Source organism: Pyrus communis, chromosome 16 (assembly GCF_041283825.1).
Source record: "Pyrus communis isolate YQ-2024b chromosome 16, ASM4128382v1, whole genome shotgun sequence".
NCBI classification, from domain to species: Eukaryota; Viridiplantae; Streptophyta; class Magnoliopsida; order Rosales; family Rosaceae; genus Pyrus; species Pyrus communis.
This window is the reverse complement of record NC_142580.1, coordinates 20,385,736-20,529,914: the sequence shown is the minus strand read 5'-3', so window position 1 is coordinate 20,529,914 and position 144,179 is coordinate 20,385,736. Positions and strand designations below refer to the sequence as shown.

The 144,179-nt window shown below is 38.0% G+C and overlaps 2 protein-coding genes across 3 annotated transcripts; one reads left to right on the top strand and one right to left on the bottom strand.

Moving 5' to 3' along the window:
- Nucleotides 1-16,688: 16,688 nt before the first annotated feature.
- VDAC4 (voltage dependent anion channel 4) lies at nucleotides 16,689-21,659 on the top strand. 2 transcript variants are annotated; one of them, XM_068471514.2, is made up of 7 exons: nucleotides 16,689-16,852; nucleotides 17,368-17,449; nucleotides 17,914-17,981; nucleotides 19,461-19,571; nucleotides 19,751-19,837; nucleotides 20,052-20,260; nucleotides 20,972-21,659. In XM_068471514.2, exons 2-7 carry the CDS (start codon nucleotides 17,401-17,403, stop codon nucleotides 21,276-21,278), a joined length of 831 nt encoding a protein of 276 aa, XP_068327615.2. In that variant the 5' UTR covers nucleotides 16,689-16,852; nucleotides 17,368-17,400; the 3' UTR covers nucleotides 21,279-21,659. The 2 variants fall into 2 exon arrangements, with proteins under 2 accessions (XP_068327615.2, XP_088544249.1); XM_088688123.1 differs by having other exon boundaries at nucleotides 16,734-16,852; nucleotides 17,389-17,449.
- Nucleotides 21,660-35,446: 13,787 nt separating this feature from the next.
- Nucleotides 35,447-116,903, bottom strand: LOC148690124 (uncharacterized). Its single transcript, XM_088687189.1, has 2 exons — nucleotides 114,478-116,903; nucleotides 35,447-35,537 (listed from the first exon to the last, which is right to left on the bottom strand). The coding sequence occupies exons 1-2, from the start codon at nucleotides 116,772-116,774 to the stop codon at nucleotides 35,447-35,449; spliced, it is 2,388 nt and encodes a 795-aa protein (XP_088543315.1). The 5' UTR covers nucleotides 116,775-116,903.
- Between the last annotated feature and the right edge of the window lie 27,276 nt (nucleotides 116,904-144,179).

Sequence of the window (144,179 nt, the reverse complement as noted above, 5' to 3'; positions counted from 1 at the left end):
CCTATAAATACCCTTGCATTTATTCATTCATGGACATCTCATTCACAACACAACACCCCTCAAACACTTCCATTATTCCCTAGCCGTGAGTCCCCCTTCCACTTCTCCTCCATTGCTTCCATTTCCACCACTCCTCATCCATTTCCATAATCCCCCAAACCTCACCTTAGACCTTGTGCTACAACAACGAGGAAGATAAGAGGGCCTAAACGTTCATACAATTCAAGTGTGAGTTGTTGGAATGTTTAGGTGTTTCTTTGATTTCAAAGTTTAAATTTTAATTCTCTTTGTTTTGTACGTATGAGGAATGGAAGAGAAGAGTGCCTAAACGTTCATACAATTCAAGTTTGAGTTGTTGGAATGTTTAGGCGTTTCTTTGATTTCAAAGATATGAGGAACTAAACCCCCTTTAGCTAGGGGGTGATTCGAAACTATGTTTATTACTTGCAATATGAATTGATTAACTTTCGTTGGAATTTCATAAGTTGTGGATTCAATTTGTTTAACCGTTTGATTGATAACTTATTTATGAATGTTTATTAAGAATGCGCGCTTAATTTTCATGCATAAATATGACGCTAGAATATAAGTGAATTTCACCTAATCGTTATGAACTTATATTCACAAGTAGTGGAGGTTGCTTATAAACAATCGCGTTAAATGAATTCTTGGCACGAGTTTCATGCTCATCATAGTAATGAATGCCTCGTCAACACTTATAGTTTTCATAATGCTTAATGATCTTTGATTGTATCTTTATTGTGCTGTTCACGTAAAGGACTTTTGGAGAATGTGGTGAATTGCGTTGCGCTAACCCATCCAATTCATTAACTTAAGGAAAACTTGACGGTTAATTTAAGCGGACCTAATTAACCCGGGGCGTTGAGTTTCATAATTTATCGAAAGACCAACTGAGAATCAATCTTGTATGCAAGTGTAACATGTGTGGAGAAGAACCCCTTGGCTATTCCATCATCCATATTTTCATCACATTTATATTTACGTTTTGCCTTTAATTACAATTTGTGCAATTTAGTTAATTTCGTCAAATCAAACCCCCCCCCCCTTTACTTTCTTGTTCTTTAGTGCTTAGAATCTGTTTAGTTTATGTTTTAAAGTATTTTTGAATTCTTTGAGTCTAGTATAGTGTTTTAAACTTTATTTTACGTTTTTGAGTCAGTTTCCAAGAGATTTGCAATCCCTCCTAATCCCCAGTCCAGAACGATCCCTACTTATACTTATACTACAATTTGACAAAAAGAGGGTTTAATTTGTGCGCGTATAAATCTCGCATCAAATTTTGGCGCCGTTGCCGGGGATTAGCAACTTTGCTAATCCCTTGGTTCTTTTCTTTTTTTTGGTTTAGTTGTTTTCGTTTTAGTTTCTAACTTAGTGTTGTTTTCTTTGTTTGTTGTTACTTTTGATATTTGATTTAGTTCTCTTTCTTTGATTTTAGGTACTAGAGAAGTAAGATATGGATTTTGCTAGCATTCAAGCTCAATTGGCAAATCTTACTTCTAAATTGTCGCCGTATGCCGAAAGGACCACAATGCAGAGTGTCCCTACATTTGGTGCTTCATATAGGCAAGGATTTCAAGCCAATCAATGTCCACAAAGAGATTGGAGGGATCATTCAAACTCTATATGGTGGGAAGATCAACAAGTTCAACAAGAAGCATATTGGCAACCATATGAGGAGTTCTATTCAAGACCTATGCAGCCACCACAACTTCATATGCAATATGCTCAATTAAATTCAAGTTCGCCAATAGATTATATTCAAATTCTTAATGAAATAAATTCTTTGGCGCAGGGGTCACAAAATCAAGCCAAGGAGGCTCAACAAGAAGCATATTGGCAACCATATGAGGAGTTCAATACAACACCTATGCAGCCACCACAACCTCCCCCACAACAATTCCAATCAAGTTCAAGTATGTCCATGGATAATGATAAAAATTTTCAATTACTAACCTCTTTGACGCAGGACGAACAAAATCAAGACAAGAAGTTGGGTAAATTGGACGAGCAATTTGGGCAGATTATGGAGTTCATGAAACAAATTCAAGAGCAAAGTGAACTTTCCAACTCAACTATTGAAAACTCGAAGGAAGATTTTGAAATCCATAATGCTATCACTTTGGGAAGTGCTATGGAGGTTGGAGCTGACCTAAAAATGTCCAAACATAGCCTAGAAGTGGATGAAGAGCTGCTAATTGAGGAGGAGGAAGAAGACATGCACACGGCAAGGGTAGAACAACCCTTGCCGCAGCCCCCTAAGCCCTCTAAACCACCCACCACCAGTAAGGACGTCCCAATTCCATGTTATTCTGATGTTATTCCACCCAATGTCCCTTTTCCTAGCAGGTTTTTGATTCCCAACCAAGAAGAGAGTAAAAAGGACATCGTGGAAGCCTTCCCAAAGGTGCAAAATGCTATTCAAATTCTTGGTGCAACACAACAAGTTTTAGATGGTGTTGAATTCTTCAAAGGACTTTGTACACCAAGAAGAATGATTCAAGAGAAGGTAGTGGCTGGAGAAGATGTAGAAGGCATCAAAGAGGACAAATTTGAAACCACAATTCCCAAGGAAGTTGGATTTTATGACACGGGACAAGTCATAACTTTCGAAGGGGTGTTTATTCTGGAGTTCATTTTGGAGCACACAGGTAAGCCGCCTCCCCGAATTTCAATTTTCTTTTATACTAACATGTGGTTAATGATTCAGGCACCCAATCTGGAATTTAAACTATTACCGGATCATTTCAAGTATCATCGCCCATTCAAAGATAAATTCCATGCCGTTTGATTTTATTTATGTAAAAAAAAAAAAAAAAAAAAAAAAAAAAAGATACTAAACATGGAGAAAGGTGGAGCTTCACAAAGGGCGTTTACTTGAAGCCCCACTACGAGGCTTTGAAGAGGAAGGCATCGGAGCGGAAGGCATCGAAGAGGAAGGCATCGGAGCGGAAGGCATCGGAGCGGAAGGCATCGAAGCAGAAGGCATCGGAGCGGAAGGCATCGGAGCTAGAGCATTCCAGGCCTCAATACTTGGCCAAGCGCTGGATGAGCCAGGAAAAAGGTGACTCTGGAGGAAAGACGAAAACCTTTGACGGTCACTGTGAATCCGACCTTCAGACTCTTGCAGCTCATCAAGCTTCCTCTTCATGCCCGACGAATAGTTATTTGCAAGCACATGCAAACTTCTATTCTCATACTTAAGCTGCTGGATCTCCTGCTTGAGACTTTCCACCTCTGCCATCAATGATTCCACCTGACGGGAGCGGGCAAGCAGGCGTTGGCCCATGTTGGACACAGAACTCGCACACTGAACACTAAGTGCGAGGGACTCTTGAACGGCCAACTCATCGGACCGTCCTGACAGCAGCCTACTATCTTTTGGAGTGAGGAGGTTCCTAGCTACTATTGTAGCTGTTGTGGCGTCCTGCATCACGGAGTCTTCACCTGTAAGAAGACCGTTAGAAGATAAGAAAGAAGGGCGCCATACGTTACCTTGACGCGGCGCGCCCGTATCACTGCTAAGGCTCAATTCGAAGCTAAGGTTCGATGAGTTTGCCATTTTTCAAAAGTGTTCAAAGAAAAGGAATGGAGTTAAATTTCAAAGGGCCGGAGTCGATCTTCAAGAATGGGAAATCTTCAGAGTGTGTTTGTTGTGGTGATCGATAGCTCAATAAAAAAGCCAAGGCGACGCGTCCACCGTTTCAAAGAGCCGGATTTTCCGGCGTAATTTTGGCGACGCTTTCTCGGCTTTTCAGAAGACGCGTTCAACTTTGTCAAAAGATTTCTTCTTTTCAGACAACACGTGGAGGCCATCACCGCAACTACATATCTTTAGCCGACAAGCGCAAAGTTCGGCGACGCTTTCTCTGCTTTTCAGAAGACGCGTGCAGCTTTGTCAAAAGGAGCCGCATCTGCACTACCACGTGTCGTTCAGAAAGCGAAGGGGCGTCGTTCAGAAATCGAAGAGGCGTGCTCAGAGATCGAAGAGGCGCCACTATTTCAAAAAGCCGGAATTGCGGGATCAAAACGTTTGTCGACAAGGGTAAAAAGTACCACCACTTGATATTATCTCTATATATGTCGACCTTCGTCTTTTATGGCAGGGCAAACCTGAAGAAAATGCCCAACTCTCCCTCACCTCTGAGGGTGCACTCCCAGCCAAGCCTTTCAAAATACTCAATTCTTTCTTCTTCCCCAAAGATGATACCAGATGCCTGAAGTACAGATGACCCAGGAGGAAACAGCACAACAAATACATGTGCTGATTCATTCACCGCTTCTTCAAAAGCAAAGGTATCTCATATCATCAAGGTCAAAAGCAAAAGTATCTCATATCATGCTCTTTCCCTGTCTTTTTCTTTGTCCTTGTTCTTACTCGCATGGCAAAGTAAAAGAAGCAATCAGCCGGCACTTGGAGTCAGTCTTCCGATCTGGAGCCAACTGCCTGGAATCTATTCCTGATTGCTTACCTAGCGTTGCTCTCGAGTAGTCATCTTCAACGGTTGATACACTTCCGGAGAAGGGACCACTTCTGAAAAGGGGAGCGAGTAAGGCAAGTGAAAATGATACATTGAAGCATGTGGAGACAAACATAGGCTGAGTTATCCTCCAACCCTTTTCAATACGAATTGGAAAGATTGAACAAAGAAACAGACCAAAGGGGTAAGCTCAGACCTTCGGGGGAGACCAAAAGAACCATCCTGCTGCCCAGTTCAAGAAGTAGCACAAAGGAAAATCAACGGTGGGCAGAAACCAGTTCAAGAGTATGTCTGTGGAATCACAAAGATCAAAGCCTCAATGCAATTACCAAGGAGAAGATGGAATTTACACTCTATAACCAGATTTGCGTCTCTAAACTCTTCTCTTGGTTAATTACATTATGCCATGTTTAGTATGTTTAGTTGCTTTTTGTGTGTTTACTTATGTTTTGTGTGAACCATATGCTTAAAACATTGAGGACAATGTTTGATTTAAGTGTGGGGGGGTAACTAAGTATATTTAATGCAAATTCGTGGGATTTTATCACCCATAACTTCAAATGTTGTTCCTTGCTGTTTTAAGGTGTTTTTAAGTTGTTTTAGAGTGTTTTAGTGTGTTTTGTTTTATAATTCGAAAATCCCATAAAAATTTGAAAAATTGTTTTGAAAAACCCAAAAAGAGTTGTTTTAAGAGTCGTTTTTGTGTGTTTGTGTCTTAGGGTACCTTCCAACACAATCATAAGGATTTGGTTTATAATTGCATGACGGTTAGAAAGAGTTATAAACATAGAGAAAAGTTTGATTTACTCTTGGTATATGCTTGGTTATGGTTATAATGTATGACTTCACATGCAATCATAAAAGAAAAAAATTTGTTTTTGTAACATGCTTGAAGGAAGGAACTCAAACAAACGCTACAACCCTGAGAGACTTGAGCCGATAACGTTCTTTGGAGAGTATAATCTGTGATTTCTTGTTTTCTAAAGTCGTTGCATGATCTCATTATTCTTTGCTTGGTTACTACTTAGAAGGCGTTTCATCATATAGTTCCAAATGCTAGAACTCATGCCCATTTCATTCAAAGCATGTTATTGATTTGCATAACACATATTCAAGAAGAAGTTGTGTAGTGACCACCACCATAGCCAAATAGCCTTACTTCCCATACTTCGTATATGTTGTAAGTTTTAACCCCGTTGAGCCTCGTTTTGCCTTTATTCGTTGTTTACCCACATCACCCCTTACCTAGCTTAGAGTAGGACTTTCCTATACCCTTGTTCTTAAAGTTTAGTGAGCATGACTTAAATGAATTCCTTTTGAGTTACATTATGCAAGAAAATGAGTGTGGGGGAGTAAAAGTTTGTTCTTACGTTTATATGTATGTTTTGAGATTCAAAAGAAAAAGAAGAAAAAAAAAAAAAAAAAAAAAAAAAAGGAGTGAAAATAAGTAAGAATGAACTCACGAGCGTTGATGGTTGAAGAAAGGGTCCAAAAAGTTGAATATGGCCCTAAGTTTTGTGTGATTTTCCCTTGGGTGTTCAAAGTTGACTTCTGCGTTCTTAAGGGAATTCTAAGTGCCTAATTCAATACTTTGCTCACTATTGCTTTAAGAATGTTTGTTTATCCTTCACCTTTCATTGTTAGCCAATACCCTAGCCCCGTTACTACCCTTTGACTTCTATATTGAGTGTTATGTATTTCAATTGTGGAGTTTGAACTTGGTATGAGCTTATGGTGTCACTGGTTCTCGCGTCTAAGTAGTAGCATTCCATTCATGAGATCATATCTAAACATGCTTATTAACTCCAGAAAATGCTTTCCTTATTATAACATATGTGAGTGTTCGTCTACATGTTTACATCAATCTTCTCACATATACCTAGTGTAGGGTGTGTAGTCAGAAAATCTGTGTGAAAAACGAGAGTACATCTAGTAAGAAATTGAGGGAATTCTCTAAAGGCATGTTACTACATTTGAAATGTGTTTTAATTGCTTAATTGTGAACTAGTATGTGGTGACTATGATTAAGAATGTACTTAAGTGTAATGATGGCAAAAATCTGTGCGAATGATGATTTTTAACTTGTCATGTGCTTTGGAAATCCCTAAGACGGTTGTTGGAAGGTTTAGGTTGTGTTTTACTTGTTTTGTTTCGTTTGGTTTTGTTTTGTTTTTCTTTCTGTTTTGCTCGAGGACTAGCAAAAGATAAGTGTGGGGGTATTTGATAGGAGCATATTCATGCGACTTAAATGGCTTGTTCTCGTGCATTTACGTTATGTTTCTTTAGTTATTTTAGTACTTTAAGCTATTTTCGTGTGTTTATAGGTCCAAAGGGCTAAAGGAGCAAAAAGATGCATTTTGGAGACTTTTGGAGCACTTTTGGGCTAAGGATGGATAGCTTATGCTTGGAGCCAAAGTGTTGGACGAAATTGAAGACCTAATTGGAGCCAAAGTGTTGGAACCTTGTTCTCTTTAGTTTTAGGACATTTAAACCTTTCCTAATCCCAATCATGCCATGCATAACACACATCCATTCTAACACATTGTCATTGCACATGCATTTCCTTCATTAGTTAACTCACATGCACTTATCACTTATCATCACCACATATCATATCACTTAATCACTTATCACTTATCATCACCACTTATCATATCATAACCACATATCATATCACTTATCACTTATCACTTAACATATCATCCACCTACTTCACCTACAACATCCACCTACTTCACCTACAACATCCACTTCACCTACAACATCCACCTACTTCACCTACAACATCCACCTACTTCACCTACAAATGACATAGCCATATGTTCCCTCCACTACTCCTATAAATACCCTTGCATTTATTCATTCATGGACATCTCATTCACAACACAACACCCCTCAAACACTTCCATTATTCCCTAGCCGTGAGTCCCCCTTCCACTTCTCCTCCATTGCTTCCATTTCCACCACTCCTCATCCATTTCCATAATCCCCCAAACCTCACCTTAGACCTTGTGCTACAACAACGAGGAAGATAAGAGGGCCTAAACGTTCATACAATTCAAGTGTGAGTTGTTGGAATGTTTAGGTGTTTCTTTGATTTCAAAGTTTAAATTTTAATTCTCTTTGTTTTGTACGTATGAGGAATGGAAGAGAAGAGTGCCTAAACGTTCATACAATTCAAGTTTGAGTTGTTGGAATGTTTAGGCGTTTCTTTGATTTCAAAGATATGAGGAACTAAACCCCCTTTAGCTAGGGGGTGATTCGAAACTATGTTTATTACTTGCAATATGAATTGATTAACTTTCGTTGGAATTTCATAAGTTGTGGATTCAATTTGTTTAACCGTTTGATTGATAACTTATTTATGAATGTTTATTAAGAATGCGCGCTTAATTTTCATGCATAAATATGACGCTAGAATATAAGTGAATTTCACCTAATCGTTATGAACTTATATTCACAAGTAGTGGAGGTTGCTTATAAACAATCGCGTTAAATGAATTCTTGGCACGAGTTTCATGCTCATCATAGTAACGAATGCCTCGTCAACACTTATAGTTTTCATAATGCTTAATGATCTTTGATTGTATCTTTATTGTGCTGTTCACGTAAAGGACTTTTGGAGAATGTGGTGAATTGCGTTGCGCTAACCCATCCAATTCATTAACTTAAGGAAAACTTGACGGTTAATTTAAGCGGACCTAATTAACCCGGGGCGTTGAGTTTCATAATTTATCGAAAGACCAACTGAGAATCAATCTTGTATGCAAGTGTAACATGTGTGGAGAAGAACCCCTTGGCTATTCCATCATCCATATTTTCATCACATTTATATTTACGTTTTGCCTTTAATTACAATTTGTGCAATTTAGTTAATTTCGTCAAATCAAACCCCCCCCTTTACTTTCTTGTTCTTTAGTGCTTAGAATCTGTTTAGTTTATGTTTTAAAGTATTTTTGAATTCTTTGAGTCTAGTATAGTGTTTTAAACTTTATTTTACGTTTTTGAGTCAGTTTCCAAGAGATTTGCAATCCCTCCTAATCCCCGGTCCAGAACGATCCCTACTTATACTTATACTACAATTTGACAAAAAGAGGGTTTAATTTGTGCGCGTATAAATCTCGCATCACGGCACAATGAGGATTTTCTGAATTTAGGCTCTTGAGGTGTGGTGGATGGTGTGGTGGATTGTGTGGTGTGAATTTGTGGTAGATGGTGGTACTGAATGAGTGCTACGGCATCGTGTGTTTATAGGGTGAAGGGAAGGCACAAAATTGGGCTAAAAATGAGAGAATTAGGACTCAAAATCACCAAAGAACAAGGACATTTTCATTCAAATTCCAGGGAGGACAAGGAATGGGCCTTGCGGCAGATTCTAGAACTTCTAGAAGGGTTACATGCGGCATAAACTTAGGGCACAAAAATAGGGCTTCTAGAACCTGATATGTAGGTGATTTAATGTGAAAATGAGTCATCTTTGCAGCTGGAATTAAGGTAGGAAAAGATTAGGATAGGATAAGATAAGATAAGGTTGGATAAGGTTTGGATAAGATAAGGTTGTTTGGATAATGTTCCCTCTTTGTAGCTGAATCCTTATCTTCCAAGTCTTCAATTTAATTCTTCTAGATGTTAATCACATTCCTAGCCTCTCTTGATATTCAAATTCGTCCATCCACCTTGCTCCATGCATGTGCAATCCATTCCAAGCCCAAAACTGCTATAAAATGCTCCAAATTTTACTTTCTTGCCAACTTTGTCAATTGAACCTAAAGACACACGAAAATATCTTAAAACACTCTAACAAGTAGCAATTAGGTATGTAAATGCAAGAAAACAAGCTAACTAAGTCGCATAAATATGCTCCTATCAAATTCCCCTATACTTAGCTTCTGCTAGTCCCTGAGCAAAATAAAGAAAACAAAACACAACCTAAACCTTCCAACAATTGCCTCAGGGATTTCCAATGCAACATGGCATGTAAAAAATCACTACCCTCACAAATTTTAGCTATCCTACCCTCGGGCATATACTTAACCGCAGTCACCACTCACTAGCTCGCATTTAATCAATTAAAAACAACATTTTGAATGTAGTAAGATGCCTTAGAGAATCCCTCAATTCCTCATCGGATATACTCTCTATTTTCACACAGATTTTCTAACTTCACTCCCTACACTAGGTATATGTGAGAAGATTGATATAAACATGTAGACTAACACTTACATATGTTATAACAAAAAGGCACTTTCTGGAATTATTAACACAACATGTATATGATATCATGAATGGAATGTCACTACTTAGACGCGAGAACCAGGGATACCATATGCTCATACCAATTTTAAACTCCACATATTGAAACACATAACAATCAAGATAGAAGTCAAAGGGTTGTAACGGGGCTAAGGTATTGGCAAACAAAGAAAGGTTAAGATAAACAAAAGTTCTTAAAGTAATAGTAAGCAAAGTGATGAAATAAGCACTTAGAATTCACTTTTGAATGCAGAAATTCACACAACACTTAGGGCCAGATTCAAACTTTTGGACCATTTCTTCAACAACCAATACTTGTGAGTTCATTCTCACTTATTTTCAACTCTTTTCCTTTCTTTTCTTCAACTTTTTCTTCTTTTTTCTTTCTTTTTCACATTTTCTTTCTTTTTTTTTTTCTTTCGTGCCCTTTCTTTTTCTTTGGCACACAAAATGTACAACCTTCTAGATTTCCACGAAAAACACCTTCCCCCACACTTGTTTTTCTACAAATTGTAGATCAAAAGGGATTGCCTCTAAGTCATGCTTCACTATACTTTAAGAACAAGGGTATGGATAGTCCTATTCTAGGCTAGGTAAGGATAATGTGGCTAACAAAGAAAATAGGCTAAATAAGGCTCAAAAGGGTTAAACCTACAATACATATGCAAAGGGTAAGGCTTTTTGGCTCTGGTTTAACTAAACAACTTCGTCTTGTTATATGTTATACACTCAATTTTATGCTTTGAATGAAATGGGCATGAGTTCTAGTATTTGGAACTATAGTGATGAAACGCATTCTAAGTGGCAACCAAGCAAAGAAATAAGAGATCATGCAACGACTTTAGAAAACAAAAACATCATAGATTAATAACTCTCCAAACAAAGTTTAGGCTCAAGTCTCTCAGGGTTGTAGCGTTAGTTTGAGTTCTTTCCTTCAAGCATGTTACAAAAACTGATTTTTTTTTCCTTTGTGATTCCAGGTGAATTCGTAAATGACAACTACAACTAAGCATAAACCAAAGAGCATATCAAACTTCCATCCATGTGTGTAACTTTCTTTAACAGTCATGCAATTAAAAACCAAATCCTCATCATTGTGTTGGAAGGTATCCTAAGACACAAACAAACACACACAAATGACTCTAAAAACGACTCTTTTTCGAATTTTTTTCAAAATATTCGTATTTTTTGTTTATGACACATTAAAACACTTCAAAACACACTAAAAACACTTAAAAACAGTGAGTAACAACATTAGAAGTGATAAGTGATAAAATCCCACGAAAATCATGCAAAAACAGCTTGTTTACCCCCACACTAAAACCAAACATTGTCCTCAATGTTTCAAACAAGGATTCACAGACAAACAATCAAACAACGACTAACAAATATGACTATCATGGCAAAGTAAAAGCAATAAAGATTAGGGTTTAGGAACGCAAATCTGGTTGAGGAGCCGGAGATTCTTAGGTCTTCTTTATTTGAACACATGGGTTGCCTCCCAATAAGCGCTTGCTTTACGTCTTCCAGCCGGACGATACCTTCTTTTAAGCTCCCCTAGGTCCCATGGCATGGAATTGATCTTTGAATGAGAGGTGATACTTGAAATGGTCAAGTAATGGTTTAAATTCTAGAGTGGGTGCCTGAATCATTAACAACATATTAGTATAAAACAAAATTGAAATTCGGGGTGGTGGCTTACCTGTGTGCTCCGACATGAACTCAAGAATAAACACCCCTTCGAAAGTTGTAGGACAAGAAAATTCAGCCAGATTTGGTGTTTTGAGAGTTATGACTTGTCCTGTGTCATAAAATCCAACTTCTTTGGGAATTGTTATCTCAAGTATATCCTCTTTGATGAATTCTAGACATTCCCCAGCCACTTCTTGCTTTTGATTCTTTGGAAAGGTTTCAAAGATGCCTTTCTCACCCTCTTCTTCTTTGGATTGCATAATCCTGCAAGGAATAGGGACATTTGGTGGAACGGGGTCAAGACGAATTGAATGTGGGCTTGCCTTGGTTGTAGTGGACGGCATAGAGGGCATATGGGGCTCTAGCAAGGGTGTTAGGGTTAAGATAGGCTGCGGCGAGGGTGGTTATTCCCTTGCCGTGGCCTTGTTGTCCTCCTCTTCTTTGAGCAGCAACTGTTCATCCATGTTTTGGCTTGGTTTGGACATCTTGGGTTCATCTTCAACCTCTTTGCCACTTCTCAACGTAATGGCCTTGGTGGTTTCAAAGCCTCCCTTTGGATTCACAACGGTTGAACTAGGAAGTTTGCCTTGTTCTTTAAATTGCGGAAGGAACTCTGAGATCTACACTATTTGCTTCTTCATGTCACTTATCTCCTTGTCTCAGTTCGATATTCTATTATTTTGATTTTATAATCCCTACGATACAGAAGTTAGTAATTGAATAGCTTGATCATTATCAAATAACGAACCTGAGTTTGGTTAGGCATATTGCGGTTAAGGTTGAGATTGTGTGAATAGCCTTTGATATATCCTAGGGGGTGGTTGTCGAAATCCTCCTTGTTGAGTCTCCTTGGCTTGATTTTATGAGCCCTGCACCAAAGAAATTAATTCATCAAGAATTTGAGCACAATCTATTGACGAACCTGAGTTTGGTTGGGCATATTGTTTATGAGGTTGTGCTAGTTGCATAGGTCTTGAATAGACCTCTTCATATGGCTGCCAATATCCTTCGTGTTGAACTTGTTGAGATTCCCACCACATAGAGTTTGAATGATCACTCCAATCTGAATTGTACATGTTGGAGAACAAATTGTTCCCTAATTGATTATGATCTTGATAACCCCAGGTATTGACATTCTCCCAACCTCTTTGTGGACATTGATTTGCCTGATATTCTTGCCTATAAGAAGCACCAAATGTAGGGACATTTTGCACTATGGAGCCTTCGGCATACTATGACAACTGAGAAGTAAGATTCGCTATTTGAGCTTGAAGATTAGCAATTGCCATGTCTTGCTTCTCTAGTATCTGAAATCAAAGAAATAAAACTAAATCAAATATCAAAAGAAAAATAAACAAACAAACAGAAGGATTAGCAATTTTACTAATCCCCGGCAACGGCGCCAAAATTTGATGTGAAATATTCTAACACACAAATTAAACCCTATAATTGTAGTATGTGTAAGTAGGGATCGTCCTAGGCCGGGGATTAGAAAGGATACTAATCTACTCAAATTAAACTCTAAAACACTATACTAGACTCAAAAACAGAAAACTAGACTCTAACAACTCAAAATAAACTAAATTGACTCAAAACACACAACTAAGTTAAATTGAATCAAAACAAGACCTAAGGAATAATTTGGACCAATTTTAACTTATGTTGATTCAAAACACTAAAAGAAACAAATTAAAACATATTCTAACTAATCTAACACACTTAATTAAAGGGGGGGGATTGATTTGGACGAAATTAAAGGAAAAACTAACAAATTTAAAGACTCTAAACAATTTGGACGAAATTGGGTGTTTAAATGGGTGAATGGCTAGCTAGAGGGTCCTTATCCACACATGACACATATGCATATAAATCGATTTCCAGTTATTATTCCTTTAAACCATGAATGACAATGCCCCAAATTAATCGTGAAAAACACAAATTAACTTTCAGATTTTCCTAAATTCATTGAATTGCATGGTATATGCATTGGCAACCAAATTATTCTTATCAAGTTCCCTACATGAACAGAATAATAGAGATACAATCAAAGATCATTAAGCTTTGTGAAAATCATAAGCATTGACATGACATTCGTAACTATGAACTGCATGATACTCCCCCAGGTATTGACATTCTCCCAACCTCTTTGTGGACATTGATTTGCTTGATATTCTTGCCTATAAGAAGCACCAAATGTAGGGACATTTGCACTATGGAGCCTTCGGCATACTATGACAACTGAGAAGTAAGATTTGCTATTTAAGCTTGAAGATTAGCAATTGCCATGTCTTACTTCTCTAGTACCTGAAATCAAAGAAATAAAACTAAATCAAATATCAAAAGAAAAATAAACAAACAAACAAAGGGATTAGCAATTTTACTAATCCCCGGCAACGGCGCCAAAATTTGATGTGAAATATTCTAACACACAAATTAAACCCTATAATTGTAGTATGTGTAAGTAGGGATCGTCCTAGGTCGGGGATTAGAAGGGATGCTAATCTACTCAAATTAAACTCTAAAACACTAAACTAGACTCAAAAACAAAAAACTAGATTCTAACAACTCAAAATAAACTAAATTGACTCAAAACAAACAACTAAGTTAAATTGACTCAAAACAGGACCTAAGGAATAATTTGGACAAATTTTAACTTATGTTGACTCAAAACACTAAAAGAAACAAATTAAAACAGATTCTAACTAATCTAACACACTTAATTAAAGGGGGGGGGGATTGATTTGGATGAAATTAAAGGAAAAACTAACAGATTTAAAGACTCTAAACAATTTGGACGAAATTGGGTGTTTAAATGGGTGAATGGCTAGCTAGAGGGTCTTTATCCACACATGACACATATGCATATAAATCGATTTCCAGTTATTATTCCTTTAAACCATGAATGACAATGCCCCAAATTAATCGTGAAAAGCACAAATTAACTTTCAGATTTTCCTAAATTCATTGAATTGGATGGAATACGCATCGGCAACCAAATTATTCTTATCAAGTTTCCTACATGAACAACATAATAGAGATACAATCAAAGATCATTAAACTTTGTGAAAATCATAAGCATTGACATGACATCATAACTATGAACTGCATGATACTCCTACCATGGATTTACTTAACACGATTGTGACTAGCAACCTCCACTACTTGTAAATATAAGTATATAACGATTAGGTGAAATTCCCTTATATTTTAGCATCAAATTCATGCATGCAAACTAAGTAGGCCTCCTTAATCAACATACAAGAATAAGTTATCAATCAAGCAGTCAAGCAAATTGCATTCACGATTTATGAAACAATAATTGGATGAAATCAATTCATATCACATATATGTTCATGGCTTTGAATTCACCTCTAGCTAAAAACGAATTTAGTTCCTCATGTTCGCAAAACAAAGATAATTAAATTTAAATATTGAAAACAAAGAATAGAATACACCTAGAAACGCTCCAACAATCCAACGTCTTGAATGGCAAGCACGGCTCTAAGTGGCTCCTCCTTCCTTCCTCGCTACGGCACAATGGAGATTTTTTGAATTTAGGCTCTTGAGGTGTGGTGGATGGTGTGGTGTGAATTTGTGGTAGATGGTGGTGCTGAATGAGTGCTACGACATCATGTATTTCTAGGGTGAAGGGAAGGCACGAAATTGGGTTAAAAAGGAGAGGAATTATGACTCCAAATCACCAAAGAACAAGGACACTTTCATTCAGATTCCAAGGAGGACAAGGAATGGTCCTTGCGGCAGATTCTAGAACTTCTAGAAGGGTTACATGCGGCATAAACTTAGGGCACAAAAATAGGGCTTCTAGAACCTAATATTTAGGTGATTTAATGTGAAAATGAGTCCTCTTTGCATCTGGAATTAAGGTAGGAAAAGATTAGGATAGGATAAGATAAGATAAGGTTAGATAAGGTTTGGATAAGATAAGGTTGTTTGGATAATGTTCCTTCTTTGTAGCTGAATCCTTATCTTCCAAGTCTTCAATTTAATTCTTCCAGATGTTAATCACATTCCTAACCTCTCTTGATCTTCAAATTCGTCCATCCACCTTGCTCCATGCATATGCAATCCATTCCAAGCCCAAAACTGCTCTAAAATGCTCTAAATTTCACTTTGTTGCCAACTTTGTCAATTGAACCTGAAAACACACGAAAGTAGCTTAAAACACTCTAACAAGTAGAAATTAGCTATGTAAATGCAAGAAAACAAGCTAACTAAATCGCATAAATATGCTCCTATCATGGGGGTTTCAATCACCCAATACACAAGCAATTGGTTGGGATGGAGTTGCTCATAGACTATCTCCCTTAGGTTAAAATATAAAATTATTAACCCAAAAACAGTTTTTCTGCTCTAATAGTTTCTATAACTTTTTGTAAAAATAAAATTTATGTTGAATATAATAAACTATTTTGTGAACATTTTAACCTAAAATATTTAGATTCTGATGAAAGTTGAAAATTTACTAAACCGACCCATGAAACATGTACTACAGAGTTTTTGGGTGAATTTTGATTTAAATAATTTTTTAATTGTTTTAGCCGTTGAATTTAGTTTTGGGCCATTAGATTTTTTATTTTTTTTTTACTATTAGATTTAATCATACTTGATCTCAACCATTGGCTTTAACGTATTTAAAAAAATTAAATTTGAATCTAGACCGTTCGATCAACCAACGGTCCAATAATTAAAACCGTCAAATCGAAAAAAGAGCTCATTTTGGTTAGCTAGACATTCTCATCAGGGGCGTGCCCCACTTCCTGTCAGCCCTTGCATGTATCACTCGTTAGGCGCGTCGCCTTACTGCGTTCTTCACTATTTTGCAGATGCCCATGCACATAAGGTGAGTCATTTTTTAACCCTGGCTGGAATTCTAGGTTAAATTTGTTTGAATTTTAGGTTTTAACCCAAAACTCATTTTACGCCTAACAATTGAAGAAGAAATGAGTTAGTTAAAACTTAAATTTTAGAATTAACTCAACTCGAGGGTCGGAGATGCCGTTATATAATCTCACGGCCCACCGAATGTGTGGCACCATCCACGCCATTTTACCCGTTTACTCCTGTGTTTCTGGTGAAAAATGCCTTCCACGCCGCAGTCAAATATCCCTCTCTCACAGCCCATTGATTAACCCACGTCCACTCATCACTCACACTCCGTAACGTGACACGTGTTCCTATCCTCCAATCAAATTTCAAACGTGAGCCGTTTGGTCGTACTCAGCAGCAGGTAATTTATATCAGAAAGCCGCGGTTCCTGTTCGCGACTTTGACCCTGGGCCTCTCACTCCCACAAAAACCCATAACACTCGATTTTCACTACTCTCTCTCTCTCTCTCTCCTGAAGCGGTCATTTCAGGGGTTTGACGGCGGCGATCTGCTCTATCCCTGTAAGATTGATTCTCTCTCTAAATCTTGCTGTAGCTCTGCTAATTTTGTTTAGCTTCATGTCAAAACCTTTTAGAATCAAATCTAGCTGTTTGTTGCTTAATGAAATCTGGGTTCTCATTGGTTCAGTGGATAATACCAATGTGGATGTCTTGGATTTTGGAATCTTTGAGTTGGGTAATCTGTGTTTGTGAGCAAAAACTAAAGGGGAAGGGCTTTCTCCGATTTGATTGAGAGAATGTTGGATTCTGATTTACTTTTGTGTTTTTGGGAGATAGTGTGAGTTGGATTGGACCGAAATGACTTGCTCGACCTTTTCTTCAAAATTCCATGCTCATATATAAGTTAGCAGACAAACATTAGTACATATAATTTTCGGGTGCATTGTAGCAATTCATTGGTTTATTATTGATCGAGCCAAAGTTTTGCACTCTTTTCTGTATAGATTTTTCGTCAGTGTCAGGATGTTCTTGTATAATTCACAGTTTATCTGTGTTATTCTTACTTTTTTCTTCAGGGATTGACACCTTTTTTCCAGTTCTTAGTAACTATGGGTAGCAGTCCAGCACCATTTTCAGATATTGGCAAGAGTGCAAAAGGTATCAAGTCTAAGATTTGCTGCATTACTGTTAAAAGATTTTTTTTTTTTTTCAAAGTTTTATTATTATTAAGGCGAGGGGGAGGATTCGAAACTGTTACAATAATTTAGGGAAGGGGAGAGTTTCAAACCCGGGATGCATGGGTGAAAACCCACCGACACTCTATCCTCTAGAATATTGTACCACATGCTCATTACTGTTAAAGATGGTTTTTGTTTGTTTGTTTGTTTTGTTTTGCGGCTTGAGCAACTGTAATTTGTAAGAAGAAAGTTTGAATATAACATTTTAAACGCCAAAAGTTGGAGCCACACAATTGCAGAGATGAAGTCTTTCCAAATGGCTTGTTCTTCTCATAAATTTTATTCTTTCTTGTTTCATGTTTGTCTTTTCTCTTCTGAGCTGCAGTGTTTTTACTTCGAGTGGTAATTTCAGTTGTTTATAATGTTCCTTTTGCCTTTGTGCAGATCTATTGACCAAAGATTACAACTTTGACCAGAAGTTTACCCTGTCGGTGGTTGGCTCTACTGGGCTGGTATTCTCCAATTCAATTTCTAAATTTGAGATTCTTTCTTCCACTTCTTTATTTTAGCTTTTTGATTTAATGGAGAAACATTTAACATATAATATGTGTTTGATTAAACTCTTCTATAGTGTGGCAGAAATCTGTAGTTTTTTTTTTCACCAACTTTCTCTACTTTTATTATAAAGTACAAATACTTGTTAATAGCCTTTGTGGAAAAGAACGATGGTTGTGTAGTACATTCACTTACTTTTCCCCCAATATTTGTTGTAAGAAAATCAATACGAATATTGGACACCATCAAAATAGTTAATAAGTTTAAGACTGTCTCTAAACAAACTGCCAATGATTATACATCCAAGCTTTCATACCCAACATGACACTTGTGTGTGTTTGCGTAACATTGGCAAATCTACTTTATTCAGCTACATCTGATGTTAAGACAGGTTTGAGTGCATGCGTAGATCTGAGAATTGTATTAATGCCTAGAATCTGTTTGCTAAGATTCCTGTAATAATGTCTTAAATTGATGTGAAACATGAAACTTTAGATATGTTGTGCCCACATCTTATTTTCTACCACTGATACTTACCAGCATGCAAAAGGAGCCTAAATCAGCTAGGATATTGGTATCTCTTGTTCACAATATTTTTCTCTTGTGGTTGGGACTCCTTAAGGATATGTTTGGATGAGGGATTGAGGCTAAGTTAGCAAGGAATGGATCACAAAAATTTAGATAGAGGTAATTAGGAAAGCCCTCCATGAGCATGACTAAGATATATGGGAGGGTTTGCAAATGACAACATCCAAGTAGGGATTTGCAAATCCATCTCACATGTCTTTGTCTTGCTCATGGAGGGCATTCCAAATCCCCTCTAGGCTCTATCTAACATTTTCCAGTCCATTTCTTAACAACTTGGTCTCACTCCCTTGGGACTTGGAAGTCCCTTACCCAAACATAGCCTTAAAAATTTTAATGCCAATGTGTGGCAATATAATTCACATTTTGTCGTGAGCATACTGCCATGCCTCTCTCATCATTGTCTCAGTTCGAGGCTTTGTATCCTGCCAAACTTTTCTGCTGATTTTCAGTCCTTTAGTAACTAGTGATCTATTATTACTCAAAATGAACATTACTCGTCTGTGGGTTCAAGTTGGAGAACAAGAATGCTAATTATCCTTCTTCTCTTTTGGAGTTTATGTATATGCAGTTCTTTCTTGTCATTTATCACATACGTTCGTGCTCTTTTCTCTTTTCCTTTCATAGGTAGTGATGCCTAGTATTGCTGCCTGCTTTGTATTCTATAAGTACTTTTTCCTTAAGTGGTTATGGAAGGATGTGTATTTGGGCATTTAAGAGATGTGAGAAACTAATGCCGACTTAGACTAAGAAACTTTTGTGCTATGTGTTTTTTTATTATAGAAATTAGTGATATATTTTTCCGCACTCAGTTATTCGACTAATCTGGCTTGCAATCTTCAATTTGGCAGGGACTTACAGCTAATGGTTTGAAGAGGGATGAAATTTTCATTGGTGATGTAAACACTCTGTACAAGAGCAGAAACACTACTGTGGATGTGAAAGTTGATACTTATTCTAATGTAAGTATTTTATTTTGTAATAAATTTTTGGAGTTTCCATGTGTTTGTTGAGAGTAAAAGGCATATTCTCACTGTTATTGTGAGTATTTTCCTTATGCTCCACTTTTTGCATTCTCTACTGTGTCTTCTTTATCTAACCACAACTGTATCTTCAATTTTACATTTTAATTTCTTTGCAGGTAGCTACAAAAGTGACTCTGAGTGATGTCTTGCCATGCACAAAAGTAGCATTGAGCTTCAGAATACCTGATCACAAATCTGGCAAGGTCAGTGAAATTCTGCTAGCAGTACAAAAACAAGAACCTTAAAACAAGAAACCTTATTTTCACAGATTATTTATACTAGCTCATTCTCGTTGTCTGTTAAAAATATTTTTTCTTCGTAAATTGAGCTTTGAGAGATGTGTTTGTATGTGATGATCAAAGTCAAATTCAGGCTTATGGGTACACTTCTTGACTCTATTTTTTCATGTAACTATAGCTGGATGTGCAGTACCTTCATCCTCATGCGGCCCTTGATTCCAGCATAGGCCTGAACCCAACCCCTCTTTTAGAACTATCAGGGACAATTGGAAGTAAGGATCTTAGTTTGGGTGCTGAAATTGGATTTGACACAACATCCTCTTTGTTGACCAAATACAATGCTGGGATCAGCTTTAACAAGCCAGATTTCTCTGCAGCACTTTTGCTGTAAGTCTTGATGAAAACTCATTTTCCTTGTTTGGAGAAGTAATTATTCTTGTTATCTTTCTTCCAGTTCTAATAGCTTATGTCTGTATGATTCCGTGGCTTTCCTCGAAATCCTGGTGCACCCCTCATATACTTTCATGTGTGTTCTCAATTGTATAATGCTATAAGCAATTGACATGCGTTTGTCATGTGTCTGATATGGGTGTGGCAAATCATATTTCCCAAGTCATTATTATGCAATCTTTGTGCAAAGTTGCTAATTGGGAATTGATTGGATGGACCCCTCATTCTCTAGCAATTTTAGTGTAAGGTCATACAAATACTCTTGTTTCAAGTTATGGCATAGATTGCAGTAAATGATTGAAGAATCTGTAGCCCAGGAAAATTACCACCTGTAGTTTGTTGGAACTCGGATCTCGACTTCAAACATCCTAGTTGATGGTGAAGGTGATGTTGTGGTCTACAAAATATGTTTTAGTGGAAATGATAGCAAATCGGAAGTTCATGGCCAGGAGCTGACAATGAAGCCTTCAAGATTGCAGGGAATTTTTGGTTTTTGGCCCTTACTGTTGAATCTTCATGAAGTCTGATTTGAGTTTGTTGATAGAATTTATAAACCTGATATTCTTCACTGTTACAGTAGTTTTATGTCTGTTTATTGATTCGTGCGTTGGCATTGAAATTGAAAATAAATTTTTTCTTTTGACGCAGGATGGACAAAGGACAGACATTGAAGGCATCTTACATTCATGCTGTTGATTCCTTAAATGGAACTACAGTTGCTGCCGAACTGACCCACAGATTTTCCACCTACGAGAACAGTTTTACCCTTGGAAGCTCTCACGTAATTGATCCATTCAATGTAGTAAAAACACGGTTCTCTGACAATGGGAAAGCTGGCTTGCTATGGCAGCGTGAATGGAGACCAAAGTCACTAATAACAGTTTCAACTGAGTACGACTCAAAGGCTCTTAATGCATCCCCAAAGGTAGGTCTTGCCCTCGCGCTCAAGCCTTGATATGGGCAGTCGCTTTGATCATTTCTATGGAAAACCGGAATACAATCGATCTTGTTACATTTTTCCCCTCTGAAGTTGAGGAGTATCACTTTCAAGCCACATTATATTGGAAAAGTAAGCATTTGGTGTACCGATAAATGTTTTACAGCATTGTTTGGGAGTTGGACCCAGTTTTTGAAAATCGTATAATGATCTTAATGCCGAAGTTACTGCGAAATAGCTTGTATTCTTATGAACTACTATTTCGTATCAGAAGGGTTTTCAAATAAGTGAAGACATTTTTTTGTATAAGAGACTCGGAGAGTGATCTCGTGGATTTTTGCTTGTTCGTTGTGTATGCAAGAAGCATTCAGAATTTTAATGCAATTTCCTTTTTAGAAAGATGTTTCGTTATCAAATAGGGAATTGTTATTGGCATTTCAAAAATCTCATTTTGCACTTCAAAACTTTTTATAATTAGAAAGAAAAATACACTTATGAGAAATGTAGAATGAGATTTGTAGAGTGCTAATAATAGTTCTCATTAAATGTAGCACTCAATCATTCATTTTTTGTACCACTCAATACTATGTACCATTTGTACCATTTGAAGAAAAATTGGGGGTATAGCAATATTTGGATGCTAATGAAAGTTTCATTACATGAGTTCATCAACGGTTATTATAGTCTCACTGTTTACCGAAAAAGAACCAATAATAATGTTTCTGAAAAGTAATGTATTGTTTCCAAGTGTTGATGGAAAACTGTTTTTCCTCCGTATCACTTCTGTTGGATAAGGCTAAAGGTTTGTATAAGTAGGGAATTTGTGCCAAACTATACTATTGAGACAATTGTAATAATTCAGTATTGAACTCACTATTTGATGTGAAAATTAACTTGACACACAAATTAAACCCTAATGTTAACAATTGTAGTATATATGTAAGTAGAGATCGTTGTAGACCGGGGATTAACTAGGGATGCTAACCAACACAAATAAGACTTAAAAACACTAAACTAGACTCTATAGACTCAAAACTAACTCAAAACACTCAATACAGCAACAAACAATAAAAAAAGACTCAATTCTAGGCCTAACAAAGGATTTCTACGAAAATAAGACTTAACTTGACTCAAGAGACTAAAAGAAAACAGATTTTAACTCAAATAACAAGACTCAATGGAAGGGGGATTGTTTTTGACGAATTTAAAACTTAAAATAGAAACTTTGCACAAAACACTTTATAAAAACGAATTTGGTGAATTGAAAAAGGTGAAAGGCTAGTTAGAGGGTCCTTGACCACACATGACATATGCATACAAACCAATTTCCAGTTCTTATTCCTTTAGACTATGAATGACAATACCCCAAGTTAACCGTGATAGCACAAATTAACCATCAGATTTTCCTTAACTCATTGAATTGGATGGGATACGCATCACAACCAAATTATCCTTATCAAGTTCCCTAACTATGAAAAGCATGATAGAAAGACATATTAAAGGTCTTTAAGTTCTTTGAAAACCATAAGACTTGACGAGGCATTCGTAACTATGAAAAGCATGATACTCATACCAAGGATTTACTTAACACAATCATGACTAGTGACTTCCACTACTTGTAAATATAAGTTCATAACGATTAGGTGAAACTCCCTTATACTCTAGCATCAAATTCATGCATGCAAATTAAGTATCAACCATCAATCAACATACATAAACAAGTTTTGATAGCTCAGATAAGCAAATCACATTCAAGACTCAAGAAACAATAACTGGATGTAATCAATTCATATAAAACATATAATCATGGCTTTGAATTCACCTCCAACTATAAAGAAATTAGTTCCTCATGTTCATCATAATGGAAAACCAAATTAAAATAAACATCAAACCAAAATTAAGGATAGAAAGAACCCAGAAACGCTCCACACTCCAATGGCAAGCACAGCTCCCTTTGGATGGCAGATTGCACAGCACAAGTCCTTCCCTCCTTCCTTCCTTGCTGTGGTACTAGAGAGAATTAGGTGTATGTGGTGTGAATTGTGGTGTGAGATGGTTGAATGAATGAATGCTTGAATGAGTGAATGGATGGATGAGGGTGGTAGTTGATTTATGTGGAAGAATGTAGTATTTATAGGCTAGGGTTTTGCACAATTTCTGAAAGGAAAAGGATTGCACAATCCTAAGGGAAAAGGACTAGGGTTTGGCAGAAACCAAGGGGGAAAATGATTCAAAACCTGTAGGGAATAGGCCTTCTAGAAAAGGTATTGTGGCAGATTTCTAGAAGGAATGGGATAAAAGGTGCGGCACCAATGTAGGAGAAGGATAGAGCTTCTAAAACCTAATATTTAGGTGAATTAATACGAAATTAAGTCCTCTTTGCAGCTGGAATTAAGGTGGAACAAGATTAGGTTAGGATAAGATAAGATAAGGTTGGATAAGGTTTGGATAAGATAAGGTAGTTTCGATAATGTTCCATGTTTCTTGCTTTTTCCTTATCTTCTTTGTCTTGAACTTGTTTCTCTAGATTTTCAGCATGTTCTTAGCCTCTTTTGATCTTCAAATTCGTCCATCCACCTTGCTCCATATGCAAGCTATCCATTCCAAGCCCAAAAATGCTCCAAATTGCTCCAAAAGGCACTTTCTTGCCTCTTTTGCCATTTAAACCTACAAACACACAAAAATAGCTTAAATCACTATAATAAATAGAAACTAACTATGTAAATGCAAGAAAACAAGCTAACTAAGTCGCATAAATATGCTCTTATCAAATTCCCCCACACTTAGCTTTTGCTAGTCCTCGAGCAAAACAAAGAAAACAAAACACAACCTAAACCTTCCAACATTTACCTCAGGGATTTCCAATGAAACATGACATGTTAAAAACCACTACTCCCACAGATTTTAGCTATCCCTACTCTCAGGCATATACTTAACCGTAGTTACCGTTCACTAGCTCGCATTTAATCAAACAAAGCAATGTTTTGAATGTTGTAACAAGCTTTAGAGAATCCCTCAATTCCTCACCGGATATACTCTCTATTTTCACACAGATTTTCTGACTACACTCCCTACACTAGGTATATGTGAGAAGATTGATGTAAACATGTAAACTAACACTCACATATGTGTAATCAAAGAAGGCACTTTCTGGAATTATTAACATGTGTATGACCTCATGAACGGAATGCCACTACTTAGACGCGAGAACCAGGGATACCATATGCTCATACCAATTTTAAACTCCACATATTGAAACACATAACAATCAAGATAGAAGTCAAAGGGTTGTAACGGGGCTAAGGTATTGGCTAACAAAGAAAGGTTAGGATAAACAAAAGTTCTTAAAGCAATAGTAAGCAAAGTATTGAAATAAGCACTTAGAATTCACTTTTGAATGCTGAAATCAACTCTAAACACCCATGGGGGATTTATTCAACACTTAGGGCCAGATTCAAACTTTTGGACCCTTTCTTCAACAACCAATACTTGCGAGTTCATTCTCACTTATTTTCAACTCTTTTTTCTTTCTTTTCTTCAATGTTTTCTTCTTTTTTTTCCTTTCCTTTTCACCTTTTTTTTTTTTTTTTTTTTTTTTTTTCTTTTCGTGCCCTTTCTCTTTCTTCTTTGGCACACTAAACGTACAACCTCATAGAATTCCAACGGAAAACCTTCCCCCACACTTGTTTTTCAATTCCCTCTAAGTCATGCTGCACTATTCTTTAAGAGTAAGGGTATGGATAGTCCTATTCTAGGCTAGGTAAGGATGACATGGCTAACAAAAAAAAATAGGCTAACTAAGGTTCAAAGGGGTTAAACCTACAATACATATGCAAGGGATAAGGCCTTTTGGCTCTGGTTTAACTAAACAACTTCATCTTGTTATATGTTATGTACTCAATTTTATGCTTTGAATGAAATGGGCATGAGTTCTAGTATTTGGAATTACAGTGATGCAACGCATTCTAAGTAGCAACCAAGCAAAGAAATAAGAGATCATGGAACGACTTTAGAAAACAAAAACATCACAAATTAATAACTCTCCAAACAAAGTATAGGCTTAAGTCTCTCAGGGTTGTAGCGTTAGTTTGAGTTTCTTCCTTCAAGCATGTTACAAAAACTGATTTTTTTCCTTTTTGTGATTACATGTGAATTCGTAAATGACAACTACAATTAAGCATAAACCAAAGAGCATATCAAACTTCCATCCATATCTGAACTTTCTTTAACAGTCATGCAATTAAAAACCAAATCCTCATCATTGTGTTGGAAGGTATCCTAAGACACAAACAAGCACACAAAAACAACTCTTTTTGGGTTTTTCAAAACTTTTTTTTCGATTTTATTTTTTCAAATTTTCGGCTTTTCTGTTATAAGACACATTAAAACACCTCAAAACACAATAAAACACTTAAAAATAATGAGAAACAACGTTAGAAGTGATAGGTGAATAATTCCCACGAAAATCATGCAAAAACATTTGTTTACCCCCACACTTAAACCAAACATTGTCCTCAATGTTTCAAACATAGACTCACAAACAAACAAACAAATAACACAACTAACAAACACGACAATAATGGAAAAATATAAGCAATAAAGAGTAGGGTAAAAGAAAGCAAATCTGGTTATGGAGCCGGAGATTCCTAAGTCTTCTTTATTTGAACTCATGGGTTGCCTCCCAAGAAGAGCTTGCTTTAACGTCTTCCAGCCGGACGATACCTCCTTTTAAGCTCCATTAGTGCCCACGGCATCAAGGGGTACATCCTCCACGACATGCTCCTCAAAATACTCATGATAAGGTTTAATGAATGGAATGGGATAGTGATCCTTCTTGATTGTGGCATTGAGCTTCCTAAAGTCCATGTAAACTCTCTCACCACCTTGGATTCGATTGGGAACATGCACCAAAGAAGGTAACAACCAATTAGTTGAAATGGGAATTGGGATTAGGATTGGAGACTTACAAACATATTGTGATGGAGGCTCAAAAGTGGTAGCACTGTCAACAAAATCACTAGTGGTGCTTTCGGCCATATTGGGTTTCTTGATGGCAGGGGCGTGTCCCTTGTGCTTTATTCCAATTCCCTCTTCGTTGGTGGTCCGAAATGCATCCTTCTTAATTGGTGCTGAATGCTCCTGCCTTATATTTTTAATTACATCAATGGAAAAACAAGAACGAACATCATTAAGATTCTCAATAGATTCAGAAACTTTAAAGTTAATCATATCACCACCAAACTCCATAGTTAAGGCTTCCTTGGCCATGTCAATCTTGGTGTGGGCTGTTTTCATGAAAGGCTGTCCAAGTAAGATTGGCGATGGTGGAGAGTGGGCTGAATCCTCCATGTCAAGCATATAGAAATCTGCAAGAAAAATCAAGTGGTGTACCTGCACCAAAACATCTTCCAAAATTCCTTTTGGGTATGCATTCAATCGATCGGCTAATTGAATAATAACACCATCATTTTTAAGCTCTCCTAGATTCATAGATGCATAAACAGAATATGGCATGACATTAATTGATGCACGTAAATCTAGCATAGCATGTTCATACCTTGTATTACCAATTACACAAGGGATAGTGAAACTACCTGGATCTTTGCATTTAGGTGGTAGCTTTCTTTGCAACATTGCAGAGGCATTCTCACTTACATGTACCACCTCTTTCTCTTGAATTTGTTTCCTTATTGTAAAAGCTTCTTCAAAAACTTAGCGTACTTCGAGATTTGCTTTAGAGCATCAAGGAGCGGGATATTGACTTGCACCTTCCTAAACGTCTCCATAATGTCTTTCTCATTCTATTCATTCTTAGATTTGCATAAATCTACGAGGGAAAGGCGCATTGGGTGGAATAACATTAGAAACAATTGAATTTGGACTTACCTTGGTGGTTTGGGATGGTTTTGAGGCCTTAGGGGGCTGCGGCAAGGATTGGTTTTCCTTTGCCATGGCCTTTGCTCATCAGCTTTTCATCCTCGTTAAGGCCTTGTTTGGATGGTTTTGGGTGATTTCCAAGCTCCTTGCCACTTCTCAATGTAATGGCCTTGGCGGTTTCAAAGCCTCCCTTTGGATTCACAATGGTTGAACTAGGAAGTTTGCCTTGTTCTCGAAACTACCCATGGAGCTCTGAGATCTACCCTATTTGCTTCTTCATGTGACTCATCTCCTTGTCTTGGTTTGCTATTCTATTATTTTGATTTTGTAATCCCTGCGATACAGTAGTTAGTAATTGAATAACTTGATCATTATCAAATAGCGAACCTGAGTTTGGTTGAACAGTTTGTGATTGAGGTTGAGATTGTACGAATGGCCTTTGATATATCCCAGGGGGTGGCTGTCGAAATCCTCCTTGTTGTTGAAGTTGTTGAGGCTCCCTCCACTTGAAATTTGGATGATTTCTCCATCCCGGATTGTATGTATTTGAGTATGGATCATTCCTTTCCTGATTTTGGCCTTGATAACCTATGGCATTGGCGCTTTCCTATCTTCCTATCAATTGAGGGCATTGATCATTGAGGTGCCCTTGCATAGAGCACACGCCACACACACTTGGTGTAATTCCTTGCACCTTGCATCCTTCGGCAACCTAAGATACAAGCATAGTGAGGTTAGCTAATTGAGATTGAATTTCAGCTATTAAACTTACCTCATGGACTTGCTTCCATAGGATACCTCTTTGTCCAACACCTTCGTATTGTTGTGCGAATAGGCTCGGTTTGCAATTAAGATCTTGGCAGCCACCAGTGTTTTGTCAACCAAAGCACCTCTTGCCGAGGCATTTAGCATTTGTCTCTCAATGGGAAGGAGTCCCTCGTAGAAATATTGAATTAGAAGCTCTTCCTTCATCGAATGTTGTGAGCATGATGCAACTAGAGTCTTGAAACGCTCATAATACGCTGGAAAGGATTCTCCTTGGCTTTGTTGAATGCCACTAATTCTCTTCCTCAAGAGAATGACTCTTGAAGTTGGGAAAAACTTCTCTAAGAATGCTCGCTTCATGCTTTCCCAAGACGTGACAGTTCCGGGTGCCAATTCGTATAACCAATCTTTAACCTTTTTCAAAAGAGAGAATGGAACAGCCTTCATTTTCAGAATGTTCCCATCAACATTGATGGGTATCATGCTCTAACATACCATTTCAAACTCCTTACGATGCTTGTTTGGATCTTCCATGGACAGCCCATGGTATTTGGAAATGTGATGCAACAAGCTAGACTTCAATTCGAACTCATCGGTCTTGCCTTGAGCTGCCCTAGGATATTGAATGCATAAGGGCACAACATTGACTAATCCCGAGGTTGAAAGTTCCTTGATTGTTTGATTATCCGCAGCCTTGGCTTGTTCTTCCTCTTCCATTTCTTCTTCTTCAAATTCAGCTTCAGAACTAGGTCAAACTCCAATATATGCTCACCAATAGGTTGAGAACTACGAGTCATAAACTAGTACCTAAAACAAAGCAAACAAAACAAAATAAAATCAGAAAACAAAGCAAAACAGAAGCAGACACAAAAGAGGAACACACGGCACTAACTAGGGGAAGATTAGCAATTTTGCTAATCCCCGGCAACATCGCCAAATTTGATGTGAAAATTAACTTGACACATAAATTAAACCCTAACATTAACAATTGTAGTATATATGCAAGTAGGGATCGTTTTAGACCCGAGATTAACTAGGGATGCTAATCAACACAAATAAGACTTAAAAATGCTAAACTAGACTCTACAGACTCAAAACAGACTCAAAACAGCAACAAACAATAAAAAAGACTCAATTCTAGACCTAACAAGTGATTTCTACGAAAATAAGACTTAACTTGACTCAAGAGGCTAAAAGAAAACATATTTTGACTCAATTAACAAGACTCAATGGAAGGGGGATTGTTTTTGACGAATTTAAAACTTAAAACAAAAACTTTGCATAAAACACTTTATAAAAACGAATTTGGTGAATTGAAAAGGGTGAAAGGCTAGTTAGAGGGTCCTTCTCCACACATGACAGATTCATACAAACCAATTTCCAGTTATTATTCCTTTAGACTATGAATGACAACACCCCAAGTTAACCGTGATAGCATAAATTAACCATTAGATTTTCCTTAACTCGTTGAATTAGATGGGATACACATCACAACCAAATTATCCTTATCAAGTTCCCTAACTATGAAAAACATGATAAAAAGACATATCAAAGGTCATTAAGTTCTTTGAAAACCATAAGCATTGACGAGGAATTCCTAACTATGAAAAGCATGATACTCATACCAAGGATTTACTTAACACAATCAAGACTAGTGACTTCCACTACTTGTGAATATAAGTTCATAACGATTAGGTGAAACTCCCTTATACTCTAGCATTAAATTCATGCATGTAAATTAAGTGTCAACCCTAAATCAACATACATAAACAAGTTTTGATAACTCAAATAAGCAAATCACATTCAAGACTTAAGAAACAATAACTGGATGTAATCAATTCATATCAAACATATAATCATGTCTTCGAATTCACCTCCAACTATAAAGAAATTAGTTCCTCATGTTCATCATAATTGAAAACCAAATTAAAATAAACATCAAACAAAAATGAAGGATAGAAAGAACCCAGAAATGCTCCACACTCCAATGGCAAGCATGGCTCCCTTTGGATGGCAGATTGCACGGCACAAGTCCTTCCCTCCTTCCTTCCTTACTGTGGTACTAGAGAGAATTAGGTGTATGTGGTGTAAATTGTGGTGTGAGATGGCTAAATGAATGAATGCTTGAATGAGTGCTTGAATGAGTGAATGGATGGATGAGGGTGGTCATTGATTTATGCGGCAGAATGTAGCATTAATAGGCTAGGGTTTTTCACAATTTCTGAAAGGAAAAAGATTGCACAATCCTAAGGGAAAAAGACTAGGGGTTTGGCAGAAGCCAAGGGGGAAAAGGATTCAAAACCTGCAAGGAATAGGCCTTCTAGAAAGGGTATTGTGGCAGATTTCTAGAAGGAAATGGATGAAAGGTGCAGCACCAATGTAGGAGAAGGATAAAGCTTCTAGAACCTGATATTTAGGTGAATTAATCTGAAATTAAGTCCTCTTTGTTGCTGGAATTAAGGTGGAACAAGATTAGGTTAGGATAAGATAAGATAAGGTTGGATAAGGCTTGGATAAAAAGAGGTAGTTTGGATAATGTTCCATGTTTCTTGCTCTTTCCTTATCTTCTTTGTCTTGAACTTGTTTCTCCAGATTTCAACAATGTTCTTAGCCTCTTTTGATCTTCAAATTTGTCCATCCACCTTGCGCGATATGCAAGCTATCCATTCCAAGCCCAAAAATGCTTCAAATTGGTCGAAAATGCACTTTCTTGCCTCTTTTGCCATTTAAACCTACAAACACACGAAAATAGCTTAAATCACTATAATAAATAGAAGCAAACTATGTAAATGCAAGAAAATATGCTAACTAAGTCACATATATATGCTCCTATCACTATTTACATAAGTCGAATATAATCTCTTACAATTCTAACTAAAGATGAATCCTGCTAAATTGTAGTATTAAGCCTAAATCTCACGTCAATATTCATCTTCATTTAATTTTCCTTTGACTTATTGAATCAAATGACCATAAATAAACATGGTATTAAAAAGAAGAAAACAAATTGTTTGAAACGCACTTCCTTTAGTTAGTACCCTTATCTCTGTGTGACAAGTAAATAGATACTCAATCACTTCCACATTCAACAAAACTGTTCAAAGGGCATTACAAATACTTATTAATGAATAATTCAGCTCCAAATTGCAAACTAGATTTTAAAATTACATTAAAGCATGACCATTCGTAAAGCAGTGAGCAAAAGCACTTCGTTAAAAGTTGCACACTCACTAAGAATCACAAGATGACAATGATAAATGGAATCACTAAATATTGTGTTACATGGAGATCATATGACAACAAGACTCTCAAAAAGGGAGTATGATGCCCATTAGTCTAACCACATCACTTAACCATTGCCATGACCCCAAGATTACCAAGTGTAGTGAATCCAGCGAATAAACAATTCTACCCCTTCAAATATAGATCTGAAAGAGATGCAGCATACCAAGATGAAAACTAAAATGAAAGAATTCTATGAAGGGAATCCAAAACCATCAAACTCCTAGTGAATTTTGGGCAAGTATAAAGCAAAGTCCAACTAAAAGGACATAACAATATCACCACTCCGCATCCTCTCAGCTTCCTAAAGAGAGCCATAGGCTATATTGACTAAATCCATATTAATGCCAACTAAACCAATCGTGTCATACTGGCTAAACTCTTACTGTGGTGCTGGCTAAACCCATTGTACTGACTAAACTCGAACTCGACGTAATTCCACCGCATTTACGCCTCCAAACCCATATTCAACGTAACGATTGAGCCAAATTCTTGTGTTCTCTATGGGCGTGAGCCAAATAAGATCATTATCAACTGGGTAATGTTAGGGAGACTAAATGTGTAGACTAAATTTTGTAAACTAAATGACATGGATATTGATGATTGGATTATTAATTAAGTGTTGATTAATGTACTTATTTCTTATTGGTGACATATCATTTAATTTACAAATTCGTAACCTAGCATTAGTATCAGCCCTCACGCACATTTTGTTGGTTTCATCACTTTCCTCTATCAATCCCTAATGACACATTTACTGAAAATTCCCATTTCCCAAACATCCCTTTCTTTCCTCCTGACTCTGATAGGATCAGTGAATTACTTATTCACTAATAAGCATTTTATTATTGTTATGTTAATTTGTCTGTAGTGAAAGTTTGTTAGTAGAATGCCAGCTAGCACCTTGGTGGGGCTAGGCCTTAAAATTGAGCAATGGCACACACACACTCTCTCTCTCTCTCTCTCTCTCTCTTGTAACGATTATGAACTTTTATTAATTAAAAAATATATTCATTAGAGCTTAGCTTCTTCTTCTTCCTTCGCCATTCTTCCATTGATGCAATGTTAAGGCTAAAGCAGGACCTATAGGTGGTTGCTATCATTGGTATCACCCATACACAATCCTTGTTTCTCTTCTTGCATGCCTGATAGTAGTATATTTATGCGACTTAGTTAGCTTGTTTTCTTGCATTTACATAGCTAATTTCTACTTGTTAGAGTGTTTTAAGCTATTTTCGTGTGTTTTCAGGTTCAATTGACAAAGTTGGTAAGAAAGTGAAATTTGGAGCATTTTAGAGCAGTCTTAAGCTTGGAATGGATTGCACATGCATGGAGCAAGGTGGATGGACGAATTTGAAGATCAAGAGAGGCTAGGAATGTGATTAACATCTGGAAGAAATAAATTGAAGACTTGGAAGATAAGGAATCAGCTACAAAGAAGGAATATTATCCAAATTTCCTTATCTTATCCAAACCTTATCCAACCTTATCTTATCTTATCCTATCCTAATCTTTTCCTACCTTAATTCCAGCTTCAAAGAGGACTCCTTTTCACATTAAATCACCTAAATATCATGTTCTAGAAGCCCTATTTTCGTGCCCTAAGTTTATGCTACATGTAACCTTTCTAGAAGTTCTAGAATCTGTCACAAGGACCATTCCTTGTCCTCCTTGGAATCTGATTGAAAGTGTCCTTGTTCTTTGGTGATTTGGAGTCCTAATTCCTTTCCTTTTCAGCCCAAATTTGAGCTTTCCCTTCACCCTATAAATACATGATGCCGCAACACTCATAAACCACCACCCTCTACCACAATTTCACACCACACCATCCACCACACCTCAAGAGCCTAAATTCACACAAATCCCCATTGTGCACAGCAAAGAAGGAAGGAGGAGCCACCTGGAGTGTTTCTAGGTGTATTCTACCTTTGTTTTTAAGGTTCAAGTTTAATTATCTTTGTTTTGCGAACATGAGGAGCTAAACTTGTTTTAGCTAGAGGAGACTTTGAAACCATGATTATATTTGCAATATGAATTGATTACTTTCAGTTGTGATTTCATAAATCGTGAATATAATTTACTTAACTGTTTGATTAAGAACTTATTCTTGTGTGTTGATTAAGAGGGCCCGCTTAGTTTGCTTGCATGAATTTGATGCTAAAATATAAGGGAGTTTCACCTAATCGTTATGAACTTATATTTATAAGTAGTGGAGGTTGCTAGTCACGATCGTGTTAAGTAAATTCCTGGTAGGAGTATCATGTTGTTCATATTTACGAATGCCTTGTCAATGCTTATGATTTTCACAAAGCTTAATGATCTTTGATTGTATCTCTATTATGTTGTTCATGTAGGGAACTATTGAAGAATAATTTGGTTGCCGATGCGTATTCCATCCAATTCAACGACTTAAGGAAAATTTGAGAGTTAATTAGTGCTGCTCACGGTTAATCTGGGGTATTGAGGTTCATGGTTTATTGGAAAAGCAACTGGAAATCAATTTGTATGCAAGTGTGTCATGTGTGGAGAAGGACCTTTTAGCTAGCTTATCACCCATATTTTTCCCTAATTTCGTCCAAAGTTGTTTAAGTCTTTAAATTTGTTTGTTTTTACTTTAATTTCGTCCAAATCAATCTCCCCTTTAATTATGTGTGTGTTAGAATATTTCACATCAATGCCCTACAACAAACCCGCCACTTGAAATTCCACTATAGATGCCTACATAGCAGCGCTGGAAGCTAACGTGGCCGCTCTCTTTGATTCCATGGAATCGAAGATGAACAGGTTCTCTGAGCAATTTCTCCAGAAGATCGCTTGTTCTAGCCTTGGTGGAGCATCTTCCTTTGTGGTCGATCATGTTAACCCTCCGATTGTGCACGATTCCACCGATCTTCACGACGATGACCTTCTTCACCAGAACTTTGATGGTGGTGGGTCTAACCCACGACCTCACTGGCAACATTGCATCAATTTTCCCTATTTCACATCGGGTAAAGATACCTCATCTTGGTTGTACAAGGCGCATCAATTCTTTGCTTATTACTCCACACCGGCGTACCAGCAAGTGCCCACTGTTTCCTTCCACTTAGATGGCAAGGCTCTCCAATGGTTTTGATGGATGAATTGCTTGCAGACCACTTCACGTTGGGAGGATTTTACCCTTGCCTTTCGCCGTGAGTTCGGTCCTTCTAAGTTTGAAGATAGTGTTGAGGCACTCTTCAAATTGCGCCAAACAGGTACTTTAAAAGGGCTATATCGCTGATTTTCGTAGATTGGCTAATTAAACTTCAAATTTAGGTCCTATCTTGCTTAAGAGTTGCTTTACTGGTGGTTTAAAGAAAGAACTTAAGTATGATGTTAAGCTTCTACGCCCTGCTAATGTTCATGAATTTATGGCTATTGCACTACAATTAGATGCTAAATTATGTGATATGAAAGGGGTATACAGTAAGCCTCCCATCCTACCAAAACCTTCAGTCACCCCTCTTGCTATTCCTTCTCCACCTATTGCTAGATCCCATTCCTTGCCAGTCAAGAAATTAAGCCCATATGAGGTCCAACAAAAATGTGACCAAGGAGAGTGCTGGTTCTGTGAGGACAAATGGAATAGGGGACATAAATGCACTAAAAGGCAACTCCTTATGCTTGATCTTGTTTACCCTAAGGAAGAAACTGCCTTAGCACCCTCTGATGAATGACAACCTGAATTACAACACATGTCTGTTAGTGAATGTGCATTCTATGGCACCCTTGCTAAGCAAAATGTGCAAACTATGAAGGTTAATGGACTAGTTAATGGTCAATTTGTCACCATTCTCCTTGACTCTGGGAGCACACACAACTTCATTGATTCTTGATTGTTTAAGAAATTTGGTTGGCAATCATACCCCACCAAGTAATTTGAGGTGATGATTGCTGATGGGGTAGGGTAAGCAACTCTGGATGTAATAAGGATGCTCAGTTGTCTATTGGTGGATATGATTGTAGGATTGACCTTTTGCCCTTACCTTTGGGAGGTTGTGATGTAGTTCTAGGGGTCCAGTGGCTCTCCTCCATGAGCCCCGTGCTCTAGGATTTCCAACTCATGACATTAGAATTTTCAAAAGGCAACATACAGTACAGACTCATTCATAATCAGGGAGTGCAGCCTCTAATACAGGAAATCTCTGTATAACAACTTGACACGGACATTCTGAGTTCCCACTTAGGCTTATTTCTTTAATCTATAGAGAATTCCAAATTGGAAGCTTATGATTTGAATTCTAAACAGCTTGCTGAGCTACAAGAATTGTTAGGGCAATTTGATTGGCCCTACCAAACATTGGCCCTACCATTATGGACCCCTCCAAAAGACTGAAATCGAAAAATATGTGCAGAAATTATTGGATTTAGGATTCATTAGACCTAGTCACAGTCCATTTTCTTGTCCTATGCTTTTGGTGAAAAAGAAAGAGGGTTTGTGGAGACATTGTATGGATTACAGGGAGTTAAACTCTATAACCATCAAAGACAAATATTGGTGTGATATAAAATAGCACGCAAATTAAACCCTTTTCTTGATAGTTGTAGTATGTGAAAGTACAAATCATTCTAGGCCGGGGATTAGGAAGGATTGCTAATCTACACAAATTAAACTCTAAATCACTAAACAAGACTCAAAAACAGAAAACTAAAGTTAAACTACTCAAATAACTCAAAACAAGCTAAACTAACTCAAAACTGGAACTAAGGAGTGATTTGGACGAAAATCTAACTAAATTGACTCAAAATATGAACTAGAAACAAGTTTGGACGAAAATTAAACTAAGTAGACTCATAATACTAAATGGGGGGGGGGGGGGGTTTGTTTGACGACTTTAAACTAAAACTAATAAGTTGCAGAAACAAACTAAATTTGGTACGAAATTGGGTGAATTGATGGGTGATAGGCTAGCTAGAGGGTCCTTCTCCACACATGACACTTATGCACACAAATTGATTTCCGATTATTATTCCAATAAACCATGAATGACAATGACCCAAATTAATTGTGAACTGCACAAATTAACTCTCAAATTTTCCTAATTTCATTGAATTGGACTCATCGACGCAATCAAATTATTCTTATCAAGTTCCCTATATGAACTGCATGATAGAGATATCAAAGATCATTAAGTTCTATGAAAATCATAAGCATTGACATGGCATTTGTAACTATGAAAAGCATGATACTCTTGCCAGGAATTTGCTTAACACGATCGTGACTAGCGACATCCACTACTTGCAAATATAAGTTCATAATGATTAGGTGAAAATCCCTCATATTTTAGCATCAAATTCATGCATGCAAACTAAGTGTGCATCCTCAATCAACATACAAGAATAAGTCATCAATCAAGCAGTTAAGCAAATCACATTCATGTTTTACAAAACAATAATTGGATGAAATCAATTCATATCACATTGTTGTGATATATTCTAACACTCAAATTAAAACCCTATGATTCTAGTATATGAATGATAGGAGCATATTTACGCGACTTAGTTAGCTTGTTTTCTTACATTTATGTTGTTAGTTCATAGTTATTTTCGTGTGTTTGTAGGTCCATATGGCTAAAGTGGCAAGAAAGTGCATTTTGGAGCCTTTTGGAGCAAAATTGGACTTGGAATGGATAACATATACTTGGAACAAAAGGCATGGACGAAATTGAAGACCTAAAGATGTTAGGATTCTGATAGGAGCATATTTAGGTGACTTAGTTAGCTTGTTTTCGTACATTTATGTTGTTAGTTCATAGTTATTTTAGTAGTTTAAGCTATTTTCGTGTGTTTTTAGGTTCATATGGCTAAGGAAGCAAAAAGGTGCATTTTGGAGCAAAATTGGACTTGGAATGGATAACATATGTTTGGAGCAAAAGGAATGGATGAATTTGAAGATCTAAAGGTGTTAGGATTCCTAATCACAAGAGGATTCCTAATCAAAGGACGAATCCTAGTCAAAGAAGGTTTCCTACTTGAAGTAGGAAAGTTAAGCCAAGGTTTCCTATTTTGGTTTAACCTTTCCTAATCCTAAAAGACCTTATGTTTCAGCAACATTGAGGACTCCTATGCATTTTAGGACACAAACCAAGCCTTCCTTGCAACCGAAGTACCCTTGCCATGCATTCCATAGTGTTTCCCTTCCTTGATGTGCAAGGGAAGTCCTTATTTCCTATTCTATGTCATAAAACCACATTCCTTTTTCACCCCATTCTCAGCCGCACCCTACATACCTTTTTTATCCCAAATCCTTGCTTAAATTTAGCATTAAATCACATTCCTTTTCATACAAGTTATGCCGCAAGTTACCTTCCCTTTTCCCTTTGATTTCTGATTTCATATCTCATTTTCCTTATGGATTTGGGGTTGAATCCTTTCCTAAACTATGTAATAAACCTTAGGATTCTTTCTCTCAAATAAATACCAAAGCCGCACCCCTTATTCAACCCTAATCATTCACCCACACAATCTCCCATCCTTCATCCTTTCTCCCAACCTTTGCCGCAGCTTTCAACCTTTCTTTCACCATTCATACACATTCATACCTTCACCCAAACATCCATACTCCATCCCCAAACTTTGCCGCACCATCTTACCAACCTAAGCCTATTGATAACCCAGAAATCCATCCAAAATCACCCCTAGACTCTTGTGCCGCAACTTTGCAAGGAAAAAGAGAAGAAGAAGAAGCCTTGGACGTTTGTGCATTCAAGTTGGAGTGTTGGAACGTTTTTAGTTGTAATCTATCTTTTGTTTTCAATGTTTTGATAGGAGCATATTTATGCTACCTAGCTATGTTGTTTCCTTACATCTAGTGAGCTAATTACTACTTATTATAGTGTTTTAAGCTATTTTCGTGTGTTTGTAGGTCCTAATGACAAAGCTGGCAGGAAAAGGCAATTTTGAGCCTTTTAGAGCATTTTTGGGCTTATTATGGATAGCTTGTACATGGAGCAAGGTGGATGGACGAATTTGGAGTAAAAAGAGGCTAGGAACATGCTACAAATCAGAAAAGGAAAGTTCAAGACAAAGAAGATAAGGAAAGAGCAAGAAATATGGAAACTTATCCTAATAACCTTATCTTATCCAAACCTTATCCTATCTTATCCTAACCTAATCTTGTTCCACCTTAATCCTAGCTGCAAGTGGACCTAAAAACATGATTTCTAGAAGCCTTATCTGACCCTAAAAGGGTGCCGCACCTTTCCCCCTTTTATTTCTTCTAGAAAACCCAAAATCAGCCACAAAACACCTAGTTTCTAGAAGGCCCAATTTTGGACGAATTTCCCTAACCTTTTTCCTCTTGGATTCTGATTTAAATTGGCCCTTTTCCTCTTGGATTTGGATTGTATAAGTCCATATCTGAAATTAATTGGGCTATGACTTAATTTCCAAGCCTTGTGCCGCACCCTAGGGCACCTAATCACTTGTTTCTACTAGGTTTAACCCTAATTCTGATTCCCAGGGTTTTTGCCGTGCTATATATATATATATATATGTAACTTAATGTGCCGCACCCCCTACACACCCTAGGCAACCATTCATCCTGATAGGAGCATATTCATGCGACTTAAATGGCTTGTTCTCGTGCATTTACGTTATGTTTCTTTAGTTATTTTAGTACTTTAAGCTATTTTCGTGTGTTTGTAGGTCCAAAGGGCTAAAGGAGCAAAAAGATGCATTTTGGAGACTTTTGGAGCACTTTTGGGCTAAGGATGGATAGCTTATGCTTGGAGCCAAAGTGTTGGACGAAATTGAAGACCTAATTAAAGACCAAAGTGTTGGAACCTTGTTCCCTTTAGTTTTAGGACATTTAAACCTTTCCTTAGCCGTGTAAATCCATTCCACTTCATTGCACATGCATCTTCATAAATCAACACATGCATTCACTTCATCATTGCAGCCACATTTCCACCCACATCCATTTAATTCACATGCTTTCACATGCATTTTCACATGCATTCCCATTCACCACAGAAAACTCCTTTTGTGCCGTGCCTAATTCCATGCATTCCATTCATATTTCAGCCATGCACATTTAATCATTCATTTCCATCAATGCCGTGAGTTCCCATCAGATTTCCAACCTAATTCACATGCATTCCATCCTTTAATTCACCCACATGCACTCATAATCATTCACACCTTGCATTCACATGCATTTCCAACCTAATCACTCACCCACACAATCTGCAATCATTCAAACAAACACCATCATTGCCGTGAGTTCCCATCAGATTTCCATCATATTCACATGCATTCCATCCTTTAAAACATTACACATGCACTCCCTTTAATTAATTAAGCCACATGCACTCCCATCCATTTCATCATTGCAGCCAACACATGCTTTCACATGCATTTTTAGATTGTCCCCTTGCACATGCAGCCACATATTCATTGCACATGCAATTCCAACCCACATGCATCCTTTAATCATTCAAACATGCAGCCACATTCCCTCCTAGCTGTCATGTTCCCCCCATTTCACCTATAAATAAGCATCCATTGCATTCATTCTCATTCATACACATTTCAGTCACAAACTCTTCCATTTTCAGAATGTAGACATCAAACCACAACACCTTGTCGTGCTCTCCCTTACAATCCAAACACCATCCTTCCATCTTCACCACTCCCCAAACCATTCACACCATCAAACTATCCTTAGACCTTGTGCTACAACGAAGAGGAAGAGAAGAGGGCCTAAACGTTCATACAATTCAAGTTTGAGTTGTTGGAATGTTTAGGTGTTTCTTTGATTCTCTTTGTTTTGTACGTATGAGGAACTAAACTCCCCTTTAGCTAGGGGGTGATTTGAATATATGTTTATGCTTGCATTTTGATTTGATTACTTCTAATTGCGTTTCATAATTTGTGGATTCAATTCGTTTAACTATTTGATTGATAACTTATTTATGTATGTTTATTGAGAGTGCACACTTAATTTTCATGCATGAATATGACGCTAGAATATAAGTGAGTTTCACCTAATAGTTACGAACTTATATTCACAAGTAGTGGAGGTTGCTTATAAACAATCGCGTTAAACGAATTCTTGGCATAAGTTTCATGCGTATTCCATAGTAACGAATGCCTCGTCAATACTTATAGTTTTCATAATGCTTAATGATCTTTGATTGTATCTTTATTGTGCTTTTCACGTAAAGGACTTTTGGAGAATGTGGTGAATTGCGTTGCGCTAACCCATCCAATTCATTAACTTAAGGAGAACTTGACGGTTAATTTAAGCGGACCTAATTAACTTGGAGCGTTGAGAATTAATTGTTTATTGAAACGCAATTGGAAATCCTTTTATTATGCAAGTATAACATATGTGGAGATGAACCCCGTAGCTAACTTTCCATCCATTCAATTCCATCAATTTCATCTTTAACTTTTGGAGTTCTTTCTTCTTTTGTTTCTGTTTTCATGTTTAATTTAACTTGTTGTTCAATTATATTAAACATGTGAAACTAATTTCTTTTTAGTTAGAGGCGAATTTGAAGCCATGGACATATGTTGGTTATGATTTGATTTACTCCAGTTATGAATTCATGAACTTTAGATGTGGTTTACTTTTCTGTTTTGATTAAGAACTTGTTTATGTATGTGGGTTGAGGGTCGACACTTAATTTGCATGCCTAAACTTGATGCTAGGATATAAGGGAATTTCACCTAATCATTATGAACTTATATTCATCAGTAGTAAAGATCGCTAGTCACGATTGTGTTTAGTAAACCCGAGGCTGGATTAACATGCGTATTCCATAGTTATGAATGCCTAGTCGATGTTTATGATTTCCGTTGAACTTAATGATCTTTGTTGAATGTCTCTATCATGCGTATTCCATGGTTAGGGACTTTGATTAGGAATAATTTGGTTGTAATGCGTATCCCATTCAATCCAATGAATCTAGGGAAATCTGAAGGTTAATTTAAGCGGACCTAATTAACTTTGAGCATTGTCATTCATCGTTTGTTGAAGTCATAACTGGGAGTCAAATTATATGCTTATGTTCATGTGTGGATAAGGAACCCTCTAACTAGTTTTTCATCATTCTATTCCATCAATTTCGTTTGTACAATCTGTTTTGTTTCCAAGTTTCTGTTTTAGTTTTAAATTCATCAAAACCAATCCCCCATTTATTTTAAAGTGTTAGATTAGTTAGAATTACATTTAGTTTGTGTTTACAAGTGTTTTGTTTCATTTTGTTTCCCAAATTCGTCCAAAGTACTCAAGGTGCCCAAAACTGCCCAGAAAGTGTTTTTAAGGCAGTTTCGAGTGCTTTGGGTACTGTTTGAGTCTTTTGGTTTGTTTTAGTGTTTTAAAGTTTAGTTTTACATTCTTTGAGTCTAGATTAGTGTTTTATATTACGTTTTTACGTTTTTGAGTCAAATCCAAGTGATTAACAATCCCTCCTAATCCCCGGTCCAGAACGATCCCTACTTATACATATACTACAATTTGACGAAAAGAGGGTTTAATTTGTGTGCGTATATATCTCGCATCACATCCTTCAATTCATTCATTCATTCACATCATTCACCATTGATATGAGCATATTTAGGCGACTTAGTTAGCTTGTTTTCGTACATTTATGTTGTTAGTTCATAGTTATTTTAGTAGTTTAAGCCATTTTCGTGTGCTTTTAGGTTCATATGGCTAAGGAAGCAAAATGGTGCATTTTGGAGCATTTTGGAGCAAAATTGGGCTTGTAATGGATAGCTTATGCTTGGAGCAAAAGGAATGGATGAAATTGAAGACCTAAAGGTGTTAGGATTCCTAATCTAAGAAGGATTCCTAATCAAAAGAGGATTCCTAATCACAAGAGGATTCCTAGTCAAAGAAGGTTTCCTACTTGAAGTAGGAAAGTTAAGCCAAGGTTTCCTATTTTTGTTTGACCTTTCCTAATCCTAAATATCCCTAAGTTCCAGCAACTTTGAAGGTATCTTATGCATTTTAGGACACAAACCAAAGATTTCTTGCACTATCCTAGTCCTTGCCGTATATATCCTTACCCTTTTCTTCCAAAATCTGCCATATATCTTCTTTCCCCTTTTATTCTAGTCAATGCCGCAACTTTCCTTCCCTTTTCCATTGAGATTCTGATTTGTTACCCTTTTTCCTTGAGGATTTGGAGCTAAAAACCTTCCCAAATTAATTACTTATTGCCTTAACCTTTCCTCCTCTATAAAAACACAATCTGCCGCACATATTGGAGATTCTAGACATCCATACACATCCATACGAATTATCTCTCATTCTCTCATTCATTCAGCCATCATCCACCCCCTACCACCATCCAACCTATCCATCCATCACCATAATTCATACCCAAACACCCTTGTGCCGCAACAAAGAAGGAGAAAGAAGAGAGGAGAAGCCTTGGACGTTTTGGCCATTCAAACTTGGATTGTTGGAGCGTTTCTAGGTGTATTCAATCTTTGTTTTCAATGTTTAATTTATATTCTCTTTGTTTTGTTGTAAACATGAGGAACTAATTTTGTTTTGGCTAGAGGAGACTTTGAAACCATGATTATATTTGCAATATGAATTGATTAATTCCAGTTGTGACTTCATAAATTGTGAATGCAATTTACTTAACCGTTTGATGGATAACTTATTCTTGTTTGTTGATTAAGGGTGCACACTTAATTTGCATGCTTGAATTTGGTGCTAGAATATAAGGGAGTTTCACATAATCGTTACAAACTTATATTCGCAAGTAGTTAAGGTTGTTTTCACAATCATGTTAAGTAAATTCCTAGCATGAGTATCACGATGTCATAGTTACAAGTGCTTTGTCAATGCTTATGATTTTCATTGAACGTAATGATCTTTGATTGTATCTCTATTATGATGTCATGTAGGGAACTTTTGAAGAATTCTTTGGGTTGTCGTATGATGTCATCCAATCCAATAACTTAAGGAAAATATGAGGGTTAATTAGTGATGTCACGGTTAATCTGGGGTGTTGAGGTTTATGGTTTATCGAAAAGCAACTGGAAATCAATTTGTATGCAAGTGTGTCATGTGTGGAGAAGGACCCTCTAGCTAGCCAATCACCCATCCATATTCCCCAAATTCGTTCAAAACTTTGTCTAGTTTAGTTTCTATTTTGTTTTAATTCAAATTCGTCAAAACCAAAACCCCCCTTTGTTTTAAGTGTTAATTAGGTTAGAATCTGAGCTATTGTGTGTTTTTAAGTGTTTTGAGTCAAAACTAATTGATTTATTGAGAACTTGTTCTTGTGTGTGTGTTGATTTATTGTGAATGTGATTTACTTAATTGATTTATTGAGAACTTGTTCTTGTGTGTTGATTAAGGATGCATACTTAGTTTTCATACATGAATTTGATTCTAGGATATAAGGGAATTTCACCTAATCGTTATGAACTTATATTCACAAGTAGTAAAAATCACTAGTCATGATTGTATTAAGTAAATTCTAGGCAAGAGTATCATGCAATTCATAGTTATGAATGCCTAGTCAATGTGTGACAGCCCGTTCCGAATTTTCGAACCGTAGGGGTGAAATGACGATTTTGCCCCTATTACTGTTGTTTCGTTGTGTGGTTGTTTTTGGGTGTTGCTTGGCTGGTTTTGGACCACACACACTCTCCCACACCCGTCTCACCCTTTTCCCTGTCCTGCATCCCTGTCCCAAGCCCTTTCTCTCTCCCATTTCTATCCTTCTTGTACGGACGACAATCAAAACCATCCAAACCTTCACAGATTGAGGAAACAAATTACATATTCATGCTCGTAAAGTCCGCAGGAGTTCAACCATACCCATTTCAGGTAAGGATACCTTCGTTTTCACGTCGAACTCGGGATACCCCCATTTGGTCACTGTTCATGCACACGTTAATTCTTGTGTTTTTGGGAATTTCAAGCTTGTAGGAAGCTTGGTGAGGTCCTTAGGAGGCTCGGGGTTGTTCGTTTGAAGGTTTTAGACTTCAGGATAATGAGTTACAAGGTTGGCCGGAGTTGGTGGTGTTTTCCCGGCGAGATCCAGTGTGTTTTAGTGCTTGAAAGTGGTATGGATTTGTTCCTCTTGTTGTAAGCTTCATTTTGGTACCAATTTTGTGAAATTTGGTTGAAAAACGAGTGAGATACACGGTTTTAAAGTTTTCCCGATTTTCCGGCACCGCCGACGGCGCCGGAGCTTCGCCGAAGAAGATGAGGGAATATTCTGTCAGTTTGGATGGAATATTCCTAACGGCGTTAACGGAATCCGTCAGAGTGAACGGAATATTCCTGACGACGTTAACTGACGCCGTCAGTGTGCCTGGCACGTGCCTGTGCCTGGGGGCGCGTGCGGCGGTGGAAATTTTTTCTAAAAATATGGGGATGTTCTTGAGGTTGAGTAGATCACGTTGGTGTATTCATACACCCCATTTGAGCATTGTATGAGAAGTTATTTCATAAGGTTGGTTATGTGTTTTTAAATTAATGTTTTTATAGTTGTTTCGCATATAGGTGAGACCTATCCCGAGGATGAGCGCGGTCACTCGAGGCAAGGGGGTTACGACCCTTCTACATACCAGTGAGCGGGCTTTTGGTTTTCCGTATATACCTACATACTTATGCTTCTCCCAGAAAATGAATTGAAACGTTTATACGTTTTTATGCCATGCATTATGTTTGCCGTTTGTTTACGCATTGTTAGTAGCCTTTATATATATATGTATGTTGGTGCTGCGGGCGCACAGGTAAATGCCAGGTGAGTATGGTTTATGCTTATATTCAGTAGTGGTTTGAGATGCATAGAGAGATCATAACCTGCACCCCTGGTGTTAGTGCTCTCGCCCAGAGTTGGGCACAGTGCTTCACGTGATGTTCACCTCCCACACCACACGCTCATCTTGGATCCAAGTTAGGTGCACATTCCTGTCGTACAGACCATTTTAGGTGGTTCTGACTCATAAGTGACCCATGATTATTCGCCTAGCCTTCACGTGATCGTAGCACTTGAGCGTACTTATATTACACCCAGTCCTGTCATATAGACCACTTTAGGTGGTTCCGACTCGTGTGCAGGTATAGTTAGTGAGATGGAGATCTGAGCTCTAGATTCAGCCGTACAGGTCACGTTAGGTGACTCTGGCTGACAAATTCATGGCATTGATTTTGACATTTTCCTGAGCACTTGTATTTATTCGAGGCATTTGGCATAACATATTTCTGTGCATGACTTATATATATATATATATATTCTACTTTTCTGGGAAGTATACAGGTTTTACGGCGAGGGGTTAGAACTTGTCTATGAAATGGTTTTTAAAAAGCTTTGTTTATGCCCACTCACACATTTTTGTTTTGCGCCCCTCCAGGTTCTAGTTGGATAGCACTTCTAGTGGCTCCCCAGAGGATTTCCCCAGCACATCTGACAGATTATCACCAGTATAGGACCACTTTTGGGTGTGTTTTGTAGTGTTGTTTCTTCCGGACTGCATTAAGTCTTCGTGCTCTGAACTTGTTTTTCACGCTTACACATGTAGGTTCTTACGCTGTGTATAGCTTGTTTTTATTTATTCATACTTTTATTATTATTTTATTAGCTTCCGCACTGTGCACATGGTTACGTCACTTCCACGTGACGGCCAGCATGCCCTGACCTCGATCGGGGTGTGTCACAATGCTTAGGGTTTTCAAAAAGCCTAATGATCTTTGATTTTATCTCTATTATGCAGTTCATGTAAGGAATTTGATAAGAATAATTTGATTGTCGATGCGTATTCCATCGAATTCAATGAAACTAGGAAAATCTGAAGGTTAATTTGTGTTTTTCACAATTAATTTGGGGCATTGTCATTCATGGTTTAAGGGGATAAAGTCTGGAAATCAATTTGTGTTACATATGTGCATGTGTGGAGAAGGACCCTCTAACTAGCCTTTTTCCCATTCAATTCACCTAATTTAGTGCCTAATCTGTTTAGTTTACAATCTGTCCAATTTAATTAATTTCGTCCAAATCACCCTTCCGAGTCTAGTTTGAGTCTATTTGATTGTTTTGTGCTGTTTTGAGTCTTTTTAATTTGTTTTGAGTCATATAGGTCTAGTTAAGTGTTTATAAGTTTAGTTTAGTGTTTTAGAGTCTTATTTGAGTTGATTAGCATCCCTAGTTAATCCCCGGTTACAACGATCCCTACTTGCATATATACTACAATTGTCACAAATAGGGTTTAATTTGTGTGTCAAGATAATTTTCACATCATGTATGTAGTGATTTCATAAATTGTGAATCCAATTTCCTTAACCGTTTGATGGATAACTTATTCTTGTATGTTGATTAGGGAGGCCTACTTAATTTGCAAGCTTGAATTTGGTGCTAGAATATAAGGGAGTTTCACATAATCGTCACAAACTTATATTGACAAGTGGTTAAGGTTGTTTTCACAATCATGTTAAGTAAATTCCTAGCATGAGTATCATGATGTCATAGTTACAAGTGCTTTGTCAATACTTATGATTTTCATTGAACGTAATGATCTTTGATTGTATCTCTATTATGATGTCATGTAGGGAACTTTTGAAGAATGCTTTGGGTTGTCGTATGATGCCATCCAATCCAATAACTTAAGGAAAATCTGAGGGTTAATTAGTGATGTCATAGTTAATCTGGGGTGTTGAGGTTCATGGTTTATCAGAAAAGCAACTAGAAATCAATTTGTGTTTGAATATATCATGTGTGGAAAAGTATCCTCTAGCTATCTAATCATCCATTGGTTTTCCCAAATTCGTCCAAATCTCTTTTAAGTGTTTTAGTTACTTGTTTTTCTCTTAAATTCGTCCAAAACCCAATGCCCTTTACTTACTTGTTTCAAATCTGTCCTAAAGTGTGTTTTTTAGTCTTTTGAGTCAAAACCAATTCTATTTTCGTCAAAATTAAGTCCTAGAGTCTAAATTGAGTCTTTTTTTATTGTTTTGAGTCATACAAGTTTAGTTAAGAGTCTTTGAGTTTGGTTAAGTGTTTTTAAGCATATTTTTGTATCTTTGAGTCAAGTTTCATTAGATTAGCAATCCCTCCTAATCCCCAGCCTAGAACGATCCCTACTTATATCTATACTACAATTGTCAAAAAGAGGGTTTAATTTGCGTGCTATTATTTATCACATCAAATTTTTGGCGCCGTTGCCGGGGATTACCAAAGTTGCTAATCCCCCGTTGTTTCTTTTTGTTTCTTTTTCATATATTTTTGTTTTAGCTACTGACCTTGTTTCTTTTCTTGTTTGTAGGTACTAGTTTATGCCTCGTAGTTCTCAACCTATTCGTGCAAACATCTTGGATTTTGACGACGATTTTGCGCGCACTTTGAGAAGGAAGAGGAAGGATCCAGAACTTCACCCATCAAGTTCTAGTTCAGCCTCTAACTTTGAGGAGGAAGAGGAGCCCACAGCAAGGGAGGAAGAAGAGGTCCACGCCATGGCAGCAAACAATCATACAATCAAGGAGCTTTCCGCCTCGGGAATGGACAATGCCGCACCATTATGCATCCAATACCCAAGGGCGGCTCATGATAAAACCGATGAATTTGAATTAAAGTCAAGTTTGTTGCACCACATTCCAAAGTTCTATGGACTGTCCATGGAGGATCCCAACAAGCATTTAAAAGAGTTCGAGGTGGTGTGTTCAAGCATGACTCCAATTAATATCGATAGCAATATTTTGAAGATGAAGGCCTTTCCATTCTCACTATTGGAGAAGGCCAAAAATTGGTTATACAAACTAGCACCCCGAACGGTCACTTCTTGGGAAAGCATGAAGAGGGCGTTTCTTGAGAAGTTCTTTCCTACTTCAAGAGTCATTCTCTTGAGGAAGAAAATTAGCGGAATCCAACAAAGTCAAGGAGAGTCTTTCTTGGCGTATTATGAGCGTTTTAAAGCCCTTGTTGCATGATGTCCTCAACATCAAATGAAGCAGAAGCTTCTACTTCAATAATTCTATGAAGGCCTTCTTCCCATTGAAAGGCAAATGCTCGATGCTTCGGCGGGAGGTGCGTTGGTGGACAAAACTCCCATGGCAGCCAAGACCCTAATTGCAAACCGTGCTCTCAATGCGTAATAATACGAAGGAATTGGGCAAGGGACCCCCTACGGTAACAAGTGCATGAGGTAAGTTCTCAATCCGACATTCAAACTCCATTAGCTAATCTTACATCTATTGTGTCTCAAATGGCCGAAGGGATGAAGATACAAGAACCAATTGTATGTTGAGTATGTTCTATCCAAGGGCACCCTTTGACAAAGTGCCCTCAATTGATTGAGAATGGGAAATGGGAGAGTGCAAATGCCATTGGATCTCCAAGCCAAAATCAGACAAGGAATGATCCATATTCCAACACATTCAATCCGGGTTGGAGAAACCATCCAAACTTCAAGTGGAGGGAGCCTCAACAACTTCAACAACAAGGAGGCTTTAGGCAACAACCCCCGGGGTTCTACACCAATCCATACGGCTCCAATCCAAATCAATCCCAACCTGCCCAAACCAATCAAGGTACGTCTTTGGACAATGATACACTTCTTAAGTTACTTACCAATTTGTCTCAGGGGCAAGAGAATCTAAACAAAGCCATGAAAAACCAAGACAAAAGGGTGGACCACTTGGAGAAGCAAATTGGGCAGATTGCGGAGTTTGTAGGGCAATTCCAAGACCAAGGCAAGCTCCCTAGCTCAACCATTATCAATCCAAAGGGAGGGTTCGAATCTGCCAAAGCAATCACCTTGAGAAGTGGAAAAGAGGTTGGCACTGATGTGAAAATTATCTTGACACACAAATTAAACCCTATTTGTGACAATTGTAGTATATATGCAAGTAGGGATCGTTCTAACCGGGGATTAACTAGGGATGCTAATCAACTCAAATAAGACTCTAAAACACTAAACTAAACTTAAAAACACTTAACTAGACCTATATGACTCAAAACAACACAAAACACTCAAATAGACTCAAACTGGACTCTAAAGGGTGATTTGGACGAAATTTAACTAACTTAGACTCAAAACACTAATTTGGACAGATTCAAACATTTTTCTAACTAATCTAACACACTTAATAAAAGGGGGAATTGATTTGGACAAAATTAATTAAATTGGCAGATTGTAAACTAAACAGATTAGGCACTAAATTAGGTGAATTGAATGGGAAAAAGACTAGTTAGAGGGTCCTTCTCCACACATGCACATATGCAACACAAATTGATTTCCAGATTTTATCCCTTTAAACCATGAATGACAATGCCCCAAATTAATTGTGAAAAACACAAATTAACTTTCAGATTTTCTTAGTTTAATAGAGATAAAATCAAGGATCATTAAGCTTTTTGAAAACCCTAAGCATTGACTAGGCATTCGTAACTATGAATTGTATGATACTCTTGCCTAGAATTTACTTAATACAATCATGACTAGTGATTTTCACTACTTGTGAATATAAGTTCATAACGATTAGGTGAAATTCCCGTATATCCTAGCATCAAATTCATGCATGAAAACTAAGTATGCATCCTTAATCAACACACAAGAACAAGGTCTCAATAAATCAATTAAGTAAATCACATTCACAATTCAAGAAACAAAATCTGGAGGAAATCAATTCATATAAAAGATATGTCCATGGCTTTGAATTCACCTCTAACTAAGAAAAACTTAGTTACAAATGTTCATAACAATTGAAAAGCAAACTAAAATAAACATGGAAACGAAACGAGGGAAGAAAGAACTCCCAAAGTCTCCAATGGATGTAGATTCTTGCGGCACAAGGGTCTCCTTCTCCTATGGAAGCCACGGCACTCCTTCTCCCTAGGATTTGCGGCACAAGGTTGTATTTTCTGAATGGATGGTGTGTGTGTGAATGAATGAACGAATTGAATGATGAATGGTTGCCAAAGGTGTGTAGGGGGGTACGGCACCTTATGTTTTTTTATTATATATATATATATATATATATATATATATATAGAGCAAAGAAAAATCCCTAGGAATCAGAATTAGGGTTAAACCTAGCAGATACAAGTGATTAGGGCCCCTAGGGTGCGGCACATTGCTTGGAATTTAAGTCTTAGCCCAATTGATTTTTGATATGGACTTATAGAATCCAAATCCAAGAGGAAAAGGGCCAATTTAAATCAGAATCCCATTAGAAAAAGGTTTAGGAAATTCGTCCAAAATTGGGCCTTCTAGAAACTAAGTGTTTTGTGGCTGATTTTGGGTGTTCTAGAAGGCATAAAAAGGGCGAAAGGTGTGGCACCCTTTTAGGGTCAAATAAGGCTTCTAGAAATTACGTTTTTAGGTCCACTTGCAGCTAGGATTAAGGTGAGACAAGATTAGGTTAGGATAAGATAGGATAGGGTTTGGATAAGATAAGGTTGTTAGGATAAGTTTCCATATTTCTTGCTCTTTCCTTATCTTCTTTGTCTTGAACTTTCCTTTTCTGATTTGTAGCATGTTTCTAGCCTCTTTACACGCCAAATTCGTCCATCCACCTTGCTCCATATACAAGCTATCCATACTAAGCCCAAAACTGCTCTAAAAGGCTCAAAATTGCCTTTTCTTGCCAACTTTGTCATTAGGACCAACGAACAAACGAAAATAGCTTAAAACACTATAATACATAGTAATTAGCTAACTAAATGCAAGGAAACAACATAACTAGGTAGCATAAATATGCTTAGGCACTACATCCAAACCATCCAAAACAGGTCTTAATGAAGATGAGAAGTTGCAATTCGGAAAGGAGAAATCAAGCAACCCCACGGCAAGGGTAGCAACACCCTTGCTGCAACCATCTATGGATCCCAAGTCCTCCAATTCATCCAATTCGGCCACTAAAGGTAAGTTGGGTTCAAATTCGATTAATTCTAACCTCGTTCCACCCAATGTTCCTTTTCCTCACAGATTTTTGAAAGCAAAGGAGGAACATGAGAAAGACATTCTTGAGACGTTTAGGAAAGTTCAAGTCAATATCCCACTCCTAGATGCCATAAGCAAGTGCCCAAATATTCCAAATTCTTGAAGGAACTTTGCACCACAAGGAAGAGGGCTTCGAATAAAGAGGTGGTTAGGGTAAGTGAAAACGTTTCTGCTGTTTTACAAAGAAAGTTACCACCAAAGTGCAAAGATCCAGGTAGCTTTACAATTCCTTGTATTATTGGCCAAACTAAGTTCGAACATGCTATGTTAGACTTAGGAGCTTCAATTAACGTCATGTCATACTCTATTTATGCATCCATGAACCTTGGTGAATTGAAAAATGATGGAGTGATTATTCAATTGGCCGATAGATCTAATGCCTATCCAAAGGGAGTATTGGAAGATGTTTTAGTGCCGGTGAATAACTTGATTTTCCTGGCGGACTTCTACATTCTTGAGATGGAAGAAACCACCCATGCTACATCATTGCCGCTCCTTCTTGGGAGGCCATTCATGAAGACGGCCCGAACTAAGATCGATGTGTTTAAAGGCACTTTAACATTGGAATTCGATGGGGAAGTGATTGATTTTAATATTTCTCAAAGCATGAGATTTCCTAATGATGATCATTCATGTTTCTCTGGTGATATCATTGATTCATTGGTGCAGGCACACCTTGATCAATTACATGAAGATGCACTTGAAACAGTCCTTACAAATGGCATAGAATTGATGGATCAAGTGGCATCACCCATAACAACCCACGGCACAAACATGACCTTTCATGTCGTGCCCTTTGATGATGAAGTGATTGAGACCGTGGCTGCCCTAGAGTCCTTGCCACGGCTCAATGGTAAGTCCTCTATTCCAATGTCAACTAACAAGTTGCTTCCTTCTATAGAACAACCACCTACACTTGAGCTTAAACCGTTACCAAACCACTTGAAGTATGTGTTCTTGGGCGAATGAGACACATTGCTCGTCATTGTGGCATCCTTGCTCACGGCACAAGAAGAGGAGAAATTGGTGAGGGTTCTCAAAGAGCACAAAACGGCCATTGGGTGGACTTTGGCCGATATCAAGGGCATAAGCCCTACCACATGCATGTGATAGGAGCATATTTAGGCGATTTAGTTAGCTTGTTTTCTTACATTTATGTTGTTAATTCATAGTTATTTTAGTATTTTAAGCTATTTTCGTGTGTTTATAGGTTCTTATGGCTAAGGTAGCAAGAAGGTGCATTTTGGAGCAAAATTGGACTTGGAATGGATAGCATATGCTTGGAGCAAAAGGAATGGACGAAATTGAAGACTTAAAGATGTTAGGATTCCTAATCAAATAACGATTCCTAATCAAAGAAGGATTCCTAATCAAAAGAGGAATCCTAGTCAAAGAAGTTTTCCTACTTGATGTAGGAAAGTTAAGCCAAGGTTTCCTATTTTGGTTTAACCTTTCCTAATCCTAAATGTCCCTAAATTCCAGCAACATTGAAGGTTTCTTATGCATTTTAGGACACAAACCAAAGGTCCCTTTTCTCCTAGTCTATGCCGCACCCTCCTTACCCTTTTTCTTCCAAAATCTGCCACATATCTTCCTTTCCCTAGATGTGCCGCACCCCACATTCCCTTATTCCTCCTTTCCTTGCAATAAAAGACCTTTCCCTTTTCTCCCTAGGTGTTGCCACACCTTTTCCTTTCTTTTTCCTCTTAGAATTCTGATTTGTTACCCTTTTCTTGGAGGATTTGGAGTCTTAATACATTCCCAAATTAATTAATTCAGGCCTTAACCTTTCTCCCTTTATATATACATAATCTGCCGCACATATTAGGCTCTACACATCCATATTCATTCTCTCCATTCATTCAGCCATCATCCACCCTCTACCACCATCCAACCTATCCATCATTCACCATAATTCATACCCAAACACCCTTGTGCCGCAACAAAGAAGGAGAAAGAAGAGAGGAGAAGCCTTGGACGTTTTGGCCATTCAAGCTTGGATTATTGGAGCGTTTCTAGGTATATTCAATCTTTGTTTTCAATGTTTAATTTATATTCTCTTTGTTTTGTTGTAAACATGAGGAGCTAAACTTGTTTTAGCTCGGGGAGACTTTGAAACCATGATTATATTTGCAATATGAATTGATTAATTCCAGTTGTGACTTCATAAATTGTGAAGCAATTTACTTAACCGTTTGATGGATAACTTATTCTTGTTTGTTGATTAAGGGTGCACACTTAGTTTGCATGCATGAATTTGGTGCTGGAATATAAGGGAGTTTCACATAATCGTTACAAACTTATATTCACAAGTAGTTAAGGTTGTTTTCACATTCATGTTAAGTAAATTCCTAGCATGAGTATCATGATGTCATAGTTACAAGTGCTTTGTCAATACTTATGATTTTCATAGAACGTAATGATCTTTGATTGTATCTCTATTATGATGTCGTGTAGAGGACTTTTGAAGAATGCTTTGGGTTGTCGAATGATGTCATCCAATCCAATAACTAAAGGAAAATTTGAGGGTTAATTAGTGATGTCACGGTTAATCTAGGGTGTTGAGGTTCATGGTTTATTGAGAAAGGAACTGGAAATTAATTTGTATGCAAGTGTGTCATGTGTGGAGAACGATCCTCTAGCTATCTAATCATCCATAGTTTTTCCCAAATTCATCCAAATCTCATTTAAGTCTTTTAGTTACTTGTTTTTACATTAATTTCGTCCAAAACCCAATTCCCTTTACTTACTTGTTTCAAATCTGTCCTAAAGTGTGTTTTTGAGTCTTTTGAGTCAAAACAAATTCTATTTGCGTCCAAATTAAGTCCTAGAGTCTAAATTGAGTCTTTTGGATTGTTTTGTGTTGTTTTGAGTCTTTTAAGTTTGTTTTGATTCATATAAGTTTAGTTAAGAGACTTTGAGTTTGTTTAAGTGTTTTTAAGCATATTTTTGTATCTTTGAGTCAGTTTTCATTAGATTAGCAATCCCTCCTAATCCCTTGCCTAGAACGATCCCTACTTATATCTGTACTACAATTGTCAAAAAGAGGGTTTAATTTGAGTGCTATTATTTATAACATCAAATTTTTGGCGCCATTGCCGGGGATTAGCAACTTTGTTAATCCCCCGTTGTTTCCCTTTGTTTCTGTTATGTATTTTAGTTTTAGTTTCTGATTTGTGTTTTGTTTTGTTTTGTTGATGTTAGGAACTAGAGAAGCACGACATGGCACTTGATAATGCTTGTCACAGCTCATGGAAAGGTCCGAAAGAGTTGGTACATTTGATCATAATCAATAAAGGAATGACGTGTTTTCCAATACTTACAATTCAGATTGGAGTGATCATTCAAACTCTATGTGGTGGGAACCTCAACATGTTCAACAAGAAGGATATTGGTAGCCATATGAGGAGTTCTATTTAAGACCTATGCAGCCAATACAACCTCATATTCAATATGCCCAACCAAACTCAGGTTTGTCAATAGATTATAATCAAATTCTTAATGAATTAATTTTTTTGGTGCAGGGCTCACAAAATCAAGCCAAGGAGGCTCAACAAGGAGAATATTGGCAACCATATGAGGAGTTATGTACAACACCTATGCAGCCACCACAATCTGCCCAAACAAATTCAGGTACGCCTTTGTATAATGATATGCTTATTAAGTTACTCACCAATTTGTCTCAGGGGCAAGAGAATCAAAACAAAGTGATGCAAAATCAAGAAAAAGCAATGCAACATCAAGACAAAAGGGTGGACCACTTGGAAAAGCAAATTGGGCATATAGCGGAGTTCGTAGGACAATTTCGAAACCAAGGCAAACTCCCTAGTTCAACCATTGCAAATCCGAAGGGAGGATTTGAAACTGCCAAGGAAATCATCTTGAGAAGTGGCAAGGAGGTTGGAACAGACCCTAAACCATCAAAATCAAATCACAAGGAAGATGAAAGATTGCAATTTGAGGAAGAGGAGTTGGACAAAGCCACGGCAAGGGAAGAACACCCCTTGCCGCAGCCACCTCAAGACCCCAATTCACCCACCATAGGTAAGGTTGTTCCAAATTTAATTCTTTTTAATCCCATTCCACCCAGTGTCCTTATTTCTTGTAGGTTCATGATTTCCAAGGAAGAAGAAAGTGAAAAAGACATCTTGGAAGCCCTTCCAAATGTGCAAAGTAGGGAGTATCAAGAATTCATCAAAGAGGACGTTCTTGAGACAAACAACCCTAAAGAAGATAAATTTTATGACACAGGACAAGGAACAATCCTCACACCAAATTTGTCCAAGTGCAAAGTTCCTGAAACGTTCAAAGAAGATGTGTTTATCCTTGAGTTCTTGTTGGAGGACATAGGTAAGCCACCTCCTCCAATTTCAATTTCGTTTTATACTAACAAGTTGTTGATGATTCAGGCACCCAATCTTGAATTCAAACCATTACCGGATCATTTCAAGTATCACCTTCCATTCAAAGATCAATTCCATGTCGTGGGTTCCAATTGAGCCTAAGAAGAGAGTTCGTCCGGCTGCAAGACGTTAAAGCAAGTGCTTCTTGGGAGGCAACTCATGCATTCAACTAGAAAGGACTTAGGCAATCCAACAATTTATTCGAAACAATCAGATTTGTGTTCCTAACTCTCTTTCTTTATTCTTTTTATTTGGTCATGTTAGTTAGTTTATGTTATTTGTTTGAATGTGAGTCTTTGTTTGAAACATTGAGGACAATGTTTGATTTAAGTGTGGGGGGATAAACAAGCTATTTTTGCATGATTTTCGTGGGATTTTATCACCTATCACTTCTAATGTTGTTTCTCACTGTTTTTAAGTGTTTTTAGTGTGTTTTGAAGTGTTCTTATGTGTTTGGATCAGAAAATCCGAAAATTTACAAAAAGATTGCAAAATAGTTTTGAAAAACCCAAAAAGAGTTGTTTTAAAGTTGTTTTTGTGTGTTTGTTTGTGTCTTAGGGTACCTTCCAACACAATGATGAGGATTTGGTTTTTAATTGCATGACTATTAAAGAATGTTGTAAACATGGATGGAAGTTTGATTTACTCTTTGGTTTATGCTTGGTTATAGTTATAGCTTACGAATTCACATGTAATCACAAAGAAAAAAAATCAGTTTTTGTAACATGCTTGAAGGAAGGAACTCAAACTAACGCTACATCCTTGAGAGACTTGAGCCTAAAATGTTCTTTGGAGAGTATAAATCTTTGATTTCTTGTTTTCTAAAGTTGTTGCATGATCTCACCATTCTTTGCTTGGTTGCTACGTAGAATGCATCTTATCATTATAGTTCCAAATACTAGAACTCACGCCCATTTCGTTCAAAGCATGATATTGATTGCATAACATACAATAAGATGAAGTTGTTTAGTTAGCCAAAGCCAAAAAGCCAAACCCTGTTGCATATGTATTGTAGGATTACCCCTTTTGAGCCTTTTCAAGCCTATTTTCTTTGTGAACCACATTATCCTCACCTACCCTAGATTAGGACTTTCCATACCCGTGTTCTTAAAGGATAGTGAAGCATGACTTAGAATGAATTCCTTTTGATCAACATATTGCAGAAAACAAGTGTGGGGGGATGTAAAAAGGCACGGCAAAGAAAGAAAATAAAGAGAAAATTCGTGGAAAAATAAAAAGAAAAGAGAAAGAGTTGGAAAATAAGTGAGAATGATCTCACGAGTGTTGGTTATTGAAGGAAGGGTCCAAAAGAGTGAATTTGACCCTAAGTGTTGCATGAATCTTGCCTTGTGTTTAAAAGTTAATTTCTATCATCAAAAAGTGAGTTTAAGTGTCAGTTTCATTACTTTGCTTCCTATTGCTTTAAGAACCTTTGTTTATCCTTTACCTTTCTTTTTTAGCCAATACCTTAGCCTCGTTACAACCCTCAACTTCTATCTTGATGTTATGTGTTAAATATGTGGAGTTTGAATTTGGTATGAGCATATGGAATCACTGGTTCTCATTCTAAGTAGTAGCATTCCATTCATGAGATCATATACATGTCATCAATCTTCTCACATATACCTAATGTAGGGAGTGTAGTTAGAAAATCTGTGTGAAAATAGAGAGCATTCTAGTGAGGAATTGAGGGAATTCTCCAAGGCATGTTACTACATTCAAAATGTTGTTTTAATTGATAAAATGTGAACTAGTGAGTGGTAACTATGGTTAAGTGTTTGCTCAAGTCTAAAGAAAGCTAAAAAAAACCATGGAAGTAGTGTTCTTTAATAAGTCATGTGTATTGGAAATCCCTAAGGTAATTGTTGGAAGGTCTAGAGTTTGTTTTGTTCCTTTTGTTTTGTTTGTTTTGTTTTGCTCGAGGACTAGCAAAAGCTAAGTGTGGGGGAATTTGATAGGAGCATATTTAGGCGACTTAGTTAGCTTGTTTTCCTACATTTATGTTGTTAATTCATAGTTATTTTAGTATTTTAAGCTATTTTCGTGTGTTTATAGGTTCAAGAAGGTGCATTTTGGAGCAAAATTGGACTTGGAATGGATAGCATATGCTTGGGGCAAAAGGAATGGACAAAATTGAAGACTTAAAGCTGTTAGGATTCCTAATCAAATAACGATTCCTAATCAAAGAAGGATTCCTCATCAAAGAAGGATTCCTAATCAAAAGAGGAATCCTAGTCAAAGAAGTTTTCCTACTTGAAGTAAGAAAGTTAAGCCAAGGTTTCCTATTTTGGTTTAACCTTTCCTATTCCTAAATGTCCCTAAATTCCAACAACATTGAAGGCTTCTTATGCATTTTAGGACACAAACCAAAGGTCCATTTTCTCCGAGTCTATGCCGCACCCTCCTTACCCTTTTTCTTCCAAAATCTGCCACCTATCTTCCTTTCCCTAGATGTGCCGCACCCCACATTCCCTTATTCCTCCTTTCCTTGCAATAAAAGACCTTTCCCTTTTCTCCCTAGGTGCTGCCGCACCTTTTCCTTTCTTTTTCCTCTTAGAATTCTGATTTGTTACCCTTTTCTTGGAGGATTGGAGTCTTAATACATTCCCAAATTAATTAATTCAGGCCTTAACCTTTCTCCCTCTATATATACATAATCTGCCGCACATATTAGGCTCTAGACATCACTATTCATTCTCTCCATTCATTCAGCCATCATCCACCCTCTACCACCAAGCTTGGATTGTTGGAGCGTTTCTAGGTGTATTCAATCTTTGTTTTCAATGTTTAATTTATACTCTCTTTGTTTTGTTGTAAATATGAGGAGCTAAACTTGTTTTAGCTAGGGGAGACTTTGAAACCATGATTATATTTGCAATATGAATTGATTAATTCCAGTTGTGACTTCATAAATTGTGAAGCAATTTACTTAACCGTTTGATGGATAACTTATTCTTGTTTGTTGATTAAGGGTGCACACTTAGTTTGCATGCATGAATTTGGTGCTAGAATATAAGGGAGTTTCACATAATCGTTACAAACTTATATTCACAAGTAGTTAAGGTTGTTTTCACAATCATGTTAAGTAAATTCCAAGCATGAGTATCATGATGTCATAGTTACAAGTGCTTTGTCAATACTTATGATTTTCATAGAACGTAATGATCTTTGATTGTATCTCTATTATGATGTCATGTAGGGGACTTTTGAAGAATGCTTTGGGTTGTCGAATGATGTCATCCAATCCAATAACTAAAGGAAAATCTGAGGGTTAATTAGTGATGTCACGTTTAATCTAGGGTGTTAAGGTTCATGGTTTATTGAGAAAGCAACTGGAAATCTGATAGGAGCATATTTATAGTACTTAGTTATGTTGTTTCCTTGCATTTAGTGAGTTAATTACTATTTATTTTAGTCTTTTAAGCTATTTTCGTATGTTTTTAGGTCCTAATGGCAAAAGGAGCAAGAAAGAGCATTTTGAAGCTAATTGGAGCATTTTTGGGCATGGATTGGATAGCTTAACCATGGAGCAAAGAGGATGGACGAAATTGAAGTCAAGAAGGGCTAGGAAAGGCTACAAATCTGGTGGATGAAGTCCTAATGCAATGAAGATAAGGAAATAGCAAGAAATAAGGACCTTATCCAAATTTCCTTATCTTATCCAAACCTTATCCAACCTTATCTTATCCTATCCTAATCTTTTCCTACCTTAATTCCAACTTCAAAGAGGACTCCTTTTCACATTAAATCACCTAAATATCAAGTTCTAGAAGCCCTATTTTCGTGCATTAAGTTTATGCCACATGTAACCCTTCTAGAAGTTCTAGAATCTGCCACAAGGACCATTCCTTGTCCTCATTGGAATCTGATTGAAAGTATCCTTGTTCTTTGGTGATTTGGACTCCTAATTCTTCTCCTTTTCAGCCCAAATTCATGCCTCCCCTTCACCCTATAAATACTTGATGCCACAACAGTCAAAAACCACCACCCTCTACCACAAATTCATACCACACCATCCACAACACATCAAGAGCCTAAATTCACACGAATCCCCATTGTTGGCAGCAAGGAAGGAAGGAGGAGCCACCTGGAGTGTTTCTAGGTGTATTCTATCTTTGTTTTTAATGTTTAAGTTTAATTATCTTTGTTTTGCGAACATGTGGAACTAATTTCTTTTTAGTTAGAGGTGAATTCGAAGCCATGATTATATGTTTTATATGAATTGATTACGTCCAGTTATTGTTTCTTAAGGCTTGAATGTGATTTGCTTATCTAAGTTATTAAAACCTGTTTATGTATGTGGGTTGGGGGTCGACACTTAATTTGCATGCATGAATTTGATGCTAGAGTATAAGGGGGTTTCACGTAAGAGTTATTCACTTATATTCACAAGTAGTGGAGGTTGCTAGTCACAATCGTGTTAAGTAAATCCTTGGTATGAGTCTCATGCGTTTCATAGTGATGAATGCCTTGTCAATGCTTATGATTTTCATAGAACTTAATGACTTTTGACATGTATCTCTATGATGCGTTTCATATAGGGAACTTGAGAAAGATAATTTGGTTTAGATGCGTATTCCATCTAATTCAATGAGATAAGGAAAATCTGATGGATAGTTGTGCGATGCAACTAACTTGGGGTGTTGTCATGCATAGTCTAAAGGAAAAATAATTGGAAATTGGTTTGTATGCATATATCATGTGTGGAGAATGACCCTCTAACTAGCCTTTCACCCATTTATTTCACTTAAATTCGTTTTTCCAAAGTATTTTCTACAAAGTTTTTGTTTTAAGTTTTAAAATTCGTCAAAAATAATCCCCCTTTCATTTAGTCTTGTTATTTGAGTCAAAATCTGTTTCTTTGAGTCTTTTGAGTCTAGTTAAAGTAATTTTCGTCCAAATCACCTTTAGAGTCTAGTTTGAGTCTTTTTTATTGTGTTTGTGCTGTTTGGAGTCCTTTTAGTTTGTTTTGAGTCTTATAAGTCTAGTTAAGTGTTTTTTAAGTGTAGTTTTGTGTTTTTAAGTCAGTTTAGAGTAGATTAGCATCCCTTCTAATCCCCGGCCTAGAACGATCCCTACTTTCATATACTACAATCATAGGGTTTTAATTTGAGTGTTATAATATTTCAGATCAAAATCAATTTGTATGCAAGTGTGTCATGTGTGGAGAACGATCCTCTAGCTATCTAATCATCCATAGTTTTCCCAAATTGGTCTAAATCTCATTTAAGTCTTTTAATTACTTGTTTTTACATTAATTTCGTCCAAAACCCAATCCCCTTTACTTGTTTCAAATTCGTCCTAAAGTGTGTTTTTGAGTCTTTTGAGTCAAAACCAATTCTATTTTCGTCCAAATTAAGTCCTAGAGTCTAAATTGAGTCTTTTGGATTGTTTTGTGTTGTTTTGAGTCTTTTAAGTTTGTTTTGATTCATATAAGTTTAGTTAAGAGTCTTTGAGTTTGTTTAAGTGTTTTTAAGCATATTTTTGTATCTTTGAGTCAGTTTTCATTAGATTAGCAATCCCTCCTAATCCCCGGCCTAGAACGATCCCTACTTGTATCTATACTACAATTGTCAAAAAGAGGGTTTAATTTGAGTGCTATTATTTATAACATCAGCATGCACCGAATTCTCATGGAAGAGGGAGCCAAACCATCAAGGGAAGCACAACGCCGACTCAACCCTCTAATGATGGAAGTCGTGAAGAAGGAAATCATCAAACTATTTGATTGTGGCGTCATCTATCCTATCTCGGATAGTTGTTGGGTTTCACTGGTCCAAGTAGTTCCAAAGAAGTCTGGAGTCATGGTGTGATGAGAAAATTAACTTAACGCACAAATTAACCCTCTTTTGATAATTGTAGCATATAAGTAAGTAGGGATCGTTCTTAAATCGGGGATTAGGAGGGATTGCTAAACACTTTAAACTGACTCAAATAAATAAAACAAAGCTTTTAAACACTTAACTCAACTCAAAAGACTCAAAACAAGTTCACAAGACTCACAATGAGCTGAAAACACTCAAAACTGCTGAAAAAACACAAACTGGGCAGATTTGACTCTAAACACAAAATTGGACGAAATTTGGTTCTAACTTGATTCAAAACTCTTGAAAACACAATCTAACACATATTCTAACTAGTTAGACACTCTAGAATGAATGGGGATTTGGTTTTGGACGAAAATAAAATAAACAAAACAAGACTTTAAACTAGGCAGATTTGGACGAATTTGATGGAATTAAGTAGATGGTGGGCTAGCTAGGAGGTTTTTCTCCACACATGGCATACTTGCATACAAAACAATCTCCAGTTCCTTATTCAATGAATCATGAACCTCAACACCCCAAGTTAATTAGGTACGCTTAAATTAACTCTCAGATTTTCCTTAAGTCATTGAATTGAATGGAATTAGCGCATTGCAATCAAATTATTCATCAAAAGTTCTCTACATGAAAGCGCATGATAGAGAAACAATCAAAGATCATTAAATTCTATGAAAATCATAAGTGTTGACGAGGCATTCGTAACTATGAAAGCGCATGATACTTATGCCAAGAAATTACTTAACATGATTGTGACTAACAACCTTAACTACTCATGAATATAAGTTCCCAACGATTAGGTGAAGTTTCCTTATACCCTAGCATTAGATTTATGCATGCAAATTAAGTGTGCACTCTCAATTCGTATACATAAACAAGTTTTAATTCAAATAGATAAGTAAATTGAATTCACCATTCATGAAATCACAACTGGAAGTAATCAAATCATAATGCAAATATAACCATGGTTTCGAAATTCCCCCTAGCCAAAAGGGGATTAGTTCCTCATACTCGCAAAGCAAAGATTCTTGAAATTAAACATTGAAAACACAAGAAAGATTACACCTAAATGTTTCAGCAATTCCAGGTTGAATGGCATGCACGGCTAGGCTTCCCTTCCTCTTCCTTGCTGCGGCACAAGTTGTGGGTGGTGGATTTGGGGGTTTTGAATGGTGTGTTCTTGTTTAGGATGATGAATAAGGGCTTATTATGGTGGTAGGGCGCGGCAGGTTGTGTATGGAGGTGTATGGAGTGGATGAAGGATGGAGAATGGGGGATAGGGGTTGCGGCAACAAGCTTTCTGAATAGCATAAGGGGTGGTTACGAAATTGTGGCTGAAATTAAGTTTATATAGTCCTAGGGTTAATTAGATTAGGGTTACACTTAGCAGATTTAGTGGATTAGGGCCCTAGGGTTCGGCAATAGGTGATTAAATCCACTTAGTAGGGGGTTTGGCCTACTTAGTTTCATAAAAGGATTTGTGTAACCCAAATCCATAAGGAATGAGGCCCTAAAAATCAGATTCAATCAAGGATAAGGCCTAGAGTGTGCGGCACATATTGGAGGGATGGATGGAATGGCTTGCAAGGCAAGGCAAGGCCTTCTAGAAGGGAATATGCGCCACCTTTGTAGGGTTTCTAGAAAGAATGAGCTTTGTGGCTAATTTGGGGCTTCTAGAAAAGAATGCTTCTAGAAATAGGTTCTAGAAATATCTATTTAGGTCCCCTTGCAACTAGGATTAAGGCATGATAAGGTTAGGATAGGATAAGGCAAGATAAGGTTTTGGATAATGTTGGATAATGTTTTGGATAAGGTTTCCTCTTTTGAGCTAATTCCTTATCCACTTTGTCTTGAGTTTAGTTCCTTCATCTTCTCATCAGATTTCTAGCATTTTGAACTCCAAATTCGTCCATCCATGTTGGCCCATATATAAGCTATCATTTAGTGCCCAAAATTGCTCCAAAATGCACTTTTATAGTACTTTAACCCTTTGGACCTACAAACACACGAAAATGAGTTGAAATACGACATTAACTAAGAAATAATAGCACAAATGCACAAGAATAAGCTAGCTAAGCTGCCTAAATATGCTCCTATCACGGTGGTGAAGAATGAAGTGAATGAACTTGTGCCCACACGCATCCAAACCGGTTGGAGAGTTTGCATTGACTATAGGAAGCTAAATGCCGCAACAAGGAAAGATCACTTTCCTTTGCCATTGATTGATCAAATGCTTGAAAGGTTAGCCGGTCATTCTTTCTATTGCTTTCTTGATGGTTATTCGGGTTATAATCAAATTGTCATAGCTCCGGATGATCAAGAAAAGACCATTTTTACTTGTCCATTTGGTACTTTTGGTACTTGTACTTCTCTATATGAAAGCGCATAATAGAAAAACAATCAAAGATCATTAGGTTCTATGGAAATCATAAGTGTTGACGAGGCATTCGTAACTATGAAAGCGCATGATACTTATGCCAAGAATTTACTTAAGATGATTGTGACTAACAACCTTAACTACTCATGAATATAAGTTCCCAACGATTAGGTGAAGTTTCCTTATACCCTAGCATCAGATTTATGCATGCAAATTAAGTGCGCACTCTCAATTCATATACATAAACAAGTCTTAATTCAAATAGATAAGTAAATTGAATTCACCATTCATGAAATCACAACTGAAAGTAATCAAATCATAATGCAAATATAACCATGGTTTCGAAATTCCCCCTAGCCAAAAGGGGATTAGTTCCTCATGCTCGCAAAGCAAAGATTCTTGAAATTAAACATTGAAAACACAAGAAAGATTACACCTAAACGTTTCAGCAATTCCAGGATGAATTTGATGCACGGCTAGTCTTCCCTTCCTCTTCCTTGCTGCGGCACAAGTTGTGGGTGGTGGATTTGGGGATTTTGAATAGTGTGTTCTTGTTTAGGATGTTGAATAAGGGCTGATAATGGTGGTAGGGTGCGGCAGGTTGTGTATGGAGGTGTATGGAGTGGATGAAGGATGGAGAATGGGGGATAGGGGTTGCGGTAACAAGCTTTCTGAATAGCATAAGGGGTGGTTACGAAATTGTGGCTGAAATTATGTTTATATAGTCCTAGGGTTAATTAGATTAGGTTACACTTCTTTTTCCCGTGCCTCCTTTAAGACTTTGGTACACACACAAAAATCCCTTCCCCCACACTTGTTATCTGTAAGAATGTCACTCGAAAGGAATTCCTTCTAAGTTATGCTCCACTATACTTCAAGAACAAGGGTATGGAAAGTCCTATTCTAGGCTAGGTAAGGGTGATGTGGTTAACAAAGAAAATAGGCTAAATAAGTCTCAAAGGGCTAATCCTACAATACAAATGACAAGGGTGGATTCGGCTATTTGGTTATGGTGGTGACTACTAAACAACTTCATCTTGTTATTTGTTATGCTAATCAATTTCATGCTTTGAATGCAACGGGTATGAGTTCTAGTATTTGGAACTATAGTGATGAAACGCATTCTAAGTAGCAACCAAGCAAAGAGTAATGAGATCATGCAACGACTTTAGAAAACAAGAATGCATAGATTAATAACTCTCCAAATAAACGTTTGGGCTCAAGTCTCTCAGGGATATAGCATTTGTTTGAGTTCCTTCCTTCAAGCATGTTACAAAAACTGATTTTATCCTTTGTGATTACATGTGAATTCGTAAACTATAACTACAACCAAGCATAAACCAAAGAGCGAATCAAATTTTCATCCATGTTTGTAACTCTCTTTAATAGTCATGCATGAAAAACCAAATCCTCATCATTGTGTTGGAAGGTATCCTAAGACGCAACAAACACACAAAAACAACTCTTTTTGGCTTTTTCAAAACACTTTTTTCAATTTTTTTTTCAAATTTTCGGATTTTTACTTCAAAACACACCAAAACAGCTCAAAATGCATTAAAAACGCTTAAAAACAATGAGAAACAACATTAGAAGTGATAGGTGATAGAATCCCATGAATTTTGCATAAAAACACTTGTTTACCGCCCCACACTTAAATTAAACATTGTCCTCAATGTTTCACACAAAGACTCACATCACAGCAAACAAATAATAAACAGCTAAGCATGATAAAATAAACAGCAAGGAGAAGGGTTTAGAAATGCAAATCTGGGTTTGGAGTGGACGTTCTATCTTTGCCTTGTTGAATGCATGGGTTACCTCCCAAGAAGCACTTGCTTTAACGTCTTCCAGCCAGACGAATACGCCATGCTAAGCTTCACTAGTAGTACCCACGGCATGGAGGGGTACATCATCCACAACATGCTCCTCGAAATTCTCATAGTAGAGCTTTAACCGATGGCCATTCACCTTGAACTCTTGTCCTGTTTTCAAGCTTTGAACTTGGACTGCACCATAAGGAAAGACATTAGTAATAACAAACGGGCCAACCCACTTAGAACGCAACTTACCATGAAACAAGCGAATGCGGGAATTAAAGAGTAGCACTTTCTGCCCAATGGAGAATGATTTGCCTCAAATCATCTTATCATGGAAAGCCTTTGTCTTCTCCTTGTAAATTCGAGCGTTTTCATACGCTTTGTTCCTAATCTCTTCAAGTTCATTCAATTGGAGCTTCCTATGAATTCCAGCGGCATCAATGTCCATGTTGAATGTTTTGACGGCCCAATGCGCCTTGTGCTCCAATTCTACAGGAAGATGGCATGGTTTGCCATAAATGAGCCGAAATGGGGACATGCCCAAGGGTGTCTTATATGCCGTGCGATATTCCCACAACGCATCCTCTAAACGTACGCTCCTATCCTTCCTTGTTGGGCTAACGGTCTTCTCTAGAATTTGCTTGATCTCCCTATTTAAAACCTTGTTGGGCTAAGGTGTTGAAACCTTATGCGTGATGTTGTACTTCTTGAGCAAAGCCTCAATGGTTCGATTGCAAAAGTGAGACCCTCCATCACTTATGATCACTCGTGGCATTCCAAACCTTGCAAATAGGTTAGTTCTAATGAAATCTGCAACCACTCGAGAATCATTAGTTCGGGTGGCTTTTGCTTCCACCCATTTCGACACATAATCCACAGCAAGTAAGATATAAAGGAACCCATGTGAGGAAGGAAAAGGACCCATAAAATCAATGCCCCAAACATCAAAAATTTTAACAGGAAGTATAACATTTTGCAGCATTTGATCCTTTGCACTAATGTTACCCATTCTTTGGCAACTATCACAAGACATACACAAGGTTCTAGCATCCTTAAATAAAGTTGGCCAATAGAATCCACATTCTAAAACCTTAAGGGTTGTGCGTTGTGTCCCAAAGTGTCCCCCACATGCATAAGTGTGACAGAATGTTAAAATAAAATTGAATTCCATGTCATGCACACACTTACGTATAATCTGATCGGAGTAATATTTCCACAAGTATGGATCATCCCAAACATAAAACCTAGCATCTTTTTTCAATTTATCACGTTGGTTTCTATTTAGAGTGTTTGGAACTTGTTTAGTCACCAAATAATTCACCAAATCCGCATACCAAGGCTCACTTACCTTAATGGATAGCAATTGCTCGTCAGGGAATGTTTCTGAAATAGGTAAGGGCTCATCCTCATGTACCATACGGCTTAGGTGGTCAGCCACCACATTTTCACTCCTCCTTTTGTCCTTAATTTCGATGTCAAACTCTTGAAGAAGTAGCATCCATCGAATTAGCCTTGGTTTGGCTTCTTTCTTGGTGAACAAATACTTTATGTTGCATGATCAGTGAAAATAATAACCGTAGTACCAAGTAAATATGATCGAAATTTATCTAAAGCAAAGACAATGGCAAGAAGTTCTTTTTCAGTGGTCGAATAGTTTAATTGAGCATCATTCAAGGTCCGGGATACGTAGTAGATAACATGGGGCTTCTTGTCCTTTCTTTGGCCTAAAATAGCCCCTAACGCATAGTCGGATGCATCACACATGAGCTCAAATGGAAGGCTCCAATCCGGTGGCACAATGATAGGTGTCGTGGTTAGCAATTCTTTAAGTTGTTGGAAGGCTGCCATGCACTCCTTGTTGAAATCAAAAGTTGCATCTTTTTGTAGGAGACGGCATAGAGGTTGGGAGACCTTCAAGAAGTCCTTGATGAACCTTTGATAAAAACCTGCATGTCCAAGGAACGAACAAACCTCTCTAACCGAAGTAGGAGAGGGTAGATCTATCTTTGATTTATCAACCTCAATACCTTTTTCAGAAATAATATGACCTAAAACTATGCCTTGTTTAACCATGAAATGACATTTTTCCCAATTTAGAACAAGGTTAGTTTCAATGCATCGTTTTAAAATCAAACTAAGATTATTCAAACAACCATCAAATGAATTACCAAAAATGCTGAAATCATCCATAAAAACCTCAATAATTTTCTCAACATAATCCGAAAATATGCTCATCATGCATCTTTGAAATGTGGCAGGTGCATTGCATAAACCAAATGGCATGCGACGATAACCAAATGTACCAAAGGGGCATGTGAAAGTGGTTTTCTCTTGATCCTCCGGAGCTATCACAATTTGATTATAACCTGAATATCCATCAAGAAAACAATAAAAAGCATAACCCGCTAACCTTTCAAGCATTTGATCAATGAATGACAAGGGAAAATGATCCTTCCTTGTAGTAGCATTGAGCTTCCTATAATCAATACAAACCCTCAAACCTGTTTGGATTCGAGTAGGAACAAGCTCATTTTCGGCATTTGTCACCATAGTTACTCCGGATTTCTTTGGAACACATTGAACCGGAGACACCCAATGACTATTCGAAATGGGATAGATCACTCCACAATCCAAGAGCTTGATTATCTCCTTCTTAACAACTTCCATCATTGGAGGGTTGAGTCGGCGTTGAACCTCTCAGGATGCTTTAGACCCCTCATCCAAAAGTATACGATGCATGCACATGGTAGGGCTTATTCCCTTGATGTCGGCCAAGGTCCAACCAATTGTTGTTTTGTACTCCTTTAACACCCTTACTAACTTACCTTCTTCTTGTGCCGTGAGTGAGGAGGAAATAATGACGGGCAAGGTCTCTTGGTCTCCCAAGAAAACATACCTTAAATGGCTTGGCAATGGTTTAAGTTCAAGGGAAGGTGGCTGCACAACTGAAGGAATGGGCTTATTAGTCGAAATTGGAATTGAAATTGGGTCCAAAGACTTACCAGATTGTAGTGGCAATGACTCAAGGGCAGCCACTATCTCAATCATATCTACTTTAGGGGGCACGTCATGGTGTTCTCCATGCATGCTGTGGGTAGCCAATGGGGCTAGTTCCTTGTTTTTGAGTTCCATTCCTCTTGTAATGACCAATTCAAGTGCATCTTCGTTCAATTGTTCAAAATGGTCATGCGCCAACAAATCAATTATATCAATAGTAAAACATGAATGATCATCAATAGGGTACTTGATAGATTCATAAAGATTGAACTTAATAACTTCCCCATCAAATTCCATTGTCAACGTCCCATTAAACACATCAATCTTAGTGCGGGCATTTTTCATGAATGGGCGTCCAAGAAGGATTGGCAATGAAGGGGAATGGCTTGATTCTTCCATTTCAAGCACGTAGAAATCCGTCGGAAAGATTAAATGATTGACCTGCACTAAAACATCTTCCAAAACACCCTTTGGATAGGCATTAGATCTATCGGCCAATTGAATAATCACACCATCATTTTTTAACTCACCTAGGTTCATAGATGCATAAATTGAGTAAGGCATAACATTAATAGATGCACCTAAGTCTAGCATGGCATGTTCAAAACGATTATTGCCAATAACACAAGGAATTGTAAAACTACCTGGATCTTTGCATTAAGGGGGCAATTTACGTTGCAAGATGGCTGAGACATTTTCACTTACGTTGACAACCTCTTTGTTCGAAATTCTCTTCCTAGTAGTGCAAAGTTCTTTTAAAATCTTAGCATACCTTGGAACTTGCTTAATTGCATCCAAAAGTGGTATATTGACTTGTACTTTTCTAAATGTCTCCAAAATGTCCTTTCAGCCTCCTCCTTCTTCGTTTGCATGAATCTATGAGGAAATGGTACATTTGGAGGCATTAGAAATAATTGAATTGGGAACCTCCTTACCCTTGGAAGCCGAATTGGGTTGTTTGGGTGGCTGCGGTATGGGTGGTGTTACCCTTGCCGTGGCTTGCTCTTGCTCCTCCTCCTCGAATTGTAACTTTTCGTCCTCTGTTGGGGCTGATTTAGAGGGTTGTGAGGCCGTTCCAACTTATTTTCCACTTCGCAACATGATTGCTTTGGCAGATTCGAATCCTCCTTTTGGGTTGACAACTGTTGAACTAGGCAACTTGCCTTGCTCTCTGAATTGGCCCATGAACTCCGCAATCTGCTCTACTTGCTTTTCTAATTCATCAACCTTTTTGTCCCTATTTTGCATTCCCTGCGCCATAGAAGTTAGTAATTGAAAATTTTGATCATTATCTATAGACGAACCTGATTTGGGTTGTGTAGGTTGTGCTTTGATAGGAGCATATTTATGCTACTTAGTTATGTTGTTTCCTTGCATTTAGTTACTTAATTACTATCTATTTTAGTCTTTTAAGCTATTTTCGTATGTTTTTAGGTCCTAATGGCAAAAGGAGCAAGAAAGTGCATTTTGAGGCTATTTGGAGTAGTTTTGGGCATGGATTGGATAGCTTAACTATGGAGCAATGTGGATGGACGAAATTGAAGTCAAGAGATGCTAGGAAAGGCTAAAAATCTGGAGAAAGAAGTCCAAATGCAAAGAAGATAAGGAAAGAGCAAGAAATAAGGAACCTTATCCAAATTTCCTTATCTTATCCAAACCTTATCCAACCTTATCTTATCTTATCCTATCCTAATCTTTTCCTACCTTAATTCTAACTTCAAAGAGGACTCATTTTCACATTAAATCACCTAAATATCAAGTTCTAGAAGCCCTATTTTCGTGCATTAAGTTTGTGCCACATGTAACCCTTCTAGAAGTTCTAGAATTTGCCACAAGGACCATTCCTTGTCCTCCTTGGAATCTGATTGAAAGTATCCTTGTTCTTTGATGATTTGGAGTCCTAATTCCTCTCCTTTTTATCCCAATTTAGTTCCTCCCCTTCACCCTATAAATACATGATGCCACAACACTCAAAAACCACCACCCTCTACCACAAATTCACACCACACCATCCACCACACCTCAAGAGCCTAAATTCACACAAATCCCCATTGTTGGCAGCAAGGAAGGAAGGAGGAGCCACCTGGAGTGTTTCTAGGTGTATTCTATCTTTGTTTTTAATGTTTAAGTTTAATTATCTTTGTTTTGCGAACATGTGGAACTAATTTCTTTTTAGTTAGAGGTGAATTCGAAGCCATGATTATATGTTTTATATGAGTTGATTACGTCCAGTTATTGTTTCTTAAGGCATGAATGTGATTTGCTTATCTAAGTTATTAAAACTTGTTTATGTATGTGGGTTTGGGGTCGACACTTAATTTGCATGCATGAATTTGAAGCTTGAGTATAAGGGGGTTTCACGTAAGAGTTATTCACTTATATTCACAAGTAGTGGAGGTTGCTAGTCAAAATCGTGTTAAGTAAATCCTTGGTATGAGTCTCATGCATTTCATAGTGATGAATGCCTTGTCAATTGATAGGAGCTTATTTAGGCGACTTAGTTAGCTTTTTTCCGTACATTTATGTTGTTAGTTCATAGTTATTTTAGTAGTTTAAGCTATTTTCGTGTGTTTTTAGGTTCATATGGCTAAGGAAGCAAAAAGGTGCATTTTGGAGCAAAATTGGGCTTGGAATGGATAGCATATGCTTGGAGCAAAAGGAATGGACGAAATTGAAGAGCTAAAGATGTTAGGATTCCTAATCAAAGTAGGATTCCTAATCAAATAAGGATTCCTTGTTAAAGAAGGATTCCTAATCAAAGTAGGAAAGTTAAGTCAAGGTTTCCTATTTTTGTTTGACCTTTCCTAATCCTAAATATCCCTAAGTTCTAGCAACTTTGAAGGTATCTTATGTATTTTAGGACACAAACCAAAGATCCCTTGCACTATCCTAGTCCTTGCCGCATATATCCTTACCCTTTTCTTCCAAAATCTGCCATATATCTTCTTTTCCCTTTTATTCTAGTCAATGCCGTAAGTTTCCTTCCCTTTTCCATTGGGATTCTGATTTGTTACCCTTTTTCCTTGAGGATTTGGAGCTAAAAACCTTCCCAAATTAATTACTTATTGCCTTAACCTTTCTTCCTCTATAAAAACACAATCTGCCGCACATGTTGGAGACTCTAGACATCCACACACATCCATTTGAATTATTCCTCATTCTCCCCATTCATTCAGCCATCATCCACCCTCTACCACCATCCAACCTATCCATCCATCACCATAATTCATACCCAAACACCCTTGTGCTGCAACAAAGAAGGAGAAAGAAGAGAGGAGAAGCCTTGGACGTTTTGGCCATTCAAACTTGGATTGTTGGAGCGTTTCTAGGTGTATTCAATCTTTGTTTTCAATGTTTAATTTATATTCTCTTTGTTTTGTTGTAAACATGAGGAACTAATTTTGTTTTGGCTAGAGGAGACTTTGAAACCATGATTATATTTGCAATATGAATTGATTAATTCCAGTTGTGACTTCATAAATTGTGAATGCAATTTACTTAACCGTTTGATGGATAACTTATTCTTGTTTGTTGATTAAGGGTGCACACTTAATTTGCATGCTTGAATTTGGTGCTAGAATATAAGGGAGTTTCACATAATTGTTACAAACTTATATTCACAAGTAGTTAAGGTTGTTTTCACAATCATGTTAAGTAAATTCCTAGCATGAGTATCATGATGTCATAATTACAAGTGTTTTGTCAATGCTTATGATTTTCATTGAACGTAATGATCTTTGATTGTATCTCTATTATGATGTCATGTAGGGAACTTTTGAAGAATGCTTTGGGTTGTCGTATGATGTCATCCAATCCAATAACTAAAGGAGAATCTGAGGGTTAATTAGTGATGTCACGGTTAATCTGGGGCGTTGAGATTCATGGTTTATCGGAAAAGCAACTGGAAATCAATTTGTGTTTGAATGTATCATGTGTGGAAAAGAATCCTCTAGCTATCTAATCATCCATCGTTTTTTCCAAATTCGTCCAAATCCTATTTAAGTCTTTTAGTTACTTGTTTTTAACTTAAATTCGTCAAAAACCCAATCCCCTTTATTTAGTTGTGTCAAATCTGTACTAATTAGTGTTTTTGAGTGTTTTGAGTCAAAACCAATTCTATTTTCGTCCAAATTGAGTCCTAGAGTCCAGTTTGAGTCTTTTTTATTGTTTTGTGTTGTTTTGAGTCTTTTAAGTTTGTTTTGAGTCATATAAGTTTAGTTAAGAGTCTTTGAGTTTGTTTAAGTGTTTTTAAGCATATTTTTGTATCTTTGAGTCAGTTTTCATTAGATTAGCAATCCCTCCTAAACCCTAGCCTAGAACGATCCCTACTTATATCTATACTACAATTGTCAAAAAGAGGGTTTAATTTGTGTGCTATTATATCTCACATCATCAATGCTTATGATTTTCATAGAACTTAATGACTTTTTGATGTGATAAATAATAGCACTCAAATTAAACCCTCTTTTTGACAATTGTAGTATAGATATAAGTAGGGATCGTTCTAGGTCGGGGATTAGGAGGGATTGCTAATCTAAGGAAAACTGACTCAAAGATACAAAAATATGCTTAAAAACACTTAAACAAACTCAAAGACTCTTAACTAAACTTATATGACTCAAAACAAACTTAAAAGACTCAAAACAACACAAAACAATCCAAAAGACTCAATTTCGACTCTAGGACTTAATTTGGACGAAAATACAATTGGTTTTGACTCAAAAGACTGAAAAACACACTTTTGGACAGATTTGAAACAAGTAAGAAAAGGGGAATTGGTTTTGGACGAATTTAAGAGAAAAACAAGTAATGAAAAGACTTGAACGAGATTTGGACGAATTTGGAAAAACCAATGGATGATTAGATAGCCAAGGGATACTTCTCCACACATGATACATTCAAACATAAATTGATTTCCAGTTGCTTTTCCAATAAACCATGAACCTCAACACCCCAGATTAACCGTGACATCACTAATTAACCCTCAGATTTTCCTTAAGTTATTGGATTGGATGACATCATACGACAACCCAAAGCATTCTTCAAATGTTCCCTACAGGACATCATAATAGAGATACAACCAAAGATCATTACGTTCAATGAAAATCATAAATATTGACAAAGCACTTGTAACTATGACATCATGATACTCATACTAGGAATTTACGTTGTGAAAACAACCTTAACTACTTGTGAATATAAGTTTGTAACGATTATGTGAAACTCCCTTATATTCTAGCACCAAATTCAAGCATGCAAATTAAGTAGGCCTCCCTAATCAGCATACAAGAATAAGTTATCCATCAAACGGTTAAGTAAATTGCATTCACCATTTATGAAATCACAACTGGACTTAATCAATTCATATCATAAATATAATCATGGTTTCAAAGCACCCCCTAGCTAAAACGATTTTAGCCTCTCATGTTCACAACAAAACAAAGGAGAATAGAATTAAACATTGAAAACAAAAGATAGATTACACCTAAAAACACTTCAACACTCCAACTTGAATGCACAAACGTCCAAGGCTTCTTCTTTCTTCTCTTCTTCCTTGCAAGTCACGGCACAAGAGTCTAGGGTGATTTGTGGATGATTTTCTGGGTTGTGAATGGATTTAGGATGGTAGGGTGGTGCGGCAAAGGTTGGGAATGGTGTGTGGATGGTTGAATGAAGGTATGAATGTGTATGAATGGTGGAAGAATGGTTGGAAAGCTGCGGCAAAGGATGTGTTTCTGTGAATGAGGGCAGATTGTGTACGAGAGTGATTAACGTCAATGAAAGATGCGGCCTTGGTATTTATTTGGAAGCAAAGATCCTTAGAGTTTATTACATAGTTTAGGAAAGGATTTTAGACCCCAAATCCCTAAGGAAAAGGAAACACAAAGTCAGAAATCAAAGGGAAAGGGAAGGTAACTTGCGGCTTTGAATTGCAAGAAAGGGAATGTGATTTAAATGCTAAAATTAGGCAAGGATTTGGGATAGAAAAGGTATGTGAGGTGCGGCATTAACTAGAGTGAAATAGGAATGTGGTTTAATGACTTAGAATAGGCAACAATGGACCTCCCTTGCACGGCAAGGAAGGGAACCACTAAGGAAGGCCACGGCAAGGAAAATTAGGTTGCAAGGAAGGCTTGATTTATGTCCTAGAACGTATAGAAGTCTTCAATGATGCTGAAACAAGGAGTCTTTAAGGATTAAGAAAGGTTAAACCAAAATAGGAAACCTTGGCTTAACTTTCCTACTTCAAGTAGGAAACCTTCTTTGACTAGGATTCCTCTTTTGATTAGGAATCCTCTTGTGATTAGGAATCCTAACACCTTTAGGTCTTCAATTTCGTCCATTCCTTTTGCTCCAAGCATAGGCTATCCATTCCAAGTCCAATTTTGCTCCAAAATGCACCTTTTTGCTTCCTTAGCCATGTGAACCTAAAAACACACGAAAATAGCTTAAACTACTAAAATAACTATGAATTATCAACATAAATGCAAGAAAACAAGCTAAGTAAGTCACCTAAACATGCTCCTATCAAATTCCCCCACACTTAGCTTTTGCTAGTCCTCGAGCAAAACAAAACAAAAGAAACCACAAACAAAACAAAACACATTCTAAACCTTCCAACATGTACCTCAGGGATTTCCAACGAACATGACACATTAAAGAACATCATTCCCATGGTTTTTGGCTTTCTTTACACTTTAGCAAACACTTAACCATAGTTACCACTTACTAGTTCACATTTAATCAACTAAAACAACGTTTTGAATGTAGTAACATGCCTTAGAGAATTCCCTCAATTCCTTACTAGAATGCACTCTATTTTGACACAGATTTTCTAACTACACACCCTACACTAGGTATATGCGAGAAGATTGATTGAAACATGTAGACTAACACTCACATATGTTATATCAAAGAAAGCATTTTCTGGATTTATGACAATGATATGTATATGATCTCATGAATGGAATGCTACTACATAGAACAAGAACCAGTGATTCCATATGCTCATACCAAATTCAAACTCCGCATATTGAACACATAACATCAAGATAGAAGTTGAGGGTTGTAACGGGGCTAAGGGTATTGGCTAACAAAGAAGGATAAAGGATAAACAAAGGTTCTTAAAACCATAGGAAGCAAAGTAATGCAATTGACACTTAAACTCACTTTTGATGGCAGAAATCAACTTTTAAACACAAGGGAAGATTCATGCAACATTTAGGGTCAAATTTAAACTTTTGGACCCTTTCTTCAACAACCAACACTTGTGAGTTCATTCTCACTTATTTGTCAACTCTTTTTCTTTCTTTTTACCACTTTTCTATTTTCTTTTTCTTTTTCCACGAAATTTTTTCTTTATTTTTTCTTTGCCGTGCCCTATTATCTTCTCCCACACTCATTTTCTGCAATAAATTGATCAAAAGGAGTTCATTCTAAGTCATGCTTCACTATCCTTTAAGAACAAGGGTAAGGAAAGTCCTAATCTAGGCTAGGTAAAGATGGTGTGGTTAACAAAGAAAATAGGCTTGGAAAGGCTCAAAATGGGTAATCCTACAATACATATGAAAAAGGATAAGGCTTTTTGGCTTTGGCTCAACTAAACAACTTCATCTTATTGTATGTTATGCAATCAATATCATGCTTTGAATGAAATGGGCATGAGTTCTAGTATTTGGAACTATAATGAAATGCATTCCAAGTAGCAACCAAGCAAAGAATGATGAGATCATGCAACGACTTTAGAAAGCAAGAAATCACAGATTATACTCTCCAAAGAACGTTATAGGCTCAAGTCTCTCAAGGATGTAGCATTAATTTGAGTTCATTCCTTCAAGCATGTTACAAAAACTGGTATTCTTTTTGTGATTACATGTGAATTCATAAGCTATAACCATAACCAAGCATAAAGCAAAGCATAAATCAAACTTCCATCCATGTTTACAACATTCTTTAATAGTCATGTAATTAAAAACCAAATCCTCATCATTGTGTTGGAAGGTACCCTAAGACACAGACAAACACACAAAAACAACTTTAAAACAACTCTTTTTGGGTTTTTCAAAACTGTTTTGCAATTTTTTTGTAAATTTTCGGATTTTCTGATCCAAACACATAAAAACACTTCAAAACGCACTAAAAACTCATAAAAACAGTGAGAAACAACATTAGAAGTGAGAGGTGATAAAATCCCACGAAAATCATGCAAAAACAACTTGTTTACCCCCCCCACACTTAAATCAAACATTGTCCTCAATGTTTCAAACAAAGACTCACATTCAAACAAACAACATAAACTAACTAACAAGCCGAAATAAAAACAATAAAGAGATAGAGAGTTAGGAACACAAATCTAATTGTGTGGAATGAATTGTTGAATTGCCCCATTCCTCTCTAGTTGAATGCATGGGTTGCCTCCTAAGAAGCGCTTGCTTTAACGTCTTGCAGTCGGACGAACTCTCTTCTTAGCCTCAAGTAGAGCCCACGGCATGGAGAGTGATGTCCTCCACAACCTTCCCTTCAACATTTGCATAATAGGGCTTCAAACGATGCCCATTCACCTTGAATTCTTGGCCATTCCTCAAGCTTTGGATTTGAACTGCGCCATATGGAAACACATTAGTGACAACAAAGGGCCCAATCCACTTAGAACGTAACTTACCGGGAAATAAACGAAGGTGAGAATTAAAAAGTAAAACTTTTTTCCCTATGGAGAATGTTTTGCTTCGGATCATCTTGTCATGGAAAGCCTTGGTCTTTTCCTTGTAAATGCAAGCATTCTCATATGCTTCGAGCCTAATCTCTTCAAGTTCATTCAATTGCAACTTCCTATGCATTCCATCCGCATCGATGTCCATGTTGAATGTCTTGATTGCCCAATGAGCCTTGTGTTCTAACTCCACGAGGAGATGGCATGGCTTGCCATAGACTAGCCGAAATGGTGACATCCCTATGGGTGTTTTGTAGGCCGTTCGATAAGCCCACAATGCATCCTCCAAACGCTAGCTCCAATCTTTTCTTGTTGGCCCAACGGTCTTTTCCAAGATTTGCTTGATTTCTCTATTATACATCTTGGCTTGGCCATTGGTTTGAGGATGATAAGGTGCGGAAACCTTATGTGTGACTTGATACTTCTTGAGCAATGCCTCGATGGTACGATTGCAAAAGTGAGACCCTCCATCACTAATAAGCACTCTAGGCATCCCAAATCTAGCAAAGATGTTAGTTTTGATAAAATCTGCAACAACTCTAGAATCATTAGTATGGGTGGCCTTGGCTTCCACCCATTTTGAGACATAATCAATCGCAAGCAAAATGTAAATGAAACCAAATGAAGAAGGGAAATGGCCCATGAAATCAATGCCCCAAACATCAAAAATTTCAACATTAAAGATGGGTGTTTGCGGCATTTGGTCCCTTGCACCTATATTTCCCATTCTTTGACAACGGTCACAAGTTAAACAAAACGTTCTAGCATCTTTAAAGATTGTAGGCCAATAAAAACCACATTCTAACACCTTAAGGGCAGTGCGTTATGTGCCAAAATGTCCACCACATGCATAAGTGTGACAAAAGGTTAGAATTGAATTAAATTCACAATCATGCACACAATGACGAACAATCTGATCTGCACAAAATTTCCACAAATATGGGTCATCCCATACATAAAACCGTGCCTCATTCTTAAGTTTATCACGTTGGTGCTTAGCTATGGTGCTTAGAACACGTTTTGACACCAAAAAGTTCACCAAATCGGCATACCAAGGTTCACTTACCTTAATGGACAGCAATTGCTCATCAGGGACTGTCTCTTGGATGGGTAAGGAGTCTTCATTGCACACCAAACGACTTAGATGATCAGCAACCACGTTCTCACTCCCCTTCTTGTCTCGAATTTCAATGTCAAACTTTTGGAGAAGAAGCATCCATCGAATGAGCCTTGGTTTGGCCTCATTTTTGGTGAATAAGTACCTTAAAGCTGCACGGTCAGAATATACAATCACTTTAGTGCCAACTAAATATGAACGAAACTTATCTAAAGCAAATACAACGGCAAGAAGTTCTTTTTCAGTGGTAGAGTAGTTTAATTGAGCATCATTTAAGGTCCGGGAAGCATAATATATGACATGTGGTTGCTTGTTCTTCCTTTGGCACAAAACAGCCCCTATTGCATAATCGGATGCATCACACATTAGCTCAAAAGGCAACGTCCAATCTGGTGGTAGGATAATTGGTGCCATGGTAAGCATGTCCTTGAGATGCTTGAATGCCTTCTCACACTCCTCGTTGAACTCAAAAGCCACTTCTTTTTGTAGGAGACGGCATAGGGGTTGTGCAAGCTTGGAAAAATCCTTGATAAATCGCCTATAAAATCCTGCATGGCCAAGAAAAGAACGAACCTCTCTAACCAAAGTAGGAGAGGGTAAGTAACGTACAAGATCTATTTTAGACTTATCAACTTCAATTCCTTTTTCAAAGATGATATGACCCAAAACTATGCCTTGTTTCACCATAAAATGACATTTTTCCCAATTCAAAACAAGGTTAGTTTCCATGCATCTTTTCAAGATTAAAGTGAGATTATGCAAACAATCATCAAATGAGTCCCCAAACACACTAAAATCGTCCATAAACACCTCAATTATTTTCTCAACATAATCCGAGAATATACTTACCATGCAACGTTGGAAGGTGATCGGTGCATTGCATAAACCAAATGGAATACGACGATATGCAAAAGTACCAAATGGACAAGTAAAGGTGGTCTTTTCTTGATCATCCAGCGCTATGACAATTTGATTATAACCTGGATAACCATCAAGAAAGCAATAAAAGGAATGACCGGCTAACCTTTCAAGCATTTGATCGATGAATGGCAAAGGAAAGTGATCTTTCCTTATTGCGGCATTTAGCTTCCTATAGTCAATGCACACTCTCTAACCGGTTTGAATGCGTGTGGGCACAAGTTCATTCCCTTCATTCTTCACCATCGTGACTCCGGACTTCTTGGGAACTACTTGGACCGGTGAAAGCCAACAACTATCCGAGATAGGATAGATGATGCCATAATCAAGTAATTTGATGATTTCCTTCTTCACGACTTCCATCATTGGTGGGTTGAGTCGACGCTAGGCTTCCCTTGATGGTTTGGCTCCTTCTTCCATGAGAATTCGGTGCATGCATGTGGTAGGGCTTATGCCCTTGATATCGGCCAAAGTCCACCCAATGGCCGTCTTGTGCTCTTTGAGAACCCTCACCAATTTCTCCTCTTCTTGTGCCGTGAGTGATGATGCCACAATGACGGGCAATGTGTCTTGCTCGCCCAAGAACACATACTTCAAGTGATTTGGCAATGGTTTAAGCTCAAGGGTAGGTGGTTGTTCTATAGAAGGAAGCAACTTGTTAGTTGAAATTGGAATTGAGATTAGACTAGGGGACTTACCATTGAGTCGTGGCAAGGACTCTAGGGTAGCCACGGTCTCAATTACTTCATCATCAAAGGCCATAACATGGTAGTGCAGATTGGTGTCGTGGGGTGCTATGGTGGCAGCCACTTGATCCATCACTTCTATGTCATTCGTAAGGACCGTTTCAAGTGCATCTTCATGTAATTGAACAAGGTGTGCATAAGAATCAAGAATATCAATAGAGAAACATGAGTGATCATCATTAGGAAATCTCATGGTTTCAGAAATATTAAAATCACGTCGATCTTAGTTCGGGCCGTCTTCATGAATGGCCTCCCAAGAAGGAGCGGCAAGGATGGAGCATGGGTGGTTTCTTCCATCTCAAGAACGTAGAAATCCGCCGGAAAGATCAAATTATTCACCTGCACTAAGACATCTTCCAATACTCCCTTTGGATAGGTATTAGATCTATCGGCCAATTGAATAATCATACCATCATGTTTTAATTCACGAAGGTTCATGGATGCATAAATAGAGTATGGCATGACGTTAATTGAAGCTCCTAAGTCTTTGCAAGGAATTGTAAAGCTACCTGGATCTTTGCACTTTGGTGGTAACTTTCTTTGTAAAACAGCAGAAATGTTTTCACTTACCCTAACCACCTCTTTATTTGAAGCCCTCTTCCTTGTGGTGCATAGTTCCTTCAAGAACTTTGCGTATTTAGGCATTTGCTTAATGGCATCTAGGAGCGGGATATTAACTTGAACTTTCCTAAACGTCTCAAGAATGTCTTTCGCATGTTCCTCCTTCTTTGTTTGCAAAAATCTGTGAGGAAAAGGAACATTGGGTGGAACGAGGTTAGAATTAATCGAATTTGAACCCAACTTACCTTTGGTGGCTGAATTGGATGAGTTGGATGAATTAGGGTCCTTAAGTGCTTTGCGGCAAGGGTGTTTCTACCCTTGCCGTGGGCTTGCTTGGTTCATCCTCTTCCAATTGCAACGTTTGATCTTCATTAGGACCTGTTTTGGATGGTGTGGATGTAGTGCCAACTTCTTTTCCATTTCTCAAGGTGATTGCTTTGGCAGATTCGAACCCTCTCTTTGGATTGACAATGGTTGAGCTTGGGAGCTTGCCTTGGTCTCAAAATTGTCCCACAAACTCCGATATCTGCCCAATTTGCTTCTCCAAGTGGTTTACCCTTTTGTCTTGGCTTTGCATGGCTTTAGTTTGATTCTCTTGCCCCTGAGACAAATTGGTAAGTAACTTAAGAAGTGTAGCATTGTCCAAAGACGTACCTTGATTGTTTTAGGCAGATTGGGGTTAAGTGGGATTAGTGCCGCAGGGTTTGGTGTAGAACCCCGGGGGTTGTTACCTAAAGCCTCCTTGTTGTTGAGGTTGTTGAGGCACCCTCCACTTAAAGTTTGGATGGTCTCTCCAACCTGGATTGTATGTGTTGGAATATGGATCATTCCTTGGCTAATTTTTGCTTGGAAATCCAATGGCATTTGCACTCTCCCATCCCCATTCTCAATCAATTGAGGGCACTTTTCCGAAGGGTGTCCTTGGATAAAACATACGCCACATTCAATTGGTCCTTGTATCTTCATTCCTTCAGCCATCTGAGACACAATAGAAGTAAGATTAGCTAATTAAGTTTGAATGTCGGATTGAGAACTTACTTCATGCACTAGTTGCCGTGGGGGGTCCTTTTGCCCAATTCCTTCATATTGTTGTGCATTGAAGGCACTGTTTGCAATTAGGTTATTGGCTGCCATGGAAGTTTTGTCCACCAACGCACCTCCTGCCGAGGCATCGAGCATTTGTCTTTCAATGGGAAGAAGACCTTCATAGAAGTATTGAAGTAGAACCTCCTCCTTCATTTGATGTTGAGGACACGATGCAACAAGGGCTTTAAAACGCTCATAGTACGTTGGAAAAGACTCCCTTTGACTTTGTTGGATTCCGCTAATCCTCTTCCTCAAGAGAATGACTCTTGAAGTAGGAAAGAACTTCTCAAGAAACGCCCTCTTCATGCTCTCCCAAGAAGTGACCGTTCTCGGTGCTAGCTCATATAACCAATCCTTGGCCTTCTCCAATAGTGAGAACGGAAAGGCCTTCATCTTCAAAACCTCGAACTCCTTTAAATGCTTGTTGGGATCCTCCATGGACAGTCCATGGAACTTCGGAATGTGGTGCAACAAACTTGACTTCAATTCAAATTCGTCGGTTTTATCTTGAGCCGCCCTTGGGTATTGGATGCATAATGGTGCGGCATTGTCCATTCCCGAGGCGGAAAGCTACTTGATTGTACGGTTGTCCGCTGCCATGGTTTGGACCTCTTCTTCCTCCCTTGCCGTGGGCTCCTCTTCCTCCTCAAGATTAGAAGTCGAACTAGAACTTGATTGGTGAAGTTCTGGGTCCTTCTTCTTCCTTCTCAAAGTGCGCTCAAAATTGTCGTCAAAATCCAAGATGTTTGCACGAATAGGTTGAAAACTACGAGTCATAAACTAGTACCTACAAACAAGAAAAGAAACAAGGTCAGTAGCTAAAACAAAGATATATGAAAAAGAAACAAAAAGAAACAACGGGGGATTAGAAACTTTGCTAATCCCCGGCAACGGCGCCAAAAATTTGATGTGATAAATAATAGCACTCAAATTAAACCCTCTTTTTGACAATTGTAGTATAGATATAAGTAGGGATCGTTCTAGGCCGGGGATTAGGAGGGATTGCTAATCTAATGAAAACTGACTCAAAGATACAAAAATATGCTTAAAAACACTTAAACAAACTCAAAGACTCTTAACTAAACTTATATGACTCAAAACAAACTTAAAAGACTCAAAACAACACAAAACAATCCAAAAGACTCAATTTAGACTCTAGTACTTAATTTGGACGAAAATACAATTGGTTTTGACTCAAAAGACTCAAAAACACACTTTTGGACAGATTTGAAACAAGTAAGAAAAGGGGAATTGGTTTTGGACGAATTTAAGAGAAAAACAAGTAATTAAAAAACTTAAAAGAGATTTGGACGAATTTGGAAAAACCAATGGATAATTAGATAGCCAAGGGATACTTCTCCACACATGATACATTCAAACATAAATTGATTTCCAGTTGCTTTTCCGATAAACCTGAACCTCAACACCCCAGATTAACCGTGACATCACTAATTAACCCTCAGATTTTCCTTAAGTTATTGGATTGGATGACATCATACGACAACCCAAAGCATTCTTCAAAAGTTCCCTACATGACATCATAATAGAGATACAATCAAAGATCATTACGTTCAATGAAAATCATAAGTATTGACAAAGCACTTGTAACTATGACATCATGATCCTCATGCTAGGAATTTACTTAACATGATTGTGAAAACAACCTTAACTACTTGTGAATATAAGTTTGTAATGATTATGTGAAACTCCCTTATATTCGAGCACCAAATTCAAGCATGCAAAATTAAGTAGGCCTCCCTAATCAACATACAAGAATAAGTTATCCATCAAACGGATAAGTAAATTGCATTCACCATGTATGAAATCACAACTGGACTTAATCAATTCATATCATAAATATAATCATGGTTTCAAAGCATCCCCTAGCTAAAACGGGTTTAGCCTCTCATGTTCACAACAAAACAAAGGAGAATAGAATTAAACATTGAAAACAAAAGATAGATTACACCTAAAAACGCTTCAACACTCCAACTTGAATGCACAAACGTCCAAGGCTTTTTCTTTCTTCTCTTCTTCCTTGTAAGTCATGGCACAAGAATCTAGGGTGATTTGTGGATGATTTTCTGGGTTGTGAATGGATTTAGGATGGTAGGGTGGTGCAGCAAAGGTTGGGAATGGTGTGTGGATGGTTGAATGAAGGTATGAATGTGTATGAATGGTGGAAGAATGGTTGGAAAGCCGCGGCAAAGGATGTGTTTCTGTGAATGAGGGCAAATTGTGTAAGAGAGTGATTAGCGTCAATGAAAGATGCGGCCTTGAGCATGAACCGGTTGAGAACTCCGAGTCATAAACTAGTGCCTAAAAACAAGAAAACAAACAAGTCAGAAACTAAAACCAAAAACACACGAAAAGAAACAAAAAGAAATAACAAGGGTTGCTAATCCCCGGCAACGGCGCCAAAATTTGATGCGAAAATTAACTTAACGCACAAATTAACCCTCTTTTGACAATTGTAGCATATAAGTAAATAAGGATCGTTCTTATACCGGGGATTAGGAGGGATTGCTAAACACTTTAAATCGAATCAAATAAATAAACCAAAGCTTCTAAACACTTAACTCAACTCACAAGACGCAAAACAAGTTCAAGACTCACAATGAGATGAAAACACTCAAAACTGCCTAAAAAAACACAAACTGGGCAGATTTGACTCTAAACACAAAATTGGACGAAATTTGGTTCTAACTTGACTCAAAACACTTGAAAACACAATCTAAAACATATTCTAACTATTTAGACACTCTAGAATAAATGGGGATTTGGTTTTGGACGAAAATAAAATAAGCAAAACAAGACTTTAAACTAGGCAGATGTGGACGAATTTGATGGAATCAAGTTGATGATGGTTTAGCTAAGAGTTCTTTCTCCACACATGGCATACTTGCATACAAAACAATCTCCAGTTGCTTAATTAATGAATTATGAACCTCAACACCCCAAGTTAATTAGGTACGCTTAAATTAACTCTCAGATTTCCCTTAGGTCATTGAATTGAATGGAATTAGCGCATTGCAATCAAATTATTCCTCAAAAGTTCTCTATATGAAAGCTCATAATAGAAAAACAATCAAAGATCATTAGGTTCTATGGAAATCATAAGTGTTGACGAGGCATTCGTAACTATGAAAGTGCATGATACTTATGCCAAGAATTTACTCAACATGATTGTGACTAACAACCTTAACTACTCATGAATATAAGTTCCCAACGATTAGGTGAAGTTTCCTTATACCCTAGCATCAGATTTATGCATGCAAATTAAGTGTGCACTCTCAATTCATATACATAAACAAGTCTTAATTCAAATAGATAAGTAAATTGAATTCACCATTCATGAAATCACAACTGAAAGTAATCAAATCATAATGCAAATATAGCCATGGTTTCGAAATTCCCCCTAGCCAAAAGGGGATTGGTTCCTCATACTCGCAAAGCAAAGATTCTTGAAATTAAACATTGAAAACACAAGAAAGATTACACCTAAACGTTCCAGCAATTTCAGGATGAATTTGATGCACGGCTAGGCTTCCCTTCTTCTTCTTTGCTGCGGCACAAGTTGTGGGTGGTGGATTTGGGGGTTTTGAATGGTGTGTTCCTGTTCAGAAGGATGAATAATGGCTGATTATGGTGGTAGGGTGCGGCAGGAGGTGTATGGAGGTGTATGGAGTGGATGAAGGATGAGAATGGAGGCTAGGGTGTTGCGGCAACAAGGTTTCTAAATAGCATAAAGGGTAGTGCGAATTTGTGGCTGATTTTATGTTTATATAGTCTTAGGGTTACTTAGATTAGAGTTACACTTAGTAGATTTAGTGGATTAGGGCCCTAGGGTTCGGCAATAGGTGATTAAATCCACCTAGGATGGGGTTTGGGCCACTTAGTTTCATACAAGGATTTGTGTAACCCAAATCCATAAGGAATGAGGCCCTAGAAATCAGAATCCAAAAGGGATAGGGCCTAGAGAGGTGCGGCACACATGGAGGGAAGGATGGAATGGCTTGCAAGGCAAGGCAAGGCCTTCTAGAAGGGATTAGGCACCACCTTTATAGGGTTTCTAGAAAGAATGAGCTTTGTGGTTAATTTGGGGCTTCTAGAAGAGAATGCTTCTAGAAATAGGTTCTAGAAATATCTATTTAGGTCCCCTTGCAATTAGGATTAAGACATGATAAGGTTAGGATAGGATAAGATGAGATAAGGTTTTGGATAATGTTGGATAAGGTTTTGGATAAGGTTTCCTCTTTTGAGCTACTTCCTTATCCACTTGGTCTTGAGCTTAGTTCCTTCCTCTTCTCATCATATTTCTAGCCTCTTGAACTCCAAATTCGTCCATCCATGTTAGCCCATATACAAGTTATCCACATAGTGCCCAAAATTGCTCCAAAATGCACCAAAATGCATTTTCTTGGTACTTTAACCCTTTGGACCTACAAACACACGAAAATGAGTTGAAATACGACATTAACTAAGAAATAATAGCACAAATGCACAAGAATCAGCTAGCTAAGTCGCCTAAATATGCTCCTATCAAGAGGTTCGTTCTTTTCTTGGACATGCAGGATTCTATAGGTGATTTATCAGGGATTTTTCCAAGATTGCACAACCCCTATGCCGTATCCTACAAAAAGAAGTGTCTTTTGAGTTCAACGAGGAGTGTCAGAAGGCATTCAAGCACCTCAAGGAGATGCTTACCATGGCACCAATTATCATCCCACCTGATTGAAGCTTGCCTTCTGAGCTAATGTGTGATGCATCCGATTATGCAATAGGGGCTATTTTGGGCCAAAGGAAGAACAAGCAACCACATGTCATCTATTATGCATCCCGGAACTTGAATGATGCTTAATTAAACTACCCTACCACTGAAAAAGAACTTCTTGCCATTGTGTTTGCTTTAGATAAGTTTCGTTCATATTTACTTGGCACTAAAGTGATTGTATATTCTGACCATGCAGCTTTGAAGTACTTATTCACCAAAAAGGAGGCCAAACCAAGCCTAATTCGATGGATGCTTCTTCTCCAAGAGTTTGACATTGAAATTAGAGACAAGAAAGGGAGTGAAAACGTGGTGGCTGACCATTTGAGCCGTTTGGTGTGCAATGAGGACTCCTTACCCATCCAAGAGACATTCCCCGATGAGCAATTGCTGTCCATTAAGGTAAGTGAACCTTGGTATGCCGATTTGGTGAACTTTTTGGTGTCAAAACGTGTTCCAAACACCATAACCAAGCACCAACGTGATAAACTTATGAAAGAGGCACAATTTTATGTATGGAAAGACCCATATTTGTGGAAATATTGTGTGGATCAGATTGTTCGTCGTTGTGTGCATGATTGTGAATTTAATTCAATTCTAACTTTTTGTCACACTTATGCATGTGGAGGGCACTTTGGCACACAACGCACTGCCCTTAAGGTGTTAGAATGTGGTTTTTATTGGCCTACAATCTTTAAAGATGCTAGAACTTTTTGTTTAACTTGTGATTGTTGTCAACGCATGGGAAATATAGGTGCAAAGGATCAAATGCCGCAAACACCCATCTTTAATGTCGAAATTTTTGATGTTTGGGGCATTGATTTCATGGGTCCTTTTCCTTCTTCATTTGGTTTCACTTATATTTTGCTTGCAGTTGATTATGTCTCAAATGGGTGGAAGCCAAGCCCACCCGTACTAATAATTCTAAAATTGTTGCAGATTTTATCAAAACTAACCTCTTTGCTAGATTTGGGATGCCTAGAGTGCTTATTAGTGATGGAGGGTCTCATTTTTGCAATCGCACCATTGAGGCATTGCTCAAGAAATATCAAGTCACACATAAGGTTTCAACACCTTATCATCCTCAAACCAATGGCCAAGCCGAGGTGTCTAATAGAGAAATTAAGCAAATCTTGGAGAAAACCGTTGGGCCAACAAGAAAAGATTGGAGCTTGCGTTTGGAAGATGCCTTGTGGGCTTATCGAACGACCTACAAAACACCCATAGGGATGTCACATTTTCGGCTTGTCTATGGCAAACCATGCCATCTCCCCGTGGAGTTAGAACACAAGGCATATTGGGCAATCAAGACATTCAACATTGACATAGATGCGGCTGGAATTCATAGGAAGCTTCAATTGAATGAACTTGAGGAGATTAGGCTTGAAGCATATGAGAATGCTTGCATTTACAAGGAGAAGACCAAGGCTTTCCATGACAAGATGATCCGTAGCAAAACATTCTCCATAGGGCAAGGGCAAAAAGTTTTACTTTTTAATTCCCGCCTTTGTTTATTTTCCGGTAAGTTACGTTCTAAGTGGAATGGCCCCTTTGTTGTTACTAATGTTTTTCCATATGGTGCAGTTAAATCCAAAGCTTGAGGAATGGCCAAGAATTCAAGGTGAATGGGCATCGTTTGAAGCCATATTATGCAAATGTTGAAGGGCAGGTTGTGGAGGATGTCACCCTCTATGCCGTGGGATCCAATTGATGCTAAGAAAAGAATTCGTCCAGCTGCAAGACGTTAAAGCAAGCGCTTCTTCGGAGGCAGCCCATGCATTCAACTGGAGAGGATTTGGGCAATTCAACAATTCATTCCACAAAATCAGATTTGTGTTCCTAACTCTATCTCTCTTTATTGCTTTTATTTCGGCTTGCTAGTTAGTTTTTGTTGCTTGTTTGAATGTGAGTCTTTGTTTGAAACATTGAGGACAATGTTTGATTTAAGTGTGGGGGGGTAAACAAGTTGTTTTTGCATGATTTTCATGGGATTTTATCACCAATCACTTGTAATGTTGTTTCTCACTATTTTTAAGTGTTTTTAGTGTGTTTTGAAGTGTTCTCATGTGTTTGAATCAGAAAATATGAAAATTTACAAAAAAATTTGCAAAAGATTTTTTGAAAAACCCAAAAAGAGTTGTTTTTAAGTTGTTTTTGTGTGTTTGTTTGTGTGTTGGGGTACCTTCCAACACAATGATGAGGATTTGGTTTTGAATTGCATGACTATTAAAGAATGTTGTAAACATGGATGGAAGTTTGATTTATACTTTGGTTTATGCTTGGTTATGGTTATAGTTTACGAATTCACATGTAATCACAAAGAGAAAATCAGTTTTTGTAACATGCTTGGAGGAAAGAACTCAAACTAACGCTACAACCTTGAGAGACTTGAGCCTAAAACATTATTTGGAGAGTATAAATCTGTGATTTCTTGTTTTCTAAAGTCGTTGCATGATCTCATCATTCTTTGCTTGGTTGCTACTTAGAATGCATTTCATCATTATAGTTCCAAATACTAGAACTCATACCCATTTCATTCAAAGCATGATATTGATTGCATAACATACAATAAGATGAAGTTGTTTAGTTAAACCAAAGCCAAAAAGCCTAACCCTTTTACATATGTATTGTAGGATTACCTCTTTTGAGCCTTTTCAAGCCTATTTTCTTTGTTAGCCACATTATCCTTACCTAGCTTAGATTAGGACTTTCCATACACTTGTTCTTAAAGGATAGTGAAGCATGATTTAGAATGAATTCCTTTTGATCAACATATTGCAGAAAACAAGTGTGGGGGAAGATAATAGGGCATGGCAAAGAAGAAAATAAAGAAAAAAAAAAATTCGTGGAAAAATAAAAAGAAAATAGAAAAGTAGTGAAAAGAAAGAAAAGGAGTTGAAAAATAAGTGAGAATGATCTCAAAAGTGTTGGTTGTTGAAGAAAGGGTCCAAAAGTTTAAAATTTGACCCTAAATGTTGCATGAATCTTCCCTTGTGCTTAAAAGTAAATTTCTGCCATCAAAACTGAGTTTAAGTGTCAATTTCATTACTTTGCTTCCTATTGCTTTATAAACCTTTGTTTATCCTTTACCTTTCTTTGTTAGCCAATACCTTAGCCCTATTACAACCCTCAACTTCTATCTTGATGTTATGTGTTCAGTATGTGGAGTTTGTATTTGGTATGAGCATATGGAATCACTGGTTCTCGTTCTAAGTAATAGCATTCCATTCATGAGATCATATACATGTCATTGTCATAATTCCAGAAAGTGCTTTCTCTGTTATAACATATGTGAGTGTTAGTCTAAATGTTTAAATCAATCTTCTCACATATACCTAGTGTAGGGTGTGTAGTTAGAAAATCTGTGTGAAAATAGAGAGCATTCTAGTGAGGAATTGAGGGAATTCTCTAAGGCATGTTACTACATTCAAAACGTTGTTTTAATTAATTAAATGACAACTAGTAAGTGGTAACTATGGTTAAGTGTTTGCCAAAGTGTAAAGAAAGCCAAAAACCGTGGGAATCATGTTCTTTAATGTGTCATGTTCGTTGGAAATCCCTGAGGTACATGTTGGAAGGTCTAGAGTGTGTTTTGGGTTGTGTTCTTGTTGTTTCTTTTATTTTGTTTTGCTCGAGGACTAGCAAAAGCTAAGTCTGGGGAATTTGATAGGAGTGTTTTTAGGCGACTTAGTTGGCTCGTTTTCGTACATTTATGTTGTTAGTTCATAGTTATTTTAGTACTTTAAGCTATTTTCGTGTGTTTTGAGGTTCATATGGCTAAGGAAGCAAAAAGGTGCATTTTGGAGCATTTTGGAGCAAAATTGGACTTAGAATGGATAGCATATGTTTGGAGCAAAAGGAATGGACAAATTTGAAGATCTAAAGGTGTTAGGATTCCTAATCACAAGAGGATTCCTAATCAAAGGAGGAATCCTAGTCAAAGAAGGTTTCCTACTTGAAGTAGGAAAGTTAAGCCAAGGTTTCCTATTTTGGTTTAACCTTTTCTAATCCTAAAAGACCTGATGTTTCAGAAACATTGAGGACTCCTATGCATTTTAGGACACAAACCAAGCCTTCCTTGCAACCTAAGCACCCTTGTCGTGCATTCCATAGTGTTTCCCTTCCTTGCGGTGCAAGGGAAGTCCTTATTTCCTATTCTATGTCATAAAACCACATTCCTTTTCACCCCATTCTTAGCCGCACCTCACATACCTTTTTGATAGGAGCATATTCATGCGACTTAATTAGCTTGTTCTCGTGCATTTATGTTGTGTTTACTTAGCTATTTTAGTGTTTAAGGCCACTTTTGTGTATTTTCAGATTATAAGGCCAAAGTGTGCAAGAAGATGCAAATTGGAGTATTTTGGAGCGAAAGAGGAATGAATGAGTTGAAGACTTGAAGAAACGACGAATTCCTACTCCAACGATGAATTCTTACCAAAACGAGGAATCCTACTCAAACAAGGTTTCCTATTTTAGGAAAGTTAACCCTAAGTTTCCCGTTTTGGTAACCTTTCCTAATCTTAAACGTCCGTATTTTCTAGCCACTTTGAAGTCCTTGTAGGCGCTTTAGGACACAAAACGAAGGCCCTAGCCCAATTTCCAACCTATGTCGTGCCTTTAGCCTAATTCCCTTCCCTTGCCGTGCAAGGGGGGTAGTTTTGTCTCATTTCATGCATTAAACCCTAACCTTAAACCCTAATATTCAATCCTATTCCCCATGCAGCCGCACTATTATTCATTGACTTCAACATTCACATATTTCCATTCTTGCCAGCCGTGCCTTTCCCCATCATTTTTTCAGCCATTCACCATAATAAATTATTGATTCATTCACCCTAATTGACTATTGCCGCAGCACCATATCCCAATATTTTTTTCAGCCACAAAAAAAACCCAAAGAGCCGCACTTTATCCCTTTATTCCACCCTAATTCCCTAGCAGCCGAAAAATCCCATTTCTTTTGTCTCATATCATTCAGCCATTCTCTCCCAAAATTCCCCATAAGCCGTGCCCCCCATTTGATGATTAACCGAAGATACCATTCACCCTAATTCTAATCCTGCCGCAGCCACCATATATTAATTTTCTTCTCTGCCGTGCAGGTGGAGACCAATTCCAGCCTTCCCCTCATCTTCACGCAGCCACCCTTCCATATTTCTCCAAGTCCCATATTTCCGTGCCTCCCCCATTTTCCTCCCAAAAACAGTGCAGCCACCACCACCTAAAACCACTGCCGCAGCCATCATCTTCCATTCCAGCCACCATTACACCATCCCACACCTTCCACCACCATTGCCGCATCACTTTAACACCCTAAATCCATCCCAAACCCAAAATAACATCCAAATCATCCATTTAACCTCACTGCCGCAGCAAGGAGAAGAGGAAAGAGGACTTAGACGCGCAGAAATTCAAGTGGATTCGTTGGGCGTTCTAGGTGTAATCCATCCTTTGTTCTTTATGTTTAAATTCAATTTTATTTTTCTTGTTGTGAACATGAGAGGCTAAATCCCTATTTAGCTAGGGGGTGATTCGAAACCATGTTTATGCTTGCAATATGATTTGATTACGTTTGGTTGGAATTTCATGAATGGTGGATTCAATTTGTTTAACTGCTTGATTGATAACTTATTTGTGTATGTTTATTGAGAGTGCACACTTAATTTTCATGCATGAATATGACGCTAGAATATAAGTGAATTTCACCTAATAGTTATGAACTTATATTCACAAGTAGTGGAGGTTGCTATTAAACAATCGCGTTAAATAAATTCTTGGCATAAGTTTCATGCAATCATAGTAACGAATGCCTCGTCAACACTTATAGTTTTCATGATGCTTAATGATTCTTGCTTGTATCTCTATTATGCAATTCATGTAGGGAACTTGTGGGGAATGCTTTGGGTTGTCGCATGCAATCATCCAATTCATTAACTTAAGGAAAACTTGACGGTTAATTTAAGCGGACCTAATTAACCCGGGGTGTTGAGTTTCATAATTCATCGAAAGACCAACTGAAAATCAAATTGTATGCAAGTGTGACATGTGTGGAGAAGAACCTTCTAGCTAGCATTCATCCATATTTTCATCACATTCATATTTATATTCTGCCTTTTAATTACAATCTTTGCATTTAGTTAATTTCGTCAAAACCTCAATCCCCCTTTACTTTAGTGTCTAATTTAGTTAGAAAGTGTCTTAGTTTGTGTTTATAAGTGTTTTGCATTCTTTGAGTCTAGTTTAGTGTTTTTAACGTTTGTTTTACGTTTTTGAGTCAGTTTCCAAGTGATTTAGTAATCCCTCCTAATCCCCGGTCTAGAACGATCCCTACTTGCATCTTTACTACAATTGTCAAAAGAGGGTTTTAATTTGTGTGCTTAATTAGTTAGCATCAAATTTTTGGCGCCGTTGCCGGGGATTAGCAACTTTGCTAATCCCTTGGATTGTTATTTTCTGTTTAATTTAGTTTTTGTTAAGAATTCTGACCTTGTTTTGTTTTCCTTGTTTTAGGTACTAGTGCATGACTCGGAGTTCTCAACCGATTCGTGAGCATATCTCTGATTTTGACAGCGATTTTGAGAGGACTTTGAGACGGAAGAGGAAGCCACACGAACCAAGTCCACAAAGCCCAGAACCTGACCTCGAAGAACAAGTTCTAGAGGAGGAGGAAGAACCCACGGCAAGGATCTTTGAGGAACCACAAGTCATGGCCGTGGATACCCGGACACTCAAAGAGCTTTCGGCCTCAGGTTTGGATAATGCCGCACCCTTGTGCATTCAATACCCCACCGCTGCCCAAGGTAAGACGGATGAGTTTGAATTAAAGTCAAGTTTGCTTCATCATATTCCTAAATACCATGGCTTGTCCATGGAAGATCCTAACAAACATTTGAAAGAATTTGAAGTAGTTTGCTCTAGTATGACTCCCGTCACTGTTGACGGAAATATCTTGAAGATGAAGGCTTTTCCATTCTCTTTGATGGATAAAGCCAAAGATTGGTTATATGAGTTAGCTCCCGGCACTGTCACTTCTTGGGAGAGTATGAAGAGAGCGTACTTGGAGAAGTTCTTTCCAACTTCTCGCATCATCCTCCTACGCAAAAAGATAAGCGGAATCCAGCAAGAAGAAGGTGAGTCTTTTCCTACGTATTATGAACGATTTAAATCACTTGTTGCTTCTTGTCCACAGCATCAGATGAAGGAGGAGTTGCTCTTGCAATATTTCTACGAGGGTCTCCTACCTCTAGAACGTCAAATGCTTGACGCATCGGCGGGTGGAGCATTGGTGGACAAAACGCCCAGGGATGCCAAGGTCTTGATTGCTAACCGAGCATTGAACGCTCAACAGTACGAAGGAGTAGGCCAAAGAGGACCCCCACGACAACAAGTACATGAGGTAAGTTCCACACCCGACATTCATTCACAATTAGCTAATCTTACTTCCATTGTGTCTCAGATGGCCGAAGGAATGAGGGTGCAAGGACCAGTTGTATGCGGGGTGTGTTCGATCCAAGGACATGCTTCTGAGAAGTGCCCACAGCTCATAGAAAATGGTGGATGGGAAAGCGCCAACGCCATTGGATTTCAGGGCCAAAACCAACCAAGGAACGATCCGTACTCGAACACCTATAATCCAGGTTGGAGAGACCACCCGAACTTCAAGTGGAGGGAGCCCCAGCAACCACCACAACAAGGAGGCTTTAGACAACAACCCCCGGGGTTCTTTCCCAAAACCTACGGCCCAACCCAAAATCAAGCCCAATCCGGCCCAAGTGCCTCAGGTACGTCTCTTGACAATGATGCACTCCTTAAGATACTAACTAAGTTGTCTAATGGGCAGGAAGATCAAGCGAAGGCTATGCAAAACCAAGATAAGAGGGTGGATCAACTTGAGAAACAAATTGGGCAGATTGCCGAGTTTGTAGGTAAGTTTCGAGATCCCGGACAACTCCCTAGTTCCACCATTCCAAATCCGAAGGGAGGTTTCGAATCAGCCAAAGCAATCACCCTAAGAAGTGGTAAGGAAGTTGGGGCAGTTCCTACATCAAAAACAGGTCATAACGAGGATGAAATTTTGCAAATGGAAGAGGAAGAAACAAGGTTGCCCACGGCAAAGGTGATTCCACCTTTGCCGCAAGTCCCTATGGTCCCAAATCTGTCCAATTCGGCCAATAAAGGTAAAAATGGGTCAAATTCAGTTTCTACTAATGTTGTTCCTTCGAATGTGCCTTTTCCTAGTAGGTTCAGGCAAACGAAGAAAGAAGAAGCCGAAAAGGACATCCTTGAAACATTTCGGAAAGTGCAAGTGAACATACCCCTTTTGGATGCAATAAAGCAAGTCCCGAGGTACGCCAAGTTCTTAAAGGAGCTTTGCACCACAAGGAAGAGGATGTCGACCAAGGAAGTCGTAAAGGTAGGTGAAAATGTCTCTGCCATCTTGCAACGCAAACTACCCCCCAAATGCAAGGATCCGGGTAGTTTTACCATTCCTTGTGTGATAGGTAATACACGTTTTGAATCTGCCATGCTAGACCTAGGAGCTTCTATAAATGTTATGCCATATTCAATTTATGCATCTATGAACTTAGGAGTATTGAAAAAGGATGGTGTAATCATACAATTAGCCGATAGATCTAACGCTTATCCAAAGGGAGTTTTGGAAGATGTGTTAGTGCAGGTAAAAGGTTTAATCTTTCCGGCGGACTTCTATGTGCTCGAGATGGATGAATCTGACCATGCCCCTTCATTGCCAATCCTACTTGGCCGGCCATTCATGAAGACGGCTAGGACAAAGATTGATGTGTTTAATGGAACTTTGTCCATGGAATTTGATGGGGAAGTTGTTAATTTTAGTCTTTCTGATTCTATTAAGTATCCTAGTGAGGATCATTCATGTTTCTCCATTGATGTAATTGACTCTTTGGCGCAGGGATATATGGAAGATTTGAATGCCGATGCACTTGAAAACGTCATTACAAGAAGCATGGAGCTCAAAACCAAGCAAGGGGGATTGATGCTAGGCCACGGCACACACTCTCTACTCCATGCCGTGCACCCTAGTGAGGAATGTATGGAGTTGGTTGCTGCCCTAGAGTCACTTCCTAGGCACGAGGGTAAGTTTTCTAAATTTGAGTCGATTCCCATTTCGACTAACAAGTTGTTACCATCCATAGTTCAGGCGCCCACCCTTGATCTCAAACCACTACCGGGCCATTTGAAGTACATTTTCTTGGGAGAAGAGGAGACTTTACCGGCCATCATTTCTTCATCACTCACGGCACAAGAAGAGGAGAAACTAGTGCGCGTTTTGAAGGAGTTCAAATCTGCCCTAGGTTGGACGTTGGCCGATATCAAAGGTATTAGTCCCGCCACATGCATGCATCATATATTTCTTGAGGAGGGGGCCAAACCAACTAGAGAGGCTCAACGTCGTCTTAACCCTCCGATGATGGAAGTTGTGAAGAAGGAGATAATCAAGCTGTTAGATTGTGGAGTCATCTATCCTATCTCGGATAGTAAGTGGGTTTCACCGATCCAATGTGTGCCGAAGAAATCTGGAGTGACGGTTGTGGAGAACGCGGAGAATGAGCTGGTGCCCACTCGAATCCAAACCGGTTGGCGTGTATGCACTGATTATAGGAAGATAAATGCCACCACGAGGAAGGACCACTTCCCATTGCCGTTCCTAGATCAAATGTTGGAAAGGTTAGCGGGTCATTCATTTTATTGTTTTCTTGATGGATACTCTGGTTATAATCAAATTGTTATTGCCCCGGATGATCAAGAAAAGACCACTTTTACATGCCCCTTTGGTACATTTGCTTATCGTCGCATGCCATTTGGTTTATGTAATGCACCTGCTACATTTCAAAGATGCATGATGAGCATATTTTCAGATTATGTTGAGAAAATTATTGAGGTTTTTATGGATGATTTCAGTGTGTTTGGTAATTCATTTGATGGTTGTTTGAGTAATCTTAGTTTGATTTTGAACCGTTGTGTTGAAACAAATCTTGTGCTTAATTGGGAAAAATGTCACTTCATGGTTAAACAAGGTATTGTTTTAGGACATATTATTTCTGAAAAAGGCATTGAAGTAGATAAATCTAAGGTAGACCTTGTTCGTCACTTACCCGCTCCAACTTCGGTTAGAGAGGTTCGTTCGTTTCTTGGTCACGCAGGTTTTTATAGGCGGTTCATAAAGGATTTCTCGAAGATTGCACAGCCACTATGTCGATTGCTGCAAAAAGAGGTGGCATTTGAGTTTGATGATGCATGCTCCACGGCATTCAAGCACCTCAAGGAGGCTCTCACTTCGGCTCCCATTATCACACCTCCAGATTGGAGCCTTCCATTCGAGTTGATGTGCGATGCTTCGGACTATGCGATTGGTGCTGTTTTGGGGCAGCGGAAGGACAAACAACCTCATGTTATTTATTATGCTTCTAGAACATTAAATGATGCTCAATTAAATTACTCAACAACTGAAAAAGAATTACTTGCTGTGGTATTTGCATTAGATAAGTTTCGGTCATACTTACTTGGGACTAAAGTTATTATTTTTACTGATCATGCAGCTCTCAAGTATTTGCTCACAAAAAAAGAGGCCAAGCCTAGACTAATTCGATGGCTGTTACTTCTACAAGAGTTTGACATTGAGATTCGGGATAAGAAGGGCGTGGAGAATGTGGTGGCTGACCACCTAAGCCGCATGGTGCATAATGAGGAGTCCCTACCCATTGCAGAGACATTCCCCGATGAACAATTGCTGTCCATAAAGGTTAGTACACCGTGGTATGCTGATATAGTTAATTTTTTGGTGTCAAAACGTATTCCAAGTGAGTTCAATAGGCACCAACGTGACAAACTTAGGCATGATGCACGGTTTTATGTGTGGGATGATCCATACTTATGGAAATTTTGTCCCGATCAAATTATACGTCGTTGTGTGCATGATTCTGAATGTCATTCAATTTTGAGTTTTTGTCATACATATGCATGTGGAGGGCACTTTGGCACACAACGCACGGCCCTCAAAGTGTTACAATGTGGATTTTATTGGCCTAGTATTTTTAAGGATGCTAGAACGTTTTGCTTAACATGTGATAAATGCCAAAGAATGGGTGGCATTAGTGCAAAGGACCAAATGCCGCAGGTTTCTATCCTAAATGTTGAAATTTTTGATGTTTGGGGTATTGATTTTATGGGTCCCTTCCCTTCATCGTATGGTTTCATGTATATTTTGCTTGCGGTTGATTATGTGTCAAAATGGGTGGAAGCCAAGGCCACCCGGACTAATGATTCTAAAGTGGTTGCAGATTTTATTAGAACTAACATTTTTGCAAGGTTTGGAATGCCACGAGTGATCATTAGTGATGGAGGGTCACACTTTTGCAATCGGACCATTGAAGCATTATTGAGGAAATACCATGTCACCCATAAGGTTTCTACACCTTATCATCCTCAAACGAATGGCCAAGCCGAGGTTTCCAACCGAGAGATCAAGCAAATACTTGAGAAGACCGTTGGGCCAACAAGGAAGGATTGGAGCTTACGGTTAGATGATGCACTTTGGGCGTATCGTACGGCGTACAAAACCCCCATTGGGATGTCCCCCTTTCGACTTGTCTATGGCAAGGCGTGCCATCTTCCCGTTGAATTGGAGCACAAAGCACTTTGGGCCATCAAGAAGTTTAACATGAACCTCGATGAAGCGGGAAGTCAAAGGAGATGGCAATTAAATGAGCTTGATGAGATAAGGCACGAGGCGTACGATAATGCAAGCATTTACAAGCAAAAGACCAAAGCTTTCCATGATAACATGATCCGTGGGAAATCATTCTCAATTGGGCAGAAAGTGTTATTGTTCAATTCCCGATTACGTTTGTTTCCTGGTAAGTTACGTTCTAAGTGGATTGGACCATTTGTTATTACTAATGTTTTTGTTCATGGTGCAGTCCAAATCCAAAGCTTGAAAACGGGACATGAATTCAAGGTGAACGGGCATCGTTTGAAGCCCTATTATGACACCTTTGTGGAGCATGCCGTGGATGACATACCCTTGGAAGCCGTGGGCCCTAGTAAGGAGTGAATGAGGTCTTCGTCCGGCTGCAAGACGTAAAAGAAAGCGCTACTTGGGAGGCAACCCATGCACTCAACAAAGGAAGAATTTGGGAATCGCTACACACTCAGATTTGCGTCCCTAAACCCTTTCCTTTGTTGCTTACTTTATGTTATGTGTAATGTGTTTAATTGTGTCTAAAACATTGAGGACAATGTTTAGTTTAAGTGTGGGGGGGTAACATTCTGTTTTGAGATATTTTTGCATGAAAAGTCGTAGGGTATTACCACCTAACATGTCTAAACTTGTTTCCCACTGTTTTTGAGTGTTTTTAACATGTTTTGAAGTCTTTTTATGTGTTATTTTGAAAAATCCGAAAATCCCCTAAAAAATTGAAAAATTGTTTTGAAAAACCAAAAAAAAAAGAGTTGTGTTTGTATGTTTGTTTGTGTCGTAGGTCACCTTCCAACACAATGATGAGGATTTGGTTTTTAATTGCATGATGGTTAAAGAAAGTTACAAACATGGATGGACGTTTGATATACTCTTTGGTTTATGCTTGGTTGTAGTTATAGTTTACGAATTCACATGTAATCACAAATGATAAAAATCAGTTTTTGTAACATGCTTGAAGGAATGAACTCAAACTAACGCTACATCCCTGTGAGACTTGAGCCTAAACATTATTTGGAGAGTTAAAATCTGTGCATCATTGTTTTCTAAAGTTGTTGCATGATCTCATTATTCTTTTCTTGGTTACTACTTAGAAGGCGTTTCATCACTTAGTTCCAAATGCTAGAACTCATGCCCATTTCATTCAAAGCATGTTATTGAATTGCATAACACATATTCAAGATGAAGTTGTGTAGTGACCACCATCAAAGCCAAATAGCCGTGTGCCCTTCACTCATTTTGTGTTTAAGTTAACCCCATTGAGCCGTGTTAGCTATGTTCTTTGTTAACCCATATCATCCTCACCTAGCCTAGATTAGGACCATCCGTACCCTTGTTCTTGAAGCATAGTAAGCATGAATGAATTCCTTTTGATTAACATGTTGCAGAAAATAAGTGTGGGGGAAGGATTATTGATGTGAGTTATGTGCCATAGGCACAGCTAAAAAAAAAAAAAAAAAAAAAAAAAAAAAAAAAAAAAAAAAAAAATGAAAAAAGAGTTGAAAAGAGATGAAAAAGAGTTCCAAAGTATGGTTTGTTGACGTAAGGGCCCAAAACAATGAATTAGGCCCTAAGAGTTGTTTGAATCTTCCCTATTTGTCTAAAAGTTGATTTCTGCATTCTAAGGGAATTCTAGGACATAATTTCATTACTTTACTTGCTATTGCTTAAAGAACTTTTGTTTATCCCTATCTTTCCTTGATTAGCCAAATACCCCAAGCCCCGTTACAACCCTTGACTTCTATCTTGAGTGTTGTGCATTTCAATTGTGGAGTTTGAATTTGGTATGAGCATATAGTGTCACTGGTTCTCGCATCTAAGTAGTAGCATTCCATTCATGAGATCATATCTAAACATGTTTAATTACTCCAGAAATTGCGTTCTTTGTTATAACATATGTGAGTACTAGTCTTTCATGTTTACATCAATCTTCTCACATATAACTAGTGTAGGGAGTGTAGTCAGAAAATCTGAGTGAAAATTGAGTGCATAACTAGTGAGGAATTGAGGGAGTTCTCTAAGGCATGTTACTACATTCAAAATGTGTTTTAATTGATTAAATGCGAACTAGTGAATGGTGACTATGATTAAGTATATGCTTGAGGGGAGGGAAGACTAAAAGCTATGTGAGTAATGATCTTTGACATGTCATGTTTTATTGGAAATCCCTGAGGCAAACGTTCGAAGGTTTAGGTTATGTTTTGTTTGTTTTGTCTCGTTTTGTTTAGTTTAGTTTTGTTTTGCTCGAGGACTAGCAAAAGTTAAGTGTGGGGGAATTTGATAGGAGCATATTCATGCGACTTAATTAGCTTGTTCTCGTGCATTTATGTTGTGTTTACTTAGCTATTTTAGTGTTTAAGGCCACTTTTGTGTATTTTCAGATTATAAGGCCAAAGTGTGCAAGAAGATGCAAATTGGAGTATTTTGGAGCGAAAGAGGAATGAATGAGTTGAAGACTTGAAGAAACGACGAATTCCTACTCCAACGATGAATTCTTACCAAAACGAGGAATCCTACTCAAACAAGGTTTCCTATTTTAGGAAAGTTAACCCTAAGTTTCCCGTTTTGGTAACCTTTCCTAATCTTAAACGTCCGTATTTTCTAGCCACTTTGAAGTCCTTGTAGGCGCTTTAGGACACAAAACGAAGGCCCTAGCCCAATTTCCAACCTATGTCGTGCCTTTAGCCTAATTCCCTTCCCTTGCCGTGCAAGGGGGGTAGTTTTGTCTCATTTCATGCATTAAACCCTAACCTTAAACCCTAATATTCAATCCTATTCCCCATGCAGCCGCACTATTATTCATTGACTTCAACATTCACATATTTCCATTCTTGCCAGCCGTGCCTTTCCCCATCATTTTTTCAGCCATTCACCATAATAAATTATTGATTCATTCACCCTAATTGACTATTGCCGCAGCACCATATCCCAATATTTTTTTCAGCCACAAAAAAAACCCAAAGAGCCGCACTTTATCCCTTTATTCCACCCTAATTCCCTAGCAGCCGAAAAATCCCATTTCTTTTGTCTCATATCATTCAGCCATTCTCTCCCAAAATTCCCCATAAGCCGTGCCCCCCATTTGATGATTAACCGAAGATACCATTCACCCTAATTCTAATCCTGCCGCAGCCACCATATATTAATTTTCTTCTCTGCCGTGCAGGTGGAGACCAATTCCAGCCTTCCCCTCATCTTCACGCAGCCACCCTTCCATATTTCTCCAAGTCCCATATTTCCGTGCCTCCCCCATTTTCCTCCCAAAAACAGTGCAGCCACCACCACCTAAAACCACTGCCGCAACCATCATCTTCCATTCCAGCCACCATTACACCATCCCACACCTTCCACCACCATTGCCGCATCACTTTAACACCCTAAATCCATCCCAAACCCAAAATAACATCCAAATCATCCATTTAACCTCACTGCCGCAGCAAGGAGAAGAGGAAAGAGGACTTAGACGCGCAGAAATTCAAGTGGATTCGTTGGGCGTTCTAGGTGTAATCCATCCTTTGTTCTTTATGTTTAAATTCAATTTTATTTTTCTTGTTGTGAACATGAGAGGCTAAATCCCTATTTAGCTAGGGGGTGATTCGAAACCATGTTTATGCTTGCAATATGATTTGATTACGTTTGGTTGGAATTTCATGAATGGTGGATTCAATTTGTTTAACTGCTTGATTGATAACTTATTTGTGTATGTTTATTGAGAGTGCACACTTAATTTTCATGCATGAATATGACGCTAGAATATAAGTGAATTTCACCTAATAGTTATGAACTTATATTCACAAGTAGTGGAGGTTGCTATTAAACAATCGCGTTAAATAAATTCTTGGCATAAGTTTCATGCAATCATAGTAACGAATGCCTCGTCAACACTTATAGTTTTCATGATGCTTAATGATTCTTGCTTGTATCTCTATTATGCAATTCATGTAGGGAACTTGTGGGGAATGCTTTGGGTTGTCGCATGCAATCATCCAATTCATTAACTTAAGGAAAACTTGACGGTTAATTTAAGCGGACCTAATTAACCCGGGGTGTTGAGTTTCATAATTCATCGAAAGACCAACTGAAAATCAAATTGTATGCAAGTGTGACATGTGTGGAGAAGAACCTTCTAGCTAGCATTCATCCATATTTTCATCACATTCATATTTATATTCTGCCTTTTAATTACAATCTTTGCATTTAGTTAATTTCGTCAAAACCTCAATCCCCCTTTACTTTAGTGTCTAATTTAGTTAGAAAGTGTCTTAGTTTGTGTTTATAAGTGTTTTGCATTCTTTGAGTCTAGTTTAGTGTTTTTAACGTTTGTTTTACGTTTTTGAGTCAGTTTCCAAGTGATTTAGTAATCCCTCCTAATCCCCGGTCTAGAACGATCCCTACTTGCATCTTTACTACAATTGTCAAAAGAGGGTTTTAATTTGTGTGCTTAATTAGTTAGCATCACTTTTCTATCCCAAATCCTTGCTTAAATTCGTCATAAAACCTCCAAGTTATACCGCAAGTTACCTTCCTTTTTCCCTTTGATATCTGATTTCATATCTCATTTTCCTTATGGATTTGGGGTTGAATCCTTTCCTAAACTATGTAATAAACATTAGGATTCTTTCTCTCAAATAAATATCAAAGCCGCACCCCTTATTCAACCTTAAACATTCACCCACACAATCTGCCATCCTTCATCCTTTCTCCCAACCTTTTCCGCAGCTTTCAACCTTTCTTCCACCATTCATACACTTTCATACCTTCACCCAAACATCCATACACTATCCCCAACCTTTGCCGCACCACCCTACCAACCTAAACCCATTCATAACCCAGAAATCCATCCAAAATCACCCCTAAACTCTTGTGCCGCAACTTTGCAAGGAAACAGAGAAGAAGAAGAAGCCTTGGATGTTTGTGCATTCAAGTTAGAGTGTTGGAACGTTTTTAGGTGTAATCTATCATTTTTTTTCAATGTTTAATTCAAGATTTCTTTGTTTTGTTATGAACATGAGAGGCTAAACTCGTTTTAGCTAGGGGAGGCTTTGAAACCATGATTATATTTATGATATGAATTGATTAAGTCCAGTTGTGATTTCCTAAATCGTGAATGCAATTTACTTAACCGTTTGATGGATAACTTATTCTTGTATGTTGATTAGGGAGGCCTACTTAATTTGCATGCTTGAATTTGGTGCTAGAATATAAGGGAGTTTCACAAAATCGTCACAAACTTATATTCACAAGTAGTTAAGGTTGTTTTCACAATCATGTTAAGTAAATTCCTACCATGAGTATCATGATGTCATAGTTACAAGTGCTTTGTCAATACTTATTATTTTCATTAAACGTAATGATCTTTGATTGTATCTCCATTATGATGTCATGTAGGGAACTTTTGAAGAATGCTTTGGGTTATCGTATGATGTCATCCAATCCAATAACTTAAGGAAAATCTGAGGGTTAATTAGTGATGTCACGGTTAATCTGGGGTGTTGAGGTTCATGGTTTATCGGAAAAGAAACTGGAAATCAATTTGTGTTTGAATATATCATGCGTGGAAAAGTATCCTCTAGCTATCTAATCATCCATTGGTTTTCCCAAATTCGTCCAAATCTCTGTTAAGTCTTTAAGTTACTTGTTTTTCTCTTAAATTCGTCCAAAACCCAATCCCCTTTACTTGTTTCAAATTTGTCCTATAGTGTGTTTTTGAGTCTTTTGAGTCAAAACCCATTCTATTTTCGTCCAAATTAAGTCCTAGAGACTAAATTGAGTCTTTTTGATTGTTTTGTGTTGTTTTGAGTCTTTTAAGTTTGTTTTGAGTCATATAAGTTTAGTTAAGAGTCTTTGAGTTTGGTTAAGTGTTTTTAAGCATATTTTTGTATCTTTGAGTCAATTTTCATTAGATTAGCAATCCCTCCTAATCCCCGGCCTAGAACAATCCCTACTTATATCTATACTACAATTGTCAAAAAGAGGGTTTAATTTGAGTGCTATTATTTGTCATATCAGATTCCTAATCAAAGAAGGATTCCTACTTGAAGTAGGAAAGTTAAGCCAAGGTTTCCTATTTTGGTTTGACCTTTCCTAATCCTAAAAGGCCTAAGTTCCAGCAACATTGAAGGTCTCTTATGCATTTTAGGACACAAACTAAACCTTCCTTGCACCATTCTAACCCTTGCCGTGGCACACCTTACCCTTTCCTTTCCTTGTCGTGCAAGGGGAGTGCTTATTCCCTATTTTGTGTCCCAAGATCACATTCCTTTTTAACCCTAGCCAATGCCGCACCTTACATTCCTATTCTATCCTAAATCCTTACCTAATTTCAGCCTTAAAACACATTCCCTTTCCTATTCTTCTTTGCCGCATGTTTCTTCCCTTTTCCTTTGGATTCTGACTTTATGTCTCCTTTTCCTTGTGGATTTGGGGTCTAATTCTTTCCTAAACCATTTAATAAAAGTTAAGATCCTTTCCCTCAAATAAATAACCCTTTGCTGCACCTATAGAGAGGCTATTCACTCATATACACAACCTGCCATCCTTCATCCTTACCACCACCCTTTGCTGCAGCCTTCATTCACTTTTACACCATTCCCATATTTAAATACCTTCAACCACACATCCATACACCATTCCTCTACTTTGCCGCACTCCTTTACCAACCCAAATCCACTCCTAACCCAGAAACACATCCAAAATCATCCCTAAACCTTTGTGTTGCAACATAGCAAGGAAGAAGAAGCGAAGAAGAAGCCTTGGACATTTTTGCATTCAAGTTGGATTGTCGGAACGTTTTTAGGTGTAATCTATCTTTTTTTTTCAATGTTTAATTCAAGTTTTCTTTGTTTTGTTGTGAACATGAGAGGCTAAACCCGTTTTAGCTAGGGGAGGCTTTGAAACCATGATTATGTTTGTGATATGAATTGATTAATTCCAGTTGTGATTTCATAAATTGTGAATGCAATTTACTTAACCGTTTGATTGAGAACTTATTCTTGTATGTTGATTAGGGAGGCCTACTGATGCGTTATTTATACGCACACAAATTAAACCCTATTTGTGACAATTGTAGTAATGATGTAAGTAGGGATCGTTCTAACCGGGGATTAACTAGGGGTGCTAATCTAATTTGAAATGACTTGAAAACACAAAAACTAAATGTAAATACTCTTAACAAGACTACTATGACTCAGAATGGCTTTGAAAAACTCAAACTGCCTAAAACAATCAAACTGACTCAAATAGAAACTAGAACTTGATTTAGACGAATTTGAAACTGTTTATGACTCCAAAAGCTTAAAGATACAAAAATAAAACAAACACGAATGATTAAGACTCAACGAAATATGGGGGAAATGTGTTTGGACGATATTAAATTAAATGGACAGAATATAATTAAAGGCAAAATGTAAATATGAATGTGATGAAAATATGGATGATGGAATAGCCAAGGGGTTCTTCTCCACACATGTTACACTTGCATACAATATTGATTCTCAGTTGGTCTTTCGATAAGTTGTGAAACTCAACACCCCGAGTTAATTAGGTCCGCTTAAATTAACCGTCAAGTTCTCCTTAAGTCAATGAATTGGATGGTTAGCGCAACGCAATTCACCGCATTCTCCAAAAGTCCTTTACGTGAAAAGCACAATAAAGATACAATCAAAGATCATTAAGCATTATGAAAACTATAAGTATTGACGAGGCATTCGTTACTATGGAATACGCATGAAACTTATGCCAAGAATTCGTTTAACACGATTGTTTATAAGCAACCTCCACTACTTGTGAATATAAGTTCATAACGATTAGGTGAAATTCACTTATATTCTAGCGTCATATTTATGCATGAAAATTAAGCGCGCATTCTTAATAAACATTCATAAATAAGTTATCAATCAAACGGTTAAACAAATTGAATCCACAACTTATGAAATTCCAACGAAAGTTAATCAATTCATATTGCAAATATAAACATAGTTTCGAATCACCCCCTAGCTAAAGGGGGTTTAGTTCCTCATAACTTTGAAATCAAAGAAACACCTAAACATTCCAACAACTCAAACTTGAATTGTATGAACGTTTAGGCACTCTTATCTTCCATTCCTCATACGTACAAAACAAAGAGAATTAAATTATAACTTTGAAATCAAAGAAACACCCAAACATTCCAACAACTCAAACTTTGAATTGTATGAACGTTTAGGCACTCTTCTCTTCCTCTTCGTTGTGGCACAAGGTCTAAGGAGATGTTAAGGGCTTTAGGTGTATGTGGAATGGAGTAGGGAGTGGTTGGAGATGGAAGAAAGAAAGAGAAAATATGCAGAAAATGAAGGGATATGCACGGCAAGAATGGAGGATTTTGTGTTGTGTGTTGTGTATGAAAAAAAATCAGATGATTAAAGGGGGTGAAAGATGGCTGAATGATAGATTGAATAATTAGGCTCTAGGGTGGAATAAATGGTGATGCATGTGGGTGAATGTGAAGGGAATATCATTTGCACGGCAAAGAGGGATTTGTGGTGAAATGGATGAATGATTAAGAGTGCATGTGGGTGATTTGAATGAATGCAAAGTGAATGAATAATGAAATGGGAAAGCATGACCAAGGTGGAAATGCATGTGAAATGTTGGAAAGGGATTGGGAATGCACGGCTTTGGGGAAAGAATGAGTGGATGTGCAAATGTGTTTTAATTAATGAAAGTGTTTGGAGAATGAATGCAATGATGAAGAGTGAATAAAGAATGCATGTAGGGTTAGCTAGGTTGGCTTTGTTTGGGTGCATGTGTGTTAATGGTGGTTTTGCATGTGAATTGATGGATTGTTTTTGATGGAATGGATGGTTCTTTGCATGGCTATAAGGGAGAGAATAAGAGAGAATGGGCTAGGCCCTTTGTTTTATGTCCAAAGTGAATACAAGGCCTTCAAATTCGTCCATCCTCTTGGCTCCATGGATAAGCTATCCAATCCATGCCCAAAAATGCTCTAAATGGCCTCAAAATGCACTTTCTTGCTCCCTAGGCCCTTAGAACCTGAAAACACACAAAAGAAGCATAAAAGACTAAAATAACGAGAGAAACATAACGTAAATGCACGAGAACAAGCCATTTAAGTCGCATGAATATGCTCCTATCAAACTCCCCCACACTTATCTTTTGCTAGTCCTCGAGCAAAACAGAAAAACAAAACAAAACCTAAACCTTCCAACAATCGTCTTAGGGATTTCCAATGCACATGACATGTTAAAAATCATCATTCCCACAGATTTTAGTCATCTTCACACTTAATTACATTCTTAATCACAGTCACCACATACTATTTCACAATTAAGTATTTAAAACCATGTTTTGAATGTAGTAACATGCCTTAGAGAATTTGCTCAATTCCTTACAAGATATGCACTCAGTTTTCACTCAGATTTTCTGACTACACACCCTAAACTAGTTATATGTGAGAAGATTGATGTAAACATAAAAACGAACACTCACATATATGTATTTCAAAGGAAGCAATTTCTGGAGTTAATAAGCATGCTTAGATATGATCTCATGAATGGAATGCTACTACTTAGACGCGAGAACCAGTGACACCATAAGCTCATACCAAGTTCAAACTCCACAATTGAAATACATAACACTCAAGATAGAAGTCAAGGGTTGTAACGGGGCTAAAGGTGTTTGGCTAACAAAGAAGGGATATGGAAAACAAAGGTTCTTAAAGAAATAGCGAGCAAAGCATTTGAATTAACGTAGAATTCACTTTTGAATGAAAACTCAACTTTTGAACAACAAGGGGGAACAAGCTCTTTTTCCTTTCTTTCTTTTCTTTTCTGTTTTTCCCGGCAACGGAACCATTTATTTTTCTTTTTTTTCTTTTTTTTTTTTTTTTCTCTCAATAAACATACATAAACACTAAAGAACAAAACATTCTCTCCCCCACACTCATTTTCTTTCATAATGTAACTCAAAAGGAATTCATTTAAGTCATGCTCACTATCATTTAAGAACAAGGGTGTGGATTGTCCTAAACTAGGCTAGGTAAGGATAATGTGGGTTAACAAAGAATAAAGGCTAAACGAGGCTCAACGGGGTTAAAACTTACAACAAATACGAAATATGGGAAGTAAGGCTATTTGGTTATGGTGGCAACTACACAACTTCATCTTGATATATGTTATGCAAATCAATGTCATGCTTTGAATGAAACGGAAATAAGTTCTAGCATTTAGTTCTATCATGATACAATTGCATTCTAAGTAGCAACCAAGCAAGGAATAATGAGATCATGCAACAACTTTAGAAAACAAAGAATCACAGAAAATAACTCTCCAAAGAAGGTAATGGCTCGAGTCTCACAGGGTTGTAGCGTTTGTTTGAGTTCCTTCCTTCAAGCATGTTACTAAAATGAATTTTCTTTTATGATTGCATGTGAAGTCATACATTATAACCATAACCAAGCATATACCAAGAGTAAATCAAACTTTTTTCTATGTTAATAACTCTTTTTAACAGTCATGCAATTACAAACCAAATCCTTATCATTGTGTTTGGAAGGTACCCTAAGACACAAACACACAAAAACGACTCAAAACACTCTTTTTTTAGGTTTTTCAAAACATATTTTTCAAATTTTTATGTGATTTTCGGAGTTATAAAATATAACACACTAAAACACTCTAAAACAATTTAAAAACACCTTAAAACAGCAAGGAACAACCTTTGAAGTTATGGGTGATAAAATCCCACGGATTTGCATTAAATATACTTAGTTACCCCCCCCCCCCCCCCACACTTAAATCAAACATTGTCCTCAATGTTTTAAGCATAGATTCACACAAAAAGCAACTAAACATACTAAAAGCAACTAAACATACTAAAAGCAACTAAACATACTAAACATGGCAGAATGTAATTAACAAAGAGAAGAGTTTAGAGACGCAAATCTGGTTATGGAGTGTAAGTTCCATCTTCTCCTTGGTAATTGCATTTAGGCTTTGATCTTTGTGATTCCACAGGCTTACTCTTGAACTGGTTTCCGCTCATCGTTGATTTTCCTTTGTGCTACTCTTGAACTAGGCAGCAGGATTCTTTTGGTCTTCCCCGAAGGTCTGAGCTTACTCCTTTGGTCTGTTTCTTTGTTCAATCTTTCCAATTCGTATTGAAAAGGGTTGGAGGATAACTCAGCCTAAGTTTGTCTCCACATGCTTCAATGTATCATTTTCACTTGCCTTACTCGCTCCCCTTTGCAGAAGTGGTCCCTTTTCCGGAAGTGTATCAACCGTTGAAGATGACTACTCGAGAGCAACGCTAGGTAAGCAATCAGGAATAGATTCCAGGCAGTTGGCTCCAGATCGGAAGACTGACTCCAAGTGCCGGCTAATTGCTTCTTTTACTTTGCCATGCGAGTAAAAACAAGGACAAAGAAAAAGACAGGGAAAGAGCATGATATGAGATACTTTTGCTTTTGACCTTGATGATATGAGATACCTTTTCTTTTGAAGAAGCGATGAATGAATCAGCACACTTCAATCTGCCATTTCCTCCTGGGTCATCTGTACTCCAGGCATCCGGTATCATCTTTGGGGAAGAAGAAAAAATTGAGTATTTCAAAAGGCTTTGCTGGGAGTGCGCCCTCAGAGGTGAGGGAGAGTTGGGCATTTTCTTCAGGTTTACCTTGCCATAAAAGACGAAGGTCGACATATATAGAAATAATATCAAGTGGTGGTACTGTTCTTTTACCCTTGTCGACAAATGTCTCTTCGATATCTGAACGACGCCTCTTCGATTTCTGAGCAGGCGCCCCTTCGATTTCTGAACGACGCCCCTTTGCTTTCTGAATGACACGTAGTAGTGCGGATGCGGCTCCTTTTGACAAAGCTGCACGCGTTTTCTGAAAAGCAGCGAAAGTGTCGCCGAACTTTGCGCTTGTCGGCTAAAGATGTGTAGTTGCAGTGATGGCCTCCACGTGTTGTCTGAAAAGAAGAAATCTTTTGACAAAGTTGAACGCGTCTTCTGAAAAGCCGAGAAAGCGTTGCCTAAATTACGCCGGAAATTCCGGCTTTTTGAATCGGTGGACGCGTCGCCTTGGCTTTTTTATTGAGCTATCGATCACCACAACAAACACACTCTGAAGATTTCCCATTCTTGAAAATCGACTCCGGCCCTTTGAAATTTAACTCCATCCCTTTTCTTTGAACACTTTTGAAAAATGGCAAACTCATCGAACCTTAGCTTGGAATTGAGCCTTAGCAGTGATACGGGCGCGCCGCGTCAAGGTAACGTATGGCGCCCTTCTTTCTTATCTTCTAACGGTCCTCTCACAGGTGAAGACTCCGTGATGCAGGACGCCACAACAGCTACAATAGTAGCTAGGAACCTCCTCACTCCAAAAGATAGTAGGCTGCTGTCAGGACTGTCCGATGAGTTGGCCGTTCAAGAGTCCCTCGCACTTAGTGTTCAGTGTGCGAGTTCTGTGTCCAACATGGGCCAACGCCTGCTTGCCCGCTCCCGTCAGGTGGAATCATTGATGGCAGAGGTGGAAAGTCTTAAGCAAGAGATCCAGCAGCTTAAGTACGAGAATAGAAGTTTGCATGTGCTTGCAAATAACTATTCGTCGGGCATGAAGAGGAAGCTTGATGAACTGCAAGAGTCTGAAGGTCGGATTCAAAGTGACCGTCAAAGGTTTTCGTCTTTCCTCCAGAGGCACCTTTTTCCTGGATCATCCAGCGTTTGGCCAAGTATTGAGGCCTGGAATGCTCTAGCTCCGATGACTTCCGCTCCGATGCCTCCCGCTTCTATTCCTCCCGCTTCTATGCCTTCTGCTTCTATGCCTTCCGCTTCTGCGCCTCGTAGTGGGGCTTCACGTAAACAACCTTTGTGAAGCTCCACCTTTCTCCATGTTTAGTATATATATATATATATTTTTTTTTTTTTTTATTTTTTTTTTATTTTTTTTTGTAATCAAATCGGAGATCAATGGACAACTTTATTTTATTCAATGTATTGGGTTGCCTCCCAAGTAGCGCTTGCTTTAACGTCTTCCAACCGGACGGTACCTCCGTTTAAGCTTGACTAGGTTCCACGGCATGGAGGGGTACCTCCTCCACGACATGCTCCTCAAACATCTCGTAATAGGGCTTCAATCGATGCCCATTCACTTTGAATTGTTGCTGCGTCCTTGAACTTTTGATTTGCATTGCACCATGAGGGAAAACATTAGTGACAATAAAAGGACCAACCCATTTGGAACGCAACTTACCCGGAAACAACCGAAGGTGAGAATTGAACAACAACACTTTCTGCCCAATAGAGAACGTCTTGGCACGAATCATCTTGTCATGAAATGCCTTTGTTTTCTCCTTGTAAATCCGGGCATTCTCATATGCTTCATTTCGGATTTCATCAAGCTCACATAATTGAAGCTTCCTATGTAAACCTCTGGCATCAAGGTCCATATTGAACGTTTTGACGGCCCAATGTGCACGATGCTCTAGTTCGACGGGAAGATGGCATGGCTTCCCATAGATGAGCCGAAAAGGTGACATCCCAATGGGGGTTTTGTAGGCAGTGCGATACGCCCACAATGCATCGTTTAAGCGCAAACTCCAATCCTTCCTTGTAGGCCCCACGGTCTTCTCAAGAATCTGCTTGATTTCCCTATTCGAAACCTCGGCTTGCCCGCTCGTTTGAGGATGATAAGGTGTGGCCACCTTATGTGTGACATTGTATTTCTTGAGCAACACCTCGATGGTTCGATTACAAAAATGGGAACCTCCATCACTGATTAGCACTCGTGGCATTCCAAACCTTGCAAAAATGTTAGTTTTCACAAAATCTGCAACCACTCGAGAATCATTAGTTCGGGTGGCTTTTGCTTCCACCCATTTCGACACATAGTCCACAGCAAGCAATATATAAAGAAACCCATGTGACGAAGGAAAGGGACCCATAAAATCAATACCCCAAACATCAAAGATTTCAACACTAAAAATGGGGGTTTGCGGCATTTGCTGTTTAGGACCAATATTGCCCGTTCTTTGGCATCTATCACAAGACATGCAAAATGTTCTAGCATCCCTAAAGATGGTAGGCCAATAGAAACCACATTCTAACACCTTAAGTGCTGTTCTTTGAGTGCCAAAGTGTCCCCCACAAGCATAAGTGTGACAAAAGGTTAGAATAGCATTAAACTCAGAATCGTGCACACACCTACGTATAACTTGGTCAGGGCAATATTTCCATAAATACGGGTCATCCCACACATAAAACCGTGCCTCTTTCTTCAATTTATCACATTGGTGTTTAAGTAATTCACTAGGAACATGTTTAGACACCAAATAATTCACCAAATCAGCATACCACGGTTCACTTACCTTGACGGACATCAGTTGCTCATCTGGGAACGTCTCTATGATAGGCACGGCATCCTCCTCATGCACCATACGGCTCAAGTGGTCAGCCACCACGTTTTCACTTCCTTTCTTGTCCCGGATTTCGATATCGAACTCTTGGAGAAGAAGCATCCAACGAATGAGTCGTGGTTTGGCCTCCTTCTTGGTGAACAAATACTTCAATGCTGCATGGTCAGTATAAATAATAACTTTAGTACCAAGCAAATAAGAACGAAATTTATCTAAAGCAAATACAATAGCAAGAAGTTCTTTTTTAGTGGTAGAATAATTCAATTGTGCATCATTTAAAGTTCGAGAGGCATAATAGATAACATGCGGCCTCTTTTCCTTCATTTGCCCCAAAACAGCTCCTAATGCATAATCGGAAGCATCGCACATAAGCTCAAAAGGAAGGCTCCAATCCGGTGGAACTATGATAGGGGCCGAAGTTAGTGTTTCTTTGAGGTGATTGAACGCCTTCTCACACTCCTCGTTGAAGTCAAACGCCACATCTTTCCGGAGGAGACGGCAAAGAGGGTTTGAGATCTTGGAGAAGTCCTTGATAAATCGCCTATAAAATCCTGCATGACCAAGAAACGAACGAACCTCTCGAACCGAAGTAGGAGAGGGTAAGTAGCGTATAAGATCTATTTTCGATTTATCCACTTCAATTCCTCTTTCTGAAACAATATGCCCTAGAACTATGCCTTGTCTAACCATAAAGTGACATTTTTCCCAATTAAGCACAAGGTTAGTTTCTACACATCGTTTTAAAATCATTGTGAGATTTTCCAAACAACCATCAAATGAATCACCAAACACACTGAAATCATCCATAAATACCTCAATAATCTTTTCCACAAAATCTGGAAAGATACTTACCATACACCTTTGAAACGTGGCCGGAGCATTGCATAAACCAAAAGGCATGCGACGATAAGCAAAAGTACCAAAGGGGCATGTGAAAGTTGTCTTTTCTTGGTCATCCGGCGCTATGACAATCTGATTATATCCAGAATAACCATCAAGGAAACAATAAAAAGAATGACCGGCTAACCTTTCAAGCATTTGATCAACGAACGGCAAAGGGAAGTGGTCCTTCCTTGTGGTGGCGTTGAGCTTCCTATAATCAATGCACACTCGCCAACCTGTTTGGATACGGGTTGGCACAAGCTCATTCTCAGCATTCTTCACCACTGTCACTCCGGACTTCTTTGGAACACATTGCACCGGTGACACCCAACGATTATCAGAGATCGGATAAATCACTCCACAATCAAGAAGTTTGATAATCTCTTTTTTCACAACTTCCATCATTGGAGGGTTGAGACGGCGCTGAGCCTCTCGAGTTGGTTTAGCCCCCTCCTCTAGAAGTATGCAATGCATGCACGTAGTCGGGCTAATTCCCCTAATATCGGCCAAAGTCCATCCAATGGCCGTCTTGTGCTCTTTCAACACTCGAATCAACTTCTCCTCCTCTATGGCCGTGAGTGATGAGGAGACAATGACGGGCAATGTCTCGTTGTCTCCCAAGAAGACGTACTTTAAATGATCGGGCAACGGTTTAAGCTCAAGTACGGGTGCCTGAATCACTGAGGGTAACAACTTATTAGTGGAAACTGAAATTGAAATTGGGTTAGAAGGCTTACCAAAGTGTTGTGGCAATGACTCAAGTGCAGCGACCATCTCGGCCTCATCTTCACTTCTAGGCACGGCGAAACCAGATTTTTGCCCAATTCCTTGTGCAATTGTTGTTTCAAGTGTATCCCTCTCCAAAGAATCGAGAAATTCCTGCGCCAAATCATCAATTATATCAATAGAAAAGCAAGAATGATCGTCCTTAGGAAATTTAATACTTTCAGAAAGATTGAAATCAATGACTTCCCCATCAAATTCCATCGTTAACGTTCCTTTAAACACATTTATCTTGGTGCGGGCTGTCTTCATGAAGGGCCTCCCTAATAAAATCGGCAATGGGGTGGAATGGGGTGAATCCTCCATGTCAAGCACGTAGAAATCCGCTGGGAAGATCAAATTATTCACCTGCACTAAGACATCTTCCAATACGCCCTTTGGATAGGCATTAGATCTATCGGCCAACTGAATAATCACACCATCATTTTTCAATTCACCAAGGTTCATTGAGGCATAAATAGAGTATGGCATGACGTTAATTGAAGCTCCTAAGTCTAACATAGCATGTTCGAACTTAGTTTGACCAATAATACAAGGGATTGTAAAGCTACCTGGATCTTTGCATTTAGGTGGTAGTTTCCTTTGTAGCACTGCAGACACATTCTCACTTACCTGGACCACCTCCTTGTTTGAAATCCTCTTCCTCGTTGTGCAAAGCTCTTTTAAGAACTTGGCATACTTAGGGACTTGCTTGATTGCATCAAGGAGCGGAATGTTGACTTGAACTTTCCTAAAGGTTTCCAGAATGTCCTTTTCACTCTCCTCCTTCTTTGATTGCCTAAACCTGCTAGGAAAGGGCACGTTTAGTGGAATAGAACTTGACAAAGTCAAATTTGGACTTACCTTAGGCGTGTTGGACGGTTTTGGCACAATAAGGGGTTGCGGCAAAGTTTCTTTCACCCTTGCCGTGGCCTTCCTTGCTTGTTCCTCCTCTTCTTGTAGCAACATGTCCTCTTCTTGACTTGTTTTGGACGGCCTTGGGGTGGTTCCGACCTCCTTACCACTTCTCAAACTTATGGCGTTTGCAGATTCGAATCCTCCTTTCGGAGTCACCTGCGTTGAACTTGGTAACTTGCCTTGTTCTCTATTAAATTGCCCCATGAATTCAGCCATTTGTCCCAGTTGTCTCTTCAACTCCTTCACCTCTTGAGCTTGATTCTGCACCTCATTGGCGTAATTGTGCATGTCCTTTGTTTGTTTTTCTTGCCCCTGCGCCAATGTAGTTAGCAATTGAATAACTTGAGAATTATCAAAAAACGAACCTGAGTTGTTTTGGGACGATGGTGGTTGGTTGGATTGGTATGGTCGCGGGAATCCAGGTGGGTTTTGTTGAAATCCCCTTTGTGGTGCAGATTGTTGGGCAGGTTGTTGTGCATCTCTCCATCTGAAATTTGGGTGGTCTCTCCAACCTGGATTATATGTGTTAGAATATGGATCGTTCCTCGGTTGGTTTTGATTCCCATAGCCTATGGCATTGGCAGATTCCCATCCCCCATTCTCTATTAATTGAGGGCATGTCTCGGATGGATGCCCTTGCATTGTACACACGCCACACACTTGGTTTTCTTGTGATTTTGACCCCTTGACAACCTGAGACACGAGAGAAGTAAGATTAGCCAATTGTGACTGAATATCAGAAATTGCACTTACCTCATTCACACTTTGTTGTCGTGGCCCTTCTCTTTGTCCAACACCTTCATATTGTTGTGCATTTAGAGCACGGTTTGCAATTAGGGTCTTGGCTGCCATAGGTGTTTTGTCCACCAATGCACCTCCCGCCGAAGCATCGAGCATTTGCCTTTCAATGGGAAGAAGGCCCTCATAGAAGTATTGAAGGAGAAGCTCCTCCTTCATTTGATGTTGAGGACATGATGCAACAAGGGTTTTAAAACGCTCGTAGTATGCCGGAAAAGATTCTCCTTGACTTTGTTGGATTCCGCTAATTTTCTTCCTCAAGAGAATGACTTTTGACGTAGGGAAGAACTTCTCTAAGAAGGCTCTCTTCATGCTCTCCCAAGAAGTAACGGTCCCGGGTGCCAATTCATAAAGCCAATCCTTAGCCTTTTCCACAAGAGAGAATGGAAAAGCCTTCATCATCAGAATGTTCCCATCGACATTTATGGGTGTCATGCTCGAACAAACAACCTCGAACTCCTTGAGATGCTTGTTGGGATCTTCCATGGAAAGCCCATGGTACTTCAGAATGTGGTGCAACAAGCTTGACTTCAATTCGAATTCATCGGTCTTGCCTTGGGCAGCCGCGGGGTATTGAATGCAAAGAGGTGCTGCATTGGCCAAACCTGAGGCAGAAAGCTCTTTAATGGTTCGATTGTCCACGGCCATGGTTGGTACTTCCTCTTTAACCCAATCCGTGGCTTCCTCTTCTACTTCAGGTTCGGGACTAGGAGGATTAGACTCTTGCAATTTCTTGTTCCTTCTCAAAGTCCTCTCGAAATCACCGTCAAAGTCGGAGATATGCTCACGAACAGGTTGTGAGCTACGGGTCATAAACTAGTACCTACACACAAAAGTAAACAAGATAAGTAACCAACTTAATAGACTTGGCACAAGTAAGAAAACAAGTTGCCACACACGGCACAAAAACACATACACACGGTGCAAAAAAAAAAAATTAAAACAAAACAGAAACTAAACAATTTAAACAATACTCAAGACAAGGGATTAGCAACTTTGCCAATCCCCGGCAACGGCGCCAAAATTTGATGCGTTATTTATACGCACACAAATTAAACCCTATTTGTGACAATTGTAGTAATGATGTAAGTAGGGATCGTTCTAACCGGGGATTAACTAGGGGTGCTAATCTAATTTGAAATGACTTGAAAACACAAAAACTAAATGTAAATACTCTTAACAAGACTACTATGACTCAGAATGGCTTTGAAAAACTCAAACTGCCTAAAACAATCAAACTGACTCAAATAGAAACTAGAACTTGATTTAGACGAATTTGAAACTGTTTATGACTCCAAAAGCTTAAAGATACAAAAATAAAACAAACACGAATAATTAAGACTCAACGAAATATGGGGGAAATGTGTTTGGACGATATTAAATTAAATGGACAGAATATAATTAAAGGCAAAATGTAAATATGAATGTGATGAAAATATGGATGATGGAATAGCCAAGGGGTTCTTCTCCACACATGTTACACTTGCATACAATATTGATTCTCAGTTGGTCTTTCGATAAGTTGTGAAACTCAACACCCCGAGTTAATTAGGTCCGCTTAAATTAACCGTCAAGTTCTCCTTAAGTCAATGAATTGGATGGTTAGCGCAACGCAATTCACCCCATTCTCCAAAAGTCCTTTACGTGAAAAGCACAATAAAGATACAATCAAAGATCATTAAGCATTATGAAAACTATAAGTATTGACGAGGCATTCGTTACTATGGAATACGCATGAAACTTATGCCAAGAATTCGTTTAACACGATTGTTTATAAGCAACCTCCACTACTTGTGAATATAAGTTCATAACGATTAGGTGAAATTCACTTATATTCTAGCGTCATATTTATGCATGAAAATTAAGCACGCATTCTTAATAAACATTCATAAATAAGTTATCAATCAAACGGTTAAACAAATTGAATCCACAACTTATGAAATTCCAATGAAAGTTAATCAATTCATATTGCAAATATAAACATAGTTTCGAATCACCCCCTAGCTAAAGGGGGTTTAGTTCCTCATAACTTTGAAATCAAAGAAACACCTAAACATTCCAACAACTCAAACTTGAATTGTATGAACGTTTAGGCACTCTTATCTTCCATTCCTCATACGTACAAAACAAAGAGAATTAAATTATAACTTTGAAATCAAAGAAACACCCAAACATTCCAACAACTCAAACTTTGAATTGTATGAACGTTTAGGCACTCTTCTCTTCCTCTTCGTTGTGGCACAAGGTCTAAGGAGATGTTAAGGGCTTTAGGTGTATGTGGAATGGAGTAGGGAGTGGTTGGAGATGGAAGAAAGAAAGAGAAAATATGCAGAAAATGAAGGGATATGCACGGCAAGAATGGAGGATTTTGTGTTGTGTGTTGTGTATGAAAAAAAATCAGATGATTAAAGGGGGTGAAAGATGGCTGAATGATAGATTGAATAATTAGGCTCTAGGGTGGAATAAATGGTGATGCATGTGGGTGAATGTGAAGGGAATATCATTTGCACGGCAAAGAGGGATTTGTGGTGAAATGGATGATAGGAGCATATTTAGGCGACTTACTTAGCTTGTTTTCGTCCATTTATATTGTTAATTCATAGTTGTTTTTGGCGTTTAAGCCATTTTCGTGTGTTTTTAGGTTCATGTGGCTAAGGAAGCAAAAAGATGCATTTTGGAGCATTTTGGAGCAAAATTGGACTTGGAAGGGATAACTTATACTTGGAGCAAAAGGAATGGACGAAATTGAAGAGTTGATGTCACAAGGATTCCTACTTGAAGTAGCCACACACCTTCCACATTTCAGCCACATGCACTTGTTCCTCCATCATTGCACCAACAACAACATTGCACATGCACTCCCTTTAATTAATTAACCCACATGCACCCTTTATTCTTTCATCATTCCAGCCACTCCACATCCCTCACCAAGAAATCATTCAACACATGCATCCATAATCATTTCTCCACACCAAAACCGTGCACATGCATTCCCCTTGTGCAATTCCATCATTCCACACCTCCATGGCAGCCACCAACCAACCTAGCTGTCATGTTTCCCCTTTAATCATTCAAACATTCACCCACATGCATTTCTAACCCACATGCACCCTAGATTCTTTAAATCAGCCAACACATGCATCCACCTTTCTCCCATCAGATTTCCAACATTGCACATGCATTTCCACCCTTTAATCACATGCATAAATCAGCCACATGCATCTCCCATCACCATTCCAGATTTCCACCAAGTTCCTAGCTGTCATGTTCCCCCCATTTCACCTATAAATAAACCTTCATTGCAGCCACAAAGGGGGGGGATCCATTCACCACAGAAATAAGGCCTTTATGCCAGAAATTCATCCATTCCATAAACACTCATCCATTGCAGAAATGTAGACCATCAAACTCCCTTGTGCCGTGCTCTCCCTTACAATCCAAACACCATCCTTCCATTTCCACCACTCCTCTTCCATATCTCCACCACTCCCCAAACCATTCACACCATCAAACTCACCTTAGACCTTGTGCCACAACGAAGAGGAAGAGAAGAGTGCCTAAACGTTCATACAATTCAAGTTTGAGTTGTTGGAATGTTTAGGTGTTTCTTTGATTTCAATGTTTAATTTCAATGCTCTTTGTTTTGTACGAATGAGGAATGGATGATAAGAGGGCTTAAACGTTCATACAATTCAAGTTTGAGTTGTTGGAATGTTTAGGTGTTTCTTTGATTCTCTTTGTTTTGTACCATGAGGAACTAAACCCCCCTTGGTTAGGGGGTGATTCGAATATATGTTTATGCTTGCATTTTGATTTGAATACTTCTAATTGCGTTTCATAAGTTGTGGATTCAATTCGTTTAACTGTTTGATTGATAACTTATTTATGTATGTTCATTGAGAGTGCACACTTAATTTTCATGCATGAATATGACGCTAGAATATAAGTGAGTTTCACCTAATCGTTATGAACTTATATTCACAAGTAGTGGAGGTTGCTTATAAACAATCACGTTAAATGAATTCTTGGCATAAGTTTCATGCAATCCATAGTAACGAATGCCTCGTCAACACTTATAATTTTCATAGAGCGTAATGATTCTTGCTTGTACCTCTTCTATGCATTCATGTTGAGGACTTGTGGGGAATGTTTTGAATTGTCGCATGCATCATCCAATTCAATAACGTTAGGAAGATTTGAAGGTTAATTAGTGCATCACGGTTAACTTGGGGTGTTGAGTATCATAGTTTATTGAAATGCAATTGGAAATCATTTTATTATGCAAGTATAACATGTATGGAGATGAACCCCTTAGCCATTCTATCATCCATTCATTCCATTCCATCAAATTCGTTTTACAATATGTTTAGTTTATTAACTTGTTTTGTTATTTCAATTTTCGTATAAATCTAAATCCCCCTTTACTTTAATGTCCAATTTAGTTAGAAATCAATTTAGTTTGTGCTTTTAAGTGTTTTGATTCATTTTATTTCCCAATTTCGTCCAGATTCACCAAAGTGCTCAAAACTGCCCAGAAAGTGATTTTAAGGCAGTTTTGAGTGTTTTGGGTGATGTTTGAGTCTTTTGGTTTGTTTTAATGTTTTAAGTGTTTAGTTTTACATTCTTTGAGTTAGTTTAGTGTTTTATATTGTGTTTTTACGTTCTTGAGTCAAGTTATTACTTAATTTCGTCCAAATTTGTGTTTGTGCTCAAATCTGCCCAGAAAGTGGTTTTTAGGCAGATTTGAGTGTGTTTGTGTTGTTTTGAGTCTTTTGGTTTGTCTTAGTGTTTTAAAGTTTAGCTTTGCATTCTTTGAGTCTAGTATAGTGTTTCATATTGTTATTTTACGTTTTTGAGTCAAATCCAAGTGGTTAACAATCCCTCCTAATCCCCGGTCTAGAACGATCCCTACTTATACATATACTACAATTTGACGAAAAGAGGGTTTAATTTGTGTGCGTATAATTCACGCATCAATGGATGAATGATTAAGAGTGCATGTGGGTGATTTGAATGAATGCAAAGTGAATGAATAATGAAATGGGAAAGCATGACCAAGGTGGAAATGCATGTGAAATGTTGGAAAGGGATTGGGAATGCACGGCTTTGGGGAAAGAATGAGTGGATGTGCAAATGTGTTTTAATTAATGAAAGTGTTTGGAGAATGAATGCAATGATGAAGAGTGAATAAAGAATGCATGTAGGGTTAGCTAGGTTGGCTTTGTTTGGGTGCATGTGTGTTAATGGTGGTTTTGCATGTGAATTGATGGATTGTTTTTGATGGAATGGATGGTTCTTTGCATGGCTATAAGGGAGAGAATAAGAGAGAATGGGCTAGGCCCTTTGTTTTATGTCCAAAGTGAATACAAGGCCTTCAAATTCGTCCATCCTCTTGGCTCCATGGATAAGCTATCCAATCCATGCCCAAAAATGCTCCAAATGGCCTCAAAATGCACTTTCTTGCTCCCTAGGCCCTTAGAACCTGAAAACACACAAAAGAAGCATAAAAGACTAAAATAACGAGAGAAACATAACGTAAATGCACGAGAACAAGCCATTTAAGTCGCATGAATATGCTCCTATCACCTACTTAATTTGCATGCTTGAATTTGGTGCTAGAATATAAGGGAGTTTTTTATAATCGTTACAAACTTATATTCACAAGTAGTTAAGATTGTTTTCACAATCATGTTAAGTTAAATTCCTAGCATGAGTATCATGATGTCATAGTTACGAATGCTTTTTCAATACTTATGATTTTCATAGAACGTAATGATCTTTGATTGTATCTCTATTATGATGTCATGTAGGGAACTTTTGAAGAATACTTTGGGTTGTCGAATGATGTCATCCAATCCAATAACTAAAGGAAAATCTGAGGGTTAATTAGTGATGTCACGGTTAATTTGGGGTGTTGAGGTTCATGGTTTATTGAAAAAGCAGCTGGAAATCAATTTGTGTTCAAATGTATCATGTGTGGAAAAGAATCCTCTAGCTAGCTAATCATCCATAGTTTTTCCCAAATTCGTCCAAACTTTCTTTAAGTCTTTTAGTTACTTGTTTTTACCTTAAATTCGTCAAAAACCCAATCCCCTTTACTTTGTTGTGTTAAATCTGTCCTATTGTGTGTTTTTGAGTATTTTGAGTCAAAACCAATTCTATTTTCGTCCAAATTAAGTCCTAGAGTCTAGTTTGAGTCCTTTGATTTTGTTTTGTGTTGTTTTGAGTCTTTTGAGTTTGTTTTAAGCATATTTTTGTATCTTTGAGTCAGTTTTCATTAGATTAGCAATCCCTCCTAATCCCCGGCCTAGAACAATCCCTACTTACATCTTTACTACAATTGTCAATAACAGGGTTTAATTTGAGTGCTATTATTTATCACATCAAATTTTTGGCGCCGTTGCCGAGGATTAGCAACTTTGCTAATCCCCCGTTGTTTCTTTTTCATATGTTTTGTTTTAGTTGCTGACCTTGTTTTCTTTTCTTGTTTGTAGGTACTAGTTTATGACTTGTAGCTCTCAACCTGTTCGTGCAAACATCTTGGGACTTTGATGACGATTTTGAGCGCACTTTGAGAAAGAAGAGGAAGGAGCCATAACTTAACCCACCAAGTTCTAGTTTGGAATCTGATTTTGAGGAGGAAGAGGAGCCCACGGCAAGAGAGGAAGAAGAGGCACAAGTCATGGCAGAGGACAATCGTACAATCAAAGAGCTTTTCGCCTCGAGAATAGACAATTGATAGGAGCATATTCATGCGACTTAATTAGCTTGTGCTCGTGCATTTATGTTGTGTTTACTTAGTTATTTTAGTGTTTAAGGCCACTTTTGTGTATTTTCAGATTATAAGGCCAAAGTGTGCAAGAAGATGCAAATTGGAGTCTTTTGGAGCGAAAGAGGAATGAACGAGTTGAAGACTTGAAGAAACGATGAATTCCTACTCCAACGATGAATTCCTACCAAAATGAGAATTCCTACTCAAACAAGGTTTCCTACTTGAAGTAGGAAAGTTAACCCTAGGTTTCCCGTTTTGGTAACCTTTCCTAAACTTAAACGTCCGTATTTTCTAGCCACTTTGAAGGCCTCGTAGGCACTTTAGGACACAAAACCAAGGCCCTAGCCCAATTACACAACCTTGTCGTGCCTTAACCCTAATTCCCTTCCCTTGCCGTGCAAGGGGGGGCACTTTTGTCCAATGTTGTGCAATTAAACCCTATTTCCCTCTCCTAACCTAACCCTAGCCGCACCCTTTAATTATTCCCTCTTTAATTTCTGATTTAATTCCCTAATTCTAGCAGCCTTTAAATTAACTTTAATTTAATTTTAATAAGCTAGGGTTTATTTTCTAAAACCCTACACATTTTTACAACCTAGCCGCACATTATTCTCTATTCTTCCATTCATTCTATTCGGCCTTCACACACAAAAACCTAGCAGCCAACTTCACACCCATAATTCACCCTAAGCCGTCACCCCCCCCTCTGATTCATTCTACACACTAATCAGCCATTTACCCTAATATTTTACAACAAAGCCGTGGCCCCCATTTACCATTCACCCTAATAAACATAAAAATCATTCTTGCCGCAAAAGAAGGGCCCATTCATTCATATTTTCAATCAGCCATTCACCATAAAAAAATTATTCTATCATTCACCCTAATTCAGGCAGCCACCATCCCATCCATTCTCTCCCAAAATAACCCGTGCATTCCATCTCCCAAAACTAAAAGTCGTAGCCACCATAACCCTAATTTCCCACCTTAGCCCGTGCATCCCATCACCCAAAAACCTACAGCCGCAACCATCCCCACCATTCCATACACCAACCACACCTCCATACACCATCCACCAACCTTGCCGCACCACCCAACCTCCCTAAATCCATCCCCAAATCAGAAAAACCTCCAGAAATTCCCTAGACCATCTCTGCCGCAATAAGGAAAGGAGAAAGAGGAGCTTGGACGCGCAGAAATTCAAGTGGATTCGTTGTGCGTTTTAGGTGTAATCCATCCTTTGTTCGTTATGTTTAAATTCAATTGTATTTCTCTTTTTGTGAACATGAGAGGCTAAACCCCTATTTAGCTAGGGGGTGATTCGAAACCATGTTTATGCTTGCAATATGATTTGATTACTTTTGGTTGGAATTTCATGAATGGTGAATTCAATTTGTTTAACTGCTTAATTGATAACTTATTTGTGTATGTTTATTGAGAGTGCACGCTTAATTTTCATGCATGAATATGACGCTAGAATATAAGTGAATTTCACCTAATAGTTATGAACTTATATTCACAAGTAGTGGAGATTGCTTATAAACAATCGCGTTAAATGAATTCTTGGCACTAGTTTCATGCTCATCATAGTAACGAATGCCTCGTCAACACTTATAGTTTTCATGATGCTTAATGATCTTTGATTGTATCTTTATTGTGCTTTCACGTAAAGGACTTTTGGAGAATGTTTTGAATTGCGTTGCGCTAACCCATCCAATTCATTAACTTAAGGAAAACTTGACGGTTAATTTAAGCGGACCTAATTAGCCCGGGGTGTTGAGTTTCATAATTCATAGAAAGACCAATTGAAAATCAAATTGTATGCAAGTGTGACATGTGTGGAGAAGAACCTTCTAGCTAGCATTCCATCCATATTTTCATCACATTCATATTTACATTCTGCCTTTAAATTACAATCTGTGCATTTAGTTTAATTTCGTCAAAACCTCAATCCCCCTTTACTTTAGTGTCTAATTTAGTTAGAAAGTGTCTTAGTTTGTGTTTATAAGTGTTTTGCATTCTTTGAGTCTAGTTTAGTGTTTTTAACGTTTGTTTTACGTTTTTGAGTCAGTTTCCAAGTGATTTAGTAATCCCTCCTAATCCCCGGTTTAGAACGATCCCTACTTGCATCTTTACTACAATTGTCAAAAGAGGGTTTTAATTTATGTGCTTATTTATTTCGCATCAACAATGCCACACCATTATGCATCCAATACCCTAGGGCAGCTCAAGATAAGACCGATGAGTTTGAATTGAAGTCTAGTTTGTTGCACCACATCCCAAAGTTCCATGGGCTGTCCATGGAGGATCCAACCAAGCATTTAAAAGAGTTTGTGGTGTTCAAGCATGACTCCAACTAATATTGATAGCAATATTTTGAAGATGAAGGCCTTTCCATTCTCTCTATTGGAAAAGGCTAAAGATACGAATTAGCACCCGGAACTGTCACTTCTTGGGAGAGCATGAAGAGAGCGTTTCTAGAGAAATTCTTCCCTACTTCAAGAGTCATTCTCTTGAGGAAGAAAATTAGTGGAATCCAACAAAGCCAAAGAGAGTCTTTTCCAGTGTACTATGAGCGTTTTAAAGCCCTTGTCGCATCATGTCCTCAACACCAAACGAAGAAGGAGCTTTTACTTCAATATTTCTATGAAGGCCTTCTTCCAATTGAAGGGCAAATGCTCGATGCTTCAGCGGGAGGTGCATTGGTGGACAAAACTCCTATGGCAGCCAAGATCCTAATTGCAAACCGTGCTTTAAATGCACAACAATACAAACGAATTGGGCAAAGAGACCGCCTATAGCAGCAAGTCCTTGAGGTAAGTTCCACATCCGACATTTAATCTCAATTAGCTAATCTTACTTCTATTGTGTCTCAGATGGCCGAAGGAATGAGGATACAAGGACCAAGTGCATGTGGCTGATAGGAGCATATTTAGGCGACTTAGTTAGCTTGTTTTCAAACATTTATGTTGTTAGTTCATAGTTATTTTAGTAGTTTAAGCTATTTTCGTGTGTTTTTAGGTTCATATGGCTAAGGAAGCAAAAATGTGCATTTTGGAGCAACATTGGACTTGGAATGAATAGCATATGCTTGGAGCAAAAGGAATGGACGAAATTGAAGACCTAAAGGTGTTAGGATTCCTAATCACAAGAGGATTCCTAATCACAAGAGGAATCCTAGTAAAAAAAGGTTTCCTATTTGAAGTAGGAAAGTTAAGCCAAGGTTTTCTATTTCGGTTTAACCTTTCCTAATCCTAAAAGACCTCATGTTTCAGCAACATTGAAATCTCCTATGCATTTTAGGACACAAACCAAGCCTTCCTTGCAACCTAACAATCCTTTCCGTGCACCCCATTGACTTTCCCTTCCTTGCCGTGCAAGGGAGGTCCTTGTTTCCTATTCTATGTCATAAAACCACATTCCTTTTCACCCCAATCTCAGCCACACCTTACATACCTTTTCTATCCCAAATCCTTGCCTAAATTCAGCATTAAATCACATTCCTTTTCATTCAAACCTTTGCCGCAAGTAACCTTTCCTTTCTTCCCTTTGATTTCTGATTTCATATCTCCTTTTCCTTATGGATTTAGGGTGAAATCCTTTCCTAAACTATGTTATAAACCTTGGGATTCTTTCTCTCAAATAAATACCAAAGCCGCACCCCTCATTGAACCCTAATCACTCTCACACACAATTTGCCATCATTCATAGAAACAAGTCTCTTTGCCGCAGCCTTCAACCTTTCTTCCACCACTCTCCTACTTCCATACGTTCACCCAAACATCCATACACCATCCCCAACCTTTGCCGCACCACCTACCAACCTAAATCCATTCACAACCCAGAAATCTATCCAAAAATCACCCTAGACCTCTTGTGCCGTAGCCTTGCAAGGAAGAATTGAAGAAGAAGAAGCCTTGGACGTTTGTGCATTCAAGTTGGAGTGTTGGAACGTTTTTAGGTGTAATCTATCTTTTGTTTTCAAAGTTTAATTCAATTTTCCTTTGTTTTGTTGTGAACATAAGAGGCTAAGCTCGTTTTAGCTAGGGGAGGCTTTGAAACCATGATTATATTTATGATATGAACTGATTAAGTCCAGTTGTGATTTCATAAATCGTGAATGCAATATACTTAACCGTTTGATGGATAACTTATTTTTGTATGTTGATTAGGGAGGCCTACTTAATTTGCATGCTTGAATTTGGTGCTAGAATATAAGGGAGTTTCACATAATCGTCACAAACTTATATTCACAAGTAGTTAAGGTTGTTTTCACAATCATGTTAAGTAAATTCCTAGCATGAGTATCATGATGTCATAGTTACAAGTGCTTCAAAAGAATGCTTTGGGTTGTCGTATGGTGTCATGGTTAATCTGGGGTGTCGAGGTTCATGGTTTATCGGAAAAGCAACTGGAAATCAATTTGTGTTTGAATATATCATGTGTGGAAAAGTATCCTCTAGCTATCTAATCATCCATTGGGTTTCACAAATTCGTCCAAATCTCTTTTAAGTCTTTTAGTTACTTGTTTTTCTCTTAAATTCGTCCAAAACCCAATCCCTTTTACTTACTTGTTTCAAATCTGTCTAAAAGTGTGTTTTTGAGTCTTTTGAGTCAAAACCAATTCTATTTTCGTCTAAATTAAGTCTTAGAGTCTAAATTGAGTATTTTTTATTGTTTTGCATTGTTTTGAGTCTTTTGAATTTGTTTTGAGTCATATAAGTTTAGTTAAGAGTCTTTGAGTTTGTTTAAGTGTTTTTAAGCATATTTTTGTATCCTTGAGTCAATTTTTATTAGATTAGCAATCCCTCCTAATCCCCGGCCTAGAACGATCCCTACTTATATCTATACTACAATTGTCAAAAAGAGGGTTTAATTTGAGTGCTATTATTTATCACATTAGTGGCGTATGTTCTATCCAAGGACACCCTTTTGAAAAGTGCCCTGAATTGATTGAGAATGGGGGATGGGAGAGTGCAAATGCTATTGGATTTCCAAGCCAAAATCATCCACGACATGATCCATATTCCAACACATACAATCTGGGTTGGAGAGATCACCCAAATTTTAAGTAGAGTTCCCTCAACAACCTCAACAACAAGGAGGATTTAGGCAACAACCCCCGGGCTTCTATACCAAGCCATATGCACCAAATCAAGCCCAAACACAACCTACCCAAAACAATCCAGGTACGTCTTTGGACAATGATACACTTATTAAGTTACTTACCAATTTGTCTCAGGGGCAAGAGAATCAAAACAAAGCGATGCAAAATCAAGACAAAAGGGTGGACCACTTGGAGAAACAAATTGGGCAGATATCGGAGTTTGTAGGACAATTCCAAGACCAAGGCAAATTCCCTAGTTCAACCATTTTCAATCCAAAGGGAGGATTCGAATCTGCCAAAGCAATCACATTGAGAAGTGGAAAAGAAGTTGGCACTAATCCAAAACCATCCAAATCAAGCCCAAACGAAGATGAAAAGCTGCAATTGGAAGAAGAGGGACAAAGTGCAGCCACGGCAAGGGTAGAAACACCCTTGCCACAGCCACTAAGGGACCTCAATTCATCCAATTCATCTAATTCGGTCAATATATGTAAGTTGGGTTCAAATTCCATTAATTCTAACCCTATTCCACCCAATGTTCCTTTCCCTGGCAGATTTATGCAAGCAAACAAAGAGGAGAATGACAAAGACATTCTTGAGACGTTTAGGAAGGTACAAGTCAATATATCCGCTCCTCGATGCCATCAAACAAGTTCCCAAATATGCCAAATTCTTGAAGGAACTTTGCACCACAAGGAAGAGGGTTTCGAATAAAGAGGTGGTAAGGGTAAGTGAAAACGTTTTCGCTGTTTTACAAAGAAAGTTACCTCCAAAGTGCAAAGATCCAGGTAGCTTTACAATCCCTTGCATGATTGGCCAAACTAAGTTTGAACAAGCTATGTTAGACTTAGGAGCTACAATTAACGTCATGCCATACTCTATTTATACATCCATGAACCTAGGAGAATTGAAAAACGATGGCGTGATTATTCAATTGGCCGATCGATCTAATGCCTATCCAAAGGGAGTTTTGGAAGATGTTTTAGTGCAGGTTAATAACTTGATATTCCCGAGGGATTTCTATGTTCTTAAGATGGAAGAAACCAACCATTCCACATCCTTGCCGCTCCTTCTTAGGAGGCCATTCATGAAGACAGCCCGCACCAAGATCAATGTGTTTAAAGGGACTTTAACGATGGAATTTAATGGGGAAGTTATTGATTTTAATATTTCTGAAACCATGAGATTTCCTACTGATGATCATTCATGTTTCTCTATTGATACCTTTGATTCATTGGCGCAGGAACATCTTGAACAATTACATGAGGATGCACTTGAAACGGTCATTACAAGTGGATTAGAATTGACAAATCAAATGGCAGCACCTTTCTGGAATTCCATGCCGTGCCCCTTTGTGATGATGTAATTGAAGTGGTGGCTGTCTTATAGTCATTGCCAAGGCTCAATTGTAAGTCCTCAATCCCAATTTCAATTCCAGTTTCAACTAACAAGTTGCTTCCTTCCATAGTACAGCCACCTACCCATGAGCTTAAATCGTTACTAAAGCACTTGAAGTATGTTTTCTTGGGCGAACAAGAGACATTGCCCGTCATTGTAGCCTCCTCATTCACGGCACAAGAAAATGACAAGTTGGTGAGAGTTCTAAAGGAGCACAAAACAACCATTGGGTGGACTTTGGCCGATATCAAGGGAATAAGCCCTACTACATGCATGCACCGTATACTCATGGAGGAGGGAGCTAAACCATTTAGAGAAGCTCAATGCCAACTCAACCCTCCAATGATGGAAGTCGTGAAGAAGGAGATTATCAAACTCCTTGATTGTGGCGTGATCTATCCCATCTCGGATAGCTATTGGGTTTCACTAGTCCAAGTAGTTCCAAAGAAGTCGGGAGTCATAGAGGTGAAGAATTAAGAAAATGAGCTTGTGCCTACATGCATCCAAACAGGTTGGAGAGTTTGCATTGATTATAGGAAGCTAAATGCCACCACAAGATCACTTCCCTTTGCCATTCATTGATCAAATGCTTGAAAGGTTAGCTGGTCATTCTTTTTAATGTTTTCTTGATGGTTATTTGGGGTATAATCAAATTGTCATAGCTCCGGATGATCAAGAAAATACCACTTTTACTTGTCCATTTGGTACTTTTGCTTATCGTCGTGTGCCATTTGGTTTGTGCAATGCACCAGCCACCTTTCAAAGATGCATGGTAAGTATATTTTCTTATTATGTTGAGAAGATTATTGAGGTATTCATGGATGATTTTAGTGTGTTTGGTGACTCGTTTAATGATTGTTTGCATAATCTCACTTTAATCTTGAAAAGATGCATGGAAACTAACCTTGTTTTAAATTGGGGAAAATGTCATTTCATGGTAAAGCAAGGCATAGTTTTGGGTCATATCATCTCTGGAAAAGGAATTGAAGTGGATAAATCAAAAATAGATCTTGTACGTTACTTACCCTCTCCTACTTCGGTGAAAGAGGTTCGTTCTTTTCTTAGACATGCAGGATTCTACAGGCGATTTATCAAGGATTTTTCCAAGATTGCACAACCCCTTTGCCGATTGCTACAACAAGAAGTGTCCTTTGAGTTCAACAAGGAGTGTGAGAAGGCATTCAAGCACCTCAAAGAGATGCTTACCACGACACCAATCATAGTCCCACCAGATTGGAGCATGCCTTTCGAGATAATGTGTGATGCATCCGATTATGCAATAAGGGTTGTTTTGGGCCATGATGTGATAAATAATAACACACAAATTAAACCCTCTTATTGACAATTGTAGTAAAGATGTAAGTAAGGATCGTTCTAGGCCGGGGATTAGGAGGGATTGCAAATCTACTCTAAACTGACTCAAAAACATAAAACTAAACTTAAAAACACTTAAATAGAGTCAAAGACTCTTAACTAGACTTATATGACTCAAAACAAACTAAAAAGACTCAAAACAACACAAAACTATCAAATAGACTCAAAACGGACTCTAGGACTTAATTTGGACGAAAATTGAATTGGTTTTGACTCAAAACACTTAAAAACACAAATTAACTCAGATTCTAACCTAATTGACACTTAAAACAAAGGGGGATTTTGGTTTTGACGAATTTGAACGAAAACAAGACAGAAACTAAACTAGACAAAGTTTTGAACGAATTTGGGGAAAAACTATGGATGATTAACTAGCTAGAGGATTCTTTTCCTCACATGACACATTTGGACATAAGTTGATTTCCAGTTACTTTCTCAATAAACCATGAACCTTAACACCCCAGATTAACCGTGACATCACTAATTAACCCTCAAATTTTCCTTTAGTTATTGGATTGGATGACATCATTCGACAACCCAAAGCATTCTTCAAAAGTTCCCTACATGACATCATAATAGAGATACAATCAAAGATCATTACTTTCTATGAAAATCATAAGTATTGACAAAGCATTCGTAACTATGAAATCATGATACTCATGCTAGGAATTTAACTTAACATGATTGTGAAAACAATCTTAACTACTTGTGAATATAAGTTTGTGATGATTATGTGAAACTCCCTTATATTCTAGCACTAAATTCAAGCATGCAAATTAAGTGTGCACCCTTAATCAACAAACAAGAATAAGTTCTCAATCAAATGGTTAAGTAAATTGCATTCACAATTTATGAAATCACAATTGGAATGAATCAATTCATATCACAAATATAATCATGGTTTCAAAGCCTCCCCTAGCTAAAACAAGTTTAGCCTCTCAGGTTCATAGCAAAATAAAGAAAATATAAATTAAACATTAAAACTAAGATAGATTACACCTAGAAATGCTCCAACAATCCAAGCTTGAATGGCTAAAACGTCCAAGGCTTCTCCTCTCTTCTTTCTTCTTCTTTGATGTGGCACAAGGATGTTTGGGTATGAATTATGGTGATCGATGGATAGGTTGGATGGTGGTAGGGGGTGGTTGATGGCTGAATGAATGGAGAGTGATAATTTATGAGTATGGATGTCTAGAATCTCTCATATGTGTGGCACATTGTGTACATATAGAGGGAGAAAGGTTAAGGCATTAATAAATTAATTTGGGAAGGTTTTAAGACTCCAAATCCTCCAAGAAAAGGGTAACAAATCAGAATCCTAAGAGAGAAAAGGAAGGGAAGTTACGGCATGGACAGAAAATAGGAAATAGGAAAAGGAAATGTGATTCCTTGCACGGCAAGGAAGGGAAAAAGGAAAGGGAAGTGCGGCAACCTTCTTTGGCTGGGATTAATGCTTCTAAAACTTATATTTAAGTGTCCCAAATCAATTAGGAACCCTTCTTGCAGCAACGAATTAAGTAGGAAAAGATTAGGATTGACTAAGTCAAAACAAGGAAGTTTGATTCATGTTTCCTTCTTTGTGATTGATTCCTTTTCTTCCAAGTTATGAATTAATTTCTTCCATCTCCTTAGCAGATTCCTAGCCTCCTTTGGACTTCAATTTCGTCCATCCATCTTGCTCCAAGCATATGTTATCCAATCCAAGCCCAAAACTGCTCCAAAATGCACCAAAATGCACTTTCTTGCCACTTTAGTCAATTGGACCAACAAACACACGAAAATAGCTTAAAATACTAAAATAAATAGAAACTAACTCACTAAATGCAAGGAATTAAATTAACAAAGTCACATAAATATGCTTCTATCAGGCCAAAGGAAGAACAAGCAACCACATTTCATCTATTATGCATCCCGGACCTTGAATGATGCTCAATTGAACTACTCTACCACTGGAAAAGAACTTCTTGCCGTTGTGTTTGCTTCAGATAAGTTTTGTTCATATTTACTTGGCACTAAAGTTGTTGTATATTCTGACCATGCAGCTTTGAAGTACTTACTCACCAAAAAGGAGGCCAAACCAAGGTTAATTCGTTGGATGCTTCTCGTCCAAGAATTTGATATTGAAATTAGAGACAAGAAAGGGAGTGAAAACGTGGTGGCTGACCATTTGAGTGGTTAGGTGTGCAATGAGAAGTCTTTACCCATCCAAGAGACATTCCCTGTTGAGCAATTGCTGTCCATTAAGGTAAGCGAACCTTGGTATGCCGATTTGGTGTCAAAATGAGTTCCAAACACCATAACCAAACACCAACGTGATAAACTCAAGAAAGAGGCACGATTTTATGTGTGGGATGACCCATATATGTGGAAATATTGTGCAGATCAGATTCTTTGTAGATGTGTGCATGGTTGTGAGTTTAATTCAATTTTAACCTTTTGTCACACTTATGCATGTGGAGGACATTTTGGCACACACAATGCACAGCCCTTAAGGTGTTATAATGTGGATTTTATTGGCCTACAATCTTCAAAGATGCTAGGACTTTTTGTTTAACTTGTGGTCGTTGTCAAAGAATGGGCAATATAGGTGCAAGGAATCAAATGCCGCAAACCCCTATATTCAATGTTGAAATTTTTGATGTTTGGGGCATTGATTTCATGGGTCCTTTTCCTTCTTCATATGGTTTCACTTATATTTTGCTTGCGGTTGATTATGTCTCAAAATGGGTGGAAGCAAAAGCCACCCGTACTAATGATTCTAGAGTGGTTGCAGATTTCATCAAAACTAACATTTTTTCTAGATTTGGGATGCCTAAAGTGCTCATTAGTGATGGAGGGTCTCATTTTTGTAATCGCACCATCGAGGCATTGCTCAAGAAATATAATGTCACACATAAGGTTTCCACACCTTATCATTCTCAAACCAATGGCCAAGCCGAGGTCTCCAATAGAGAAATCAAGCAAATTTTGGAGAAGACCGTTGGGCCAACAACAAAAGATTGGAGCTTGCGTTTGGAGGTTGGATTATGGGCCTATCGTGCGGTCTACAAAACACCTATTGGGATGTCCCCCTCTCGGCTTGTCTATGGCAAACCATGCCATCTTCCCGTGGAGTTAGAACACAAGGCACATTGGGCTATCAAAACATTCAATGTGAACATAGATGCGGCTGGAATTCATAGGAAGCTTCAATTGAATGAACTTGAAGAGATTAGGCTTGAAGCTTATGAGAATGCTTGCATTTACAAGGAGAAGACCAAGGCCTTCCATGACAAGATGATTCGTAGCAAAACATTTTCCATAGGGAAGAAAGTGTTACTTTTTAATTCTCGCCTTCGTTTGTTTCTCGGTAAGTTACGTTCTAAATGGATTGGCCCCTTTGTTATTACTAATGTTTTTCCATATGGTGCAGTTCAAATCCAAAGCTTAAGGAATGGCTAAGAATTCAAGGTGAATGGGCATCGTTTGAAGCCATATTATGAAAGTGTTGAAGGGCAAATTGTGGAGGAGGTAACCCTCCATGCCGTGGGATCCAATTGAGCCTAAGAAGAGGTTTTGTCCGGCTGCAAGACATTAAAGCAAGCGCTTTTTGGGAGGCGACCCATGCATTCAAATAAAGAAGCCTTAGGCAATCCAACAATTCATTCAAATAAATCAGATTTGCGTTCCTAAACCCCTCTCTCTTTATTGCTTTTATTTCGTCATGCTAATTAGTTTTTGATGTTTGTTTGAATGTGAGTCTTTGTTTGAAATATTGAGAACAATGTTTGATTTAAGTGTTTTTTTTTGTGGGGGGGGGGGGGTAAACAAGTTATTTTTGCATAATTTTCGTGGGATTTTATCACCTATCACTTCTAATGTTGTTTCTCAATGTTTTTAAGTGTTTTTAGTGTGCTTTGAAGTGTTTTTATGTGTGTCTTGAATAGAAAATACGAAAATTTTGAAAAAGATATTGAAAACAGTTTTGAAAAACCCAAAAAAAGTTGTTTTAGAGTTGTTTTTGTGTGTTTGTTTGTGTTTTAGGGTACCTTCCAACACAATGATGAGGATTTGGTTTTTAATTGCATGACTATTAAAGAAAGTTACAAACATGGATGGAAGTTTTAATTGCATGACTATTAAAGAAAGTTACAATCATGATCCCCTTGCATGGCAAGGACTTAGAATAGAATAGGAATGTGTTTTAAGGCTGAAATTAGGCAAGGATTTAGGCTACCTTGTGAGGCAAGGAATAAGGAAAGGGAAAGTAGGTACGGCAAGGGCTAGAATGGTGCAAGGAACCTTTGGTTTATGTTCTAGAATGCATAGGAAACCTTCAATGTTGGTGGAACTTAGGGACATTTAGGATTAGGAAAGGTCAAACCAAAATAGGAAACCTTGGCTTAACTTTCCTTCTTCAAGTAGGAAACCTTCTTTGATTAGGAATCCTAACATCTTTAAGTTTTCAGTTTCGTCCATTCCTTATGCTCCAAGCATATGCTATACATTCCAAGCCCAATTTTGCTCCAAAAGGTTCCAAAATGCACCTTATTGCTTCATAAGGCTTATGGACTTACAAACACACGAAAATAGCTCAAAATACTAAAATAACTAACAACTAACAACATAAATGTAAGAAAACGAGCTAACTAAGTCGCCTAAATATGCTCATATCAATCATTGAAAACAAAGAATAGAATACACCTAGAAACGCTCCAACAATCCAACGTCTTGAATGGTAAGCACGGCTCCAGGTGGCTCCTTCTTCCTTCCTTGCTGTGGCACAAAGTGTATTTTCTGATTTTCTCTCTTGAGGCGTGGTGGATGGTGTGGTGATCTGATGGTAGAGGGTGGTGCTTGGTTTATGCGGCAAAATGTAGTATTTATAGGGCTAAAACACACGGCATAGAGTCATTGTTTTGGAGAAGAATTAAACACTCCAAATCCACAAGGAAAAGGCCCTCTAGAAATCAGAAACCAAAGAGAGTAGGGTTAGGGTGCGGCACACATTTAGGATAAGGAATAAAGCTTCTAAAAAGGGTATTATGGCAGGTTTCTAGAAGAACAAGGGCTAAGGGGTGCGGCACCAATGTAGGAGAAGGATAGAGCTTCTAGAACCTTATATTTAGGAGAATTAATATGAAATTAAGTCCTCTTTGCAGCTGGAATTAAGGTGGAACAAGATTAGGTTAGGATAAAATAAGATAAGGTTGGATAAGGTTTGGATAAGATAAGGTTGTTTGGATAATGTTCCAAGTTTCTTGCTTTTTCCTTATCTTCTTTGTCTTGAACTTGTTTCTCCAGATTTGTAGCATGTTCTTAGCCTCTTTTGACTTCAAATTCGTCCATCCACCTTGCTCCATATGCAAGCTATCCATTCCAAGTCCAAAACTGCTCCAAATAGCTCCAAAATGCACTTTCTTGCCTCTTTTGCCATTTAAACCTACAAACACACGAAAATAACTTAAATCACTATAATAAATAGAAACTAACTATACAAATGCAAGAAAACAAGCTAACTAAGTCGCATAAAATATGCTCCTTTCACATATATATGTTCATGGCTTTGAATTCTCCTCTAGCCAAAACGAGTTTAGCTCCTCATGTTTGCACTTAAACAAAGATAACTTAAATTAAACATTGAAAACAAAAGATTGACTACACCTAGAAACACTCCAACAATCCAAGAGTCTTGAATGGCAGGTACGACTCCAAGCTATCCTCTCCTTCCTTCTTGCAAAGCTGCGGCACAAGGGTGTTTGTGTGTGATGGATGGCTGGTGTGAATTGTGGTGAATGATGGACGAATAGTTCTCCCTTTTGTGCAGCAAAGAGCATAAAAATAAAGGGAAAAGGCAAGACATTAATTAGATTTTGGGAAAAATTTTCTCTCCAAATCCTCAAGGAAAAAGGGTAAATAAATGTCAGAATCCAAGAGGAAAAGGGAAAGAGAGGTGTGGCAGATCCTAGAGAGAGGAAAAAGGCTTGCATGGCAAGGAAAGGTCTTCTAGAAGGACAAGGTGCGGCATCCCTTTGGGAATAGGATTAGGCCTTCTAGAATCATTTATTTAAATGTCCTAATATAATTAGGGATCCTTCTTGCAGCTAGAACCTAGGTGGTGTAGGATTGGGATTGGCTAAGACAAAATAAGGTAGTTTGGCTCATATTTCTTTCTTTCTTTGTTGAACTCCATATATTCTTTGTCTTGAATTAATTCTTCCATCTCTTTAGCATATTCTTAGCCCTTCTTGAACTTCAAAAGTTTGAATCTGGCCCTAAGTGATGTGTGAATCTCCCATGGGTGTTTAAAGTTGATTTCTGCATTCAAAAGTTGAATTCTAAGTGTTTATTTCATTACTTTGCTTACTATCACTTTTAGAACTTTTGTTTATCCTTACCTTTCTTTGTTAGCCAATACCTTAGCCCCGTTACAACCCTTAGACTTCTATCTTGATTGTTTTGTGTTTCAATATGGGGAGTTTAAAATTGGTACGAGCATATGGGATCCCTGGTTCTCGCTTCTAAATAGTGGCATTCCGTTCATGAGATCATATACATGTTGTACTAATCATTCCAGGCATTTAATAACATATGTGAGTGCTAGTCTACATGTTTACATCAATCTTCTCACATATACCTAGTGTAGGGAGTGTAGTCAGAAAATATGTGTGAAAATAGAGAGTATATATGGTGAGGAATTGAGAGATTCTCTAAGGCATGTTACTACATTCAAAATGTTGTTTTAATTGATTAAATGCGAGCTAGTGAGTGGTGACTGCAGTTAAGTTTTCTTTGTTTTGCTATGAACATGAGGACCTAATTTCATTTTGGCTAGAGGAGACTTTGAAACCATGATTATATTTGCAATATGAATTCATTAATTTCAGTTGTGATTTCATAAATCGTGAATGCAATTTACTTAACTGTTGGATTAAGAACTTATTCTTGTATGTTGATTAGGGAGGCCTACTTAGTTTGCATGCATGAATTTGATGCTAGAATATAAGTGAGTTTCACATAATCTTTACAAGTAATGAAGGTTGCTGGTCACGATCTTGTTAAGTTGAATTCCTAGCATGAGTATCATGATGTCATAGTTACGAATGCCATGTCAATGCTTATGATTTTCACAAAGCTTAATGACCTTTGCTTGTGTCTCTATTATGCAATTCATGTAGGGAACTTGGGAAGAATAATTTGGTTGCCGATGCGTTGTCCGTCCAATTCAATGACTTAAGGAAAATCTGAGGGTTAATTAGTAATGTCACAGTTAATCTAGGGCGTTGAGGTTCATGGTTTATTGAAAAAGTAAATGGAAATCAATTTTTATGCAAGTGTGTCATGTATGGAGAAGGACCCCCTAGCTAGCTTATCACCCATTAATTCACCAAATTCTTATTCCTTTAGTTTGTTATTCAAATTAGTTAGAATATGTCCTAATTTGTGTTTTTAAGTGTTTTGAGTCAAAACCAATTCAATTGTCGTCCAAAGTAAGTCCTAGAGTTTGTTTTTGAGTCTTTTTGATTGTTTTGTGTTGTTTTGAGTCTTTTTAGTTTGTTTTGAGTTCTTTGAGTGTAGTTTAAGTGTTTTTAAGCCTAGTTTTGTGTTTTTGAGTCAATTTTAAGTAGATTTGCAATCCCTTCTAATCTCCGGCCTAGAACGATCCCTACGTACATCTTTATTACAATTGTCAATAAGAGGGTTTAATTTTATGACACAGGATGTTCTTGAGACAACCAATCCCAAAGAAGTTGGATTTTATGACACATGAAAAGTTAGAACCCTCACACCAAATCTGGCCAAGTGCAAAGTTCCTGAAACTTTCAAAGAAGTGGTGTTTATCCTTGAGTTCTTGTTGGACCACATAGCTAAGCCACCTCCTCCAATTTCAATTTTGTTTTCTACTAACAGGTTGTTGATGATTCAAGCATCCAATCTTGAATTTAAACCATTATCGGATCATTTCAAGTATCACCTTTCATTCAAAGATCAATTTCATGTGGTGGGCTCTAACGAAGCTTGAAATGAGGTATCGTCCGGCTGGAAGACGTTAAAGCAAGCACTTCTTAGGAGGCACCCCATGCATTTGAATAAAGAAGACCTAGGAATCTCCAACAATCCACAACCAGATTTGCGTTCCTAAACCCAACTCCTTATTGCTTTAACTTTGCCATGATAGTTGTGTTTGTTAGTTGTGTTGTTTGTTTGATTATGTGTGAGCCTTTGTTTGAAACATTGAGGACAATGTTTAGTTTAAGTGTGGTGGGGGGGTAAACAAGTTGTTTTTGCATGATTTTTGTGGGATTTTATCACCTATCACTTCTACTGTTGTTTCTCACTGTTTTTAAGTGTTTTTAGTGTGTTTTGAAGTGTTTTAATGTGTCTTAAACAGAAAATACGAAGATTTTGAAAAAAAATCGAAAAACGTTTTGAAAAACCCAAAAGGAGTTGTTTTTAGAGTTGTTTTTGTGTGTTTGTGTCTTAGGGTACCTTCCAACACAATGATGAGGATTTGGTTTTAATTGCATGACTGTTAAAGAAAGTTGCAAACATGGATGGAAGTTTGATTTGCTCTTTGGTTTATGCTTAATTGTAGTTGTCGTTTACGAAATCACATGTAATTACAAAGAAAAAAATCAGTTTTTGAAACATGGTTGAAGGAAGCAACTCAAACTAATGCTTCAACCCTAAGAGACTTGACCCTAAACTTTGTTTGGAGAGTATTAATCTGTGATTTCTTGTTTTCTAAAGCTGTTGCATGATCTCATCATTTCTTTGCTTGGTCGCTACTTAGAATGTGTTTTCATCATTATTATTCCAAATACTAGAACTCATGTTGATGCGAAAATTAACTTAACACACAAATTAACCCTCTTTTAACAATCGTAGCATATAAGTAAGTAGGGATCATTCTTAAACCGCGGATTAGGAGGGATTGCTAAACACTTTAAACTGACTCAAATAAATAAAAGAAAGCTTTTAAACACTTAGCTCAACTCAAAAGACTCAAAACAAGTTCACAAGACTCAAAATAAGCTAAAAACATTCAAAACTGCCTAAAAACACAAACTGGGCAGATTGGACTCTAAACACAATTTTGGACAAAATTTGGTTCTAACTCGAGTCAAAACTCTTGAAAAAACAATCTAAAACATATTCAAATTAGTTAGACACTCTAAAATAAATGGGGATTTGGTTTTGGACGAAAATAAAATAAACAAAAACAAGAATTTAAACTAGGCAGATTTGCACGAAATCGGTGGAATTAAGTGGATGGTGGGCCAGCTAGGCGGTTTTTCTCCACACATGACATACTTGCATACAAAACAATCTCCAGTTGCTTTTTCAATGAATCATGAACCTCAACACCCCAAGTTAATTAGGTACGCTTAAATTAACTCTCAGATTTTCCTTAGGTCATTGAATTGAATGGAATTAGCGCATTGCAATCAAATTATTCCTCAAAAGTTCTCTACATGAAAGCACATAATAGAAAACCAATCAAAGATCATTAAATTCTATGAAAATCATCAGTGTTGACGAGGCATTCGTAACTACGAAAGCGCATGATACTTATGCCAAGAATTTACTTAACAAGATTGTGACTAACAACCTTTACTACTTACGAAGATAAGTTCCCAACGATTAGGTGAAGTTTCCTTATATCCTAGCATCAGATTTATGCATGCAAATTAAGTGCACTCCCAATTCATATACATAAACAAGTTTTAATTCAAATAGATAAGTAAATTGAATTCACAATTCATGAATCACAACTAAAAGTAATCAAATCATAATGCAAATATAGCCATGGTTTCGAAATTCCCCCTAGCCAAAAGGGGATTAGTTCCTCATACTCGCAAAGCAAAGATTCTTGAAATTAAACATTGAAAACACAAGAAAGATTACACCTAAACGTTTGAGCAATTCCAGGTTGAATGGCATGCACGGCTAGGGCTTTCCTCCTTTTTCTTTGCTGCGGCACTTGGTGTGGGTGGTGGTTTTGGGGGTTACGAACGATGTATTCTTGGTTAGGAGGATGAATGATGGCTGATTATGGTGGTAGGGTGCGGCAGGTTGTGTATGGAGGTGTATGGAGTGGATGGAGGATGAAGAATGGAGGCTAGGGTGTTGCGGCAAGGTGTTTTTTGTATAGCATAAAGGGTGGTGCGAATTTGTGGCTGATTTTATGTTTATATAGTCCTAGGGTTAATTAGATTAGGGTTATACTTAGCAGATTTAGTGGATTAGGGCCCTAGGGTTCGGCAATAGGTGATCAAATCCACCTAGGATGGGGTTTGGCCCACTTAGTTTCATACAAGGATTTATGTAACCCAAATCCATAAGGAATGAGGCCCTAGAAATCAGAATCTAAAAGGGATAGGGCCTAGAGAGGTGCGGCACAAATTGGAGGGAAGGATGGAATGGCTTGCAAGGCAAGGCAAGGCTTTCTAGAAGGGAATAGGCGCCACCTTTGTAGGGTTTCTAGAAAGAATGCTCTTTGTGGCTGATTTGGGGCTTCTAGAAGAGAATGCTTCTAGAAATAGGTTCTAGAAATATCTATTTAGGTCCCCTTACAACTAGGTTTAAGGCATAATAAGGTTAGGATAGGATAAGATGAGATAAGGCATTGGATAATGTTTTGGATAAAGTTAGATAAGGTTATGGATAATGTTTCCTCTTTTGAGCTAGTTCCTTATCCATATTGTCTTAAGTTTAGTTCTTTCATCTTCTCATCATATTTCTAGCCTCTTGAACTCCAAATTCGTCCATCCATGTTGGCCTATATACAAGCTATCCACATAGTGCCCAAAACTGCTCCAAAATGCACTTTCTTGGTACTTTAACCCTTTGGACCTACAAACACACGAAAATGAGTTGAAATACGACATTAACTAAGAAATAATAGCACAAATGCACAAGAATAAGCTAGCTCAGTCGCCTAAATATTCTCCTATCAAATTCCCCCACACTTATCTTTTGCTAGTCCTCGAGCAAAACGAACAAACAAAAGAAACAAAACAAACAATCTAAACCTTCCAACGTTTGCCTCAGGGATTTCCAATGAAACATAACATGTCAAAGATCACCACTCACATAGATTTAAGCAATCCTTACCCTCGAGCATACTTAATCATAGTCACCATTCAGAAGCTCACATTTCATCAATTAAAACAACATTTGGAATGTAGTAACATGCCTTAGAGAATTCCCTCAATTCCTCACCGGATATACTCTCTATTTTCACTCAGATTTTCTGACTACACTCCCTACACTAGGTATATGTGAGAAGATTGATGTAAACATGTAGACGAGCCACTCACATATGTTCTCACAAGGAAAGCATTTTCTGAAATTCTGACAATGACATGTATATGATCTCATGAATGGAATGCTACTACTTAGACGCGAGAACCAGGGATACCATATGCTCAAACCAATTTTAAACTCCACATCTTGAAACACATAACAATCAAGATAGAAGTCTAAGGGTTGTAATGGGGCTAACGTATTGGCTAACAAGGAAGGGTAGAGGAAACAAACGTTCTTAAAGCAATAGTGAGCAAAGTAATGAATCAGGTACTTAGAATTCCCTTTAGAATGCAGAAATCAACTTTGAACACCCAAGGGGGAATCACACAAAACTTAGGGCCATTTTCAAATTTTTTGGACCATTTCTTCAACACTCAATACATGTGATTTCATTCCCACTTATTTTCAACTCCTTTTCTTTCTTTTCTTCTTCTTTTTCTACTTTTTCACATTTTTTTTTCTTTTTTCTTTTTTTTTTCGTGCCCCCTTTAAGACTTTGGCACACACATACACACAAAAATCCCTTCCCCCACACTTGTTTTCTGCAAAAATGTCACTCAAAAAGAATTCCTTCTAAGTCATGCTCCACTATATTTCAAGAACAAGGGTATGGAAAGTCCTATTCTAGGCTAGGTAAGGGGGATGTGGTTAACAAAGAAAATAAGCTAAATAAGGCTCAAAGGGCTAATCCTACAATACAAATGACAAGGATGGATTCGGCTATTTGGCTATGGTGGTGACTACTACTCAACTTCATCTTGTTATTTGTTATGCTAATCAATTTCATGCTTTGAATGAAACGGCTAAGAGTTCTAGTATTTGGAACTATAGTGATGAAACGCCTTCTAAGTAGCAACCAAGCAAAGAATAATGAGATCATGCAACGACTTTAGAAAACAAGAATGCACAGATTAATAACTCTCCAAATAAAAGTTTAGGCTCAAGTCTCTCAGGGATGTAGCGTTTGTTTGAGTTCCTTCCTTCAAGCATGTTACAAAAACTGATTTTATCCTTTGTGATTACATGTGAATTCGTAAACTATAACTATAACCAAGCATAAACCAAAGAGTAAATGAAACTTCCATCCATGTTCGTGACTCTCTTTAACAGGCATGCATTAAAAACCAAATCCTCATCATTGTGTTGGAAGGTACCCTAAGACACAAACAAACACACAAAAACAACTCTTTTTGGCTTTTTCAAAACACTTTTTTCAAAATTTTTTCAAATTTTCGGATTTTTACTTCAAAACACACTAAAACCGCTCAAAATGCACTAAAAACACTTAAAAACAGTGAGAAACAACATTAGAAGTGATAGGTGATAGAATCCCACGAATTTGCATAAAAAACACTTGTTTACCCCCCGCCGCCCCAACACATAAATCAAACATTGTCCTCAATGTTTCACATAAAGCCTCACACAAAAGCAAACAAATAACAAACAACTAAGCATAATAAAATAAGGCAGCAAAGAGAAGGGTTTAGCAACGCAAATCTGGGTTTGGAGTCGAAGTTTCATCTTCTCCTTGTCGAATGCATGGGTTGCCTCCCAAGAAGCGCTTGCTTTAACGTCTTCCAGCCGGACGAATATGCCATGCTAAGCTTCACTAGTACCCACAGCATGGAGGGGTTGATAGGAGCTTAGGCGACTTAGTTAGCTTGTTTTCGTGCATTTATGTTGTTAGTTCATAGTTATTTTAGTAGTTTAAGCTATTTTCGTGTGTTTTTTGGTTCATATGGCTAAGGAAGCAAAAAGGTGCATTTTGGAGCAAAATTGGAGCAAAAAAGGTCCATTCATTCAACCATCATCCACCCTCTACCACCATCCAACCTATCCATCCATCACCATAATTCATACCCAAACACCCTTGTGCCGCAACAAAGAAGGAGAAAGAAGAGAGGAGAAGCCTTGGACGTTTCGGCCATTCAAGCTTGGATTGTTGGAGCATTTCTAGGTGTATTCAATCTTTGTTTTCAATGTTTAATTTATATTCTCTTTGTTTTGTTGTAAACATGAGGAGCTAAACTTGTTTTAGCTAGGGGAGACTTGAAACCATGATTATATTTGTAATATGAATTGATTAATTCCAGTTGTGATTTCATAAATTGTGAATGCAGTTTACTTAACCGTTTGATAGATAACTTATTCTTGTTTGTTGATTAAGGGTGCACACTTAATTTGCATGCTTGAATTTGGTGCTAGAATATAAGGGAGTTTCACATAATCATCATAAACTTATATTCACAAGTAGTTAAGGTTGTTTTCACAATCA

What these genes read in the sequence shown, in the direction of transcription:
- VDAC4 (XM_068471514.2), top strand. Translation starts at nt 17,401, where the DNA reads ATGGGTAGCAGTCCAGCACCATTTTCAGATATTGGCAAGAGTGCAAAA. An exon ending in TATTGGCAAGAGTGCAAAAG is followed by an intron (nt 17,450 to 17,913) that starts GTATCAAGTCTA and finishes GCCTTTGTGCAG; the next exon opens with ATCTATTGACCAAAGATTAC. An exon ending in AAGTTGATACTTATTCTAAT is followed by an intron (nt 19,572 to 19,750) that starts GTAAGTATTTTA and finishes ATTTCTTTGCAG; the next exon opens with GTAGCTACAAAAGTGACTCT.
- LOC148690124 (XM_088687189.1), bottom strand. Translation starts at nt 116,774, where the DNA reads ATGACCCGTAGCTCACAACCTGTTCGTGAGCATATCTCCGACTTTGAC. An exon ending in ATAAATGTGTTTAAAGGAAC is followed by an intron (nt 35,538 to 114,477) that starts GTTAACGATGGA and finishes TTTCGATTTCAG; the next exon opens with TCTTTTGGAGGGGTCCATAA.